General features: G+C 40.7%; 1 protein-coding gene across 2 annotated transcripts; it reads right to left on the reverse strand.

The window, feature by feature from the left end:
* Nucleotides 1-2,233: 2,233 nt before the first annotated feature.
* TMPRSS15 (transmembrane serine protease 15) lies at nucleotides 2,234-105,008 on the reverse strand. Of its 2 annotated transcripts, XM_090031629.1 has the most exons (27): nucleotides 101,900-102,001; nucleotides 99,691-99,758; nucleotides 98,102-98,253; nucleotides 96,345-96,389; nucleotides 94,594-94,596; nucleotides 93,342-93,380; nucleotides 92,836-92,877; nucleotides 89,733-89,852; nucleotides 82,204-82,312; nucleotides 77,931-78,040; nucleotides 71,525-71,662; nucleotides 70,883-71,032; nucleotides 67,680-67,785; nucleotides 67,042-67,192; nucleotides 65,208-65,349; nucleotides 46,074-46,163; nucleotides 44,037-44,162; nucleotides 43,397-43,537; nucleotides 36,658-36,768; nucleotides 34,184-34,316; nucleotides 20,155-20,250; nucleotides 14,076-14,125; nucleotides 13,568-13,742; nucleotides 7,570-7,751; nucleotides 7,196-7,291; nucleotides 3,271-3,410; nucleotides 2,234-2,389 (listed from the first exon to the last, which is right to left on the reverse strand). In XM_090031629.1, the coding sequence occupies exons 1-27, from the start codon at nucleotides 101,999-102,001 to the stop codon at nucleotides 2,234-2,236; spliced, it is 2,973 nt and encodes a 990-aa protein (XP_089887755.1). The 2 variants fall into 2 exon arrangements, with proteins under 2 accessions (XP_089887755.1, XP_089887754.1); XM_090031628.1 differs by lacking the exons at nucleotides 93,342-93,380; nucleotides 94,594-94,596; nucleotides 96,345-96,389 and adding an exon at nucleotides 104,864-105,008 and having other exon boundaries at nucleotides 89,733-89,860; nucleotides 92,832-92,871; nucleotides 101,900-102,021.
* Between the last annotated feature and the right edge of the window lie 39,171 nt (nucleotides 105,009-144,179).

Raw genomic sequence — 144,179 nt, forward strand, 5'->3', positions numbered from 1 at the left:
ACTGACCTAGATGAGGCAGGGAGGGGGGCATGGCCAGACCCTGACAGGATGCTTTGATTAGCCCAGCAAGGAATTGATAACAATATTTATCATCCCCTAACAAAGTGTTTATCACCCAATTAAGAAAACAACAAAGGGATATTATCAGCTTTCTGTTGATTGTGCCTGTTGATTCAGCAGGGACCTAGCCAGCATGTGGTCTACTAGCTAATACACAGACATCTCCTCAGCAAGGCAGAGGGGAGGGAGGAATTCTTGTTTAGCAGGGAGTGGTGAGGGGGAGGGGGGAGCACCATGCTGTCTCACGGGAGCTGCAGCCAGGGAGGAGAGGGGAGGGGCCAGGCCCTGCTGTGGACTAGAGAGCCCCTCCCAGCCCAGCGAGCATGCTTGGTTGCTGGGGGAGCCTGGTTTATCTTAAACCAGCAAGGGGTCTGGGACAGATGTTGGATAAACCAGTTTGACCCAAATCAGTTAAGTCTGATACTACATTCCACCAGGTTTATCTCAAATAGGTTTCAGCCATTTTCAGACTGGTTTATGTGCGCTGAACATAAAGGTTTAAACCAGGCAGAAGAAGGATACAAACCCACATAGCCTGTCCCCACACAAATGTTCTAACTTCTTGGCTACATGTATAGATCCACTTCTCTTCCTTTTGCTGTTTTTTATAAACGGTGCATAAGTCCCCTTGTGAAGCTAGTCCTTTGCTTTTATCAACAATTCCAAGAAAGAAAACACTTCATCCAAGAAAAAAAAAATCCACTTCATTTTGTGGCAAACAAAACATTTAATTTAAGCTAAAGTGTCTTTTCTTAATAACCGAAAACACTGAAATATTTCAATTGTGGTTGATACCGAATATCATCATCATAATTTTTACTTTAGCTGCTGAAGCAAAAAAAAAGAAAAAAGACTTTGTGAAAACTTTGATTCGTGTTCATATATCATATTAACAGCAATAAGCCTCTTATTCAGAAGACATTATACTCAGTTATGGCTCAGTTATGCAGGAACACTCAGTTGCATAAGCATCAGTGCAAAGTCCAACATAAAAAATTAATAATATTTTGAACTTTTATGTGGCTTCATGAATTAACTGGAGTTGAATTAATTTATAACAACCAACAATCAGAAACAAATATACCATATCACTAGAGTGATTTTGTTTGAAAAAACATACATAAAATGATTAACAAATGGAGACTTCTATTGACATTTAAAGTAAACAATATCTGGAGAAGAACCCAAGAAATTAAAACTGTGAAGCACATTAATACTTCCCCCATTTGAAATCTAATAGGCTGTTCACCCTAACTAATATAACAGAAAAATGCTTTAAAACGACTAGGGTGATGACCTAAATCAGCTCATATACCAAGGAAGCAATTTGCTTCATTCTTTTTCAACTTGCATAATTGGCTGATGTTCATTAGATGCTTTTAGAACATTAAACTTTATGAAAAAAAGAGCTTTTAATTTTGTGTGTATGCATATGCCTGCACACAGGCACATATCTGAAGTTTGTTCAGTAGTAATTACCAGGATGTTTGCCAAAAAAGAAAGTATAAGGCACAACATTCACCCTTTGTTTTACAGCATTCATTCCAGAATTGTTACACTCAGGATAATTTTTGGCTGAGGATCAGTTTATCCATTATAAAGCAACCAGATTGATTTACACACCATCTACGTATAAAATTCATTTCAAAGCTTTTTGAAATAGCTGAGATATGAAATCTGTCATGATCTCAGATTAAACAGCAAGTGTAGAAACTCATTTTGATGTGTGGGAAGTGTTCAGCAGAATTCACTATGCTTTGAAATGAGAATGACCATTGGGAAGGAGAGCATAAAAACTGCAAACGTATTTGGCCTGGAATTTATTTTTTGTATTGCTTCCAGGACTTTGTTATACAAGCTTCCTTAGTGCATCAGGCATGGATATTTTTTCAAGTTATTAATGAATAATGTTGACACAGTAAAATCAGGTATTATATAACAATCTATGTAAAATGCTAAGAATCACTGATAAAAGTGCTGCTTTGAAATGCTTTTTATTAATGATGGGAGTTCTTGATATTCAACCTTTTCTGCTGCAAATTTATGTTTAGACAAGTTTTTATTTGGTTTTTTTATTGGTTGAATGCTACACTGCTATACATTGAATATATATATATTCTTTCCTCCACATTTACCTTGAAACTGTATTTCCATCTTTTATTTTTAAATCAAGCTAATTAATAATTTTTTTAATCCAGTCCACAAATTCTGTGACTCTAACATACACCCCAGGACGATGGGGCAGTGCACACTTATAGCCAAAGGATACCACACCCGCCAAAAACCATCTGCCATTGTCTTCACACATCAGGGGTCCACCTGAATCTCCCTGAAATAGTAAAATTAAGGGTCACAAAAATAAAAAATTGCCATCCTTAAGATCATTTTCATTCTTCACAAAGTTTTGTCTTTGTGAATGCCACAGCTTATTCTCATGCATGAGAAATAGGACACACATGAAGACATACTTGAAGGAAAACAACCTCTTTATTGTTTTTTGTGTTTTAAATGTATGTGGTTCTAAACTCCTAGTGTGTTTATACATGTGCTCCAGGAGTTGGGGGACACATTTTAATTAGAGCGGCTCTGAGAGCCAGATGCCTGAAGCGCCTCACGCATCAGCATCCCTCTGCTTGAAAATGGTGGTGGGGATGCTTTATCTAATGTTCATTGAATGAGTTTTAGATAAAGCAACCCTGCCACCATTTTGGAGGATACCCTTGTTTAATACTCTTTGCTGCTTTCAAGGTTTTATATCAGTCTTTCCTGCTAGGAGATGGGAGAGTGCTATTAGAAGGGGCTACGCCTCAATATCTTTTGTAATTTTCCTCATAAGAGATTTCTTGCAGACATATCAGCTTGGCATTTAAGCTCTGCGTGCTTCATTTCCAGAAGCATGCACTTTTTCTTTGTGAGATGGTCACTCAAAACCTAAGTAGTTCAATACATAGCATTTCCAGTCTTTTCATCCAATTTGAAGTTTCCCCCCATCCCTCCTATTCTTTTTCATGGGAGGAGGGTCCAAAATAGATTGCCAGGTTTAAAACATATATCTTGATACATTATGAAATAGGTGACCCTCTGTGAGAAGAAATTACACTCACAGACAGTGACTGGTAAGGTTTTAATGAGTACAAGACAAGATTGTGAGTTATTTAGCAATTAGAAGCAGAGTTACATTAGTAATGAACATGTATTGTTGTTATTTACCTGACAGGAATCTATTCCTCCTTTGTCATAACCTGCACACATCATATGTCCAGTGATATTATATTCTGGCATCTGTTGTTGGCATTTCTCATTTGTTATTAGAGGCACCTCCGTTTCTTGCAATATGCTTGCAGGGGAACCTTATTCAAAATACAAAGCATACCTGATCAAAATGTATAGTATACTCAGTAATCATCATTCTTACTGGCTGTGTCTGCACAAGATGCTGACTGCACAGTTGTTACTGCACAGTCATTTAATACTTGTATAAACAAGTGTGCAGTAATAACACTGCAGAGTTACTGAGTAGTAGCATCACCAAATGGCTTTTTCATAACCCTGACTGCGCGGTAGCCTGAGATAAACTGTGCAGTAGTGTCACATCATGCTTTCTGCTATGTGACACTACTGTGCAGTAGTCATGGGCTACTGCACAGTTGATGTCTCATGTAGACACAGCCACTAATTCCAGGATTTTACTCTTCTTACAAGCACTGCAGAGGATCTGATTCACCTCTGTATTATTCCAATTTATTTTGGTATAACTCCACTGAAATGTATTTAGGATCTTATAAGATTCTTGTCACTATGGTATCATTAATGGATTTTTCTGCTCTCTGAGGTAGGGAATTATTATTCCCATTTTTACAGAGGGAAGTCAGGCATGAGTAGATCATGTGGATCCATGATTGTGGATGGAGGTGAGCTGAGCTAAGAATTTAGTGCAAGCTTTCTGAGTCCCATCCTTGCATCACGTCCATTAAGATACGTTTCCTGTTCAACTCTGCTATAAAACTGGAGTAGCACCTGTAATGACACTCTGTGTTTCTATAATAGAGCTAACTACTAAATGAGTTTTCTGAAACATTAACGAAAATCATTAAGATAAATTACTATTTTTTTGTTGATCTCATAGCTAGTAAAAATTGGCTTGGACCCTGTTGCTTGGAGTATGTTACAGTAAAATCCCTGTTATTCAGGATTTTATTAACCAGAATTCTCTGTTAAACAGAATTTCAGCAGTGGGATGCACATGGCACCACACCCCAACACTTTCCAGTCTGCTGTACCACTTTCTTCCCTGGCTGTGTGTGCATCCCTCCCACCCTGCTGCAGCAGCCTGTGGCCGGGTTACCCTGGAATTTGCGGGGAGGCGGGGAGTGGCACGCGGATGGATGTAAAGGGGGGGGACCCGATCCTGGCACCAGCACCTCTCACCCCACCTGGGGTCAGAGCCAGGAGCCCTGTACTCTCAGGCAGTGGCTCCAGCCACTCCCCCCTACCCCCTGTGCAGCTCTTGCTACCCCTCTCCCCCCGCTTTACATCCGGCCAGAAACCCTCAGGTAACCAGCACCCCCCATTCCCTATCTGTGCCAGATAACAGGGATTTTACTATATGTGACTTTTGATGGGTCAGTTAAAAACCTTATTTTATGTTCAAACCTTATGATTTTGAGTATAGCTCAGCAAAAGTGGAGCTGAACATCTGCACATTTCTCACTGGACACGTCTACATGTATGTATTAATGCAATACAATAAACTCTGGAGCTTATTGCTCCAGAGTTTATTGCTCCCAAGTGTGTGTTTGCATGTGTGCCTGGGGTGACAGCATGTTGAGCTGAGCCAGAGCAGCCCTGGCTGGCAGGGAGCCTGGGGAGGTCATGTGCGCTGGTGCGGAGTTTATTAGTCCTGCTTATTTACAATTACTATCCTGCTGCAGAGTAAATTAGTTTACTCCAAACTAATAAGGGCTCATGTGTAGATGCAGAGACATTTACTATGCAGTTAATTAGTCTACTACACAGTAAGCATCTTGTGTAGAGGTGCCCAGTGACTCCAGATTGATATTTGCTTTACAAATCAAAATGGAAATTCCCAGCCTTGAAACCTGCCTGAGCTCCAGTAAATGAACTAGTGTCTTTCTTGCATAAGCTTCACTGCTAATAGTAAATACTTCACAAACCATGTGCTTCCATTAACTTCTCTGTATAGCCTCATCTATGTCTCAGTGCAAAATTCTAGGCTCCAGAGCCAAATTTGGCCTTGTCTGTAGTAATAATCAACAAACAGTGGAATTGGCAGTACAGTGCAACTGCAATAAAGGGTCTGCTCATTTTTAAGTGGCAAAATTTCATTGTGTATAAGATCATAGGGGTAGATCATAGGAAAGTAGAATGGAAGTGACTTTAAAAGGTCATCTAATCCAGCATCCTGCTCAAGTAAAGATCATCTGTAAGCCATGAAGTATTTGTATAACTTGTTCTTGAAAATTTTCAGGGATGGAGATTGCATGACTTCTCTAGGTAGCCTGTTCCAATGCTTGACCATCCACATAGTTACAAAGTTCCTCCTAATCTCCAACCTAAATTTAAGGCCATTGCTTCTTGTCCTGTTTCCAAGAGCCACAAAGAATAGTCTTATCTCCATCCTTTCTATAAGTGCCCTGCAGGTATTTGACGGCTGTTATCAAATCTTCCCCACCCCAGTTTCTCCATGCGTGCGTCTCAGGATCATAAGGGCATGTCTACACTGTCTTGGTGAAACATACCTCACCTCATATTGTACTTCATTTGGTCCTGCACTGCATGCAATATACTGTGTTCCCGCAATTAGGCAATGTAGCTGCCTTGGAGAAGCTCTGAGAGGGTAAGCACCAACAAATGTGCCTGAAAGAGAACCTATGAGCTGTGCAAGGCATACTCTTAGGATATCTCTACAAGTGATAACAACTGTGGCCTGTTTCATGTAGGCACTCCTAAGGATGGCAACAAGCAGTGATGATGACCTAAAAATCAGATGCAGACTGAAATCTGGCATAAAAATTCCTGTGTGAGATATTTGCTTTTATTTTATTAGAAAAAAGTATTTGAGAGATTTTTAAAATATTTGCCACAGAAAATGTGTACATAACATTTCCTTTCCATTAACATTGTTTGGTGCAATGGAGATTGACATTGCATAAAGAGCATCCATTCCTAGTTCAGAAACATTAAAAGCAAACCTGAATTTCAGTTTTTAAGTTTGAAACAGGGTACAATAAACAGTTCTCTTTCCCTGTAGTCTTTCAGAACATTACGTCCTCTTTTCTGGTTTCTACTTCTACATGATCATAGTACAACATATGAAAAACTAGGTGCTCATTCAGACTAAAATTTTGGATTAGCTAATAATGAGAATGGCTTCCTCTTAGAGATAAGCTGAAAACAAATCCTTCCATCTGAATTCTCCTTGAGATTAGTGTTCGAAATCTGGATCTGAGATGCACATCTTTGTGCCTTTCACTAATATGCTGACAAGTAATAGACATAAAGGGAGTGTTTACACATGCATTTAAGGACAACTAAATTTAATGCACATTAAGGTAATGTGTGTTAAGTGATTTTTGGCAGGTGTCTACACATGCAGAGACTTGGCACTAAAGTTAGTGCCCTTGTCACTAAAGTTAGTACCAATCCCTGCAGCCCTGCCATGTTACCCTAGTGGCAGGTCAGACTTGGCACTAAGTTAGTGCTGGGTCATGTCTACACATACATTAATGTGCTTTAACTAATCACGCCTGAATATGATTCTGCAATTAGCTTAATTTTGCCATTTTTAATGCACATTAAGGGCATGCACGTGTAGATGTGCACCTGTAATGCTCATTACATTAGGATAGTGTACACTAATGTGTCTCGTGTAGACATGCCAATAGAATATTATTCCCTTACATAGAACTCCTTACTCTAGTTACTTTTCCACTAGCCTACTGGGTGATATTGAACACATCACTACATCTCTCACCTCAGTTCCCCTCTCTGCACAAACAGATGATCATAACAATCATTTCAAATCTTAAAATAAAAACAGTTCTTTTGACATCAAGACCAGAATCTGCCACATTAATTTGTGTAGTATAATAGTTTTCAAAATGTGATGACTCACCTTCATTTGTAGTTTTACCCCATCCAGCAATAGAGCAATTAATTCCTGGCAAAAAATCCTTACTCTTTTCTGGTAAGCAAATAGGCTGTATGTAATCTGTGAAAGAAAATGAATCAATTTTGCTTGCTTCTAGTATTCTGGGTTTTTTTATATCACTAAGCAAAATGCACATCAATCCAATTACTCCTTTCCTTATTTAGGCAAGGCTCCCAAATAGTGTAGGACTGTGTCTACAAGGAATCTTTGGCTTGTATAAACTAGTACATGTATTCCATAATCCCGTAATATCCAAATAAAATCAGGATAATTACAGCTGGATCAGTTTAAATCATGCAGATTAAAAGTATCATATAAGAAAATACTAATACCCTTACCTGTAAAATTTACTTTGTATTGAAGATGCATCATAGCAATGTCATTGTTTTTTGTGCGCTTATCATAATGGGGGTTTATGATAATTTGATCAATCACTTGAATTACTGTCTGTGGATATGTCAGATTCAAAACAGTATGCAAACCAAGTGCAGCATTCCATTTAGATGGTATTAAATTCCTCCTAGACAATAAAATGAATATTCACAATTATTTACAAACAATGAAGATCTTGAAATATGTCCCTATTAAATGTGTTAACTTTTAAACCTGTGACTGTGTGTATGTAAATACACACACACATAAACTACTCTCTCTATATTTATATTTATAAATAGTGCATTGTGTCACATTACCTGAAATAGTATCCTGTAATTTGACAGTGCTTACAGTTTTCTGATTGCACTGTTGATGTAAAGTTTATTACTACTGGCTTTTTGATACATTTTTGCTACGGAGGTAATTGTACAATATTTACATTTAACAACTTGGATAATGGCACAATTATTGATACACTCCAACACAAATATTACTATTCTTTAATCATATAAATTAAAAATCCCCATGAAATTCATAATCTCCTTTTCATCCCATAGAAATTTACCATATTTATTGCATACTAAGATGAGGTTTGTGTGTGCACATCTTTTTCGTATGTGTGTCAGTACCATAAGAGCATGTCTATACCAGCTCTGTAAAACACAAGCTGCAGGGGGAGACAGGCTGCAGGTGCAGAGATGGCATGAAGGAGGGGGACAGTAGAGACTGGGGTAGAGTGGGGGGAGCAGAGGCTAGGGGGCAGGAGGGGAGGGCCGTCCAAAAATTAGATTCTATACATGTAAAATGATAACAAGTTTATAAATATTTATAACTAATGTTTCAGTTCTAAATTTATAAATAATTATTTGGGTCATCTTAAATTCAAGGTCATTTTAGATTTGAGTAAATATGGTGGTATAATATAACTATGAATACTAAGCATTGCCAGGCTACACAGGAGCATGATAGACTTAAATGAGTTTGTCTTTTCACCTATAACTGGAAAAAAATAAGTTGTATAAAAGCAAAAAACAAAGCCACTAGAATGTAACAGAAACACAATATTTAAGTGATAAAAATTTGACACGTTCATTTATTCCTGAGCTGTATACATCTTATTTAATTTAGAGACTGCTATGTATTTGGATTTGTTTTAAGTGCCCTTTATATGAGTTGGTTTCCAAAAATTATAAATATGTTTTTAGTGTGGTCAGTTTGGAACATCTGAACAGATTTTTCCTGATTTTTCAATTTAAATTACATTTTACTTTAATGCTCAGAGCTAAGACTTTAATCGTGCAGCCTTTATTTATTAAATACTCCCAGCGAAGTCAATGAAATACAGTAAAACTTTATTTGAGAAACTCTGAAGATAATTAGGGTCTTACCTAAGCAAGAGTTAAAGAAGAATCACCTTGTATTATTATTATTATTACTACCCAGTTATATATAATGGTGGATCTACTGTGGTTTTCCTACTCAGGGTACTCCCATCCTTAACTCTTATTATAGACGTAAAAATAACATATTGTAGAAAAGCATTTTAAATCATGCTTCACCTTCTGACATTCTTTTAACATAGTGAAAGACAGGTGACATGCAGGTGTTATATTTCTGTCAGGAGAATTGCTGTTTTCCAGGTTGAAACTAGGAACTTACAAGTGTTCATTCAATTACTCCCAATTGCCTTGATTTTTCAGAGTCTTTGGAAAGGCTTCCTTGTTCTACTTCACCCTCCACTCAGGTCCCAGGGGATAGGACAGAATAAACAGGTGTTCTGAGTCTGCCTTGGATCCTACCCAGCTCACCCCCCTCCCATTTGATGTTCTGCCATTCAGTTACTGTTAAATCTATTAAATCTGGAAAATACAGGAAGAGGAGCTTAAGTCAACCTACATATCCTACAATCCCAAGACTGAGGCATATAGAATATGCTATCAGGACTGCATTCAGGTTCTCTGGATTTGTAGTGTCTGGGTACCATAGCGCAGTTAATGCCATGCTGGCCAGGAACACGGAAGGAAAAGGGAGTTTAAAAAAACTTGCACAGAAGGAAAAGCTGTTCACTTCTGTTGATCCCAAAATAAGGACTACATTGTTTTCCCATGTAACAAAATGCTCCTTTAATATCCATCCTCTCTAATGTTGGGGGGCGGGGAGTGGCAGGGTAGAAAAATGAATGTACAGCTTTTCGTTTCCCATAGTAGTCTGAAGTGCTTGATAATTACATATACTAAAGTAACTTCTATATTCTTTTTAGAATCAGATTTTTTCAATGTTTATTTTATATATATCTTAGACATCTATCTTGAATATTTACTTTGAGGAAACATGCCCTCTCCAGGAGAAAGATCTTCCAGTGAGAAGATACCTGTGAGAGAGTTTCCTTTGTGTGACTGAATACTTGGAGTCTGCTCCATTTCTTTGGGGGCAGAGGAGTGGTCTGGAGAAGGTATGGGGGCACTGGTCTTCTCCAATTGCCTCCAAGTTTGGACTGAGAAGAGAGTAGAGGAGTTACCTGCTACTCCCCACCTCTTTCCCAGACTGGGGACTCCCCAGTCTGAGGAATGGGTTGGGGGCTTTGTCCCACTGGCCCACTCTGCTCATGATTCAGTCTATGGGAGGAGAGTAGAGAGGCAGGATGTCCCCAGTCTGGGGAAACACAGGGCCCGAGTCTACAAATGGTGTGAGTGTTTGGTTCCCTGGGGACAAGGTCATATATCTTGACTTCAAAAAAGCTTTTGATCTGGTATCCCATGATCACCTCTTGGCCAAACTGGCCAGTTGTGGCCTTGGCTCCACCATGATCTGCTGGCTGGGAAATTGGCTCCGTCGTCGGACCCAGAGGGTTGTAATTGATGGCAGTCACTCATCGTGGTGCCCTGTGACCAGTGGGGTCCCTCAAGGCTCTGTCCTGGGACCCATCCTGTTCAACATCTTCATTAATGATGTGGACATTGAAGTCAGGAGTGGACTGGCCAAGTTCGCCGATGACACCAAACTTTGGGGCAAAGCATCCATGCCAGAAGATAGGCAGGTGATCCAGGCTGACCTGGACAAGCTCAGCAAATGGGCGGACGAAAACCTGATGGTGTTTAACACCGAAAAATGCAAGGTTCTCCACCTTGGGAGGAAAAACCTGCAGCTTCCTTATAGGCTCGGCAGTGCTATGTTGGATAGCACTACAGAAGAAAGAGACTTGGGGGTCATCATTGACCACAAGATGAACATGAGCCTGCAATGCGATGCTGCAGCTAATAAAGTGACCAAAACACTGGCTTGCATCCATAGATGCTTCTCGAGCAAATCCCGGGACGTCATTCTCCCCTTGTACTCGGCTTTGGTGAGGCCGCAGCTGGTGTACTGCGTCCAGTTTTGGGCTCCACAATTCAAAAAGGATGTGGAGAAGCTTGAGAGAGTCCAGAGGAGAGCCACGCGCATGATCAGAGGTCAGGAAAACAGATCTTATGATGACAGGCTGAGAGCCATGAGACTCTTTAGCCTGGAAAAGCGCAGGCTCAGGGGTGATCTGATGGCCACCTACAAGTTTATCAGGGGCGACCACCAGGATCTGGGGGAACGTTTGTTCACCAGAGCGCCCCAAGGGATGACGAGGTCGAACGGTCACAAACTCCTGCAAGACCGTTTCAGGCTGGACATAAGGAAGAATTTCTTTACTGTCCGAGCCCCCAAGGTCTGGAACAGTCTGCCAGCGGAGGTGGTTCAAGCACCTACATTGAACACCTTCAAGAGTAAATTGGATGCTTATCTTGCTGGGATCCTATGACCCCAGCTGACCTCCTGCCCTTTGGGCAGGGGGCTGGACTCGATCTCCCGAGGTCCCTTCCAGCCCTGATGTCTATGAAATAAGTAGTGGTGGTGCACCTTGAACTGCTGCTGCTCATCCCCTGGGAACACCCATGCCATGCGTGCTTTGGTGCACAGCAAGTTACCTTGGGTGGGGTAGGGAAGGCTGGGGCCAGCCCTGGGCTGACTCGAGCAGCCTTACCTGGGCCCCTGGGGTCCTCCCAGAGCTGCAGCAGTAGCAATTCTGCTACACAGAGCCTGACTGGCAGCCATAGAGCGACTCTGGGTGGCCCAGCTCCACATTTGAGAGGCATGCGCTGCCCATGGATGTACAGCTCTGCTTTTTTTTCCCACGGGATTTTTTGACCTCTGGATATCCAGGGGTCAAAAATACCTGTGGGGAAAAAAAAAAGAAGCTGAGCTGTATATGTATGGGCAGTGCTCCTTTGCAGCGCGGAGAACATCTGAGTGTGTAGTGTGTGGTGCTGCAGATGTGTTTGTGGCACCACATACTGCACAGCCATCCTTGTCTGGATGCAGCTAGGGAGTCTATCCCTGCTGCTCCACTCCCTGCTTTCCAAGAATGGGAGGATTAGAGAAGCCACTCCTCAGTCTGGGAAAGAGGTTGAGAGCAGGGGAGAGGGGGCAGCTGCAGGCTGAATGTCTGTAGTGTTCCTTCTTCTAGAAAGACTTCTAGCAGAGGACATTTCTGAGAAGTCTCTACCACTAAGAATGAATAGCTATTCATACTGGGAGACCCTGTTCTGAGCTGATCTGTGCATCAGTACAGATCAATCACGTTTCAGACAACATGGAATCTACCTTGATAAGATATAATAACATTCCTTACACAACAAGCTAAATTGGAAGTGTGTAAAGAAAGCACCCCCTTATTTATAGATTAATTATAAATATTTCAGTGTCAATTTCATATATTTAAACACACATGGCTTTCCATTTTTTTAAATGTATTTATTTTTTATATATTCCTGTATAAAAATGTATATATATTCTTATAGCTCAAGAAATGTGGCTAAGAGCAAGTGAAAGAACCATGAGCCTGTCTCCACTGCCTAATAACAATGCAGATCATAATTAAATGATGATCTGGGTTCTCAGGTGTCCATATCACTGACTTCATGTTATCCTCATATTGCTATAGACTTTCTGATGTAAAAATTGGAACAAAACCATGACCTGGTGGTACACGAGATCATCACAATATTAACTTTAAATGGGGAAGAAGGAAAAGAACGAGAGAAATGTTTGAAAAAGCTACAGAAATATCAAGCAAAAGGTAAGGCAGAGTGGCATCTTAGGGCACCTATACATGAGCATGGAGGCTGCTCCAATGTGCTGGCAATTGCCATACTCCAACAGCCTCCTGCATCTAATGTATCAATATCCTATCCTCACACTTAAAAATGGTGGCAGGGGTGCTTGAACTAAAGCTTGTCAAACGAGCTTTAGTTCAAGCACCCCCACTGCCATTTTAAAGCATGGGAACACTGATACATGAGATGCAGCAATGCTTTAATTAGACCAGTTCTCGAAGCTACTCTAATTGAAGCTCTGCTCCCCCTCCAGCTCCCACAGCATGTGTAAAAATGCTCTTAGAGGCTAAGCATCTGAACAAGTAGAGTGTTGCCTACAAAAACGCATGCCTCTATGAACCTTTTAGTCTCTAAAGTGCCACCTTGCCCTATGTTCTGCATGACTTCAGACTAACATGGCTAACCACCTGTCCAGAAATGTCAAGAATCCGTTACACATTTGCCCTTTTTATTCCAGTTACTTTCCACTAATGGCATTCCAAGCGGTTTTATTATTTCATAGGATTTTCAAGAACTTGATCTGAATAATTTATCTGATGGGTCTATTAAACCATTAAATAATTCATTTTCAAGTTTGGAAATGCATAAACAGTAACAGTGGTTAAAAAACAAAATAATTTAAGCATGAAAATTTACTTAGCAGCTGTAAAAAAATCGTGTAGTATTAAAAATCCAGACATAGGCCCCCTTTCTGCAGTTGGAATCTATATAAGTACAAGAATTGCTCTGTGCAAACCATGTTCTGTCAGGGTACTTGCATCTGCTGTGAGGAGGGGTCATTATGATTGATGTATTAACTCAAGGACAAAGTAAACATTACCCATATACACAGTGTGCTGCCGAGACCAGCCATTCATCACTGACAAGGGAAGCTCCACAAAAATGTCTGTTATTATAATGTAGTGAGACTATCCAAGGCCAAGCGCCTATGTTGGCATCATTTCCTCCTACAATCCTTGCACTGTTCTTCTGAGTTATCAGTGTTTTTCCACATGCTAAAAGTACAAAGCATAAAAAAAGAAAAAAAGAAGGGGAGGTGGGGGGAATCTGAAATGAGTTGATCATTTTTTAAAGATGAGTCCAAGATTTCCATTTAAAAACTGGGATTAGAACAAATCATCCTTTATATATGGGAGCTCTTGAATAATTGTTTTGGGCTTAGACTGATCTTTATTGTAATTTCAAAGAACACAAAATGTTCCTGTTTTTAATTAATGTACAAGTACCTCTTATACTTTGCCACTAAAATCACTGATACCATGTATACATGGATTTTCTGGACTGGAATAATTTGAGTTTGAAAGTTAAATTATTTCATATTTACTTACGTTTATTGTTACACTGCAGATGAATCACTAAATTATTGAGACACTGTTTGCTAGAATAAAAAACACAGGCAAATCAGTTAACTGGATATAGACTGGATAACACTACATGAGCTTCATTTAACCTTATTTTTCACAACCAAACTTTCTTATTTGACAGCAATAGTACACCAGTAATATATGGTATTTTAGCTGCAGTACCCAATCCTGAAGTATATATTTTTCCTATTGGAAATATAAGACATGGCTATTGCATACGAAGTTACCCCTTTGAAGGACTCTGAATTAAACACTGTATATTATAGTAATGAGTAGCCTAACGTTTTAGAGAAACAAACTCTCCCTATATAACATTTTAAAAATAAAAGCAACTGTTTTTTCTGATGACTTTTAGGTGTTTTCAAAGTCTTGCCACTAGAGATCAGTGTAACCAAAGAATTTTTAAATAAGTTAGATACTGTGTAGCTTTTTATTGAGATGCTGCTGCACTGTGTAGACTATATGTGGGCACATATCACATAGAAATTTAAGAATTATTTAGCAAAGATATAAAACTAGAGCCCTGAAGAGCAAGAGACCACAGATCAAAACTACTCAAGCATTTCTGATACCCAGAGGCTTTAATATTATTTCCTTAGTTTGTAATGAATCTGAGCACTGGGACAGTGCCTGTGCCACCAATTAAATCTGATACACACAAAAATATATCAGGACAGGAAGTCAGCCAAGGATGAGTTTACAGCACAAGTTTTTCTACACTCTTTTTCTAAACAGATTAAAATAGCGTGATTTTATATGTGTGTGTGTGTGTGTGTATTGTGTGTATATATATATAAGCATTTCTTCAGTAACAACAACATCTGAACCAATATTGTAATTTACCATTATTTTATAATTTCTGCATTTCAGCCTCATTCTATTCCAAGTCTTCTGCATAATCCCTAAAATGTAATTTACAAAGGTAGGGCCAAATTCTGTTGTTTTTATCCAAATTTCCATATACTTCATCAGACCATGCAACCCCCCCTGGGCACTTAGTCACCTGCCAGGAAAGTTGGTAACGATGGTGCAGAAATGTGACAGGGGAACATATCTGATCCTGCAGAAATGTGTAACACCTAGGAACTTTTGTGAATTAATTACTTCTTCATAAAAGTACTATACATCAGTATAACAGGATGCAGAAGATGCATGAACAATCTACCCTTTATGCCAGGGGTTGTCAATCGGGGGTGCATGTATCCCCAGGGGTACTTGGGAAGGCCCTAGGGAGTATGCGCAGGCAGGCAGGGACAGAGCACCGCTACCTCCCAGGAGCAGGTTCAGGGCAGAGCAGGGCGAGGGCAGCAGCACCTTTCTGTGGGCCACACAAGCACCACCTAGCTGGTCGGGTGGGGTGGGGAGGGAAATGTGCATGCAACGGCAACCGCTGCTGCCATCCACCACCCCGCACCACTGCACCATGTTTGGCAGTGTGCCCGCCTCTCCACCCGGTCTGGCTCCCAGGGGTACACTTATTAAAAAAAGGATGAAAACTCCTGTCTTATGCAAACAAGCAGACTGCATGACAGAGCATATTAGCTCATTCAGCAGGGTGCAGAGCTGCTTTCATGCTGATGCAACATCTAGCATGTTGGATAATTTCTTATTCTCTCCATTTCCAGCAGCAGGAGCTATGAATTGGGATAGAGGCTCACTGGGATCTCTTTTCCACTAACAGCACTCACTAACTGATATGACAGAAAGGATTTCAAGTAAATAGGTCCCAGCTTTGACTTCTTTCAGAGCTGTCAGCTTGGAGCCTGGTGTTAAACTTGCTTTCCCCTTTATCATTCCCCTGGCTACCACTTGTGTAGCTGAGGAGAATCTATTGCATTGCTTTCCCACTGAGATACTAAAGAGGCAAAACACATGTGGATAGCCTTTCCCCCATTCATTCTCCATGGCAATTTTGTCACAATATAAATGGCTCTTGGGGTGGGCAGAGACACTAACGTATTATAAAACTAGTGACTCTTTCCTCTTGGGAGGTATCTGTGGCTATGAACTGTTAGTAACAAACTTGCTGGGGAGATATTGTCCTAAGAACTGTTTAGGACTACACTTCAGCAATGCCTTTATGGTAAGACTTTGCCCAATACAAATGTTATCCTTCTGCCAGGAACCCAAGTGAATCAGACAAGAATAGTAGATTTATTTCTGGATCTAATCTTACGGTGCTTAATCAATCAACATTCCCATTGACTTCAGGAGTTTTGTCTGAATAACATCTGAATGCAAAATGTTGGAACTGGTCCATGGATACTGGTCCATGGTCAATTTTAAAATAAGCACATTCTAATCATCTGTTCAATCAATTACAGAACAACTTCCTTAGGATATAATGGTCTCACCCTATAAAGCAATCCCTATCCATATCTTTCACTATGCAAGCAATCTATTTTTGTAAAAAAATTAGGATTAATGTTCTTTTCCATGTCCTCTTGCTCTCCTCATTTTTCTGTGCCTAACAGAAGACATCTTGAAATCAGAGACTGCTCTTTAAAATATATCAATTGTTGTTATAAAAAAAGATGGAAAATGGCTGAAAAAGTTAATTTATTACAGCCTCCTGTGAGACTGATAAATATTTGGGAGTTACACAGTGTGCTTATAGCATAAAATGTAACAGTCTTCTCACAGTGGGTAACACATTTGACAGCAAATTAAATATACTTTATAGCCATCATGATCAGTAGCAATCCCTCAATTTGAGGGTGATCGTCACCTGAGAATGGGAATGATGACTGCATTGTAAACCTGGATCTTGGTGTCTTTCTGGAGATTGCAAGCAATAAAAACACACTAATGGAATTTCCCAAAGGAGGCATTTTGACACTGAATTCTGTGCTGGATGTCCACATCAGTGTTTGCTTTTTGAGAGAGGTAGCTACTGAGATAAGGCAAGATCTTAACTACCTCCAGGATCTTTGCCTCGGTGACAATTTGAGGAGACAAGTCATATTCCTGGCCTGGAGCAGGCTGATAGAGAACTTTAAATTTATCAGTGTTGAAAGAGAAGTTCAAAGTTCAGTAGGCTTCTGAAAAGAAATTTAGTGCAGTCTAGAGGTTCTCCTCAGTGGGCGCATCTACACGTGCAAATAATCTGGGAGCATTTTACTCTAGAGTAAACTACTCTAGAGTAAACTCTCCTGGCCATGCATCTACACATGCAGGGACATGGGAGAAGATTTGCTGCTCCTAGCAGAAGACTGCTCCTGCTCCCTGCGGCCCTGCACCAGGCTTCTGCCTACACCAGGGGGTGCTGGAGGCTCTGGCCATAGATGACTGTAGATGGCAGCCATCTTTAAAAGGCAGCCCTGCATGCTGCTCCCTGGTCAGATGTTTTTCTGGCTGGGAGCAGTGTGCAGAGTGTGCATACAGCATGAGGTGGCTCTCTTGTTTCAGCTTCTCCCTCCCTGTGCCATGGCTATTCCAGCCTCTGCCCCATTAATGATGTCCACCACCCTGGGCTCCTGCTGGCCATGGTGCTGGCCCTGGCAGGCTCCCCTGCAAGGTGGACACCCATCAGCAGGGGCCAGGATGCTAGGAGAGGTTCTAGCCAACTACCTCCTCCTGCACTCCCCTGTTGCAGCCTGCCTGGACAGCCATCTATAGACCTCAGCCCCACTGCACACCCCAGCACCATGCTCATGGTGGACAGTTCTCCAAAAGCAGTTTATTCCCATCCACAGACATATACCCCCTTCCTCCCTCCTTTCCCAACAAGAGACCCTGTCCCTCCTTCCCCAGTGCTGGTGGGCCTGGGAAGCTGCCTGCAGTGCCCAGCACAGGGTCATGGCATGGGACAAACAGGCATGTTGGGCTGCAGTGCCAGACACCAGGGGCAGGGTCCAGGCAGGCTGTTGTGGGTTATCTGGGGCCCACTGCCATGGAACCTTGAAGCCACAAGCTGACTGCAGGTGGATCCAGGTGCTTCCAGGCCTGACATGTGTCTGCAGCAGTGGCCCTAGCAGTTGTGTGGAAATGCAGTGCCAGAAGCTGATGTGCAGGCAGGCTGTTGCAGCTGCCCTGGGGCCTGTCCTGGGAGATGCAGTGGCCACAGGCTGCCAGAAAGTGCCCCAGTATTTGCTCAGGCTTTTAAAGGCCTGGTTCTGGGGCAGGTACAGAGCCCATCCAGCCCTGGAGCAGGAGAGGCTCCCAGCCTTGAGGCCCTGAGTCTAGCCTGAGGTTGGCCCCCTTGCAATGGGGCTGACTGAGAGCAAATTTGCTCCCGCTCAGTGTCTACACATGCACAGTAACTAATTGTAAGTAAATTTGCTACTTGCATTTGCAGATAGCAAATTTACTCAAGAGTAGAGCAATTTACTGTGCAGTAAAAGCATCTGCAAGGATAGACATGGATGCTTACTGCATAATAATTTTCTCTACTGAGCATGAAAGCGTCTTGTGTAGATGTGCCCAGCATGCAGAAGGACGAAGCAACTGTCAGTATATTGAAGGTCAAGGGTGGTTGTTTTGGATTCTCTTGTCTTCAAATGAAAATATCCTAGACCAAAGAGCCCTCCATCTGTTTAGTATTCAGTGTTGATTCTGAAAGGGAGGTAGTCCATAACAAAAACCAGGATGGCAGCTAAAAAATGGAGGACAGAACTGGGGAGATGATGGGTGTCCACCTTTCTTGTTCCCAGTTCAGATGACAAATAGATCTGTCTCCAATCCATTAAAAAAAAACAGTCACAGTCAGTTGGTTGTGGAGAAGCCAAAAGACCATGATGCATTTTTCTGAGCTGATCATTTCTTCATTTCTGGGTGGGCCTAAACCTTTAGGACCTCTTATGAATATAATACTATGTAACCATTAACTCCTAAATCTGTTTATAAAAAAGCTAATAGTCATGACAGAGATATAGGACATGACAGAGACACATTTGCTATAATCTACAGTGAGAGACATTAGTGTTTAGGATATAATCTACCACATTCTCAATTTCATTGAGCAAAGAATTGGGAAAGAACCCTAAAACATTCATTTCATTTTCATTAGGGCCATTTAAAGTATATCCAGCTGGGAAGAGAAAGATTTGGCTCATTTATGGTTTGCACTAAACATTTACATGTTTGTCAGTGTCCTTTTAGGGACTGATCTTAAACCACCAGAACTTTTAGTTTTTCCTAAGCATTTTACATAGATGAGAAGAATGGCCTAATGCAAAGATCACTCCATTGGGACTCATAAAACTTTCTTGGCTGTTGTTCTTCATCTACCAAATGTGGATAATAATATTGACATTCTTTTAAAACACTTAAGAGAGTTATGAATGAAAAGTGATAAGTATGCATGACAGTATTTTTTTAAACACAGAAGCCCCAAGAGGCCATAGTTAGTATTAGATGGTACCAAACACATAGGCTGTATACAGATATTTGGGGAGGTTGAGGGAGGTTAAAATGGATGGGATTTAGAAGGATGGGTGGGATGGAGGGCTAAATATAACCCGTAGTCCTAGGTGGTGGGAAAGGGAGCCTCCCTATCCCCACTGTGGACTCCATGAGTCCCCCCTGATCCTGCCAAACCCTCCCAGACTCTCCCAACCACCATTTACCCCCAAGCCTCCCAATGGATGCCTCCTGTCCCCAATTTCCCTGATCCCTCCTGTAGACCCTGGCTTCCCCTGAAATCTCTACCATGAACACAGCTTGCCCCACTGATCCCTGATCCCCATCCAGACCCCCTCACCCTCTCTGAGCCTGCTTGCCCCTCTGATTCCACCAGCCCCCTGTGGTAGCCCTCCCCACCCCACCCCAACTTACATTAGATTGGGTGGGCATTTTAACTTGATCTAACCTCCCTGCTGACTTCACCAAATGTCTATATGCAGACATAGTTATAATCTCGGCCAAAGATCACAAAAATCAGTGGTAAAGAAACAGTGGAACTCAGACCTTCATATTTCCTGTCCAGTGCCCCAAATATTAGGTCAACCATCTCTTAAGCAAAGTACTAACAGGTATTATCTTTATTATTATCATCACCTTCCTCATTTAATCCTTTGTGTGACAATAATACATCAATCCTTACCTTGGTGTCATTATTACAGTGTGGTTTTCTGCTTCAGTGATTTTTACAAATGAATCACCTCCAATGGATAACTTGGTTGATGATGTATTGACATTCCTATGAAGCAAAAAAAATAAAATAAAATAAGATTTTCAGATGTTTGTTCTGTTTCTCTAAATGAAAACTATTTCAGAAACAATTATGTCACTAGCATGTATTTCCTGAAATACTAGGCACATCTACACATTAATTTATGCATGCTTAAACTCAATGCACTTTAACTTAAGGTGTGTGTCTACACGTGGATGACTTAAGGCACCTTAACATGGCTTTGCAGCCTGCCCTAGTCAGCACTTTGGACAGCTCCCCTTATGGTCAACTCTAATCTGCTCCCTTGTTCCTTCTTTCCCAGCAGATGAGAGCACCGCTGCCAAGAAGTAAAAGTGGCAGGTGATTTTGCAGCCACTAGCATCTTTCCCACCCTGAGGCAGAGGCACGGGGTTGCAAGTGCCCAGCTTCCCTGCTGACAGGATACTCCTGGCCGTTCTGCTTGGCTCAGCCCGGGCAGACTGGGTGCTACACAGGTGGGGACTTGATGCCCAGCCTGCCCTGGCTGAGCTGAGCAGAGCCCCCAGGAGTGTCCTGCCATCAGGGAAGCCAGGTGCTTGCCTGAAATGGAGGTAGCTGGACCAGGGAAAGCCACACTGTGTGCTGGGCTCAGATGCAGCACCAGCCATCTGCTGTCTCAGGTATGAGCCCCAGCACTGGCTTCTAAGGGTACCTGAATCCTGTGTGGAAAGCAAGGAATCCTGCCACTGCAGGGACAGCATTGCCCAGCCAGCAACCTCATGCATTTGCCTTTGGGCAGGAGATGCTAGCAGCTGCAAAAGTACCCCAAACTTTTACTTCCTGGTGTTGTCAAGTGGCAGTGTGTGGCCCCCCAGGCTCAGCTGTGGCCAACACAGCTGACATAGTGTTAAAGTGCTGTACCACATCTACACGTGGATTATGATGAGTTAACTAATCAGGCCTAAATTTGATATTTGCTTTATGCAGGTATCAAATTTAGTGCTAAATCACCCTAAGTTGCCCATCCTTAATTGCCTTAAATATGGCACATGTAGACCCATCTTTAATATGTCTTAAATATGGCAACTAATGCAACATTAATGGTCTTACTTCACCTTATAGGTGCATGGTTAGACACGCCCACTGAGTCTTTTTATATTTGGTCCTGTTTGTAGTTGCATGCACATTAAAACACCAGACAGTTCACTTTTAATTTCCTAAAAATGAAATTCATGATTGAAATATACCTGTCCTATGGGCCATTTTTTCTATCCAATTCTTTTTTTCTCAGGCTGTCTTCCTATAATGACACACTATGCACTTTAAAAATTGTATTCTATCAGTTACTTGGCCTTCCAGGCAGTCACAGGAGGCTAAGAGTCATAGCAAGATATACTGAATCAAATTCTGCCCTGAACTGCAGATGGTACATTCTCCCTGCTTGACTTGTAAAAGATGCCAAAGTGCCACAAAACAACTCCACTGAGTTTTTGCTTGTTTTCATTAGTGAACACAGCCTGTTTTTACCAATATAAAGTATGACCCATTGAAGTTATGAGTTTGGGCATTAATTTACATTATTGACCTGTATCCTATTTGGCCTTTTAGATCATGATACCTTGAAACACTTAGTTTTAATTAGATTGGTTTAAGAGATTCTTCAATAGGACATATTCTGTCATTTCTCCAATGGTCACAAAATATGCACCAAAGACATTTTTAATACCTATTCTACTTCTCAAAGTAAGTAAGGTAGAGATGCCTAGTCCCCCTCTCATTTTTCTGGCTTACAGGTGCCAAACCTGTAGATTATTCCCCTCAATTTTTCTGTAGTTCCTAATACTTTCTTCACTACCTGAAATCAAGTTTAAGCCAATTTTTTTGAGTCAGAATTTCAATTATTTTTCTTGATTTAACAGATATTATAACAAGTTAGTTGACTGCTGTTAGTTCTTTAGATTATCTTATTGGATTATTTATTGGAACATATATACATATCTTGCTGATTTCAAAAACCTAGAAATGGACATGAAAACAGGCACATCCTGATCCATAGTCTGTTGAACATTCACTGATGCATTAAAAAGTAATTATGGCATACTATTCTATTTCATTAGTCCTAAAAAAAGATAAGAAAACAACTGGCTTTCTTGGAAATTTGCTGCTCTACTAATGTTTTACTGTGTAGATTCAGGACCTCATTTTCTCAGCTTCTCCAAATTCATTGATTCAAGATGAATGAACATATCTAGCACAGACAAGATGTAGATCATGTGTGCTCAGAAAGTTTTCATGGTATTCTTCGGAAGAAATTCTTTTATTGTGCTCTTGAGCTCTGACCAGTACTCAGAAACTACAGACAATTCTTTAAATAAAGAAGAAAAGCCATGATTATGTTGAATTATGACTGCTTTTATATTCTACTTTTTAAATATAATTCATTAATATAATGGACCACATCCAGATGTAAGCAGACTTTTGGAAGTTTCTAAAATTGTGACTACATGCTTACCTATTGAAGAAAGTGTTCAGGGTTAGTGTGGGACTGAGTGGGGGGAGGGGGCTCTCTTATTTAATTCTCTGCTTTTCTGGCATGGGCTTGATGTGCAATTTTGGAAAAATCAGTTAAGATATCTCTATATGACTTCCCTCTTGATCCTGAGTCTGCCTAATCCATTCACTTCTCAGGGGGCACTAGAGAACAAACTTGTAGGTAGAGTAGACTGGTCAGTAGTATCCCTGAAAAGTTTGGAACAACTTCAGCATCCATCCTCTCCTCCCTCTCATGAGGCAGCTGCTCTTAAGCTCTACTGAGGCTACTTGCTGGTCTTAAGCTCTTCAGACTATTTCTGGTCTCTAATTTTGGTTTTGTTTTTTTGCTGCAAGACCCAGAGTTGGAAAGAAAGTAGCATAGACATAATTCTAACTTTTCTATGCCTGTGGGTATGTCTACATGAGATACTTTACTGCATAGTAGGCTAATGTACTGTGCAGTAAAACATCACTAAGTAACAGTACTAATAAGATACTATAATGTACATTAGTCTACTTTGCAGTTAGTTTAGTAGATACTGTGCAGTAGGACTTGTGCAGATGCTCACTGGGAACAAATCTGCTCCAGGTCAGCCACATCAGCAGGCATCCTGGTCCTGGCACTGGTCAGCTCCTAGCTCACACAGAAACTAGGAGCCAATAAGGACAGCAATCAGGTCCATCTTTGGTCCCTCCCATCCCAGCATTCTGGGGTTCCTGGCTTCCCACAGGGAGCTGAGCAGCGCTGAGACTGGAGATCTATCAGTGGGGCAGCTAGCAGTGAGCCCCCATCTGGGCGGGGAATCACTGCTCAGCCAGCGATGGCAAGGAGCTGTCCTATCAAAGGGCCAGCTAGCAGTGAGCCCCTGCCCAGTGGGGAATGCACACCCAACTGGGGGCACTTTGCTAGCTGCCCCACTGGTGGATCAGGGCAGGAAGCTGGGAAACAGCTTAGGGGTGGGTGGGAGGGCAGAATTGGATCACAGGACTGGGAAACAGCTGGGAGGAGGAGGATTAGGTCCCAGAGGAGTCTTTGTGGAACTGGAAGCTGTCTGGGATCTGCCCCAGATGGGGAAGCTCTGCAGTAGCAACTCTCCTGCCCTGTGCACATCAGGATCCCTCCTATTTTGTATTAGGTGAGGAGACAGCTTTCTCTTGGCCTTTTTCTCCCCACCAGCCCATGGGTCAGCAGCCATGGGGAGTCTAGAGCTCCCCCTGGCTGCTGCAGGTTTAAATTGGCTTCCAGTCACTTAAACCAGTTTGTATAATGTGTCTTGGGGAATAAGCAGTAGGTACTTGTCCTCCTGCTTAATGCAAATAATTATGACGTCATAATTATGAGACCTGGTAGGACTCCACCCATGACTGGACCATGGGTATAGATGGCTATACCCTGTACAGGAGGGATTGTGTAGATAAAAGAGGTGGGGGTGTAGTTCTCTATGTTAAAGGAAAGCTATGCATCCCTGCAAGCTAATATTGGTGACCAGGGCGGACAACTGGAGACCCTCTGGGTTAAAATCCATGGGGAACACAGCACAGCATGTTGTCCAGTGGACAACGGTGGGAGTCTACTACAGACCTCCCACCCAAAGTTAAGAGCTTGAGCAGGAGTTTACCCAGGAACTGGCTGAGGCCTCATGTTCCAAGACCACGATTGTCATGGATGACTTCAATTACCCATCTCATGGGAGGATCACTCAGCAACATCCGAGGGGTCGCAAAACTTCCTCTTGTGCGTGGATGACCTCTACCTTACTCAAGAAGTCTATGGGACAATGAGAGGTAAAGCACTGCTCGACCTGGTACTGGGTACTGGGGATGACCTAATTGGTGATCTAGTGATCAATGGGAAGCTGGGTGACAGTGACCATGAGCTGATCACCTTCATCATCTGCCGTAAAGCTGGCAAGTCCTTGACATCAGGAAAGCTGACTTTGACAAGCTCAGGAGGCTTGTCAGTGAGGCCCTAATGGACCATGACCCCAGGGAGAGGGGAGTTCAAGAAGAGTGGTTGCTCTTCAAGGGAGCAATTCTAAATGCACAAGCTAATTCTATTCCATCTTAGAAGAAAGGCAGCAAAAGGGCACAGCAGCTCCCTTGGCTCTCCAGGGATCTAGCAGACTTCCTGAGGCTAAAAAGAAAGGCCTACAAAGGATGGAGGCTGGGATTCACCTCCAAGGAGGATTATTCTGCACAGGTCTGGTCCTGCAGGAAGCAAATCAGGAAAGCCAAGGCTGCAACTGAACTCCAACTAGCTTTGAGCATCAAGGACAATAAAAAGTCCTTTTTCAGATATGTGGGGAGCCGGAGGAAAAGCAAGGGCAACACTGGACCCCTGCTGAACCACATACAATTGTATGGGGCAACTGACAACTGAAGCCTGGGAAAAAGCCAACCTATTAAATGGGTACTTTGCGTCGGTCTTTAATCAGTCCCATGGGACACCCATGCCCACTATGGATCAGGGAGGTCTGGGTGAGGGAGATCTCTTGCCCTCCATTAATGCTGACCTCATGAAGGAACACCTTGAGAAGCTGGATACCTTCAAGTCAGCCAGCCCTGACAATCTACACCCCAGGGTACTCAAGGAGCTGGCGAGCGTCATAGCCCAGCATCTGGCACAGATCTTTGAACTCCTGACACTCTGGTGTAATGCCCAAAGACTGGAAGAAGGCCAACGTGGTGCCTATCTTTAAGAAAGGGAGGAAAGTGGATCTGGCTAACTATAGGCCCATCAGCCTGACTTCTATCCTGGGGAAGGTCTTAGAAAACTTTATTAAAGAGGCTGCCCTTAATGGACTGGCCAATGCCAACATCCTAAGGGATAGCCAACATGGGTTTGTTGTGGGTAGGTCTTGCTTGACCAATCTCATTTCCTTCTATGACCAGGTGACCTATCACCTGGACAAGGGAGAAGAGACTGATGTCATATATCTTGACTTCAAAAAAGCCTTTGATTTGGTATCCCATGATCACCTCTTGGCAAAACTGGCCAATTGTGGCCTTGGGTCCACCACGATCCACTGGCTGGGAAATTGGCTCCGTGGTCAGACCCACAGGGTAGTAATTGATGGAACTCAATCATTATGGCGTCCTGTGACCAGTGGGATCCCCCAATGGGTCCTTGGACCCATGTTGTTCAACATCTTCATTAATGATGTGGACACTGGAGTCAGAAGTGGACTGGCCAAGGTCACTGATGACACCAAGCTTTGGGGCAAAGCATCTACACCAGAAGACAGGCAGGTGATCCAGCCTGACCTGGACAGGCTCAGCAAATGGGCGGATGAGAACCTGATGGTGTTTAACACTGAAAAATGCAAGGTTCTCCACCTTGGGAAGAAAAACCTGCAGCATCCTTATAGGCTTGGGTGTGCTACGCTGGCTAGCACTATTGAAGAAAGAGACTTGGGCGTTATCATTGACCACAAGATGAACATGAGCATGCAATGCGATGCTGTGGATAGTAAAGCGACCAAAACGCTGGCTTGCATCCATAGATGCTTCTCAAGCAAATCCTGGGACATTGTTCTCCCCTTCTACTCAGCTTTGGTGAGGCCACAGCTGGAGTACTGCATCCAGTTTTGGGCTCCACAATTCAAAAAGGATGTGGAGAAGCTTGAGAGCTTCAGAGAAGAGCCACACGTGTGATCAGAGGTCAGGAAAACAGACCTTATGACAACAGGCTGAGAGCCATGGGGTTCTTTAGCCTGGAAAAGCGCACGCTCAGGGGTGATTTGGTGGCCACCTATAAGTTTATCAGGGGTGACCACCAGTACCTGGGGGAACGTTTGTTCACCAGAGTGCCCCAAGGGATGCCAAGGTCACATGGTCATAGGCTCCTCCAAAACCATTTCAGGCTGGACATAAGGAAGAATTTCTTTACTGTCCGAGCCCCCAAGGTCTGGAACAGCCTGCCATCGGAGGTGGTTCAAGCACCTACACTGAACACCTTCAAGAGTAAATTGGATGCTTATCTTGCTGGGATCCTATGACTCCAGCTGACTTCCTGCCCTTTGGGCGGGGGGCTGCACTCAGTGATCTTCCGAGGGCCCTTCCAGCCCTAATGTCTATGAAATCTATGAAATCTGCACGTCCCCCATGCCCACCTATATGAGAAGATGTGTCTTCTGTTCACTCGTGATTCAATCTATGAAGGTTTGAATAACCTGGGTAGATTGAATGAGTTCCACCTTGGGCTTTTTGAATGTCTATACTTAGCTGATGACATTTCCTTTAGAATAAGTTGATGTGCAACTGTATATTTAACACATGGTTACATTTATACGCAAAAATGATCACACATGAAACCTACTGTCATGATCTGTGCATACAGTTACCTGATATCTTTTGCCAGTAATAGTTGAGGCAATACCTGCGCACCTTCCCTCATCCCGTGTTTAAATATAAGGCCCTGTGTTTTCCTTAAGCCCTTCCTTTATTTCAGAAGTTCATCAGAAAGGCATCTGCAGTCATCCCTTTTTGGCTGGCCTAGTATCATAAAAAACAAACTAAGGATTTCATTTGGCTATTACCTGGATGAGTGATATCCTTTAAAAACTGAAGAATTGCTGGGGAATAGTGTTTGTTATTCAGTGGTTGGCAATGGAGTCAGTGCAACTGCACAGAGCGTAAGAGAGGCCAGAATTTAGGTTATAAATTGTACTGAAAGTCTTGAATGTTAGTATTCCTTCAGTTTTTGAAAAAAAAACCCAACAACTCCTGCTGAGTCTTCACTCTAATCGAATCCACTTTCCGCTGGCTTAAATCAAATTTAACTTTGTAATCACTGGGTTGCAGGTGAGAAGAGAAATTTTATTTACTTCAACATTTAATGGGAGCAGGACTCAGCAGATCCTGCTGTAACATTGTGTAGATATTAAAATACATAAAAACATATGACAGACATTGACAAATCTGAACTATAATTAAAATAGACTATGAAATAGTTCTATGAAGCAGATGAGAACATCTTCCACCCAAAACATAAAGATAGACTATAACAAGCAACAAAAATACATTGTAGGGGACAATCCAGCACTGGAAGGTGGGCAGATAAAATAGTTAAATTTTTACATCTCTAATTTTATGAATCAATCTATCGGTGACATTTTATTGAGGTATGCAACCAGAATCATGACCCACAAAAAGCATTGAGGAGGATGTCAGAGTTTAATTAAGGTGAGCTGACAGTGAGAATCTGCTGTGGTATAAGAGTGAATCTCTTCTCAAACCACAGGGATGATACAGGAAATGAACTGAGTTGCTTGTATAGGGACAAGAACCTGCTCAACTTCTTTTTACTTTGCAGTTTGCTGCTAAGCAAAAACTGTCCTGTGGTCACAATAAGGGTAATTAGATGTGACTACTGTCCTCTGATTGACTTTTTCCTCCACATAAAGGCCAGATTTTTCCGATTTCATCAGTTATTGTTTTTTTGCCTCAAGCAAAAAGTTCATGTGTGTGGGAACCAAGTTTCCCAACAGACCTCGATTACTAAAGTTTACATTTTTACAAAGATGATCCTGCTTTAGACAGAATGTTACTTTTGGCTTCTATCTTCCTTTCTTGCTACACTGTTAAATATACATTTTTATATGTCCCTACTCTGCAATATCACTTTAGAAATCTAAAAATATTTTTTTCCTAGCAACAATTTTCTTCCATTTCCTGCCAACAACTGAAGAAATAGTTCTTCCCCCCTTAGCTTTCAGCTTTCCTAACAGAGCTGTAATCTGCACCACTGCTGTTCACTTCCAACAAGCCACAAGCAGATCACATAAACTAGGCTTTTGCTATTCCTGAGGTTTTATGGCCTCTTAAAAAGGTGTTAGCCAATAAGTGCATTTACAAAATATAACCAATCTGAAATGGATTATCAAAACAAAATTCACAAAACACAGATTTTTTTGGTAATCTCCAAAAATGGTTCTCAGACTCTCTAGGACTAGGGGCAGAAGTTACACATAACCCAGTTAAAACCTATAATAAAACAGAAGTTCAGTGCACATAAACCAGTTTCAAAATGGCTGAAAGAGAGCAGGGTTGGCCTTAGCCTTTTGCCCCCTAGCCAGAGCAGTGAGGGCTGGCTGACAAGAGGGTGGGGAGGAGGGGAACTGGGATGGGGACCACAGCTGGATCTGCCTGGGGTGCTGGCGGTGTGGGGGGAAGCATGAGAAGGACTGCCTGCCGGGCAAACTCTGGATGGGGTCTGGGGCCAGGGAAGAGGGGTTAAAACCCCCTTCCCCAGCTCAGTGCTCCAGCCTCACCCCCTACCCACAACTCCCTGGGGAGTTGGAACCGGCGGCGGGGGGCAGCCTTTGAAAGCTTAGCACAAGCATATGCATGACAAACTGCAAGCAAGCATCTACTCTCACAGAGCAAAATGACAGAAAGCAGGTATGTAACTAGGAGCTTTTGGTTTAAACTGGCAAAAATCTTGTAGTGGCAGGGGAGGAGACTTAACAGGGAAATTAGGAGTTAATGAATACATAAAAAGAAAGAGAATAAATATAAATATCCAGCCTAATGATGGATTAGCTGAAGCTGGTAATTATCAAGGGTGGAAGAGGCTGTAGCATCATTGTAATGTGCTTCATAGTGGGAAGGCGCTCACCATTACTTTTGAGTGCTGCCTCAAAGAGACCTCCCTGACCTAATCTGCTGAGCAGTTTAGTCTCTTTGATCCAATAATGCCTAATTCCTGCTGTAATCAGTGGGAATTAAGGATATTTTTACATGCATTTCCAATGCAGTGCCAGGCACTTTTAATTAGCTTATGGTGCTAACTAAAAGTGCCCATGTATCACGTGCATCACCAGTGCAGCACCTCCCCATGCTGAGAAAATAGAGGCAAGGTACTTTGAACTAAGGCACATGAAATGTGTTTTATTTCAAAGTGCACCACTGGCATTTTCTTTACTCCATTACTTGTAATGCTGGCACTCCAGCTGCCCCTCTTTCCATGTGTTTCTGTTTACATGCACAGGTAAATCTATGCACCATATTTAAGTGCTCTTATTCATCAGGAGCTTCTCAACCCATTTTCAAGCAGACTAGTAGGGCTGAAATGCCACATTACAAGAAAATTTTCAGGATTATGTTTTCCCTCCATCCTTCATTATAGGGTAACTGGAGATGTTTATCTCATCTTGCACTACATTTTTGTTTTCCTGCCCAAAATTTACATTGATTTTCTTAAAGGGATAAATTTATAAGGTTACCTATGTGTCCTATCTGAGCTACTAAACTAGGTACCCTGCACACAGAATACTTGGAAATGCTGTATTCAAAGGTCTGTTTATTTTCACTCTCATCTTTTCAGCTGCCGTGGCACAGCTGGGGAAAAGGTGAGATGGAAGATATCCCCAGTGGCAAATGATTTGCAAAACCTTTCTGCTGTCACCAGCTTCTTCTACCCTGCCTGTGTTACTGCTTTATCCAGGAGATTCTGGCAAACACAGTACCCATATCTAAAAAAGGGAAAAAGGGGGATCCAGAGAACTACAGACCAGTCAGTCTTACATCAGTCCTTGGAAAAATCATGGAGCAGATCCTCAAAGAATTCATCTCAAACACTTGGAGGACAAGAAGCTGATTAGGAACAGTCAGCATGGATTAACCAAGGGCAAGTCATGCCTGACCAACTTGATTACCTTCTATGATGAGAAGACGGACTCTGTGGATGTGGGGAGACCAGTGGATGTGATATACCTCAACTTTAGCAAGGCTTTTGATATGGTCTCCCACAACATTCTTGCAAGCAAGCTAAGGAAGTATGGGCTGGATGAATGGACTGTAAGGTGTATAGAAAACTGGTGGGGGTGGTGGGCTCAGAGGGTAATCAATAATCAATGGCTCAATGTCTAGATGGCAGCAAGTATCAAATGGAGTACCCCAGGAGTCGGTCTGGTTTTGTTCAATGTCTTCAGCAATGAATTGAAAGGCAGCATAAAGTGCACCCTCAGCAAGTTTGCAGATGATACCAAGCTGAGGGGGGAGGAAGTAGAAGTTATGCTGGAGGGTAGGCCTAGGATTCAGAGTGACCTAAAAAAATTGGAGGATTAGGCCAAAAGAAATTTCATGAAGTTCAACAAGGACAAGTGCAAAATCCTGCACTTAGGACAGAACAATCCCATGCACTGTTACATGCTGGGGGCTGACTGGCTGGCCAGTGGCTCTGCACGAAAGGACCTGGGGCGGGGGGCGGTTACAGTAAGCTGAATTTGAGCCAGCCCTGGTTGCAAAGAAGACTAACGGCATACTGGGTTGCAATGGTAGGAGTGTTGCCAGTAGGTCCAAGGAAGTAATTATTCCCCTCTAGTCAGCACTGGTGAGACCACATCTGGAGTACTGTGTTCAGTTTTGGGCCCCCTACTACAGAAAGGATGTAGGCAAATTGAAGAGAATCAAGTGGAAGGCAAAAAATAGTGAGGCAGCTGGGGCATATATGACTTATGAGGAGAGGCTGAGGAAATTGGGCTTATTTAGTCTAGAGAAGACTGAGAGGGAATTTAATAGCAGCCTTCAACTACCTGAAGTGGGGTTCAAAAGAGGATGGAGCTAGACTGTTCTCAGTGGTGGCAGATGACACAACAAGGAGCAACAGTCTCAAGTTACGGCAAGGGAAGTTTAGAACTTTAAAACTTTTTTTTACAACGGAATATGTGAAATAATTCAAAGTGACCTGAAAAGGCAAAAACCCCCTCAAAACAAACAAAATTCTGAGGTTCTCTATATATTTGGGAGCTTTTCTAAAATTGTTGGAATTGCATTTTACCTATATTTTGCAGAAGGATCTTGGGGATGTCATGTAGTCTGTACAGCTTTATTGCATATTCTAATATTTCATAATGTGCTGATTGCTCTTTTATATAACCCTGTAATAAACTTATCAATATCCCACAACAGAAAAATATATAAGATTTGATTCTTTCACCCTCAGGACAGGTGGTTTATAAAGAAGCTGGCTTTGGATAGATGAAATAAGACATGTTTGAATAAGTAAGCCCAGGAGGCCCAGATCAATAATTTGTGGAGGCCCAGGTCAGTAATTATCATACACAAACATTCAGAGACTTAGTTAGGTCTCTGTGGTGAGAAAATGAGGTTAGGAATATCAATGAGACAAAGTTCTTTCGTGCAATTTCCAGAAATGTGTGGTTTCAGTTAGGTAATGAACATCGAGAACCATGAGCTATGTGATGGATCAGCCCAGGTAAGTACTAAGGGGCCTGACAGACATCAGGACAAGGGGGTACCAAGGTCACTCACTAGGGGGCTTAAATGTCTCTACACTAATGTGTCATGGGGAACAAGCAGGAGGAGCTTGCACTCCTGCTTGCAAGCAACAACTTTGACCTGGTTGGGGTAACGGAAACCTAGTGGGAACCTACTCATGACTGGGCAGTAGTCATTGAAGGTTATAGGTTGTACAGATGGGATAGAGTGGGGAAAAAAAGGTGGGGGGGGTGTTGCTCCCTATGTTAAGAAGCAATATACAGCTATAATCAAGATGAGATTAGAGGAGGGCCAAATTGAGGTACTGTGGATTAGGATACAAGGGGGTCAAGGGGAAATGGACTTGGTAGTGGGGGTCTACTATAGACCACCACACCAGGAGGATGAGCTAGACCTGGAATTCTCTGGGCAGCTCTCAGAGGCTGTATGCTCAAGAGATATGGTTGTTGTGGGTGATCTAAACTACCCTGACATCTAGTGGGAGGATCAGTCCGCCAGAACTAATTGCTCACTCAGGTTCTTAACCAGCATACAGGTTCTCCACCTGTTGCAGGGGGTATACAATCCCACTTGGGGGAACACCTTGCTGGACTTGGTGCTGGCTACAGGGGACAACAGGTACAAGGCAACCTAGGGGATAGGGATCATCAATTGATTGAATTCACTATCTGGCAAAGAGTGGGAAAAGTAACCAGTAGGGAAGAAGTACTAGACTTCAGAAAGTCTGACTTCAGGGTGCTTAGGAGATTAGGCAGTGGGGCATTAAAGCTCAAGAGCATTGGCAAAATGGGGGTCCAGGAAGGGTGGTCATTTCTCAAGGAAGTAATCCTTCAGGCACAGGAGGAAGCAATCCCACTGCATAGACAAGGGGGCAAAGGGACCAAGAAACCTTCCTGGATAAACAGGGAAATCCAGGAAAGCCTAAGGGCAAAAAAGGGGCATACATGCTCTGGAGGAAGGGGATAGCTACCAAGGAGAAGTATACTTGCTCTTGCAGGGAATCAGTTAGGAAGGCCAAAGCAAGATTAGAACTTACGCTGGCGACAAAAATTAAGGACGACAAAAAGTCCTTCTTCAGGTACACAGGGAGCAAAAAGAAGGAGCAGGGCAGCATAGGACCCCTACAGGATAGACAAGAGCAGCTGGTGATAGATAGGAGGGACAAAGCAGAACTCTTCAATGAGTTTTTTCCCCCTCCGTATTCTTGAACTCGGATCTAAACAAATCTCTCAAATGTATTACTGACAGAAGCAGGAGAAACATCAGCCCACCAACTATGAGTGCCAACCTAGTAAAGGGACACTTGGAGGGGCTGGATGTGTTTAAATCAGCGGGACTGGATGAGGTCCATCCAAGGATGCTGAAAGAATTAGCCAGCATCATAGAAGAGCCACTGGTACAACTGTATGAGCACTCTTGGTGCTCAGGTGAGGTCCCTGAGGACTGGAAAAGTGCCAGTGTGGTCCCTATTTTCAAGAAGGGGAGGAAGGAGGATCTGGTTAACTATAGATTGGTTAGTCTCACCTCTATCCTTGGGAAAATCCTTGACCCTAGCACTTTTTCCTGCCACTGGAAAGGGGTTGGACTCGATCATCCTTTGAGGTCCCTTCCAACCCTAGTATCTATGAATCTATGGAAGCCTTTGTTGCAGTGTTTTGGCTTTTCCATTTATTTAGGCAGGTAATAAAAGGGTAGATTGTCATTTCTTAGTAGTAAATTATTTTCCAAGCCTCAAAAGAAGTTCAGTTTCTTGTCTGAACAGGTACAATAAGGTCAAATGACAACTAGAACTGTCAGGCCAATTGTGCAATACCAAGTAATTGTCTTCAATTTATGTGAAATGAACATCAGTATGACAGCTGAATAATGAAGACTGCTGTTTGCTAACACAAGTTCTGGAATCATCATAAAAGCGATAGTCTTCGGAGTGATTCTTATGCATAACCAATCAGTTTATTCAAACAGGCATCCTCATTCCTGTAACTCTTTCAGAGATATGTGCCACAGAAATTGGCACTATGCTGCTTGAGGAATAGGATGAATGGACAAAATACTACAGTTTTTCAGCTGGGCACATTCTTTTTATTCCCCTCCCCTCCCCCCAATATTTTGGTTGGTCAAGCTAACTAGAAAAACATAAACGCATTCTATATTCAATAGATGTGTTAATGCGTTACTGACAAAGGCAATGAATAATAGTACTTACCCTAGTCCTAGCAGTTGGCAAACATTGTTTGAAATCTGTTCAGTCCAGTAATCTGCACATACTAGATGCCACTTATTCTCAATTCTGAATTGTACCAACCCATTGACACTTAAAGAACCATTAAACAGACGTACTATGGACAAAAACAGACATATGAATTATCAGCTAGGCTAGAGTACTGGAAATATAATGCAGACAATAGACTAGATGCATTAGTACTGGACCACAGAGCTCTCAGTTACTTGGCCTTACAGCAAAGAGGAAATATGTGCCTTAAAGATGATATAGCCGAATGATGGCAAACCTGTCACTGACACATCTTCCTGAATTTCGAATCCCAGGGGCAGGAGGAGGGGAGACAGTGTCCAACAAAGTTACTGCCAAAGCCTCATCAAAGCTGTTTGATTGACATGATAAGCCCAAATTTCAACCAACCTCTTTTCAGGCCTTTTCTCAGCCAGCAGTACCTTATTTTAAATCATGTTGCAAGGACTTAGCTACCTAAGTATCATTGCAACCAAACTGGTGATTACCATAAAAAGAGTAGTTGACTGAAAAACTGAAGTTTTCATCTAGTGGGAAATGCCATCATTTTGTCATTGGCTTTGTCACAAATCTCAACTGAGAGAGGCAAAACATCAAAGCTTTTTGAAGAAGAAAACATTCAGAAAAAGTATTTGGAAAAATTATAAAAAGCAACTTGAAGAGGAGACAGTACTTAAGCTTTTACCTCATTATTAGAGGTGCAGACTAATATTGAAGCCAATTTTTGCATTAGCTTTTTTGTTTATTTTTTTAACTGGAAACAGTTTACCTGAAACTAGATTATATATTCTAGTACATGGTATTAGAACAAGCTATGGAAAAAACATCTTTGGAATCAAGTACAGAATACCAGTATAGGACAGAGATTACCTTAGCCATATTTAAAAAATGCCTGCATTCAAAATGTTTATAAAATTTTTTTCATCTATTCTTTGTTAAATAATTATATTCACAGCTTTTGCTGTAAGATACTTTAATATCGTTTTTATTTTTATTATAAACTACATTGTTTTAATATACAATATTAAACTAACCTAAGCTAATATTTAATATATAATACTAAGCTAAGCTAATATTAACCTAATATTAAACTAAAATATTAATATTAAACTAAAAAAACTTTATCTTATTTTTAATATATAATATTCTCATCCATCAAAAATAACAAGCTAAAACAGTAAGAAAAGTTAATGTTTGCCTTTAGATACAGGAGCAGATCCAGTTGCACCCACCCTTTCATTACCTCTCCATCCAAAGTTAATAACTTGGCAGTGGCAGCAGCATTTCTAGTCAGACAGCATTGGGAGTGTCTACATGCTCATCAATGTGCCTTAGATACTGCACTTCTAGTTTAGTACTTCCTTAATAAATGGCTCATTAAAATCTGTGTGAATTCTTCTAAACTCCTCATTCCACCGGTGGTAATTACCAGCTCTCCTTTTTAATAGTTTTCATGTTCCACTAATTAAGCTACCTTTCTGGCTGTTGGCTGCTTCTGGTAACATATTTCTTACTTAACCCTGCAGACTGTTTCCAACTTATTCCAGTAAAGTTATATTTGTTTTTAATTTCATCTTAAACTGCCCCAATGATCTCATGAGGTCCCTTCCAGCCCTAAACTTCTGTGAATCTGTGAATAACATAGTCCTAGCTCACTCAAAGATTAGTAAAGTTTCTAATTCCTTTTTACCTGGAGAAAAGTATATGTTGTACTACATGGAATAGTGTGCAACCATCTGCACCCCCCTTTGCAAAATCCTAGGTCTGCCCATGTTTGCATATATGCACATTATGGTTGCTGAAGTAAACAGGAGCTTCACAGATGGCAGAGTCACAGCAGCTGTTGCTTCCCTTGCCATTGTAACTTGCACATACTTTGTGAGCAGTTCTGAAAAGCTGGTCCAATTCCTGCTCCCACAGCTGTCTTCTCCTTTATTCTCTTAAAGAAGCTGGAGTCAAGACAGTCATGGAAGTGCTAGATTTTGGGGCATGGGTTTACAAGCACTAATCATTTTGGAGTTTTCAACAGCAAGAGAATTATTTTTAAAGGAGTCATCTTTTTTCTAACACTGTTGACTTAACTCTTCAATTTAAGAGTTATGCTCTTGAACTGTTTTAAGTAGCCTGCACCTTTCAATTTAGAGACAACTCCCCACATTTTGCACGGATACCTTCCTGTACAGATACAAGGTTTTGGAGCAAGTCACTTTCTTTACTGTCTCTGACAGAGACCTTGAGCCAGAACCTAAACTTGTAAACTTGTATAAATCACTACAGCTTCACCATGCCATTAAGAGCTGGGTTGATTTAAAACAGTGGAGGGCCTAGCTCTTTATATTTTATCTTTCTTTTGTTTCCTTAAATCAAACATAAAAGTCATTATTATTGAAAAATACATAGACAGCTCTTTGCACTTAAGGGAGACTTACCACACTCTGCTTCATCGGAGCCATCTTTACATTGCTTGAGTTTGTCACAGAGGTTGGCTAGCGGAATACATTCTCCACTTCCACAGCGATAATCATTGTGTCCACAGGTCTCTAAAATAGTTTTTTCAGCAAAGAAAACAAAACTGTTATTCCAGTGCGAGCCTGGTCTTTCACACAGATCTTCCAACCCAATGGAGGGAAAAAAAGGGACTCTTTACTAGTATCCTACTCCCATTAGAATATATGTATATATAAATATACATACGTTGCAAAATAACAATAATATATAAATAAAAGTGAATGAAAGGGAAGCAATTAACAGTGTTGCAATGTGAAGTATATTGCTATTGATAACACTGTTTAGTTTCTATCATTTCTAGCATTCTCTTAATTCTGAGTAGCTTCTGAGTTGGCTTCGAGTGTAACAATTTATATAAAAAATAAACCCACAGGTGTAATCCTGGCTTCAGTGAAGTCAAGGGCAAACCTCCCATTAACTATTAGCATACCTTGGATTTCATCCTAAGATATTCAAAAATAACTCGTAATTTTGCATCTAGATTCTTAGCAATTTTTTTTAAAGGTCTTTAACATATCGCAAGGTAAGCATCTTAAGGGCCCCTCTGTACATGCAAATAAAGGCACAATGGGATCTAACAGATGATCCGCACAATTGTGCCTCCTGCCATGCCACACGTGCATGACAGAGGTCCAATTGTGGGATTGCACATTAGATCCTATCACAGCTTATCACCAATGCAGAGGGAGCCTGGGATCATGGTCCCTGAGAGGGCTCACAGCAGGGGCAATGGGGGAGAATGCTGCAGATGCTGTGAGCCTCATGAGGTGTGGGGCTTGAAGCCATGGCAAAGGGCATAATGTTGCCACCACTGCAAGCCTCATGAGGTGCAGGGTTCATAGCAGCAGTGAGGAAACCCCCGCTGTGAGCCCCACAACCAACAAAGCTGCCCTCACTGCAAGGCCCACAGCCAATGAGGCTCACAGCAGCCGCAGCAGCATTCTCCCTGCTGTGAGCCATGCAGTTGATGAGGTTCACAGTGGGGCAGCATTGGAAACACTCCCACCAACAGTGACGATGCATAGAGTCCCACATGCACCCACTGAGATTGGCCATGCACTGCGGGCCAATGCCAGCTGTCAGATGGGAAAGACCAATGGAAGTGCACATCCGGTTTTGCCATTAGTGATTTTGGGCTTGGCAATAAGTGCTGGGGCCGTGGGGGGACCCCCACCCCCAATCAGTGATCTGGTGCCCCCCAGACTTGGGAGGCACCAGTCATCCATGCCCACCAACGTGAGCCTTGTCAACTGTGGGGTTGGAGGTAGGGTGGCTATCAGTCCGGTTGTCCTCTTGTAGCAAAACCCCCAGTTTTTTCTTTTCTTTTTTTTTTTTTTGCATTCACTCCCCTTCCCCAACCATTTCTGACTTTTTCTTTCCTTCTCTATTCCCTATAAATAAGTATAAGTGAGCTCAAACTTAGGATAAGCTTTACACATTTTTATTTTGGTAGCAAATTTTTTGTTTTGGATATCCACTGTTTTATATTGTATTATTATTAGGTTTGTATTGATTTTTACTGTTGTATATTGCACTATTATCATTTTTATATTGATTTTTATTGTTTCATATGGATATTATATGGTTTAGGCCTGTGTTTGTAAGTGAACCAAAGTCATGTCAAGTTTTCATTTTATATGTCAAGCCTCCATCTTCTGTCCTCTGCTTGGGCATCCCATGTTGCAACAGTATGATTCATTGTACCACTCCCATGTAAATTGGTTCTCCGATGAATGAGAGTGATTGGGAATGACTGAAATACAATGGTAGCAGGCCTCTACTGAATTGCCTGTAATGACTGGGCCATCACCTCGCATTGATTCATCCAGGAACCACGGACCTCACCGAGGAACAGAGACAAAACCAGCATTTGAAAGACAAAAGACCCTGCAGAATCAGCAACTCTCACCATTACAGACACCCAAAACTGCACATCCCTGCTCAGTATGCCAGGAGCTGACCCTTGCCTGGGCATGCCTCCTGTCATTAAGGTCACACATGGTCTCTGCCCCTATAAAGGGGGGCAGTGAATACAGACCCAGTGGGAATGCCATTTCCATCCAGACCAGACCAGCTTCACGTCATCTATCCACCCCAGAGGCCCTGCCGGTGACCCCTTCTGGACAACATCTACTGGACAAGGATCCCTTTCCAGCCTGGACAGGTAGATATTACGTGCATACCTCCTCCTACAATTTGGACTCTTTCTTTCCTCCTGGACTTCAGTGGACTTCAGCCCCTGCACCAAGCCTCTCCAACCCCTGCTGCCATTGTGTTTGTGTGTGGGGGGGGGTGCAAGGGAACCAATTTGGCATTGTGTCACCATCTCCCCTGTTCAATAAAACCACTCTTCATTTGCAACCCCAAGTTGGGTCATGTTTTACTGAATCCCAGTCCCTTCCCTATCTTAAATTCCAGCCTCATTCTCTCTCTCTCTCTCAGCTCCAGTTCCCGCCCTCTCTGCTAGTCTCCCCATCTCCTCCCAATTCCATCTCCCCTTTTCTGCCACCTTGCAGCTTCTCCTTGCTTTCCTGCTGTCCCTGCTGCTTTTCCTGTGATTTTCTGATGCCTGTCTCTCTGTTTTCAGGCTCCCCCCCTGCAGTTTCCCAGCTCCTATTAGCTGTCCTGAAGTTCTCTCCAACTTCCAGCACCTACTGCCACTCTCTGTAACTTCTCTAGCTGCCCCAGAGCCATCCTCTGGCTCCCCAGACCCAGAGCCCCTCTTTAACACTCACACTTTCCCTTAGTCCCATTTTCCCTACTCTCCCCATCTACCTTTTCAGCTCCCCCATAGCTCTGGCTCCAGTCCAACTCTGTGCTGGCATGCTTCTCTGTTCTGCAGGCTTTGGGCATTGTCTTTTAATCAATTAAGATCAATTAACCTAAAGTTACCCCTTAGCCTCAGTTCTTCAGCCCAGGCCCCTGTAATCTACCAGTTCTAATCCTGGTCCTGGTAACTTTAACCCCCTACACTTCTCCTTTCTTACCTTAACTTTTCCCCAGGTACCCAAGTACACCAAGCACATACATACATACATACATACACACACATCACAACACCCAAATTAGGAAATCACCTATGTGTATGTGTAGGTGGGTGGTATGTGTGTAAATTAGTGAATACATCTATGTATGTGCATATATGTATGTGTATATATATCTATATATATTATTGTATGTGTGTGTGTGGTATATGATTAGTAATCCACATATGTGTATTGAATGTGCAGGTGTTGGTAACTGGTAACTGATTCTGTCTAAATTTGGTGTGTGTGAATACAGACTAATTATTTGGAATGTGTGTCTATCTGAGTTGCTTGTGTGTGTGTGTGTGTGTGTGTGTGTGTGTGTATGGCATTGTGTGCATGATATACAAATTAGTGTCTAACTTTTGGGGTGTATAGTGTATGTGCCTGAGCTGGTAGTGTGAGCGTGTATGCCTAATAGGCTGCATGCACCTAGTGACTGTGTGTTTAATTGATTTTTATGTGTGCATGTCCAGTTGTACACCACACCCTCCTTTCTAAGTGAATATTGAGATCCTGAGCATTGGCCTGACCCCTCAGGGCAACACTCTGTCCTCTATGACAGCTATTTTTCTCTTTAAGAGAAAAATAGAGAACATAAAGGCATCGGGTTTCATATCAATAGAGGACAGAGGACAACCAGACTGATGGCCACCCTACCATCAACCCCACAGCTGACAAGCCTCATGTTGGTGAGAATGGATGACTGGTGCCTCCCGAGTAGCAGAAAACCAGAATGTTCTCTATGATGGCCACACTAGTTGGTGGCAAGTGGTACACTGATGTGGCTAGAAGCTCATGTCAGTTGATGGGCTATCAAGGGGCTCCTTGAACCAGATTTTTAACAGCTCAAAACCTATAGTTAGGCCTAGATTTTTCAAAGGAGCTCAGCTCTCATTTAAGCAGTGCAATAAGAAGATACTCAAAGCTGCTCAACTTCCAGGCTGCTAAGAATGTTCTTGATGAGATGTACTATCATCAAAATATGCTGTTTTACAGAGGTCAAAACATTTCATGAAGATATATTGACTCTGGTGACATTTTTTTCTGGTCAACTGTTGAGGTCTAGGGCGCTCTGGTCACTTCTGATGACAGAATGGAGCCAGTAGCAAAAAACAGATCTTTCTAAGTGGAAAAATTGATAGTTTTACAAAATTTCTTTTCACAAAACATTCAAAAGCTATTGCTTTCATTCCCATGTGAAACAAAAACAAATTCTGAAGCCTCAAAATTTGTTGTGATAAAAGAGTGTTGCCCACATTTCAGTACAACTCTGTTTTCAGTAGCTTACACTGTGACACTTACAGACATATTTTCAAAATGTCTAGTTATCCAGGAGTGGTGCTTTTATCCCTAATTTTGCTACCTGTAGGGAAAGTGAGAATTTCAATGTTTCAATGGTATTGATTACGTGGATTTTCCCTTTCAGTTGACAGAATGGCTTTATAAATGCATAAATTTGCTTCTTTTATATAATTCATATATTCACTAACTATTCTTTTTAACCACAGCCTACATAATTTAGAGATAAGCCTGTGTCCTTTAGCTACAGAGATCATGACTAAGCTCAATTATGATGAAAGTACTGTAGAACTCTTTTCTTGTACTAAGCCAAAAGTAGCAACGGTTGTAGCATGATGCAGGAAGACTAAACTTAATTGTAATTTTAAGGCACAATGAAGAGAAAGATGCTGAAATAGAAAAAAAAATATACCCTGACACCAAAAAACCCAACCCCAAACAGAAAAAAACTGAATAAATGTGGCATCAAAATCAGAGCAAAAGGGAGATTAAGCAGTATCTTACTCCTACAACACCAGAAGTCAATGACTATTAAAGGGACACTTTTATGAGAATTTAACAGCAGTAACTTGAGATTTTAGATTTGCATACTTTTGTTTATTTTATATTTGCATGAAATAAATCATACACTATCCATGACCTAGAAAAAAATGTGATTTTAGCCAGTCACAACTATGGGTGTTTGACTCTTAAGGGGTTAAAAGGGGATGTTGGGGAGGAGTGGGGAAGCCACCCATTCCTTTGGATATCTCATACATGAGCAGTGAGTTCTGAGGTCATGACAATGAGATCATCAGCTGATTGGAACAAGCTTTGGTCAGAGCCACCTCGTCTGCCCTACTGCTGCTCATCCTTTCTTTTCTTCTTCTTCTGAATTCTGTTGAGAAGTGACGGGGGGAGGAGGAAGGGGGAAGATGAGCAGCAGCAGTACCTATCCCCTGGGCTCAGGAGCCATGAGAGAGCAGTGGTTTCAGCTAGAGGTCATGCTGATCAACTAGTCAATGCCAATTTTGCATGTGAAACTCTGGCAAGACTCCACTCTGACCACGCTATGAGCTCAGAGCTCAATGAGCATGCACAGACAGCCAAATGTGGATACGGCTGCATTGCTACACCCTCCTGGGTCTGCCACAGTACCATCTGTGTACTGTATCGGAATAATTTCTGATTTATTAGGTTGATAATCAATGCTTAAAAAACAGTGTTCAAAAGAGGCCTAACGGCAGGGTGGATAACATTTTTTTTTTTAAACAAAAAATCAGATCTTTATTTAAAATCAATTTTTTTTATTTTATTGTCCTTTTTATTTATTTTTTTGTTAGGATGCTTTTTAAAAAACAAACAAACCACACCACCTATATAAAGATAGTTTTAACTTCAGATATGGTAAAGCTCAAAGATATCCTCATGGAATAGGGATCATAACTTCTCTATAACTATTTGAGACCATATATTCATGTAAACTTTGTAGAAAAGTTTTATAAATAGAGCACAATAGGTCATGGACTATATTAGGGGCCCAATCTTATGGTGTTGCCTGATGCTCCTCTGTATCCTAGTGTAAAGAAAACCACTTGACCCAATAGGACTCAATGCTCAGTCTAGAAGATCCCATTAGGCATCTCTGTGATGCTTAGTTTCAGTTCTCAAAGTGTGGATTTGTATCCCACAGATAACAGCCTTGTTAACAGCAGTATGTGGAGATGACAGATAACAGATCTGATTACCTGCCCATCAGCCCTATTGTCTCTCTGCAAGTTTGTGTACACACAGTCAAGTCCTTAACCTTTCTCTAAAAGTGCAAAGTTTCAAGAAGTTAAATGAATTCAAACAAGACTGCATTTTTGTAGAAAGTAATGATTAAATCGAGGCTTCCTGACTGGTGATGTAAACTGTGATTTACAAATCTGCCTTGACTAACGGTCACCGTAAAATGATTTGGAGAGGTTCTATTATTCGGAATGTATGTGACACAATTAACAACTACCTATAACATTCTATATTTTTTCCCATAAAGCAAAAAAAAAAAAAAGGTAATGACTGAAATATTGTGTCAAATGCCTCCCTGAAATGAGGTATTACATAGTCCACACTATGCTAAATTTGACTTAATTTGTTTAATATCACAGTTTTAATTGGTATGAAATAGATACAAGCAGTCAATAATCAGAAATCTGAAGTTTAGTCTGATGTATGTGTTGGTTCTGCTTTTTGTTTTTTCACATCTCCATGGATCAAGGATTGAGAATCAGCCTTCATTTTGAACTTTTTCTCAATACTACTTTATATAAATGTAACTTCTTAAATCCAATCATCTAGCTATTTTACTCACCGGGCATGCCAAGGTGGTAACCAGTAGTGAAGTTTGCTAAAAATCCTTTTTCAGTTCCAGTTTTGTCAGTAATGAAGAACACTGTCATCTGATTAGTGGTAGAGAAGACATCTGGGAAAGAGGCTTGTCCTGTATAAACAGCTGTTCTCAAGGAAAATATGAAAACATTTCAGTGGTGGGTAAAATATTTATTTATTCATCATAAAATGGTTTGGGATGACATAGGATAAAACCTATAATACATAATCAAATTAGGAGAGAACACCATTACCCATAGATAATTAGTATTCCCAAGTACACAAGGCACCTAGAGAGTTATAATCAGTAAGAATTAAACATGAGACAAGACTTGTTAATATAGGCCTTGACCATCTACCCTTGTGCTTGTACTTAACAAAATGTATGTTAGAAGGCCTGCTGACTTCAACTGCAACACTTCTCCTTGTGAAATTAAACAGGATTGGGGCAACATACAATAAATATGCTTGTGCCTTCTAGCTAACTGTCAAGTTTTTGGGGTTATCCCAAAAAGATTGTATTAATGTAAGATACAATTAAAAAGAGAGCTAACTCTTTTTACAACAAATTGCTCATTTTGTTTTGAGTCCATTGTTCTTATTACTCAATGCACATTACTTACCTAGAAACAAGGAATCTGCTCCTCTTCCATCTCTGATTTCAACTACATCATAAATATTTTCCAGGTTAAAATATTGAAAATGAAGTTGAATATTTTTTCCTTTTTCAGCATTTAAATACCATATACCTAGAAAACAGTATTTTCTTTTTTACAAAGCACATACTTACACTTCACACTGATTCTACTTTTTGCACATTTATAGACCATCCAGAAGAAAGGTCTTTAGTAAATTTTCAAAATTGGCAGACTGTTTCTAAGTGACTTAGGCATGTAGGACTTTAATTCTATTGATTTTCAGTGATCCTTTAAGTATTTTTTGACAATAGAACTAAATAATTTGGCAGAGGTGTAATGATGTGGCTGGGCACCTGAGGCAGCTGCCATACATGAGACAGTGGTGACTTCTGGCTGCTGCTTCGACATTGCTGGCACAATGCACAGCTGCAATGGTAACTATTTCCTTCTGCCCCAGTTGTCTCACCCTAGTTACATCACTTCCATTTGGTGCTTTTCAAAAATTACCTCTTCTTTGAACTTTGAAACTGCATAAAGTGGCATAAGGGGTGCTGTTAAAAGTAGGAAGGATCAAAAGTAAAAATAAGATTAATGTCACTTGAATCCTGTACAAACTACTAGCAACATTACTTGAACAAGAGGAAGACACTACCTAGGTCTTTGGAGACAATTCAGCCTTGTGAAACTTGACAGGACTGAAATGGTCCCTTAGGCCTACAAAGGGACCTAGTTGCCATAACATAAGTGGGATAGAGTGCATTCATGGAGCTAGCATACACCATAGGTTATGTCATTGAGGAACATGTTTTACAGAGAAAAAGGGTTTTTTGCAAGACTCTGATGATAAAAATGCTTGGTATGACTAAAAGGTTTTGTTATGGTGCATTCCCCCCATATCTGGAGTTTTGTTATGGTGCATTCCCCCCATATCTGGAGCAGATGGCTCCTGGTACCTGGTAAGAAGAGAAAAACAATGATAAAGTGAAGACATAACCCAAGATGTTAATGAAAAACAGAAAATTGGCTTAATTAGTAACTATGTGACTAAATGACTATAAATATTACTTCCCTCTTTCCCTTTCTCCTTCTCCTACCCTTCCCTCTTCCCCTCACCCTAATGATACCTGAGAACCAAAGACATCTGGTCTCCCTTCTAGGAACCAGAGTCTGCTCTGAGATGTCTGGCCAGCTCTCAAGTCATGTATTATTAGGTCTGGTAATAATGCAATTACTTGCTTGCTAAGATTATATCTATAGGCATGCTTGGAGCTAATACTTTTATAACGATCAATAAAAGTGATTTATTAAAAGTTAACCATTTGGAGGAGATAACCAGGTCCTTGTTTGGAGAGAACTGAAGCATACTTCAAGGCAATATCTACCCTGCTGTTTGCTCTCTCTCCATTTGGGAGAAGAACCAGATACCACCTAGTTCTTAGGGCAACAACTATATTATTCAAACTGTGCCCAGTTAGAGCTCTCCCTTTCATTCCTATTGGTGTCTCCTACTGCAGACCCTCCCTTGGTCTGCATGTAGCCAAGGAAGAATGTAAGGAGGTGCTCAGCCTGCAGGTAGTCAGCAGTTATGAGTCTTCCTGGCTGGAAGGCTAGGCTCGACCTGATGACCACAAGGGTGGAGCTAGAGAGAGAGTTAAGAGCTCCAGGAGCAGAGGACAAGGGGAGAAAGAAGAGAGGAGGCTAGTGCTAAAAATTTTATAGCAGGGGTATCACCATGATGGTTTCAATACATCTATGGTCTGAAATGGTACTCTTCAGTTAATGGGGTCAATGCAGAAAAACTACAGGTCCTAGAGAACTGTAGAATATGCTCTAATTGTCAGCGTGGATGCCAACATTTTCCATTATTTTTAGTTAACTACCATTTACTAAATTTGGCAAGTTGTCAGCATGGTCCTTAATTAAGAGTGCTTTTCTTCCTTCCTAACAACATTTTGAAACGCACATTTGTAACCATTTTTATTGTACTCTTAATCCCTGCCGATTTGGGAAGGGTTGACTTACAGGAGGCTTGGTTGGGGTAGTTGTTTGGGTAATTTTTAGAGCTGAAAGTAGTGTTTGGTTCCCAAAGTTCAAACGGTCCCCCGCAATCAGCTGCAAGAGAAATCATATTAGAAGTTTAAGCCACTTTTTGCCTTTTTGAATAACTGATTGTCTAGAAAGATCATATTCTAGTAAAAAAAAAATACAGGTCAGCCAAGTAATGGTCATTTAATTGTATTTCCTTCTGCTTTATAAACATGGGCTGGGTAGCATAGAGATAACATTCAACTTTGTAATAGTGGTAGGAATGTTCAAAGCAAAATGATTCCATTAATATGCAGTCCTAAACAATGTGCAGTGAACTGTATCTCAGAGCTCCTTGGGAGCAAAGTGGTTAATACAATCGGTAGCAATACCATGATGTCAGCCATAGCTTTTTTGTAGATATTACTGTTATAAGCTACTAGTCCCACCTGGTTCTTGTACTCTGAGGAACAGGTCTGCAACTGTAACCATTCCCTGTGAGGCCTTCCTTATGTATGTTGCAGAGGAACACAACCTGACCCTTATTTGTTGACCAGTGGTCCCTAGGGAGAGTATCAGAAAGCTAAGCTTGAAAATTTTATACCAGACAGGCCAGTTTAAAATGCTTATGTTATTGTTTGATTGTATAGCTTAATTAATTTAATTCATGAATTAAAATCTGGAAAGCAATTTTTTTTACATGTAAACACATGTTTATTTATCAACATTTCTGTTGTTTACTCTATTTCTTAACATCTTCCTATTTGATATACTCTTTGCTGGAGTGAGAAATTGTTTGTTATATAACATAAGGCTCTTTCTCTTATTCCACAATTTAAATAGCAACAATTTTCATCACTATATCTTGAGAGGAAAATAAAATTAATAAAAGTGAGGGAAATTTTGGAGGGGGGAGGTGGTAACCTCTCTTTTCAGTCAGTTTTATCTACATTTAAACCACCCCCCCTCCTGTAAACACCCCCCCCAACAACCCAGCATAGTATTTTGCATGGTTCCTATAGATTCTGTATTGTACTATCATTAATTTCTCAAAGTCACTAGCTTATCTGAATACCTGAAAATTTCAGGTGAAATGCTTTCATCTGAAAATTAAGACTTAATTTTAGTCTGGACACAAGTAAGTAAACCAGCATACTCTAAGGGCCTTGTAACAACCTTATACCATGAGCTGCACAAATGTTGATGAGCATTAGTGCTAGCTTGAGTTTGGAGCAGTCACACTTCAGGCCTGCAGGGGCCTGGAAGACAGAAAGGCAAAAATTCCCACCCCATATGCTGCACTTTCCCCCTCATGACTCCCACCTGTCTTTCCCTCCCCACTTTCATCTAGTTGCAGCTGCCCAGCTGTCTGTCCAAGGGGAGCAGACAGGGAAGAGTTAACTTGCTTACTTGGCCACTGGCGCCAGTGCTGGGCTGCTGCTCTTCTTTGGGGTGAGCCTGCTGAAACAGCAGCAACAGCAGTAGCAGCAAAGCAGGCAGGTTAGCCTTTCCCTGCCTGCTCCCCTTGGACAGACAGCTGGGCAACCACAAGTAAGTGAGGCGGATGTCAGTGAGCAGGGATTTGAGGTAGTGTGGAGGGTGAGTGGGTGGCAGTGGGCGTGATCCAGGCCAGATCCTCCAGACCCGGGGATAGGAGGGGGGCAGAAGGAGTGCTTACATTTAGGTGTAGCCTAGAGTGGCTGCACCTTAGCTTAACATGATCTGAGAGCACAGTTCAGAGGCAATCGTGGCCTGGAGTGGCATCACTCTAATCAATGTGTGGAGAGCCCATGTTAACAGCTCCAGGACCCACGCAAAATTACCATGTAACATCCTGACTGTGAGTGCTTGAAAGGGTTCTTATTCACTTTAACCCATTGTTGCCTATCAAACTAGCATGTGATCTATTCTCTCATGGCATTGGGGCTGTTATACCATAAGCTAGGACCAATGGTTCTGAACAGGACGTAGTGTTTGCACCATGCTCACTTACACGAGCAGAATGGAATTATACACAGATAGACAAAAAAGCTTTAAATCTGGTGTGGGGAGGAAAGAAATTTAATCAAAAACTATATGGGAGAAAGTATGCATTGGTCATAGATCACTAATCCTTAGTCTCAATAATCCATGCTAAGAAAGGAGTGTATAGGACAAGTGCAGCAAGTATGCAACAATGGCCCCTATTTTTAGCTGGCCACCCTTACAACGCTGAGTACAAAAGAACAAAGGCACATGGAAATGTTAATGGACTCTCATTTACTTGTGAAAGAACTTTCTGTACTACAAACAGAATCTACTGGAATTGTTAATTTATTTCATCTGAAGTATGCCCCAGTAACCTGCAGTATGACTGGGCAACAAACCAAGACAGATCCCACACTAGCACAAGTGTATGAAGCCACCCTGAAAGTCTGGAACAAAATATATGATCCTAATATAGCAGTTTTTATGTACATAAAAATTAACTTACTATAATGCTATAATGTGTCATGTGGGGGATTCATGCTGAACACAAGCATTTTAGAAGAGCTGCACAGGGAACACCCGGGAGTTGTAAAAATGAAGGAATTGGCCAGAAGCTTTGTATAATGGCCATGTATTGATTCACAAATAGAACTTTGTTAAAGAGTGTATGATATGCCAACAGATACAGAAGATGCCCAAATCAGCACAATTACACCTGTGGGTATGGCCATCTACTCCCTGGAAACAGCTCTATATTGATTTTTGCAGGACCATTTTTAGAGATAATGTACCTACTGGTGATGGATGCCCACTCCAAAGGGAGTTTTCTGCATGAAAACCAAGACAAAAGGAACAGCAACTACATGAAGGGCAAACCCCTGTGATTACCAGGGATTTAAGAAATGTCAGCCTGTGGTTGTGAACATGCAAAGAGGTCCTTTATCCCATTTAGTGCTAGTGGTGCCTAATATTGTTTGATGCAACCATATCAACCAATTGCAAAACATAGCCATAACTACCAAACAGAGCACAGCAGCAAGTTGGAACCGCACCTGTTGTTGGGCCATCCACTTTGCAACCTATAGTAATGACCAATAATGCTATATCAGACAGTAGCAATGTTAACCAGCCAGGACCTGATAACATTGAACTACCTACATCCAATAAGAAGATATCTGAATCTCAGATGGGTGAAAGAAGGCCACCTCCTCCAGACTATGTTCAAGGGAGTTTTAGCCATTGTGCAGGAAGGAAACAAATATGAACCCAACATAGAAGACAGCACAGCATTCTCAAGGAAGCAGTTAAGAAGGTCATCACATCAGCGTTACCCAGAAAGAAAACTCACACCACCCAAGAGAACTGTAGCCTGTGCATTATATCACTACAACTTCACCGGGGTGGAGGAAGGTGGGATAATGGGGTATGAGATGGGAAATATGTGAATGTGTTGAATCTGCATGGAGGAATCTAAAGTTGCTTTGTGTTGAGTCTGATAATGCTAACACAAGTATAGTTTGACTTTATAGTTCCAGTATATTCTGTGCCTTCCAGTCTGGCAACACTCTTTCCTACACTTGTGGCTTGAGTCATTTATTTAAAAAGGCCCTGTGACAAACATAATAGTGGCCTTGCACAGTAGTGTGGAAAACTGTTTTTTTTTTCCCTATTTCTAAGGTGCATAGTTTAAGACGCTTAGATTATGACATGCTTTAAAGGGCATGCCTGTTGACTTTGTCTCACTAGAAGAACATGATCATATTTATAGAGCTCTGTGTGTGCTTGGGAAGTTGGCAGCATTATGGTCAGGACATGTGAAAATTAGCTTCCGGGAGCTATTACTAATCTTGTGATGCTGCATTTGCTTTTCATTCCTGGACACAGATTTGACAGGTCAGAAGAATGTGGCTCTATGTACAAGTCAGCTACTGTCTCATTCCATTACTCTGGGAAAGTGACCTCACTCATATGCCTTCACTCATGAATGACCCGTGCCCCTGGCAGCTGGGGCGGTACGGCGGTGGTGATAAGGGGTGGGGGGCATGGCTAGCACTGACCATGGGTTGATGGCAGCCTGCGGGGATTGGCAGTTTTGGCAGTGGGGTGACAATCAATGCCTTTTTGTAGGGGGTGCACTGCCAGGTTCAGGGGGTACACATGTACCCACATGTACCCCCTACACATCGCCTCTGCCTCCACTAGTCTTAGTTCTCAGTAAAGTATTATTTTGTGGCATGGCAGGAAGCGTGCTTGTTGGGATCCCACATCAGATCCTGCTGTGCCCTTGACATCCGTCAGGGGCCTTAGAGGCAGCTCAGGTGTGTGTACATTGTACCTCAATTTCCCCATATGCAAAAAGGGAATGCTGCAATTTACCAACTTTTCTAAGACACTTTTCAGAGAATAAGTGTTATAAATGGAGGGTGATTACATTAAACACATGCAAGCAGTAGAATGTATAGACGCACATTTATATAATATGGAGAGAGTTTTGAGAGCTTTGAAGTTGTGCACATAGATCTGGAAATTTTCAAAATGTTTTTTAATAAACTATGAACAGGTGAGTAGTTAGGCCCTTGCACAAATACAGTCAGAACTAAAATGATGTCATATGACATTAGTGAGCCTTCTAAAACTTCTACTATGCCTAGTATGTATACACTAAATGAAAATTGTGAAGGGGTCACACTGCTTTTAAACATTTAAGAGTTACTTTTTTAATTTCAAGCATAATTTTACATTGAAAAGCTGGCTGGTAAGATACCAGTTATGCTTGGTTTAAGAAAATGTATTAGTAGCTGTCTGGATACAAATGGCTGTAAGGAAGCACTTACGGTATCTGCCATTTTAATTATGATGCTACCATTTACTCTAATGGCGGTCCAGTTATGTAGCAAAAATTACATGAGTTCTATAACAGAGCTGCAATAGATTCCTATTATAATGTGATTTCAAATATCCCTGTTATGCAATATTATTAGATGAATGGGTCAGAATTTCATTACAAATGTATAATGTGTAATAAATGAATATTTCAAACACTTATGTCAGTTACTTTCATCAGATCCCTATTAGCTGCTTTACACAATCCTTTTAAGTGCTAGATAATACAGCAACTTTTATTTTCCTTAGAACAACTTTTCTTCACGAACTATTCTCTGATAAAAGGTCTGCTCTCTAGACAATATATTACTTACATGTATCATACATACGTCTTTCTTAAGTGTACAGGTGTGCTTACATACAGAGGAAGAAAAAGAGAGAAGATGAGTATACTTTGTGATAATTCTACATCATGTTTTTGCTTTAAAGTGGTGACTCAAAATATCTGCTAATAGCATTTTAATTTGTTTTAAACATTTAAATTTATACAAGAAAAAATACTTAAGAGTCAGCAACTTAAATAGACTGTGCTTCCCTACACTTTGAGAGATTATTTTAGAGATTTCCACTAAAAAAAAAAAGCTAACTTTGTAATGCTATGGATTTTAGAGTTAGCTGGTCTCTGATTTGTGGTGATTAACTTGCACACCTTTAGTTCTTCTGGAGATTAGGAATTTGAGAAAACAGCAAATATTGCACCCTTCTGTTTGTCCCAAAATTTGATCCATTTTACTTGCAATATTTTGCTTCCATTTCCATTCACTGGACTAAGGCTTAATCCAGTGACTGGAAAACCTCAGATGGAGAAACTGTCTTTAGTGAAAGTCCCTATAGTGCTACTGAAGACAATGGGGTTTTAGCTGAGGGCAGAATTTGATTTGCTCTCTTAGCAGATGTGAAATTTTTGTTGTCAAGACTGAGTGAAGGCCCCAGGAATACCTGAGGACTTTTCTACATTGGTGACTAGCACCCCCTAAAAGATTAACAGGGTTCATATAAGATAAACATTACATTTCTTATCTCAGAATCTCTCTACGAATTCAGACCACAGACGCAAGCTCAAAAGTCACAAGGCTTTTGTGAGATTTCCTGCGCTTCCTGCTTCTGGTAAATAAAGAAAGAAGGAAAGAAAATGTTTTAGTTTTAGCATATTTAATCATTTCTGCTGTCAGATCTCACCTGAACAAATGGAGAAGGAAGGCTAATAAAACTTCCAGATGTGAGGGCAGAGTATACATATAAGGGAAGGATGTGTGTGTGATATTCTGCATTTTGGGAGATGGAACAATATAGTAAATATTTTAATCTGACCTAGCATGCTTTGATTCAGTATCCTTGGTACTTGACAGAACTTACATAATACATTCCAACATTTAAATCTCTGGATTTTTGCTTGGGAAAAAATGTGCTTTTCTTCTTAGCTTTGTAGAAGAAAGAATGGTTTACTTTGTAAATGATATTATAATCTGTGTACTATAAGACTATCCCAACAAATATTGTGAAGATTTAGATAGCAAAATCAAATGACATTTCAAAGTGAAGTGTTCTTTTTACATTAAGATCTTTACATAGTCAAAACTCTTTAAAAATATAGTTACAGATTATGGCTCACACGTGAAATGTTTCGCCATCTCTTTTCTGTGGGCTTCATTTGCAGGGGTTTTGCACATTTTATGCCAGTGTTACAGAAATTGTGTGTGCCCTGACTTTAATGTAATTTCCAATAACAATGAAGAACTATTAATTTGATTACAATAAGACCTAGTTTCCCTAAAGAAAACAGTCCTGCCTTATTGTAAATTTCCTCATGAAGAATAATTTTTTGAAGCTCTTTTTGAGTGTATGTTTTACATTGCATTCCATATTTGGTCCCTATCAATTTGAAAGAGGTGAGCCTTACAGAAGGGCAATATTAAGACTGATCTTAAAATCTAATACATTGAATGTTTTGCTTTTACTGTATATTACTAGAATTACATGTTGAAATATTTCAACCCATTTCGACAGCCTGCACAATGGACAAGTTCCTGTTCAGATTGCCCATTTAAGGAAACTGTAGTACATACAAGAAAGTCTTTGGACTTTGGAACAACAGTCACAATATGGAAATTTCATCATTCTTTACAAGAAATACCAAAACTTTAAAACAGAAAGAAGCTATGTAAAGACGCACATTTTACGTAGAAATTTTGTAAAGTTATAATCCAAAGTGAAAGAGTTCCTATAAATATCATCAAGAATGTATTGTGATTAAATTAATCTTTCTGGAAAACTGGTTACACTCATGAACACAATTACTTCAAGGATTTATAAGAAGTAGAAATTTATGAGCCACCTCATGATCTGATGCTTGAACAGAACAACTTTCTGTTCAAATGGTAGGACATTGGCTGCTTATGGCAAAATTTGATTTTGTGATGTGTAAACACAAGACATTATAAATAATCTTATGGAAATTATAAATAATCTTTTTGTCTTGTCTTGCACACCAACTGTGTGACTGTTTCCATGACCGGGTTTTCTGGATGCTTTAAAGGTCTTTCTGGTGCATTAAAGTAAAACTCCCTGGATGTAGTTTAGTTTGGCTTGCCACAAATTAAAGCATCACATTCATAGATTTGTTATGTGCAAACAAAAAGGCACTCAAATGTGTAATGAGCCTCTTTGTTCACCAGATGGTGATGCAACTTTTTTGTGGTTCACCCCTTAGTCCACCAGATGTCACTCCAAATTGCAGCTGCCCCATTTTGATAAATGGGTGTTATGCATTTCCCTCAACACCAGGTGTAGTACGGCAGATGCAGCGGTCCAGCCAGCCCAACATGCATCAGTGTTCTCTCTCCTGTATGGACACCCACAGATGGACACCCCACCACATATGCCCCGGCCATGCCCTTGCCAGGGTGACAATGGCGCGATCACCGCATTACCTGTCCCTGCCCAAATGCATCGTAGCTGCTGAGGGTTTTTTTTCCCCTTGTGCCATGTGCCGACTCCCTGCCGCACCACTCGTGATTGCACAAGAGGTCACCCCACAGTCAGACTCATGGCAGCCAGAAGCCCTTAATTGAGAATGGCACAGTTAGCATATAACTTGCCCCAGGTTCAGTCCAGGAATTAACTGTTTGCATGCCTACGGGAAGGGGTGGGGTGGGGAGCCATGGAAAGCGTTCATTTCCCTTTCAATCAGACACAGCTAAATGGTGTGTGCCTTGTCCGTGTATGCCACCTGTAGCTGCCCCTGCTCCCCTTGTTTTGGTTCTGGCTGCTGCACCATTCACGAGTGTACAAGGTTACCCAGCCCCCATTTAGACTCATGGCAACACTCAAGATAGCAGCTGGTGCCCGCCCACTCCTAGCACTGAATGCAGCCATCCAGCTACTGCTCCTGTGGTGTTGGCTGGGGATGGAGCCTATAGCTGCAGGGCAGGGCATAGGGTGGGGGGCCCCAGGCCTCGGGGGCAGCACCTCCCTCTCTGGCTGCGGCTCCTGCAGCACCAGCCAGGGACGGAGCCCACAGCTGCAAGGCAGGGTGTTGGGGGGGATGTGGCCCAGGGCCTCAAGAAGTTTTAATCTGCCCCTGCCCTCTCCTCCATGTGCCATGCTGTTGCTACTTGAGGATTCTCTGGGTTTTCCAGTACTGGTTAAATGACTTTTCCTTTTGTTTCAAACAAACTGCAACTGAGGATAGCAGACACAAAAGAAAAGGAGACAGATAATTCTCTTTTACATAATTAGCCTTTAATGATTTATTTACCCTAACTTGCATAAATAACAACCCAACCGTTACAGAGTTTTCAAGGTAAACAATTTGCAAGAAGCAGTACGCACTCTTCTGCTTAGTAAACCCATGGAACCAAGTGCCACAGTTATATTTAAAGAAGAGCAAGCAGAGAGTGGGCCCCAAGGCCATTGGGGCAGAGAGCAAAGGGAGGCAGCAGGCAGGCAGCAGAGGCAGGCAGACAGGCAAGTTATAAAGGACTACTTTGTTCAATTTGAAAGGTAGCTACTTGGAAAAATTAATAACTTGCCATTCTTGTGAAGTAGCAAATGTTACTCAGTGAATGGCAACAAAGATGTTGTGAGTTTTAAATGTCTTTTTTGTACCTGTTTAGAAATGATTTACCTGGAGAAGAGGGTGCCTTTTTTATTTTTTAATGACCTCTGGTGCTCTTTGGAATTTTATCATGCAGGAAAGGTTTTCAGGGGACCTTTTTAAAACAATTGTAAGAGCATAAGCAGAGTCACCCACTGGCAGAATAATACTGAGTTGCTAATACTTTTAACTTTACTGGTGTAAGTACACAGAATGCTTTTTTATATTTATAGTATTTGTGTGTTATTCTTTTAAATGGTTATTTAAGCACATAAATCTCTTCATGGAGAATGGGTACTATGTGTTATTTGTTTGAGGCTCCTTCATTTTACATTGTCCCAAGACAAGGTTTTATGTTCTTTGACCAGTAGCCACAGTGCTAGAAAACAAGAGTTCATATATAGGCTGGATTCTGAGGTGACCTTCAGCTCGTGTGGAGGTGGAAGCCTGAAGGGTAGATTGTTCTATTTTTAAGTTATGAACCTTGCAGTGTTTTAAAAATAAATGTAAAAGGTTAAACCTTCTCCCCACCCCCCACCCCCACACACACATTATCTTTTACTTTTCAACAGACACAATCAGGAGCCAACTACTCCTGATTGCTTTTGCAAAAGCCAACCACTTCTCTGGCCATAGGGCAGAGAGCAGTGAAAAAGCTACACTAAACACAAAGGGCACTTCATGGCCTGTGGGCCAGAGTGCAGAGGCAGGCAGGCAGAGACCAACACCCACCAATCCACATTCTCCCCCTTGCAACCAACTCACACCATTGCATGGTGGGGGCAAGGCAGGAGCCAATCAATTTATTTATCGTTTTTACTTTATCATTTTTTTTACTTATCTTTGTTTTACTTATTTATCATTTTATTGTACTTTATTTATTGCCTTTACTTGCAAGCAGGGAGGACACCCCATGGCCAGTGGGACAGAGGCAGCAGGCAGGCACGCAGACCTAAAACTGCCACCACAACCTCCTCTGCTTCCCTCCCAGACACACACACACCATGCAACCAACCAAGTAAAGAGCGATCAGGATCTAACCAAGAGATTTTTATGGAAGACAATTGTAGGATGGTTGCAAGTTACCACTGATGTGCCTCAACCACACCACACAGGAAGCGATGGCATGTCCAAGTGTCGTTCTCAGGTTTTGTGTAAGGTCTGCTTTTCTTCTTCACTGGCGGCGGTGGTGGTGGTGGTGGTGGCGGCGGCGGCGGTGACAGTAGTGTACCATTCATACCTGAAAACAGGAAGGAAAGAATGTGTGCGGAGGTGTGTGGGGGGGGGGCCGGGGGGGGGGGGGTAATAGACCACTGCATAGGAAGGTTCCTGGGAAAACCACCAATAAGGGGCTGCCCTGAATGCCTGAATAGTATTCACTGGCTAACAGAGCCTTTGTGCTTTGTGTTGCACTTCACCTTCCTGCATGACAATCAAATCCCCCCTGTCATCTAGTTAGTTGTCAGTTGAAGTAAACAACACCCCCCCCAAATATGTCACTTGTCTGCATTCACCCATCCTGCCCCTGCCCCTCTCTTCCCCTCCCCTCCCCTCCCCCAAAGCCTAACCTATCTCAGGTGTCATTTCACATGTCAGAATGTCAGTTCCCAATGGTTAGACATACTGTTGTGGAGGATGTTGCGATGCCCTCTTGCAACTCCGTGTCAGAAAGCAGCTCTCATATCGTACTTCAGCCTGCACTCAAACGCTGTCTTGTTGTGACCCTGCTTGAAAACTCTCCTTGGAGACACTCAAGATATTCATAGGACCATGTTGCCCTAGTCTTACATGCCCTGGCTGGCTTTCTTCTTCCATCTCTGGCCTGCTGTCTTCTCTCCTCGGTCTCAGACATCTCAGATCAATACAGCATACCTGTACCCCAAACACTGCTCCCACAATTTACAGGGATGATGTTCAGTAGGTTAGGAAAATTTCACCACCCCCCTCCACCTTGTTTCAGTGAAAAAACAGCCATCAGTGTTGACTTGTTGGTGCCATCCTGGCAATTATTTTGCAAAAAGAGTGCCAAAACCAGGTGTAAGTAAGAAATTGGCCATATACTGACAGGCATGACAAGGAGGGTCACCAGTCATGATTTCACAGTCTCAGCTCTCAGTTAGACCCACATTATCACAACCTTCCCTTCTCCCTACCCTATGAACTGCCTGCCCCTGCCCTGCCTTGGTCAGTGTGACAACAGCAGCTTCACCCTATGCTCTGCCCCTGCCTCAATGCACCCAGTTATGCATGCCATAACTGTGGGGGGGTTTTCCCTTGTGCTGACTGGGATTGCCCAGGGAAGGTCACCCCACAATCAGATTCCTGAAATCTGCATCGTTTCCCCCACTCTTTCTGGTGCAAAATGTATCATTCAATGCAGACATATTGGCACCATCCTGGCAAGTTTCTCTGCAGACAAATACCAAAAGAGAAAGTGGGTAGAAAGAGAGCCATGTACTGATGGGTATACCAAGGAGGGTTACCCACAGAGTCCCAAGGACTACCCACAACTCACCCATGTGTCAAAGCACTATACAGAGATTGCACAGTCTCAGCTCACAGTGAGACCCACATCCTGCCCTGCTACCCCTCCACTGCCTGCCCCTGTCTTGCCCTGGCCAGGGTAACAATAGCACCTTCACCCCCAATCTTCTCCTCCCCCTGAGCAAATGTACTGCTGTAGCTGCATTTTTTTTCTTTGTGCTGCCTGGGATTGCACAAGGAAGGTCACCCCACTTCCAGCATTTCAACTTTCAGGGCTGCCCCTTTCCTTGGCAGTGGGCGGTACATCATTGTTCCCACACCCACCCACCACAGTAAAGGGAAAAGGCTCTGTTGCACCAATGCCCAGTGCACAGACACCTGACCATGGTAATCATTGACACTCAAATAGAAGGTCACTTGCAATCCTAATTGTATGTACTGCCATCATCACCACCACCACAAGTGGTGTACTTTCTCCCCACACACCAGCTGCAATCACCAACAGCAATGAGAAGGAAGATGAGGAGCAGGCTGGAAACCCAGTCCTTATCCCATAAAAACTATATTTATATACTTACACACAAAAAATTCATATTATACATACACATACACTTATATGTATTTATTTATTTTCTTATATGGGAGTTCATGCAGTTCAGTGGTGTGGAAGAGGATGATGCACATGGCTTGGCATGGGGGTCCCTGCCACAGGCTGCCTGCTGGAGACCAGAGCCTAGCGGGGTGCAAATGGAAGGGCACCTATTTAGGTGCATGGGAGGAAGCTGAAAGGTCCCCCGTCCCCCCTGGGTGGTTTTGGGGATGGATGTGGTAGGGTTGTGATGACCATGGGTTACTGTGGGGATCCTTCACTTGGGGGGGGGGAAGAAGGGCCCTTTAAGGGGGTTTAGGGGGCATGAGAGCAGATGAGGGAGGCATGAGAGTTCATGTGGTTTTGGGGTGTCACAGTTTGGCCGGGAGAGATCAGTGGTGTATTACCGGTTTACATGTGCCCCCTGCTGTAATTCAGTAGAGAATACAGCAGCAGGGTAGATTGGTATGCAACTCCTCCTGCTGGAATTTACAGGAAATTGAATACCAGGCTTAATTAATTCAAATGCCTAGTACATGCAAAAGCTGACGTGATGCTCTAAAATAAACAATTTAAAATTTTATAAACCTATTTAATATAATGCGGATTAAAACTTGCGACATGTACAGGTGCCCCAGTTTCTATTCTGGTATGAATGTATAGTAAAGAAATGATTTTATTTGCATCTGACAAAATTGTTGCCCAAAATCACCAGTGGAGTTAAAAAAAGCATATCACTGTGAGATTATCTTGGACTTTATGTTACTTGATAGTTACCAGAAACAAAATGCAAACAGAACACATTTTCTTTGCTTTCTCACCGATGACACCATAGTAGAGTTTTGTGAGCACTTACGAAGACAACCCTATGAATTATTTTAAAATGGGTCAAATTCTAACTTGAACATTTAGATTAGGGCAACCAACTCAGTGTCTGAAAATGCTTTTAGATTGATAGAATTGAGTTTAGTGTGGTAGAAATGCAAGGTGCACAATGTTTACAATTCTTAGTTCAATCTAAAAATGGCACATATGGTGGAAATTTAAATCCTGTCTGACAAGATTCCTTTGTGTACCCCTTATAGTTTCATGGTACCTAGGGTCAGGAGGGACCTGAACAGATCATCTAGCTTGAGCCCCTGCCACAGGCAGGAAGAATGCTGGGTTCACAAGACCCCAGACAGGTGATCATCCAACCTCCTCTTGAATTTGCCCAAGGTAGGGGAAAGGACCACTTCCCTGGGAAGTTGGTTCCATAATTTGGCCACCCTAGCCATAAAATATTGCCTTCTGATCTCTAACCTAAACCTATTCTCCATCAGATTATTACCATTGTTCCTTGTCACCCCAGGTCACCCCTATTTGCTGTTGATCTCCCCTAATGATTTTGTAGGCATCCACCAGGTCCCCCCTCAGCCTCCCCTTGCTGAGGCTGAACAGGTTCAGGTCCCTCAGTCTCTCCTCGTAGGGCCTGTCCTGCTGCCCTCTCACCAAGCGGGTAGCCCTCCTCTGAACCCTCTCCAGGCTGGCCACATCCCTTTTGAAGTGCGGTGCTCAGTACTGCACGCAGTACACCAACTGCGGCCTGACCAAAGTCACATAGAGGGGAAGTATCACCTCTCTGGACCAGCTTGAGATGTACCTTTGGATATATGACAAGGTATGGCTGGCCTTGCTGGCTGTGGTCTGGCATTGGGGGCTCATATTCATCTTGGAGTCAATAAGGACTTCCTCCTGGCCTCATAGATTCATAGACTTTAAGGTTGGACGGGATCTTGGAAAAATATTGGGTCCAGACCCCTGCACTAAGCAGAAGAGACAACTGTGGTAAAGTGACCCCAGCAAGGTGACTATCCAGTCTCCTCTTGAAGATTTCCAGGGTAGGTGATTGTACCACCTCTGGAGGGAGCTTATTCCACAGTCTGGACACCTTAGCTGTGAAGTAGTTTTTCCTAATGTTAAGGCTGAAACAATCTTCCAGGATGTTGTGCAGAACACAGGAACCAGTGATGAGGAGCAGCAAGTGCTCCTTGGCCATGCTGAGGCACACGGTCAGAGCCCTCTAGAATGCCTTGAGTTGCTGAAGGCGCATTCAAGTCATGAGGCACCTGCTGGCTAAAGTGTTCTCATGGTCCACATGCCCCATGTAAGGATTCAAGAGCCAGGGGAGGAGAGGGTTGGCAGAGTCCCTAAGGATGTGGGTGGCACAATAACTGTGACTTCTATACTTCCTGGGCTCCCAACATTGTGTCCATTCCTGGCTTTGTGGTCACTACCCTCCCAGCTAGTGAAGATGTGGGTGATGCACTGATAGTGGCTGAAAATGCTTTGCAGCATGATGGAGAAAAAAGCCTTCAGGTTGGTGAACTCCATGGGGGCTTGGGGTGGACAAAGGATGGAGATATGGGTGCCTGCAACAGAACCTGGGGTGCTGTGTCACTTTAGAGAGAAAGAGCCTAGGGAGAGCCCTGCTGGGCAGGCAGGACACAGCTGCAACTGGGTCGCCATGGAGACCAGTTGATGAGCTTAATTAGCAGGCACCTGCAAGCAGTCCAGGTGAGTCACCTGACTGGAAGGGGGAATGGCTCTTGGAAAGATACAAGGCAGGGCCAGATCCACGACAGGCAGTCTGGCCATAGAGGCTGAGCAGGGAAGAGCTCTTCAGAGGTGCCTGTGACTGAGAGGCAGATTGTGAATGTGCTAGGCCTGGAGATAGCAGAGAGTGAAGCTGAAGGCTAGTAACTCATTTAGACCAAGGCTGTGGCAGGAGTTTAGTTATAGCCAGAAGGGCTTGTGTTTGTATTTTGGTTTCAGCTTGGGCCTGGGTGTAGGGAAGACCAAGAGGGTTTGGTGCCCAGAAGGGACTAGATACTGAGAGAAGACCTGGTGGTTTGTGGGGATTATGAGGGGTGGCTTGGGGGTACCATGGTACCTGGTGGAGGGTGCAGCAATCACATAGTGCCCAAGAGGAGTCATCCTATAACAAATGAGGGGTGCACTAAGCATGCCCAGTGGTGCAATCCTAGAGATGCTCAGCAGATCAAAAGAGAGTAAAGATAAGGCCTTGGAACAGATAGACAGTGTCCACAAAGGCTCATTAACCTCAAGAGTGCAGAGATAAGGCCTTGGAAGGCAGAACCCCGAAGCTCGGTCCAGTCAGTGAACTATAGCTAGAAGGATCAGCAATAGCAAAAAGGGAGGAGGCTGGGAAGGTCAAAATCTGACACTAGAACAATGGCATGCTTGCTCTAAGACCCTCAGGCAGCTTTCCTCCTAACAAACAATAACATCAAAGATGTGGTGGGAGAGTAAAGGAGGTGAGGGCCCCTAGATTGAGTTGGGACAGGAATTATGTGGGACCCAAGCCTGTCACAGTACTATTAACAGTCTCCTCCTCCTTTCCATAGTTGGCGAAGCCCTTCTGACAGATGCCATGGTTTGCCAGTATGTCTTGGATGATCCTGTATACTCCCCAGACTGCCACTCCAGCCCTAGACTTGCTCATGCTGAACTGGCTGGCAACAGACACTCTCAGGAATGGCCAGCTTCCAGATGGCAATGATGGCATGCTTTGCCAGAGTCAGGGATGGCCTTATGCCAATGTTCTGCCCTTCAGTGCGAGAGCCAGATGGGCATCAATATCCATGAAGGCAGCCCAGTATGTGTGGAAGTTTGCACCCACTGCTTTTCATCCCAAGTGGCTAAGACAATCTTCCCCCACCAGTTGCTGATGGTTTTGCAGACTCCAAACTGCACTCAACAGTCTAGAGGTGCTCCCACAGCACCCCAGAATCAATGACAGCCAGAGGGCCCTTGGCTTCCTCAGCCAGGTGGAAGCAACTGGCTGATTCTAAGGCCCTTAGTAGACATAGGGGTCCAGTAAAAGACCCTGGGATACTGAGCTCCAAGTTCCTAGGCAAGGAAGCATATGCCAGTATGTACATCTGCCAGGTCATGTGCAGATATACATAAGTGATGTCCCTCAACCTCTTGTGAGTCACTCAGGGCAACACGAAGGATGTGCTGCAGCTCCTGAGTCCATGGGAGGGTCTAGGCAGAAAAAAAAAGATGTGCTTTCACTTACAAGAAACTTTAGAAGTTTGGAAACTTGCTTTGGGTCTTTTCTGGAAGCCTCTGGGCAGGGAAAGAGGGAGGAGTCATTGTGATGGGGAGTTCCCCTATAGCAGCCAGCCTGTGAGGACAGCCCTGCCCACTCAGATGCATTCAGCAAACTCCAGCAACCCAGGAATCCCATGGGGCATGCTGGGATATACATGGAGGGGTTTGATTTACAGGTCATGCTTGCTTCCTCCCCTGAATGCTAAATACTTGCATGGTGCTGTATTGATAGGGGTTTAGGCTGCTCACACTAAACCATGCAACTTAGATGGGTTCTTTTGAATGGTTGCATGTACCCTGATTCTTCTCCATTGTATTTCTGCATTCTGCTTAGAGTGTTCAGATGCCTGTTTTTGTTTTAGAAGAATGCCTTTTTGAAGAAAGGACAAAACTGACAATCTTTTGCAAAAACAAAAAAAAAGAAAAAAAGAAAAGAAAAATACATGGTATTTTAATAAGATTTTGTGATCCTGCTAAAAATGACCTTATATGTTAGAGAAATATAATGCTGAAGAGAAGAAACTGGGTTAGCTCAGATTCTCAGCTCTTGTTTACTGGCATGACTTTTGTAATGAAATCATTAGCATGAGTAAATATTTCAAGTCCAATGTAATACAATATTGCTTTGAAGCTGATTGATAACATTCTTATTTTTAACAGCTTGCAGAGTACCTCCTAGATGGATCAACAATACAAGAAAGCAAACAAGGTGTGCTAACATATTCTCCCAGCCTGTGTCAACACAAAATGTGTTTCCATTTCCATGCCCATTTCAATAGGAGAGATTCAGTAATCCTAACATATCTATTCTATAATAAGTTTATTTATTATGCATTAGACATCACTTTTGCTACTTTGGATAAGTGATTCAATTTAAGTTTATATCACTGCAGATATTTTGACTTTGGGAAAATGGATAAAATGTGATGAGATTCAGAAATGTGTCACGGACTTAAAACCACATCAGCTAATGGACAACAGTGATAGAGCAGAAAACTGAAATTAATAATATTACGGTATGAATAGAATAGACCAGTGTGTTATTTTCATGAGACCATCCATCAACATTCTTTAGAAGAATACCCAAGGTGTGTAGAAATTTACCCTGGTGCTTTAACAAAATCTAAACTTACAACTTTAATTGCAGACTCAATGGAAAAAAAATAACTTGAAGCAAATTCAAACAATAACATTGTACTATAAACCAAGAAAAATCCTTCTGCCTACTCACAAATCCAGTGAACTCAATTATTAAAATTTAATTGAGAACTTGATATCAAAGGCTTACAAGTGAATACTTAAACTAATTTACTTTGGAGACCAACATTATTTGGTTTCCAAGTTTAATTTACAGTTACAGTAATATTTTGTTGAGCTTTACTATCTACCTACAATAAATGAGTTATTTAGTAAGACTTAATTTTTTTTCTCATTTACTGATGATGCAGGTTTAGAAGTGATGACATTTTTTACTGGAATGGTAATAATGGTAGATTCTTTTGGCAAGAATGCATAGCAAATAATTATTTAATTTCAGCCCATCACTATTTATGCTGTCATGTTAGCTTCTAGCAGCATTGTCTGACAGTGAATTCAGTAGGAAAACCAAACTCTCATGCACATACTGTTTGTTTTAATGTTTTCAGACTTCATATAAAGACCACTTACAGAGCTTTACATTTAGTTTTCAAAGCACACTGATTTTTTTCACAAAAAACAAACAACCCCCAACCAAACACCAAGAAAGATTTTCCACCATTTTTGAACTAGCTTTAAACAGAGGTTAACTAAGGATGAGGCTAGGTGGGATGAGGCTATTTAGTTAATGTGTGATGCAGTACTGCCACCTTGTTTTATGCATCTTTTCTAAACTCAGAGTGATACCTACACACTGAGAAATAGAAAGAAAACCAAACTGATAAATTCACTAAAATTGCCTCTGTGGGTTCAGCTGTTTCCAGGGACTTTAGATCTGTGGCCTTCACACTAAGGTTCTCCCATTTTGTGGAATGTGGTGGTTTAGGAATCAGAAACACAGACAAGAAAGCACAGGAAATCAGAGACTATAAACAGTGTTTATTAACAATTGCTAACAATTAATTAATTTGGAGGGGAAAAAACCATTACTGATTTTACACCAAAGCTATGTTATGAAAGAAATATTGAGGAGAATGTAGGATATGGTGCATCTTCACTGTGGAGGGTAAAGGGACTCTATTATTACTACAATAAAGTAACTATAATCATCACTCCAATACTTCTCAGGATCTCAGAGGCCAAAAGCAATACAACAGAATTGGGATCAGGTTTTGATATTACTCATTACACTTGCAAATCAAGTCTCTTAGGAGCAGGATGGAGGAAAGCCTTTGGACCCTGTTCCTTTCCACCACTACAAGATATAATAATCTGGCCATTTTAATATTAAAGGAAACTGAATCATCATCATCATGAACAGTTTTGAGTGATGCCTGCACAACAGAGACTATCATGATGGAATACGTTCTGTTGACCTATAACAAGCCTGAAACTACAGCAGGTTTGCCCACTTAAATGGAGAAAGCACAATCTGTTCTTTTAAAATGTGGACATGAACACACATTCAGGGATTCATAAAGTTTCAGCCCTAAGAGCCCTATTGTTTTTATCATAATATGATGGTTAGTTAATGAAGTCTTTCCCTATATTACTTTGAAAATAAAACCTCTAACAAAAAGATGCTGATGAGGATGGTGATAAATCAAGAAACATCACTTTCTAAAGATGTTAGACACAAGATGCTGAGTGCATTGTTCAGCCTCATTATATAATTCTTTAATCATTCTTAACAGCTGTAAATGGGACTAGTTCAATTTGTATCAGTGATACTCTCCACCAATGGAAATTCCCATTTCTAACTATCTGAGGAGGCCTAATTGTTTAAAAACTCTTTACTTAAAGACAAATATAGCATCAGAAAGTAATTATACACTGTACTTTGGGATTTACTTACTGGGAAGTGAAGTTGTAGTAGCCACGGTTGGAACCAAAGTCGGTTCTGGATATATGCTTTCTTTACAGATTCCACTTGTTAGACTGATGTCATCCAAGGCAATATCACTTAGACCACGTTTCTTGTGACCTTCAAAAATCACCTGAAATTCATGAAAGAAATATTTAGAATTTAACAGCGAGTTTTCTGACTTCCTGTGCTTTGGTAAGAGTTTCAAATGTTTCCCTGCATTTTCTAAATGTTACCCTAATATCTTTTTTTACAATTGCATTCAGAATGGATCACTAAGCCATGGTGGTTGGTGCCTTATTCACCTCCCCCTAATTGGTATATGATAATTGCTTAGTTTCTGGAAAGCTCTCCAAAAGATGGCAATCTGTGGCTCATGCTTAGAAATCAACAAATCTCTCATATACCTCTTGCCATCATCTGATTCACATCGCTGAAAGTATGTTCATTATCTATTTTAATAGATCAGTTATTTAATAGATTTGGTATTCTTTTGCATAAAAAACTATATGGACAAAAATTTATTTTGGCCTTACTGGCATAGCTTCATAGACTTTTTAGGAGTCGCACTAGTCTAATCAATAGCTCATCATTACTGTGGTCCCATTTAATGTAGGTAATGTAGTGAACAGCAGGTAAATCCAATATTTTTACTGGAGTTATAGGGAAATCCAGGGTTCGTAAAACCTGGCATACCCATGTTATAATCTTTATTTCTGTATTTTTCCTCCAATGGCTTCTGATCAAAACCACCAGAACAAAACAAGCTATTCCTAATGCTTATATAATGACTGCATTGTCCAGTCCAGGATAGCTGAAGGAACTGTCCACTATTCACTCCTAAAAAAAGTAATTCTTTTGATTTATGGTACAAATCTAAAATCTAACATGTAAATCTAAATACGTTACCTTCTAGAGCTAAGTTCCAATATGTAATTTTATAAAAAATGAAAGCGATCTGGTCTTGGAATCTTTAGTCCACCTGGTATGAGCTACAGCAGAGACATATGCTCTGTACTTCCTTCACTGTCAAGGTATTCCTAATTATTATCAGATTTAGATATGTTCTGGAATTTCCTTCGCTTTGGAAAAGAGCTATTTGATGATACCATTGGCTGTTGCAAATCATTAATGTTTTCTTGTTTCACTATAATAATCATAGAATCATAGAATCACTGAGTCGGAAAAGACCTAGACAGATCATCTAGTCTGACCCCCCGCCATGGGCAGGAAGGAGCACTGGGGGTGGGAGGGGTCATAAGACCCCAGCCAGGTGCCTGTCCAGTCTCCTCTTGAAGATTTCCAGGGAAGGTGACAGCACCACCTCTCTGGGAAACCTATTCCAGGCTCTGGCCACCCTTACAGTGAAGTAGTTCTTCCTAATATCTAACCTAACCCTATCCTCCCTCAGCTTGTGGCCATTGTTCCTGGTGACCCCAAGCGGGGCCTTGGTGAACAGACTTTCCCTGAGTCCCTGCTGCTGGCCCCTGATAAGGTTGTAGGCAGCCACAAGATCCCCCCTCAGTCTCCTCTTGCAGAGACTGAAGAGATTCAGGTCCCTCAGCCTCTTCTCATAGGGCTGGCCATGGAGGCCCCCAACCATACGAGTGGCCCTCCTTTTAAATAATAATAAAAAACTAGAAAGTATACAATCCAATACTGAATTCCTATTCTTCTACACATCAGTAAACATTTGATAATATGCATTAGTCAAGAGAAACGGAAATTATCTTTGCAGATGTGGAACACTACAGATAAATAACAAAAACCGTTGGAAAGAAGTTGAAATTTAAATGGCCTAAAATGTATTAACTGAATAACAAACCTGAAAATCAGATGTCTCATTTAATGTTATTTGACCATAATTCCAGTTATTTCCATAATTTCCTTCCTTCTGGAAAACTGTCTTTTTCATCATGTCACCTTTCACGATGTTAACACTTAAACGATACACGTTAACACCATACATATGATACCTAGAAGGGAGAGAGGTAGTTAGTTGTGTTAGTCTAAAGTTAGGTATACAGTCAGGATAGAGTTGCACCTTATGGACTAACTAGAATAGAGATACATAAGCTTTCATAAGGAGTACTTCACTTTATCAGATGTTATCAAGGGACTACAGGAAGCAAAATTCTAAATAGAAATGAGTGATTTGACTGCTTGTATAACCAGAACATAGAATTTCACTCCGGGCTTCCTCCATCTTGCCCAGCATTTTTCCATATGCAAAATATAGTCTTAATTGAGTTTATTGGCAAACTTCATAAGTCTGTGATGGGAATCCAAACTCTTCACAGAAGTGGCTTATGTTGCTGTTGTGTGCACTTTGCACCAAGCCACAATATCATTTATTAAAATAGAACATTTCAGTGTAGTTACCGTTTAAATTAGAAGCTAGATTTAGTAATTATTTCTTAATGGTTAGATTAAGCAAGTATTCAGTTTAAAGATGCAACATACCAAAAACTTAGGCAGACAGGATCTGAAGCTGGAACTAAAGGCAAACTAAAAAGCTGGACTGTCGCTTGCCCACCTCCAAGTTCTATGGGTGTTGAAATATAAAATCCTGTAAAATAAAAAATATCTTTTATTGGATATCAAGTTTGTGATGTTTGCTGATCAAACTATATTATTACAGCTAATAAAAACACCAAAGGATTAATAGTGAATGACATTAAGCATGCTACAAATCGGTATGAGCTAAATCAGGTTAATACTTAACTATAAGATTATGCACAATTCTAAAAAATTATTTCTCTTTCATGTTTTTAAATTAACTCTTAACCTGAAGGATAGTCTTAGGAACCAGGGTGGAACCTTGGCTCCCTTAAAATCAGGGGGCTTCTGTCATTTCTTCAGTGGAGCCAAGCTGGATTTACAGGAAGTAAATAAAGTGTGTCTACATTTCTGGCACGTGTCCATTTCATACCGTTCATTGCACCAAATAGGAACGAGAGAGACTGTAGTCACTGAGACTGTAAGAGATGGAAGCAACATCAGCACAAGCAATATTTCATTTGGGAGTATATTTTCCAGTCTTGTTTGAATTAAATCTTTGAGATTAGGATTCTGAAGCAACTGCTATTAGGTAGGACTGTGAAATGGAGCAAGATTATGCGAAGAAGCACTCTAGTTCCACAAAAGTTTGACAGTATTAGGAGAAATGTCCTTTTGTGACCCTTTGAAGTCAATGGCAAAATTTCAAGGGACCCAAATTTCATTTGGTTGATGACAGTTTCATGTGTGTGGAAAATTCAGATAAATGAAAGAACATTTGATGGTCAGCTTTTCAATATGACTTCTAAATGAGACCTTTCATTTTGTATTGATTTAGAGCAGGTCATATTGAAAATCTGAACTTTAGGAATAAGTAAATGAGACACCTTCTGGAAAAATGGTATGTCTGCTGAGAAAGGTCTTCGGTTACTTGTAGCAATGTTGTTCTTTCTGACCTTTGTACCATTAATTCTCTGAATGCATGAAATCAGTTATCTTGGAATCTTATCTGACAATACATGGGGCTTTCCTTTGGACTTTTTGCTGTTGTAATGTATTATTATGTAACATGTATTGTTTTGGCATGAGATGTGATACTGTGTAATATAATGTGATGTAAACCAAGTGAAGTAAAGAATAAACCTGATTTGAATTGGAAGTAAGTCTTTTCTAGTGTAGATCTGAAATAGGCTTGTTGAATGAAGATGAACCCTCTTGTTATTCTTTGGGGGAGAGGGGGTTGGGGGAGAAGAAGCAAACAAAATAGCCAGTGTTACTGAACATGTTCAATATCTATATATTAATGATGTCAGCATATAGGTTTATATCAAACTGACAGTAGAAATTTGAATGTTGAAATAATAGCAACACTGCGTATAGGACTGTCAGCTTAAGCAGTGCAGTTAAACAGAGAATGTTGGGAATAAATGAAAAATTTCAATAGCTCCAAAAATAATTGCCAGGTGTTTTATTATTAAATGAATGTAATGTTCCTTCAACAGTTTTGTAATGCAGGAGTTAAGGCTGCAAATAAGATAATCTTTTCAAGACTGTTTTGGGATTGTGCATTCACTTTAGTGCCATATGGCTATTGTATGCCAAATATTAATTTATTAGCTACTTTTTCCTTTTTCGGTAAGTATTTTGTCCTTGCACAGATCCTAATCTTCTCCAATTTCTAAATCATCCCTGAATACATGTTTTAATCCTTGATCTAACACAATATTCAATGTGGAACAGAAACCATGTATGTTAGTCCTGACTGCATTGACAGCTAGCATGAGGATACTTTTGATCCTAGCATTAAAGCTTTAGAATCAGTGTTCCAGCACTGCCGTTCATAATTCATGAAGATTCACAAATTCAAAATACTCTCCATTTCTTTAAAAGGAACTTTTTATGAAATTACTTTGCTACAGCACTTTTGGGGAGGGTTGTGAAATTTGTTTTAGGCATGGTAAGTAAATGCATCTGTGTGGGCCCCTCTAGATTTTCAGGCAGAAGCGTGATAGGATCTGGTATGCAATCCACACAATTGTGCCTCTTGCAATACCACACGTGCATGACAGGAAGCATGATTGTGGGATCCAGCGTCATATCTTATCACGCCTTATTGAGAGCCCTTCAGCTGATTGAACTTGCAGATGTGGCAGTGCCCCATGGCTTCCAGGACAAGGAGTCCTACAGCTGAGGACTCTTGGTCCTGGCAGTGCCCCCTGGCTGCCAAAACTGAGATTCCCACAGCTTGCAGGGTACTCTATCCACCCCACAGCAATTCCAGGTTGCAGAGTCCCCTCAGCTGTGGGACTTCTGGCTCCAGTGCACATGATGCACCCCTGGAGCTAGGAGCCACATTAGCTGTTGGGGCTCCCAGCCACAGAGAGAGACCCTGCTACGTGTGCAAATTAAAGCTAGATAGAAACCAGCTATAAAGTTAGTGAACATTTTTTAAGTCTAACTTTATAGGTGGATGGATCTTTTTATGGCATGATCATTGCTTTGCATTTGTAGCCGTTCTAAAATAATTATGCAATTAATCAGTTGTGCATTACATGTAATGTGTAGGAGGAGAGGGGCTGTGACTTTTGGGGTGTATGCACAAACTAAGTCAATATTAAGATGTTTGCAGATTCCTTTGTAACAAACCTAAGAACACTTTACGCAAACCATACTGCATTTTATATGTATATGTCATTCTTTAAAGTTATGGACAAATGTTTGCAGTAAATCTGTTGTGTGATCCATGACACTTCTCTCATGAAAGTTTTTACAGATAAGTATCTTAAGGAGAAAGATAATAGTAAATCATATCAATGGTAATATCATTTAATCCCTTTGATACTTAATATTTCAGACAATTATACAAGTGTGTTTCTTAAACTGGATAGATTACACAATTAAAAATAAGTTTTCTAAAACTTTAATTTACAGGACTTTTGGCACAACATCTGAATATAATACCTCATTCCTTCCAAAACAGGATGAATTTTCCCCCCAGATTACCAATTTTTTTAATATATATTTTGACTTGTATTAAAAAAGGATGGTTTTCCTTTTAATATACCAGTGTTGGTTGTAGCCGTGTTGGTATAAGGACATAGATCTAATAAAAGACATCACATTTACCCAAGGAAACTTCTCTCTCAGTGTTACATAGTTATTTGTACCTGATAGGTTCCCAAATGTATGGTCAAAATTAGGACCAGTCATTAAAGGAAAGGTATGTCCACTGATTCTCTCCCATTCACCATCATCTTTGAATATCTGAGTCCAATAGCAAAAGCCATCTTCAAAATTGCAGTTAATTTTCTCATTATCTGTGAATAAGGTTAGCAGATAAGTAGATAAGTAAAATGTTTTTCATCAGGTATGTCTAGCTCAGCTTTACTAAGCAAAAACAGGAGCATTAATGCTGAAAAGTACCTGGGAAGACTAGAGACTAGAGCACACAGATATTTTGGATTCACTTCTCTCAACGGCAACATTATTAGAGACAAGATGGTGTATATGTTTGCTTTATAGTTCGATACTGCAGTACTGAGAACACCAACTTCAAGGACTTTAGTCCCCTTGATTAAAAACTTTGCTGATTCTTCACAGCTCAACAAGATCTCCACATGCCAAGGCAGGAAGCAGGCTCCTGATGCAGTCAATGGAGCTCTGAAGAATTACAAAGGTTCTCCCACATTGACCTAGTTACAGGATCAAGGTCAATCATATGCTTTCCTCATCTCAAATTTCTCTCTTCATCAAGCTGAAAATATAGATTCATCAAAGTTTGTGAATGAGAAATGAAAAAGAATACTTACTGCTTAGCTCACTTGTATTAAATATGCTGTATGTTGCATTAAAGCCACTGTAATTTTCAGAATAGTCTGTAGCAAACTCTGCTGTGGCTTCATTAGAAAAGATGCGAATAACACCAGGATTAGTTCCCCATAGTGATGCTAAGAATAAATTTTAAGAAGTTTTATTACTGAAAGTCATTCTGAGCAAATTACAATGTTCAATTCTGTTCCAAAAAAGGGAGAAAGCATAACTAATTCTTTCAGTGCTGAAGTAAATCTCCCTTCACTCTAGTAGTGGTCCTGTCTCATATTCCCACAAAACCAAAAACAGTGTTTGGTGGGTGGCTAAAATCCAGTCACTTTTGTACTGTTAAGCTTAGCAGTCAGACACATACACACCCATCTCACTTAAACTTCAGCATGCATGCCAGCTACTGAAAAACAGCAACATCCTACCATATTTATGTGCATATAATCTGAGGGTTATCTTTCAAAAACACTTATTTGAACACCAGCAGTTATACACATGTGTAAGTAATATGAAGTATACTTCATTAGGTAGATTGTTTGTTTGTTTGGTTTTTTTTACTGTAGAGCAAAGGGAGTAAAGAGATGTCTGCAGGATAGAATAGCTGAAGATTCAGCAGCCTGGGAAACCTGCAGTGGAGGGAGTGGAACAGGTGCTAACTGTACTTGACCACTGGAAACAAAATGTAAGTGACTCCAACAAAATCATGAGTTGAAGTTTTTCAACCAAATGCAAGCTAGGTTGTAGACTATTCTTTACAACATAGAAAACATTCTGGAAGGCAGGACCTTAGAGATGAAGCCTGTGTTTGTGAGTGGCAACAGATAAAACAATAATTTGCCTCATCTGCCATGAAAGGAAGCAAGCAGACTGAAAAATTTTAGTATAAGTGGCCAGGAGGATTTTTTTTTTAAATCTACAAAGCTGGCCCATGATGGATTCTATGCAAGCTGACATCCAAGAAGGTGTCAAGGAAAGCTTGAACTACAGACTGGTCAGCCTCACCTCAGTCAGTTAGCATGGATTCACCAAGGGCAAGTCATGCCTGACCAACTTGATTGCCTTCTGTGATGAGATGACTGGCTTTGTAAACACAGGAAGAGCAGTAGATATATATCTTGACTTTAGCAAGGCTTTTCATACTTTCCTCCACAACATTCTCACAAGCAAGGTAAAAAAGTATGGGTTGAACAGATAGACTATAAGGTAGATAGAAACCTGGCTGGATTGTTGGACTCAGAGGGTAGTAATAAATGGCTTCATGTCTAGTTGGCAGTTGGCATCAAGTGGGTTGCCCCAGGTTTGCTCCTGGAGCTGGTTTTGTTTAATATCTTCATCAACAATCTGGAAGATGGGATGGAGTGCATCCTCAACAAGTTTGCAGATGGCACCAAACTTGTGGGATTAATAGATATACTGAAGAGTAGGGCTAGAATTCAGAGAGACCTAGAGAAATTGGAGGATTGGACCAAAACAATCTAATGAGGTTTAATAATGACAAGTATGAAGTCCAGCACTTATGCCTGGGCTTGTGCCCTCCTAAGGACAGAATGGGGACCAACTAGCTAAGCAGCCTTTCTGCAGAAAAGGACCAGGTGTTAGTGGACAGTAAGCTGAATATGAGCCAGTGTTCCCTTGTTGCCAAGAAGGCTAACGGCATACTGGGCTGCATTGCTAGGAGAATTGCCAGCAGATTGAGGGAAGTCATTCTTGCCCTCTATTCAGCACTGGTGAGGCCACATCTGGAGAACTGTGTCCAGTTTTGCCGCTCCCTCTCACCTCTACAGAAAAGATGTAGACAAATTGATGAGAGTCCAGTGGAGGGCAACAAAAATGGTTAGGAGGCTGGGGCACATGACTTATGAGGAGACACTGAGAAGAGAAGACAGAGGGGATTTTATAACAGCCTTCAACTCACTGAAGGGTGGCTCCAAAGAGGATGGAGATAGATTGGTCTCAGTGGTAGCATATGACAGAACAAGGAACAATAGTCTTAAGTTGCAGCAAGGGAAGTTTAGGTTAGATATTAGGAAGAAGTTTCTCACTAGGAGGGTAGTAAAACACTGGAACAGGTTAGCCAGAGAGGTGGTGGAATCTTCAACTTTGGAGGTTTTTAAGACCCAGCTAAACAATGCCTTGGGTGGGATGATATATTTGGGAATGGTCCTGCTTTGAGCAGGGAGTTGGACTAGATGACCTCCTGATGTCCCTTCCAACCCTAATTTCTGTAATACTAAATATTTTATACAGACAGGACTGAGATGGTTAGCATTTGAGGATACTTGATAAAATTATTATATCCACTTGACATAGCTATTAAGTATAGTATTAAAAATGGTGTTGATCAAAAATGGGGAAAATGGATGCACAGTGGTATGCATGAATATATAAAGAATGGCAAAATGGAACTGAAACTTATGCAGAAGTATGCACTTGGGTTCACGGTGCCTCAATCTGTCAACAAAAACTATATTAAAGCAAATTTCCAATGAACATATGCCAAATTCATTTCAGAAACAGATGAAAAACTAAATCTATATCCAAATGACAACTGTAAATTGGAAACAGATGGAGAAAACAGTACAGCTGTAGATGTTGGGTATGTTTTCAGTGACAGCAAGGATATAGAATTCAGTGGCTTTCAATGAAATTTTAGGTTCTATCATTTTTTAAAATTTAATTCAACTATACCTATTTCTTAAGTAACTCTAATAAATCTTACGTAAGTTCTGATGACATGGATTGCCTCAGTATTTATTTTTCAAATAACAGTGCTTTTAAAGAGGTATTAATTGTCTGAGAGGCATGTTATATCTATGAAAACAAATAGAATAATTAAACTGATTATGCTTTTATTATATTGCATAACAGCAAATGTTTATATACAAATGCATCCACTTCATGTTTATGTCACTAAATATTTAAAGTTATACTTTTTCAATACTTGTGCATATTGCATAATTCTGTAACAGAACATTTTTTGTGATTTTATTACCCGTTTTTCTCCCAAAGGGTGCATCCAGTTGAGATGCACATGCCTCTGTGTGTCTGACTTGCTGCGTCTCAAAGTGGTTTGAGATGCAGCAAGAGGCACACTGGGAACAAAAATGTTCCCCACACTGCATGTTTGCAGCACAGGCTCAAAATCTGATACCTGGATATCTAGGTATCAAATGTAACCCAGGCGGTACTCCAAGAGGTACCCCCTCTCCAATTGAAGGGATCAAAGCAGGTGCACAAGCACTGTGGGAGGTGTAGGGACTCTTCTCCCCTATAGAGCAGAGCCAGATCACCAATGGGGACTTAACCATATACCTTTTATTACTGGGAACATAACAGGCATACATCAGAGGGTATAGTGGACACTACAATGCCCCAAGGGGGCAGGATTCAACAAAGTTTAGACATTCACAATTACTGACAAAAACAGGGTTAACAAAATACAAAACGGTAACAGCAAAACAAACAATATGTGTTGGTGAAATATAAAAGGGCACAAAATGCAAAAATGTCAAATGACAAGAAAACATAGGGTCTTGGTACCTGGAAGGGGAGAAAGAGAGGAAAACACAATGGCCTCTTTCCACTGCAAGATTTGCTTCTTGTTATTTCACTAAGCCCTACTTAAACTTGAACCCAGATCTCCCGCTTAGTAGGCAGGAATGCTGCCACAGAGCCACCACTGGTAGCACTGCTCCAGCCTGCTAGGGGTCTTGACCTTCCCAGAGCCCCAGCCTCACATCCAGTTGCCTGGCCTCTGATTGGAGGAGCTGGAAGCAGAGCTGGGAACCTCTCAGGTTGCTGCTCAGATCCTGGCTGGAGCTGGGGGGAGCCTCTCCTGCTCACTGCAGCCTCTCCCAGGGGATGCTGGAGCCCAGTGGGGAGCCTCTCCTGCTGGCTGCATGCCACGCTGCTGAGGGTCCAACTGCTGCCTGCAGGTCCTGATCTTTCATGCTTTTCCAGGGCACTGCTCCTGCCCTGCTGGCTCAGCTCTTACCAGCTCTGTGAAGCTGGTTGTCCCTCGCTGGTCTCTCCCCTGAGTCAGCCCATGCTGCCCCTTTTATTCCTCTCCAGGTGACCCAAGGGGCCAATCAGGGCACAGGGCGGAGGGGAGGGGGGGAGTCTCTGGGGCCTGATTGGTGTGGAAAGGGAATCCCGAGTCCTCCAATCATCTTTTGCCCTTTCAAAACCCCTGGGCCAGGTCACTGCTAGCCAGCCCCTCACATCAAAAAAGAAAGAAAAAAAAAGTCAAGGACCATGCCCTGAGGCAATCAAAGGCTCAGGTTCTCCAAAAAGATGCTCTAGTAGCTACCCAGATCATCTCTATGCCTGCCCCTTGCCCTGATGCTGCAGCACACTGCCTGCCTGTGCAAAGCAAACCACAATGCAGGCTGCAGTGACCTGGGTTCCATTCCAGGTAAGTAGTGGGTGGGGAGGGAGGGTGTGGGTGACCATGGGTGGGGCAGCTCAGGAGAGGTGGGTCCCCTGCCCAGCCCCTGCAGGGCCCACATGCCCCTGCCCAGTATTGCCCAAAGCTCACCCACAGCAGCGGCAGCCTTCAGGGTGTTTGGGGCCTCCTGGCACAGGCCTCTTGCACAGTGTGGGGCAGGGAGGCTTAGTCCCGGATGCCTGGTACTCAGTGCACCTTCAGTCAGTTCCAGGCTGCTCAGGCTGTCACTTGGGGCCCCACACCATGCAGGCTGTCACCTAGGGCCCCACACCACTCACAGGGACTGCCAGTTGTGCTGGGCTGGGTCCAGCAAGCCCAGGCCCTGCATGCTGTCAGGGCAGGCTGGTTCCATGTAGGACCCAGCTCAGTACGATAGGCAGTCCCCACAAGTGGTGCAGAGCCCTGCGTGACAGCCTAAGCAGCCCTGAGCTGCCTGAAGGTGTATGGCCCTGGGTCAGGTCCACATGATATGGTACAGGCAGCACCAAGTGCCAGGCAGTGGGGGACAAGCTGCACTGCCCCATGTCTCGGGTGGGGGGGGACAGGGGATTGAATGTCCCAATGGCTGCTGTTGTTCTGGGTGAGCTGTGCGCCATGCGGGGGGGGGGGGGGGCGCATGTGGGCCATGAAGGGGAGTGGGGCCATGTGCTGTGGGGCTGTGCCCTGGGGGGGGCAGGGGATCCATCTTCCTGAGCATCCACCTCACACTGTCCTCTCGCAATCCCCTACACCTGCCCACACACCCCATACCCACCCACCCACCCATCTTCTGACCCCCCCACCTGCAAACCCCACATCTCCCCATCACATGCCCAGCTGCCAGGCACACTGAGACCTGCTGGCAGGAGCTGTGGCTGCAGGAGCAGCTGTTCCCACATCCTAGTTAGTGAAGGGCTTGGGGGAAAGTTACAACTGCTACACGATAAGAAAATCAAAAGCAAACATCAAAACATACGAATATTTAGAATTTGTTTTATTATGATAAACAAAGACACTGGTAGGCTTCCAAATTGCTTTACAATTGTAAATATCAATAAAACATTGCCCAACTAGTTTGTATGTATGTATGTGGCCAGGAGGACATGCTTTGACAGTTCAAAGCAGGCCACCACATTGACAACATCTTTCAGTCAATAGCTGCCCAGATATGGCAGGGCGGCAGTATGCATGGCAGTAGCACTGCAAAGGCCAACCATGCAGCCACAGCCCACTGCAGACTGCTGCAGTGGCTTAAGGGTGCAGGGAGCTCTTGGTTAGGGCTGCTTCAACAGTCCAGCTAGCCCAAGAGGTAGTGTCTCAGATACCAAGTGGCCGGGGCCGAGAAGCTCCTGAGAGCAAGTAGCCCTAAGCTGCTCACCAGGACAGCTTTTTATACTGCTGAGGCCAGCACAGGTGCTGCCCCAGGCTCAGGCTGGCTACAGATCCAGGAGGAGCCAGGCAGGGTTATTTTGTCTCAAGTGGCACAACTTGCCCCACACCAAAGTGCATGTCTGGGCATGTGCACTAAGGCAAAAATCCTTGCCTCAAATTTGTGCTGCTGCAAGTGCATGTGTCTGCATGTATGGATGCATCCAAAGAAGTTTTCTAATTTATGCACAAATTTTGGAATAAATTAAAGTTTAATAGTTTGTAACTCCATTTTCTGGTATAGGCATCTGTCATAAAAGTGTAAAAGTGCAAGGACAATTACAATGCAATTAAAACATGAATGATCTTTGATAGAAAACTCAAAACAGCTAAATTATTTATGAAACTAAAGGACTAATATAATAAGCAATGCGGTTATATAGTAACCTCTCCCCTCTTCGCCCCCCCCCAGTTCAGTAGCCAACTGAGGTCAATGGAAAGATGGAAGCTGACACTAAATCTCAGTATACAGTTATACTGTATTATAGAATATCTTATTCACTGCAAAATATGATCAGGTAGAAATATTTTTCAGACATTACCTTTTAAAATCTTGCTTTGTCCTGTCCCTTCAAAAATATCCAAGGTATCTCCAAATTGTTGTGTTTCAAAAGAGGTGAAGTTTAGTTTAATGGATAACCCTTGATTCACACTATTGTAGCCAAAAAGAAAAAAAAATGAAAACAAAAAGATTATGTTCAGCAGTAATTTTCTTCATCTATGGTAAAAAACCCAAACAAACCCACAAGTACAACATTTATTTACTAGACCATTCAGAAATTATATGGTAACTGCATTACACATATTTATAAATTGAGGAGATTTGCCTTGGATAATTATATGGTGGACTGGGTAGCAAACTGGCTCAGAGGTCGCACTCAGAGGGTGGTGGGGGATGGTCCAGTGTCAACCTGGAAAGTTGTGTGCACTGGAGTCCCTCAGGGGTCCATTCTGGGGCTGGTGCTATTCAACATCTTCATCAGTGATCTGGAGGAGAGGGTGCACCCTGTCCAAATAGGCAGATGACACAAAAATATGAGGTGAATCTAACACCCTGGAGAGGAAGAACCAGATCCAGGTTGACCTCGACAGGTTGGGGAAGTGGGCAGAGAGCGACAGGATGCAAATCAATAAGGACAAGTGCAAGGTGCTGCATCTAGGCAGAAAAAAAACTACCATCATACCTACAAGCTGGGGGGGTGACTTTCTCAGCAAAACTGAGGCAGAAAGAGATCTTGGAGTCACTGTTGACTCCAGGATGAACACGAGTCATCAATGTGATGAAGTAGTCGGCAGAGCCAATTGCACCTTGTTGTGGATCCATAGATGTTTCATGAACAGGTCCAGGGAGGTGATTCTCTCTCTCTACATGGCATTGGTCAGGCCACAACTGGAATACTGTGTCCAGTTCTGGATGCTGCAGTTCAAGTGGTAAGCAGACAACCTGGAGAGGGTCCAAAGAAGAGCCACTCATCTGAATGGAGGCCTGCAGGGAAGGCCCTATGAAGAAAGGCTAAGGAACCTTCACCTTTTCAGCCTCTGCAAGAGAAAGCTGAGAGGGGACCTTGTGGAGGTGTACAAATTCATAAGGAGAGAGCAACATGAAGTAGGAGATGATCTGTTTACCAGGGCACCCCCTGGAACAACAAAGAACAATGGTCATAAGCTATTGGAGAGTAAGTTTAGACTGAACATAAGAAAAAAGTTCTTCATGGTCGGGGTTGCCAGGATCTGGAATGGGCTTCCAAGGGAGGTGGTGCTCGCTCCATCCTTGGGGGTCTTCAAGAGGAGACTGGACAAGCACCTAGCTGAGATCACATGATCCCAGATTTGGCAAACTTTTTCTTCCCTGCCAGGGGCTGGGGTTGGACTAGATGGCCCACTGAAGTCCCTTCCGACCCTTGAATTAATTATTTATATTGCGTATTTTAGATTAAACTTTACATTTCACGCAATGGCAAAAGAGAAAGAACATGAACTTCTTAAGAGTAAGAATAAAAACTCTAGATAAACTGTTATGTATGCATAATACATCTTTCAGGGCTTGAACCTTTGCATAATTTTGAATAAGAAATTCAGGTAGGCAGTTCTCCAGAAACTACTCATTAATTTACACAAAGCTTTTAGAAACAGTGCTCATTATAAGGATTACTTTACCATGTAAAGTAGTTCCATTTGACTTTAAAAAGGCTATTTGCAGAATGTCAGGAGTAAAACTATCAAAATTTTCCTCTTATATCCACAACACATCTTCTTGTGCCAAAAACAAATTGAAGCTTATGAAATTTTAGTATCTATACATGTGCTTCAGAGCGGGGGAGTGCTTTAATTAGAGTGGCTACGAGAGCTGCTTCAATTAAAGTGTCCACAGCATCATGTGTATTCAATGTCCCACACTTCAAAATGGTGGTTGGGGCATTTAAACTAAAGCTCATTGGATGAGCTTTAGTTCAAGTGCCCCCTCTGCCATTTTGAAGCATGGGAACGCTGAGTAGACATGACATGGGAGCTGATGAAGAGAGTTAATTAACATGCTCCAGCACCCTCGATTCATCAAGTTTGCTCCAACGTGTGCTAAACACATTCCAGATGCATGCTGTGCAGAACATTCTCAAATGTAAGCCAAAGATACCTCCCTACTTTCCCAATCTCAGACCCTGTATTATATTTTTAAATGGTCCTCTCAATACCCTTCTAAAATTAAACATTTTACAACCTCAAAAAATCCACAGTCCAAGTGATCTAAGTTTCTCAGACCACCCTGAATTTGTTGTTCTCCGAGACTGCAATTCCCAAGAAAAGTCCAAATGTAGTTTTAATGACAGCATTCTTGCCAGAATGCCAGAAACCATAAGGACAGAAGTATAGAACAGGTATTTATCCATCTTGTAATTCTCTTTAGTTTTCTTTCGCATCTTTGTGTAGATTAAAACATAATATATGAAAATGAAAAGGCCAAGAAGAAAATTGTAAGAAGTAAATGGGAGAAAAACTGGCTACACAATTGCAATCAAGCTATTGCTGTGCTTTGATTTTATATTTTTTATTATGAAATTACATCTTTGGTTGGGCAAGAAAAGAGAAAGTGTAAAATCTTCTCTCAAAGGGTCACAGTAGGGCTTTCTGGTTATTTGGTGAAGAAAAGGATGGAGAAAGATCACACTTGGTTGTACTGCAAGTTGATTTTCAAAGGTTTCTACAAGAGGATTTAAAAATGAATAACAACATGAATCCCAATGGTAAGTGAAAAATTCAAAAGATTCCCTAAAGAAACAATTGTGTCCTAAAGAAAGACAGTCTCTGGGTTAGGAGGCACCCAACTGATCTTTTCAGGCTCTCCTTGTAAGGGTTCTCAAATTTTTCTAAGCCAGACTACTGGAGAATAAAACTAGAAGGTTATTTTACTAATTTAGCAACATGCAGCCACAAAGATTTGTTGCATCATTAAGGCATTGTTAGAAATAAAGCATGAACTTTAAGAAGTCTGTATTTCTACTGTTCCTTAAATTGTGGCATTCCAAGGTAAACCATGAGATACAGGACAATTTCTTACATTTTCATTTTATTTGTGATACTCTGTTCATTCACTTTGCAAAATAATCCTAGCATTTCTGTAAGGAAAAAGTAATGCAACTAATTTGATTCATTGATTTTTAAATTCATATAAATTTACAGGTAAAAAGTCAAGAAGGTAGTATTTCATGAAATATTTACAAGGGTGGTATCTTACTCCAGGCCTGCATTGAGGTTTGTGGGAGCAGTCCCTTCCTGTAGATAAACCACGCTGACTTTGATAGGGAGACGTTTGCGTCATTACATCTTTCATAGATAAGTGGGCCATGCTTATCTTATGTATTTAAATGGGGTAGTTTAATAGAAAACATGGATGCAGTTTGAATTTTACACTTCATGGGGAGGACAAGGGACTTAATAGTTATATGCAAAACTAAAAAACTGTTAAGTGTATAACAGATGGACAGGATTTGGGAGGGCACCTCAAAGTAGTTCTCTCTCACTCATGAGAAGGACTGCATACATCAAAAAGAAATCCAAAGGCTTAAATTCATTGCTACCCATTTAAGACAAAAGGGAAAATGGAGTACCTGACTTACTAGAGCACTCTCAAAGGCTTGGAATTTTAAAGAAACCTATGGGAATTAGGAGCTAAGTGGCATGGAGTTTAAGCAGGACTTGGGTGGTCAATTTCCTTGCTCTAGTTTGAAAAATCATACCCCAATTTAAGAATTCTTAGAGGGGAAAATCAGTACACTATCTTTTACAAAGCCATAACTGAATCACTGCCTTTCCTCAAAGCAGTACTTCTGAATGAGCCAACTGGTGAAAAGGAGACGAGATTTCCAGATTAAGTTAACACCCATATTTTTAAAGGCATTTAGGCACCTAACTCCACTGATTTCAATTGACGTTTGATGCCCACATACCTTTAGAAATATGGCCCCAAATGATATAGAAACACAAAACACATTTCTTCCCAAATGAGATGTGTTTACCTAAAACACGTTGGTATTTTCTGAAAATCCCACCTGTTAACAGTGATAATGTCAGTCTTAAAATAACTATTTTGAAGGTAATTTTTCAAGAAATATTTTTATGAAAATACCACATCATGCTATAGACTGGCATAGCAATTTAATGGGAAAATGGTGGGCTCCTTGTTTTAATGGACTATTTATTGTATACTTTGCAGGATATAATAACTGGAAATATAATAAAGGAATAAATGTTGAATTATAGGAAATAACCATGCCTCACAAAAAGAGAATACGGGTAACAAAGCATGATGAAGCTGCTTACCGTATAATCCATCGGCAAATAATATTTGAATTATAGGGCTTTGGATAATTAATAGAGTTGAAATACCCAGAAGAGCCAGTTAACACAAATTTTCCATCACAAGTTGTGGCTGTAAAGAAAAAAGTTTGTCAAATAACAGTATGGAAATCAGAAGTACTGCCTGACTATAAACCCATTCAACAACTAGAAAGTGTTATCTAAATAACAATGCAGTGCTGGCAGGCGTAGGGAAGTGAAACCCATTCAGCTTTTCCCCACCTCTAATTCCTGATCTCACAATATATCTGTAGTGGCTGAGGATAGCTCATTCAAACAGTCTTGGTTTTTCTCCAAGGCTACCTCGCTTCCCACAGGAATCAATACAAACAACACGTGTTCTCTCACCCCATGGCCTTGTCCCAGACCCGAAGAGAGTGCCTGGGCTTGGTGTTGCAGCCACTAGCCTGCACTCTTTACTCTCTCAGTTTAACTCCACCATAGTCTTTCACCCTTGTCCTGGCTACAGACCCTGGGAGAGTCAACAGTGGTGTGGTGCTTGGGGCTCGTCTGAGAGCTGGCCTACCTACCCTCAGTTGTTCTTCTCCCTCCCTTGGGACCCTAGAAGCCTTTCAGCTCCCACAGGGCCAGATATAATTATCATTATCAGCTGTGCCCAGTCCTTCAAGACAGGCTTGTAAGCACACACTGCCTGCCTGCAGCCGGCTGCAGTCCCTTCCTCAAGATATGCAGCTTACTACACCATCCCGTCCCATTTTACCGCAAAGATAACATGTGTAAAAGACACTTTAATTAGGAAAATCCCTGCTGATCCAACCACATTTTAAAATCAGTCCTTGTTTTATTACTATTAACAATACTTGTGGCAAAGAAGGATTTTGCCATAAGAGTTTCTCTCCCATAAAGCTTATTCTCTCTCTCAAGTCATAAAGTTATGTTTACACTACCAGGATTAATTTGATCCAACATGAAGAAAAAGCAAGTGAAGTGGTTCATTTGTCTGTCTTACATAGCACTTGAAATGAATCAGCCAGACACCCAATTCATATCCATTACAAACAGTGCTGAAACAGATTTCACCAACCTTACTTTTAGATGGATGTTATTATTATTTTATTTAAATCAATGAATTTAAACAACAATCCAAATAAGAACTGGACAGATTCTCCTATATGCACTTTTGAAATCTATAGGATATTTGTTACTAAAAATCAAACACAGAAATTAAACTTAATATTCAGAATAACTGTGTGGAACATTTATGGTAATTTAAAAAATACTTAGAAAAAAAGTGCCGTATTATTTAAGCTTTCTGGGATGTTGTTTTGAATTTGCAGAGTATATGTTAAATTCCCCATCTCAAGATTAATCAAAGAGGGCAAAAGCAAGTTTCTCGGTTTGATGGACAATTAAGAGTTTTGCATTAATACCAGAAATAGGATTTTAATCTCTAATAATTATTAATAGAGTAATTATTATTAATAATTAATTATTAATAGTGAGAGCTACATTAATATGTCTTTGAAATATGGTCCCATTGAAAAGCAACTCCATAAAATGGCAATTTGGGGTCTACATCTTTAATCTCTCCTTGGCTTCCAGACCTACATCGGTTCAGGCTGTAAGTACAAAGTTAAGTCTAGCTGTCACTACTAAAAATGCTTGAAGAACATGGGACTCAAACTTCTCCCCTGTCACCATGGCTAAAATCTCATTTATTTTACCAATTCTTTACCACCTGCTTAACTAACCAATTCTCACCCCTGCCCCAGCCCTGGCACAATCTGTGGGCAAGGAAGAGCCCCCATGGGCTTTTTTTTTTTTCCTCAATGCCTATAGGGCATTATTATTTATCCAGTGCTCCCTAGTGTGGTACTTTTTCACAGATATGTAACAAGATAGGCCCCTTTCTCATCAACTTTACAACCTAAATTGATGAGAAAGACAGATAACAGCATAAAGGTATGAGCTGAATAACATGCAGGATTCTTTGTTTAATTAATTTATTTTGTTCTTCTCCCATTCTCATTTCTTTTATCAGCTTCTTGTCATATGATTCAAAACCAGCCACTCATGCCATAGACTTTAGACTGACTTTAAAAGAACTACAATCCAAAGGAATTAAAGCCAAAACAAAAACAAAAACAAAAACAAAACCAAAACAAAAAAAGCAACAAAAACAACACCATCAGCACTTTTGCAAATCGAGAGATTTCTCTAACAATCAGTTCTAGTTTCTAAAGAAACCAGCACAGGGCTAGGTGGAGTTGGCCCTTCTGACTTCCCTTCCCTCTCTGTAGACTTTATGCTTCAGCTACTCCCCTCTGTGGGGAGATAAGGCTCGCTGATCAGAGCAAAGAACAGACAGGGCTGTCATTCATGACATTTGTACTTCATGGCTGGAGTCTCAGGAAAGCTCTGGTTCCAGGAAGAGAAGAAATCATTTGTGTCCAGTGTGGGGTTTCATAAAGATGGCTCTCATTGCCTCTCCAGAGCACAAGTCTTTAGCCAGCTTCAGGCACTTACCCTGGGATCTGGGTTTAAAGTTGTAGGGTTTATGATGCCTCATTTGGCAAGACTCCAATGGCAAAACTCCAACTGACTTCAAAGGAGAAAGATCAATCCCATTTCATTCCCTGGCAGTGCTCTTCCTCTGCTAAGGAAGGTATAGTTCGCTAACTCATGGTTATTTCATTTTTTTATTTTTAGCCAGGTAGTGAAACTGAGGAGGTACAGACAAAATATGGCTGCAGACAAGAACATAGCTATTAGAGCCTTTGGAAGAAATCATGCCTTTAGGGCTGAGCTTCTGGACTCCTAACATCAGTATAAAGAAAAGGGCTGTTGTGTTGATGGAAGTGCCCATTAATGAATGCAGACCAGGCTTTACACACATCTTTTGAGCCCCTACATTGCCATTGTTAACAATTCTTTGCAGAGCCTATAGTTGCTGTCTCCCATAGCAGAGCCAGAGAAAAGCATTACATGACAATTTTAATCAATAAAAATAGAAAATAAAGGTATGTTAGGTCACCTGTTGTCTGAATCTCTGCTGAAAAGCTTATGGAATTCACACAACTATGTCAAAGGCAGGAAGAGACTTAGAATTGCTCCATCCTGTACTGCATCTTTAAACCATTAGCACATGCTCAACTCAGTAGTACTACAGGGAATAATAGTCAGGAAGAAAAGAAAAAAAGAACCAACTTAGTTGTTTAAAAGGAAATAGTGCCTTTGGGTGCAAGAGCTCTTGTAACAAGAATTATAAGTTGGCTGTAAATCTCATTGTAAAATTCTGCAGTGCTTCTGAAAAGCCAGACAATTTTAGCTATTATACAGCTGTATTAAGTCACTCTAGGGATGGGATACGAGTGAAAAAAAAAAAAATCAAAGAGGTGGAAAACTTGGCAGGTGTCCCAAATGTGCGTCTGGCTGATTGCCATTCTCTACACTGGCTCTGCAAACTCCGTTAAGAAGTCTAAATATGGAAGCTTGGAAAAACTCTTCACTTTTGAACACAAATTTTAAAGAGTCAAAATCTAACATGAAGGCGATGGGCTGCACATGTCCTCCAGCCAGACTTTCATTCCCATAAGGCTCTGAACTGCAGTTCTTAAGGAAACCGAACTAAAAAGAACAGTTTGGTTCACTAGGCAGAAACTAAGGAAAAGGACATCAAAACTTCTACCCTATAGTTTGCTGTAACTCTTAATCTTTTCTTTATCAATATTCTATTGATGTGCTTTTCTTTTAATGCAAAGACATAACAAATTATGGACTTTTTTCCAGATCAGAATGTATAGACTAGATACAATGTTACTATAGGTGCACCTACATGGGCTCTTTACTGCAGAGCTGAATAATTAGATCTGTAGTAAAGTGTCATTATCTGTCATTTGCTGTGCCCATATTAGGGCACAGTAAATTAACTCCGCCATGGGACAGTACTGTTTAGGATGAGATTACACCGCCTTGACAAAAAGTGTAGTTGCTGACCAGGACTAGCAGGGGCATGAGGGTGCTACAGTGTGGGGACTGCCTGCCAGCTAGCCCCCACACTGTAGCACCCTTGTGCCACAACAAGCCCTTCCACTGCCTGATGCCCTGACCTGAAGCCTACAGCTAACCTCCCCACCTAATCTCTGCCTCCCTCCTCCACACTGAGCCTGCTGTCAGCCCAGGGCTACTCCACCTTGGCTCTAACTTGGTCCTGGATGCATGTGTATACACCTCATGTAAACATGTAAACATTTATTGCTGCATGCTAATCGTGCAAGTAGGTGACAGTGTGCATACGCATTTTGCCAGAGATAAATAGCAGCAGCACACAGTTGTGTTGCTAAGTGTCCCTGAGATCTTCCCTGGCATGTACACTCTGGCATGCGACAACTTACTCTGGGTGGGGTAGGGGAGGCTGGGGCCAGCATCTAGGCTGGCCCCAGCAGCCTTACCTGGGGCCTCCCAGGGCTCCAAAAGTGGCAATCCAGCTGCGCAGAGCCTGGCCAGAAGCTGGAGCATGGTTCTGGCTGGCCAGGCTCCACTTTCAGGTGGTGCACCCTGCTTCTGTGTGTGATGCCCCACTTTTTTCTGCCACAGGTTTTTTATTTATTTTTTTTACACTAGGATCACCTCATGTCAGAAAAGCCACTGTGCTGCAAAACAGCTGCACAGCAAATGTGTGCGTGTGTGGCGCATGTGGTTTGTGGCACCACAGCTGGGTCTGTGGTGCCACAAACTGCACTTGCACACTTGCTTGGATGTGTGCTATGAGTGAGAAACAATGCTGACTTTTAAAAGGAGCTTTATGGTCAAAGTTTGTACCCGCTTCTCTCTTATTTAAAAAAAAATGTTAACTGTCAGATCATTACAAAATATAAGCAAAAGTTGTGAACACAACCTGAATGTATTACTCAGTGGCAAGCCAAACATGTCTTTTATTTTGATGCAACTTAGAGTGCAGAGACACAGTAAGCTTCCTGTGAATTTTATTCCATATTTTATCAAGTTGGTTGCCTAAAGTAGGCACTATTACGTACTTAGCCATGGTGTGGTGTGGTGTGGTGTGTATTTGTGAGTGTGTGCGAGTGTGTGTGAGTGTGTACCTGTACTTGTGTGCATGAGGAGGATGGGGGGGCACGTTTGTATTGAGCAAATAGCTACTCCAAAGTGAGATTGACAACAGCAGTCAACATATGATGCATATAAAGGAGTTACTTTTTCTGGAGTAAATTTGCTTCTGACTTTTAGAAGTAACTTTGCACTGGACAACAATGTCTCTACTGCATGAACGCTTTGGGAAATGGTGTTGGGTTCTTTAATATATCTATAAGTGTTTATATCTAAATGAAATATGGGCTCTTTACATACAAAATACTCCTCTCATGATTCAATGAAAATACTGTTACTTCTTTTAGAGGCTAAGACTTTTAAAAGTTCCTTATGCTAGCCTGAAATTAGAAGAAAGATATTCTTATTCATTTCAGATTCATCTGTTTGGAAAACCCCATCTGGAGTTTAATAAGTATATACCCTATACAACATTAATAATACACACACATATATTCCTATAACAAGACATCAAAATAACTTAATATGAAAAAATACAGTTAATGTACCCTTATTTTGAAAAGTAAAATTTTAGTTCGATGCATGAAGGATTTTAGCAGCACAATTCCCACTAGTTAAACAGATGCTTTACAGATAAAACTCTTCATAGAAATTCTAAAAACATCTTCTTGTATATTCATTTTCTCTTTGTGCAAGTGTTATACACAGGGGACTAAAACCTATTAATCCAACTTTTTCTTATGATAGAATAACAGAGATAATGCCTTCCTAGTTGCTTCCATGATGATAGGTTAAAAATCAGGTACATGGACAACTGAAATAGATGTTGGAAGAATTTGAACATAAGCTGTTTTGCATGCTATAATCTAAGTATTAGTAAAAGACTGGGCTTGTACTTAATGTATAATGAAAGTAATAAAGGTAACTAATTTTCTTTATAACAGTACCATACTTATACATCAAGTATACAGCCAGAAACAGGTAGACGGCAAAAATAAGATTAACTGAAAAATCCTAGTGAGACGCACACAAAAAAATGGCATAAAAATTAAAGAATATGGACCACCAGCATTAAATGATCTAGACAAGGTTAAATCCAACCAACTTAAGTTTCAGACTAAAATTTTGTGAACTTTCCTAAGATTTGTGAAAAATTGTGCTGAAGTTGATTTTGTCGACATTTTCAAATAATGTGATTAGTATCCAAGTACTTAATGGGTGCATCTATGCATTTACTTTACTGTAGAATACAGGCAACCCTTGCTTAATGCTGTTTCGCTTAGCGCCATTTCGCTATAATGCTCATTTTAAATGAATACCTTATTTTACTTAGTGCTCAGTCATTTTCATTATAACACTTGTGGTTGCCATCTTGGGTCATTAAAAACAATTGTGGTCACCATCATGAGTCAAATATTTTCAGTTTCACTTAACACTTGTTTTGCTTAATGCTCCTTTTTTCAGGAACCAATTAAGATTGCTAAGCGGGGGTTGCCTGTAGATTGATTAGCTCTGCAGTAAAGCATCACCATCTACACATGCTCTGGTATTAAGGTGTAGTAAATTAATTAATTCTACTATAAGATAATTCCATCGGGGCAATACTATCTTGCAGTGGAGTAATCAACTGAAATTAAATGCACATGTGGAAGGTGACTGTGGGCATAAATTGTGCTTGGTTAACCCAGGCAGCAGGGACAACACTCCTGCCTGCCACCTAACCACATGGCTCTACACTTTCAGGACTCTTGTGCCTCAGCCGGCCACTCTGCCACCCAGAGCCCAGGGATGGCTCCCTAAGCCTGCTGCAACCCTGGGCCTGCTGTGCCCAGGCTCAAAATGCAGCTGCTTTAGGCACACGTGTAGATGCTATGCTTGGGAGCGGTGTACTCTGGTTCAAACAGCTCTGGAGCTTTTCTCTCTTCACACTAATTATACATGTAGATGCACCAAATAATAATAACTAATATATTTTAAAAGGCAGCAGAACAAGTTTTTTCTATGTTTATTCCAAGGCCATATTCTTGAGTTATTATTTGCATGATTTGACCAACTCCAATAAAAAACCTCTAATAAGAAGGAAACCATGTCTGAGATACCAGGGAAAGATTTTAAGGCCCCTGATAGATATTAATTTGAAGTTTCATTTGGATCTGGTCCATGGGCCAGACAGTTGTGCCTCCTACCATGGCACACGTGTATGGCAGGAGGTGCAATAGTGAGATTGGCCCAGGATCATGACCTTGGGTTCCCCCTGCACCAGCAGGTTAGGTGCCTCCTATCATTACACCTTAAAGTATATTCAAACAAATTTGTATCTTTACACACAATCTTAAGTACAAAATTACCTTTAACCATACTTTTAATTGGCTGGGTTTGGAAGAGTATACCAAGTACTGCAGAGTAAACTGAGCAGTTCAAACAGAGTTAAAGATTGATTGGTAAAGACTGATTTACGTTCTTACCACATCTTTTTTCAGCTTCATCTGAACCGTCTGGGCAGTCTGGTACTCCATCACAAAATAAGTTTTTTTTTATGCAGGTCATGGTATCAGCACAAGGTTCATCAGGAGGCAAACAGGTCACTGAAATAAAAATAGTGAAACACAGGGAGACAGAAAAATGACATTACAAACAAGTAAAGCATTGTCTATTGAAGTCCAAAACAAATCTTATTATAAATATTTGTCCATTAGTCTGAGTTGAATGTTCAAATCATAGTATCTGTTGGTTATATTTTTATAGGTTTTAAGTTGGTGTTTTTAGATTCAAGGCACCTCTCATTAGACTCAAATAACTCCTTGGAAAATACCAGATGTTAGCTTTCATTCATTTTTGAAGACAGAAATATAATAGAGCAATTCTGTCACAAAATTGCTTAGAAAGAATATGACAGGTCAGAATGTTTTTGACATTATGGATTCCTATTTGAAATCTCTGAGCTCATCCTGTGAATCGTGTAGGTATTTGCACACTAAACAGTACTAAGTTGCATAGAAACTCGTAGCACCCTTAAAAGGATCTCACAGTACCCCAAGGTGCCACAGTACCCTGGCTGAGAATTACTCCTAGAGTTCTAGAAGTTAGTCACTTATAAATGTATACACACCAAAAAGATAATGATCAATCCTATTTGACTAAGTTCGAAAAAACAAGCTTTATTAATTTGAAACTAAGAATTATGCTTACAAAAGTATACAGGTGCTTCATATACATGTCAGAATGTATTCCTTGTTGCCAAGAGGGTGCATGCATTTTATATTAGATAATCAAAAACCTGTTTTACTCCATATCAGAGGAGTATCATGATTTCTGGGCTACAGCCATGCCTTCTTTTTCTTGCTGTCCTTCCAGTCCCATAAAATTGCATTCTTTGATACTCAGATCCTTTAGGAAAAGTGAAGAGTGAACCCACAAAGGATTTCCTATATGTTTATAGTTAGGCCAGTCTCTCAGGAGGTGGGAGAGGTGGGTTTGAACCCTCTCAATCTGAGCACAGCTAGAACCCAGATCTTTCACTTCCTGAGTGAGGACTCCAGCCACTGGGAAGTTAGCTGAAAATGTGGGCCTCCCTGCAAGCAAAAGTCAAATAGACACAACTTCTGGTAAGCCTGCATCAAAAGATGACAGAGGCACCCAATATCTAGTCTTCAGTTAGGCATCTAAGCTCTGTAGGGAGAGACAGAAGTTTAGATACACTAGAGAGCCTCATGTTTCCTATTGGCCAGGTCTATCTGTAACTCAGTGGTTCTCAACCTTTTTAGACTCAAGGCACCCCTCATTAGCGGCTCTTAGCTTTCACTCATTTTTTGTTGATGAAAAAAATAATAGGCCATCTTGATCTAAGCACTCTGGATCACCCTTCAGTGGTGACAAACTCTTCCCGTTGACTCTGAAGGAAGGCTGGGACCCTAATCATATGTATTTGGCTTGTCTTCCTAAGTAACACCACCTATTTGTTAAGTGTTGCAATGCCTAAATGGAAGTGCCTACAAGGCTGATCTTCATCTGTCTCTTATCGTAATCTGTCTCGTAATCACTTGATCTGCTTGGGGAATAAGACTCTTCATTAACTCTATGGAACTGGGTCTATGCTCAGAATAAAGGCCAGTAGAATATTTCAATGATGAAATTTCAAAGGATTTCAAAGATGAAAGCCTTTCAAACAATATAAAATATTCTCATCCCTCAGAGCATACCTTATGGGTTATGTGGATCAAAATAAAGCATTCTGCAAGAAAAGCCTTTGATTTGAGTCATATGGAAATTCGTTTTTTTCACCTTCAATCATTTAATCAAAAAATTTTAATTTTTCAGAGTAAAGAATTTTCATAATTTGACTTGCCCTATAAGGGAGAAAAACCCATGTGGGGCAGGCCTTGGAAATGTTAGAAAACACTGAGAAAAAGCTCTTTTTGAAAAGTTTATGCTCAGTTTTACAAACTAAAGGCTTAGAGAACCATCCAGCAGATACCTGTGGGTATGAAATGCATGCCAGTACCAGAGCTTCCCATAGACATAGATATCCATCCAGTTGTAGATTCAGGGCCCAGGAATCCTGTTCTGTCTCCACTAAGTTTCTATGAGTTTCAATAATGGAATAGGACTAGGCCTGAAGACTGGTAGCTAGGACTCTTGGAAATTCAATCCATTAACTAGTATGTAGATAGGAAGCTATTTCCCCTTGTATTTGTCTTGCTTAGTGATGGTATTGGCAAGTTTATCTGCCATTTAGCACTCAGATAATAGTCTATACACATTGTTTGTAATAACAGTTTATTTTATGCAAAATGGAAAGGTTGGCTTGCACACTGACAATGCTCTATGGGACTACAGCTTCTTCCTGGTTGGCTACCAGGGATAAGGTCTGCAACCTTACACACAACATGTAAAACAAAACACATGAACTCCTGTACCACGGTATTGATGTCTCCCTGCTGACATGTCTAAACATAGTTTACTTCAAACACACAGAAAAACACAAAACTACACCACATACCCACCACATGCATGAACTTCTTGTGAAAATAACATGGAATAACCATGTTGTGTTCACAAGTTTTCAACTCCGTGTTTTTTGTTAACTCAGAAAACTAAACTGCAGTGCCATCTGCTGGAGACAAAAACATTTAAACTTTGTATTAATTATTCTATTTTAAAGGATTCTTTAAATGACAGTGAAGTTTGAATAACTGATGGATAAAATTATATAGTCCCAGACACATCTGGAAATGTGTCTGCATTTTGCACTATTTTCACCAATTAATGAAGCTGTGAGAGATATTCAAATAGCAATTAGGTGCCTAATTTTCACTGAAAACCACTGTTACTTGTGCTTTTCAAAATCTCTCTTACAGTCCATGATTAGGAAAAATGGATACTGTGTATGAGATGTGATCCTGCAAGCTGTGTTTGGGCCTGAGTCTCCCAATTTAGTTAAAGAGACTTCTAGAGCATTTGAAAGTATGACCCCATAATGTATACAACTAAATAGATTTCATAGATTTCATAGACATACCAAAATCTTCCATGCAAAATGGAAATCACAGTAACACACAAGCTACTAACCTGAAGTTGTTAAGGATTTGCTAGTTGTGAGTTCTGCTGAACCTGCATAAACAAACCAAATGACTTTAAGGTTAAAACATTTCAGAAGCACAACTCCCTTTTCACAAAAGCCTTCTGTTTTAGAGACCCTCTTTCCATTAGAGAATTTTTGTTCCTCCCTAGGATCCTGTAGATGCAATTTGTTTCATTGGATGGAGTTGAAAAGTGCTGCCATTTCACAAGCCACACAATTTTTACTGTTTCTTAAAATCCAAGATGTACATGCCAGGTTATTAGTCGAGAATGCCAGCTTCACTTTTTAAAGTAAATTTCTGGCAAATGTGGTTGGAAAGAAAAGGTTGAAAAAATTCACTCTAGTAGGTCAAAATCCAAAATAATTACAACCCCTCCCCAAAAAAACCAAACACTGGTTTTAGATCTTATGATTTGTGTAACTTCAGCCTGATGACCAGGTTCTTCCATTAACACACTTATCTTGTTTTCTCATGATCAGAGAGAGTTCTGACCTGAAGTTGTTGGAAGGGCCATTGTAGTGAACACAGGATCTGTTAAAACAAGACAAGTAGACAACCTTAGGTTCAGTCTTCATAACTGTATATCTTGCAGAATAGATTTACATGATGGATTAGTAAAGCTCAAAACAGTCTGAAAATTTGAAAACTTGGCTGTGTAGTCAATCACAACACTACCACATTCCTATTAATAGCTTATTTTCTTCACATTATTCATGACATTCCAGAGATTCCTAGGGCCCATGAATTAGGGCTGTGCAACACTTCAGATCATGATTTGGATTCGGAGATGATTCAGAGGCCAAATCTATGACTCCAAATCGAATCGCGGAAAGCTTTAGGCTTTCCAAATTGATTTGGAAAAGTTTTGGAGATTTGTCCATAGAGTATAATGGGGAACCAGTGAAATATCTGTAACTTTGTTGTCTTTTGATTGATTCAGATGAAACATGTAGAAATAGTAGCCTCTGCTGAGAGCATAACGTATGCCAAGTTTCAAGGTCATAGATACAGGGGTTTCTGGGAAACTGCACCCCACATTTTTGAAAGCAAAACTCAAGTCATGTGCGTGTATTAAGCCACAGTGGGGTAAAAACTGCAGTAATGGTAGTTGCTGCTGAGACCACAAAGTCTGCCGAGTTTCAAGGAGATAGGTACAGAGGTTTGGGGAAACTGTACCTCAAGCTGAGAACAAGCAAAACTTGTGACATGACACTGTGTATGTTAAGGCACAGCAGGATGAAAGTTGCAGGGATGCTAGCCCCTGCTAAGGCCACAAAGCCTGCCAGCTTTGTGCAGGGCTTCTGGATTCTGGGGCCCTGCACTCCTAGCTGCTGACAGGCAAAACTTGTGTCATAGGTGCTTGTGCAACTATGTCTGTCTTGGGGCACGGACACAGTTGTGGGGGGAGGGGGAACTACTGCAGGCCTGGCTGCTAAGCTGCTATGTTACCAATCAATCATAGAATCATAGAAGTAGGGTCAGACGGGACCTTGTAGATCTTCAAGTCTGATCCCCAGCCTGGGCGGGAGAAAAGACTGGACTCAAATGAGTCCAGCCAGGTAGTCATCAAGCCTCTTCTTAAAGATCCCCAGGGTAGGAGCCAGCACCACTTCCCTAGGAAGTTGGTTCCAGCTCCTAGCCACCCTAACTGTGAAGTAGTTCTTGCGGATGTCTAATCTAAATCTACTCTCTAATAACTTGTGTCCATTGTTCCATTGTTCCTTGTCATGATTTGCTCAGGGACCAGCTCAATACACAGTAGCTAACTAGTAGCTACTAGATAACAAGTTAATGAGTGAGGATTAAGACCAACAAAACCACAAACTAAGGAGAGGAAATACATCAATACTGACAATCAACTGCCCCAAGACAGAGACAGTCAGCTGCACAAGCACCCATGTCACTAGTTTTGTCTATCAACAGCTAGGGGTGCAGGGCCCCAGAACCCCCCTGCACCTATCTCCTTAACAGCTGGCAGGCTTTGTGTTCACAGCAGGACTTAGCAGCCAGGCCTACAATAGATTGCCCTCCCCCACCCCCCAAGACAGACACAATTGTACACGCACCCATGTCATGAGTTTTGCCTGTCAGTAGCTAGAGGTGCAGAGCCCCAGAACCCAGAAGCCCCGCACCTATCTCTTTGACAGCTGGCAGGCTTCGTGGCCACAGAAGGGGCTAGCAGGCCTGCAGCTTTCACCCCAGTGTGCCTTAACACACATGAGTTTTGCCCATCAGCAGCTTGAGGTGAAGTTTCCCCCAAACCCCTGCACCTATCTCCTTGAAACTTGGCAGGCTTCATGGCCTCAGCAGGGGCTACCATCCCTGCAATTTTCACCCCATGGTGGCATAACACATACCTGTGACATGAGTTTTGCTTTCAAGAATTTGGGGTGCAGTTTCCCCTAAACCCCTGTACTTATCTCCTTGAAACTTGGAAGGCTTCATGCTCTCGGCAGAGGCTACCATCATCCAAATTGGAAAAAAAAACAGAAACAAAGTTATTGATATTTCATTGATTCCTCATTATACCCTATGGGCAAATCTCTGAATTGGTGCAGATTCGGAGAATCGAAGCAGGAAGCCTATTCGGTGCTGTGGATTGAATCTCTGGTATCCGAACTGGAAATCGAATAGTTCCCTATTCCCACAGGCCAACCATGAATCATCTTCTTCCTCTCCTTACTGCCAGGCTATTGTACATGTGCACTATTGCTATGTATCATGAGTTGCTGCCAATGAGTCCTTAAGTACATAACAGTAATCTCCAGCTGGGAAACAGCAGCCGTTACAATGTAGATTCTCCTTTAGCTCTAGAAAGAGAGACTTGATCTTTAAAGAAAGACAGCCCTGAGTTATCAATCAAGTGTATACCATCTATTATAATTTCTACATCATATTTAGCAGTCATTCAAAAGGACAATCTTCTCTGTCTGCAATCTCTTGCAGAGTCTGGCTACTCTGATGACTCTAGACCACAACCATTTATTTCAGTCTCTAAATCTGATCCTCCCAGCTCATCACTAAATTTCTCTGAATCAACAGCTATGCCAGTATCCCTATGTTAAAGGAAATCTAAGTGTCTCTAACTCCATCAAGTTTCTACTGGAGATATAATTCAGCAAAGCTAATTCAGCAAAGCTATTAAGTTAATCAGTTCTCAAAATAAAAAGGCCTCTGTCTTAAAAAACAAGAACAAAACAAAACAAAACCTGTAATCTCAATTTTCAAAAAGGTTAATTTGGGTTCAGCAGACTGACAAATATTTAAACTCATTAGTACTTTTAGCAAATTGTTTTATCTCTAGTTTCACTAGAACCTGAAGACTTCCTTATGAAACATAAATTGCAATTCCTCAAACAAGCTAGGGTATCAAGTAAAGAAGAAGTTATGAAGTGGAACAAATGCTGTTTATAACCGGTGAATAAAAAACTCTTTTTCTAGGTTTCATAACTGATTGAGTACCCAAACATTTTCTGTTTTATGAGAATTACTGACCTGATGAGGTTGGAGAGTAGCTTGGAGTGACATTAACAGCAGTTGCTGCAACAAACCAAGTATAGCATACATTCATTATTCTAGAAACAGTTTTGCATTTTGAAATTCTTCATTCAATAGGGGAACACTTCAAACAGTTGCGATTTCTTTATCTGAATGATCTGTGGAACCATTAGCAGCTTCCTATTTTTCTTTGGGTGTCTGTCCTGCACTTCTCCAAGATTGTCTTCTCCATCAGTTTACACAGGAATCTAGCTTCATGTCATCCCTTTTCTCCCCTATCTCTCTCTCTCTCTTCACATAAGCATCTTAGTCCTTCTTTATTATCCCCTCCATGGGATTTTATACAGAAAGCTTCTTTATCTAGAGATAATCCACACCAATATAACAAGCTAGCTATATAACCATGTCAGATGATATTATTCCAATCACAGGACTTTTTGTAGCACCTGTGTCATATAAAACAATATTTAAATCAGTTAATGAGTTGAAATTAACACAGGTTCTGGCAATAATTTGTAGAAAAAGGAGTTGCCTTCCATTTCTCTGGAAACTATGATCATGTATGCACTAGTTTACTTATTTACAGAATGGAAAGTAGCCATTTCTTTGCAGATTGTGTTATTTTGAAATAAAAAGCTATGAAGGCTTATGGTTATTATTAATTGAATGTTCAGTACTAGATACTGATTTTTTTTTTCCAAAACTATTTTTGAAATACACAGCTGAGAACCTTTTAAATAGGTGATTTTTTTTAATGGCTCCCAGAAAGAAAAGTCTGACTACTCCAATGTTCGCAATTTGAGATAGCAGCCTTTTAAAAAGCCCACCATAATCTTCTTCTACAGCATTTTTGGGATATAATGAGCAATCAGTTCCCACAGCAATATGCAGTTGGTTATTTAGAAGAACAGCTTATAGATGGTGAAAGTAGTCAAGAGAAATAAAGATGTCAAGACTCTGAATTTAGCCTTTGAATATCTAAAGTACTTAACAAGAAATGTGCTATTAGAATAAAGTAAGAAACATTATGTACCAGATGTCCCACTCCTCTTACAATCAGTAGCTACTTAATACTATCTCCAGTAGGTTTTAAAATGTCAGCTAATCAGCTCCCATTTCAAGGGATTCAGATCACTTTTTATCCTCTTCCTCAGTGAGGGCCTGTTCTGAAGATCATTGAAATCAAAGGAAAGATTTTCTTTGGATCAGGCCCTGATCTGTTTCTCTTTTCTCACATCCACTGTCACCTTGCTATTTTTTATGGAACTTAAACTGACATCATCCATTTTATTGTCTAGTCACCAGAGACTCTCCTCTCTGTTTAAATCCATTTCCAGTATCAGAGAAAACCTAAACCCTGTTTCCTTTCCCATTAGCTGATAACCACTTTAAAGCTGCCCTTCTTCCCTACATCTGCTCCCCACAAATTAAATTAAACACTTTGGTTACTCTAAACAAGAGCCTATCAGTATCCTTGGGTAGGTTGTTCCATAAATACCTAGGAAGATACTTTGTTAGGACTCAATCATATCAACAATAAGGGTACTGAATGATAAAATGGTGACTACCGTGAAAAACATAAATTAACTGGATGGCATTTCATTACTATTTATAGGCTTTGATGTAGGAACTAGTTAAACAGGAGTAGATCTGAAGTCCTGCAGTGAACCCATGGCTAACTGGAGATCAACGTTTGTAATCATATAACTCTGCTTTTCCAGGTTTTAAAGATAGCAGTTGTTTTTGAGTAATACCTGTAATTGTTATGCTCTTCACATCAATGTTAACTGTATGCAAAAAGCTGGCTTTCTTTGCTTCAACACCTGAAACCATTTCATTAGTTATTTTCTCATTAGACACCCACTGTGTGAAGGCAAGGGTGAATATCACAATAACACTGCCATTTCTGCCAAATACAAGAAATAACGAACAAAAGACATTTGTTACCAAACATAGCAAGCAAATAAAATATTGGATATATCACCTAGAAAGGATCTCATTCTAATAGGTTCCATTTTTAAATACAAACCATTGTGATATAATGGATGGCCAATTTGAAACACCTTAAATGGCCTGATTTTCATGAGTTACTGAACAAGGCAGGCACTCACTTCTTTTACCCACATAAGTACAAAGTCACTGTAATGTTATAGGCATCCATGGAGTTACTCTAGTGTAAAAGAGAGGAGAAGCAGCAGGACCTTGCATTTCTGTACCAAGTTGAGCTGGATTTTGGTCTGGTGTTTTGAACATTATATCATTAACATGCCCATATTGTAAAAGGCATTATATATTATTATAAAGTACACATTTTTAGGATCCAAAGCCTAATCATACCACAGGTGGATTCCATGACCACTCAGATTTTGTTTGTGATTTCTTGGATGCCAACCAGGAAACAGTAAACTTCCATTAAGAGCAAAAACTCCAACAGCCTTCATGGGTAAAGGATTTAAACACTACCCCACCCCTCAACTATTAAAAGATTCTACATTTGTAGAAAGATCTTGATTAAATTAATGTGTCAATACATCGTTTTACCTACTGAAGACAGGGAGATTTTCTCCCTCTGCTGAAAAAATAGCAGTGACCATGTTTATTTTAAAGCATCTATGGCAGCAGGTTGCCACAGATTCAACAACACTCTTTGATAGGTAGTGATTAATCCTATCACTGCATTGAGCACAGTTTGCAATGTATTGAAAAAAAACCTCTCATTTAATTTCTTAAATGTTTCTGATAACCTCTAGGCTGTGCTGAGCAAACAAAAGCTATTATTGCTATCTTTGTGACTTAGCTGAGTTCCAAGGGTGAAATAATAACCAGATTGCCCAAAAGGGTAAACACTTTTTTAATGAAAAGAGTCAACCAGAAAATGATTTCTGAGCCAAAGTAGTATTTTTTAAGTATTTTCAGAATGGAAAGGAAGAGAGAGCCTTTACAAAACATTGGGAGCATGATCCAAAGTCTGCTGAGGTTAGCAGAAATATTTCCTGGTCTGGGAGCACTGCAGAATCCGAATACGCAACAGAGCTTGACAAAAACCATATACCTGTTCTGCAGCGTACTCCTCCCCATTTCCTTTCCTCCAGTTTTTCATTGCAACACTGAATTTTTCTGGACATAATTAGTAGATAACCGCATTTCTTTGGACAAGGAAAGCAGAATCAATCTGTTCTGAAAGGTGCTATCAGAAAAGAATACAATTACACTGATTTTCACTGAGTGAGGATAAAGAGGAGAGAACTGAAAAGTTCCCAAGGACTTCCTAATACACAGAATGCTTGATATTCCTGCTCTAGTGATTACTTTTAACTAAAAATATTAATTATATTGTACTCACTTGAACTGCAAAACTTCAGAACCCTTAAATTCATTTTTCAACTGACTTGCTTGAAAGACTTCATCTATCTATAGAAAACAAATCTGAGAAAGTACATTACTGAGGACTATCCAAATGCACATGGCAATTACAATTTTAACAGTGCACAATTTTTTCTTCTCAAATTTTTTCTTCACACCTTGATCAATTTACACATTTAAATATTTTGAATTCTGCCTGGGCTGAGAAACAGAAATATCAGTTACAAAGAGGAAGACAAAAAGGCACCAATCACAGATGACTTTAGGAAATTAATGCATTTAAGATCATGCTATCTATTATACTCTCCTGAATTAACCATAGACTTTTTACATGGCTCCTAAAATTCACAAACAAGGGAACTCTGGCAGGCCTATCATATCCAACCATGGGACCCTAGCTGAGGAAATATCAGGTTTCATCAAATCAATCCTAAAAACTTTTGTCACCCGAAGAACGATTTTTGTCCAAGACACAGACTTTCTACAAAAATTTACAAACATTGACCACCTTCCCAGTAACACCCACCTAGCCATCATGGATGTTACTAGCTTATATACCAACATCCCACACCAGGACGGCATCCAAGCCTGCCTTACATATCTACAAGAACAAGATTACAACTCAGAGGACAGGCCTAAAGATATTACTGACCTTATACACTTCAACCTCATGCACAAATTCACTTTTAATAACCAACACTTCCTCCAGACCATAGGCACAGATATGGGCACCAAAATGGCCTCACAGTATGCTAACCTTTTTCCTAGTCACCTGGAAGAAGAATTCCTCAAGGACTGCACCATCAAACCCTTGCTATACTTATCAATGACATCTTCATAATTTGGACTGAAAACCTGCAATCACCAATTGATTTCCATCAGAAATTCAATAATCACCCCTCCATCTCTTGAATACTCCAGCACCAATATTTCCTTTTTAGACACTGTAATCAGTATCCAGAATGGTAAAAAGCAAGCCACCATATACAAGAAACCCACAGACCAACATATATATCTGCACAGAACCAGCAGTCACCCTAAATACAGCAAGAAAGTTGTAATATACAGCCAAGCCCGCCAGTACCACCAAATTTGCACTGAGGAGAACACCCCTTACACATCTCAAAAGGGCTTTCACTCAATCAGGACATTCCTCCAGAGAGACATTGCAATTATGAAAGAGCCACCTTGATTCCACATGAAAAATAGCTGCAGTACAGGAAGAAAATCCTCACGAATCGCACACCTGTAATTGTGACATACCATCCTTCCTTGGAACCTATATGGAAAATCCTCAAACAACTGCAACCCATACTAAATGAAGACCCAATTCTTAAAAAGATCTTCCCAGAACCACCCATCCTAGCCTTTAAACAAGACAGCCTCATGAACCTCATTACCAGAAACAAGCTTTCTATGGTTCAAAGCATACTGAATATATCCAGACTATGCCATGAAAAGAAATGTAAAACCTGCCAACACATCTCCCCCATCCCCACAATAACTACAACCCATAACAGAACCATCAATGTTCCTGAATCTTACGCCTGCACCTCCAGTGCACCAAATGCCCAGATGGAAAACATGTAGGAGAGACCAAACAACAACCGCGCACCAGAATGAACACGCACCGAAAATCTATCTGAAGACAAGAATACCCAATTACTTTGGGGCCACATTTCTCACATGACAACCACTCTGTCTCCAGTCTCTCAGTTCTAATCCTCAAAGGGAATTTACAAAACACCACTCACAGATGAGCCTACGAACGTCACTTCATCAGCCTACCAGACATAAAAAAGCATGGACTAAATATAGACACTGGATTTATGGCACATTACAACCTTCCTAATATGTGATACCCCAGGTCATCTCTGTACTATTTACCAGGTTATATTTATCACCAGGTCTACATTCGCCTTTCCCCTCTCGCCTCCCCTGTTTCTCACCCATTGACAGCATCAATTTGCATTTTCACTGGCATCCTTGCATACTGGCCTCTGGCTTGTATTCTATTCTATCCCATCCTGGAAGAGCACAGAACAACTACAGACTTCCTCAGCCTGAAGAAGTGTGTTTGTATTCAAAAGCTTGCAACTAAAAAATTTTCCAAGTATTTTAGCTGGTCTAGTAAAAGATATCAGATTTATCTAAAGAACCTCATCTACCATAGCCTGATAGGCTCTTACCATTTGTTGAATATCGAAGGCAAGGACCTTGAAGACGGGTGATGATCTTTGTTGTAAACTAGTGCTGAATGATGCTCCCTCCATTATTGCAAATGACCCCATTGCTGTGTGACTATTTCCACCTGCTTCATTTTGATCATTTTAAAAAGACAAAACAGCCACATACAAAAGAAAACATTAAAAGTGTGGAACTATATAGAAATGCAAGTGAGAATATGTTGCTGATTCTCTTTCCATTTTTTTAATTTAAAGGTATTTTTGTATTGCATTGGTTTTGTTTAAATCATAAATATTTTTCAGTTGCCAAAAGGACACTATTAACATAGCATAAATCTTGTTTACATATATGCTGTTTTTTCCCTTGCTTATTGCACAAATGAATTTTAACCAGATTATTTAAGGAAAAAAGAAAACCCTAACCATTACTGTTAAAACCTAATGCAGTTATTTTGTAATAAAGTAAGTTATTATTTATACAAAGTGAAATTCTGCACCATACTGAGGGTACATACAGAAATCCAGGGAGGTTAGATTGCGTTACAAATGGCTACTTGATATAATTCGGTTAACCTAGGTGTGAATGTTACACTTCAATCCCTAGTTAGGTGAATCTAAGTGTGAACTGTGCAGAAGTTCAGGACAATTAGATCCATCTAAAAAAGGCCAACTAGGTTTAAGTTAACTGAACATCTGAGGTAGTCAAACTTAGATTGGGTCCAGTGAGACTGATCTAATTGAACTTCTGTACAATTACCACTGGGGAATTTTCCCCACCCCTCAACCCCCCTCCCCATTCCCTTTCAGGGACCCCACGTGTCCCCCAAATCCCTCCCTCTGGACCCTACTTGCTGCCCTGACCCTCCAGAAGCCTCCCCACTAGCCTCACTATCCCAATTTACCTTAGATTGGGTGGCCATTTTTAACTTGATATAACCTCTCCCTAACCTCCCCGAATGGCTGTACATACCCTGAGGGCCAGTTCAAGAAACAGGCTCCTTTGAAATCTCAAGCAAGTCTTAAAGTCAGACTTACTTGAGACTAAACGGGCATATAGTAGCCACATCTACATGAGATTGCACAGTCATTATTGTGCAGTCACTTAATACTTGTATAAACAAATACTAAATGACTGTGCAGTAACTGGAGTTACTGGGTAGTAGCTTCACCAAATGGCTCCTTCATGATGCTGACTGTACAGTAGTTTATTACTACTGTACAGTAGTGTCACATCATACTTCCTGCCATGTGACGCTACTACAGAGTAGTAACAAGCTACTGAGCAGTCAGCATCTTGTGTAGATGTGGCCACTTTGTTATAATATCATGCTGCTATTCTTCTCCAGATGAATAAATTTTACCTCTTTGTATTTTGACTGTGGATAGAGAAATGGGATTTAAACATCCTTTTATATAAAATACAATAATTTCTACTTTGAATATTAATATTCCACTACATGATGTTTACTGCAATATTGGCCTTTGTGTTGTCAGCCTTTTGTTACCTGTTTTGGTCAATGAAGGCACTGGTAATTCTAAATTCACACTAATTGTATTTATTTATTTATTTATTTATTAGCTGAACCCTGTGCATGGTCCATCTTTTGTTATCCCCTGTTGAAATGCACCTTTGCATGTTGGAAATTACATTAATATCCAACACAGTACTTTCCTCACAGCTGAAAAGCTTGATCCTGCTTGTATTTAAGGCAGAAGGTATATTGCCATTGATGTTAATGGAAGTAACAGTCTGAGGGGCAGCTCAGCTTGAGTATGTCAGTCTAGCACCGGTGGCTTCACTGGAGCCATTCTCATTAATACCAGCTGAGGATTTTCCTGCAGTAAAAACATTCCATAAAAAAACAATGATTTCTTCTTTAATTCTTTCACCTATACACTTTCCTCATCATATTTTCCCCTCTATTCTATTTGACAGTGAGAGTATACCATTTTATATGAGCTGAAAATCCTGGTTTTGAAGTTCTGGGTCATTCTTCTATTCTGTGACTAGAACCAATCAGAAAATGAAATATGCCCCGTGGAAAAAATTAGATTTGTTTCAGCTCTAAATTAAGATAAATGTTGAAATTATGACTTTTCCTGGAACAGAAAATCTACAGAATTTAGATTAATAAATATAAATTTGTTTTACTTTGTTGATAAGCAGTTGCTTTGATAAAGTTGAATTTTTTTAAAATGATGTCAAAGTATAATGTCACACAAAATGTCATGTAATAACAAATATAACATGCTTACTATAAACACTAAATGGAGACAAGAAAAAACTATTTGTTTTTTCACTTTCCCAGTAAAAGTCCAATTAAAAAAAAAAAGTCAACGTGATTCAATGTGGTACAATCCAAAACTATTCCACTGAATTTTTTTTACAAGAATTATGCTTTTTTTTTTTAATCTGGCTTGATTACCAAAGGCTTTAATAGACATACTACATAAAAGAGTATAACCTGAGGGCAACCAGGATAGAACAAATATAAAAAATATTAGGCAACTAGATTGAATACAGAATTGCTCAGTACTGTACAGGATCCAGGCAAAAAAGTACAATAAAAAAAATACAGTCTACCTTGATTGAAAAATAAGCAAAACCCCCAAACGCAGCAAAACTTTTAAATGTTCATTCTAACATACATGTCCAAATATCATGGAGTTTATAATTTAAATTAAATGGATCTTCTAAGTCTCCTGAAGTCAATTATAGTATGTTGGTTGACTTCATCAAGCTTCCTATCATGTTTCAAGTCCTCCTTACATTTTTTTCTCTCTCACACCTACTAATTTTCAGAGGATAAGAGTAATTAATCTTTTTCTGTTTTGTTTTGTTTGGGTTTTTGATATAGTAACAATTTTAAAGGCAGAGCACGAAATGTGGAAAATAATTACAGTGGCTGCAACAGTCTGAGACAGCTGGCTTTGAAACCCTGTAAAGGTTAAATCTTGATTACTTACCTTGTTGAAACTCCATGATTAGTAACCACGAAAGTGTAATTAATCCAGCACAAACGCACACAAAAACTGCAAGCAGAACAGCAAACAAGATTTCATAGTTGCTGAGAGGAATGCTTTTCTTAGTTAACGATTTTCTCAGATTCATTTTTTGTGTGGAAATTTATATCAATTAAGACTGGCCACAAAGATGCATGATCATGAGAAGAACAATAATCCACATGAACAGATATTTATAGGATACGTTTGAAAATTAACTACACTATTTATCTTTATTTATGCTTAGTCACTATGCAGTATTTTATATCACTCCTAAACCATCATAAAGATTAAAAAGAGATAACGTTTAAGTTTTGGTATATATTGTTATATTTAATCTTTTCTCTGGTTAATTGGTGTTAGGGTACATGTATACAAATACACAAAACTGGAAAGCATCTCCTAGATCATTGAGAAGTATCCACTAAGCATTAATAATCAAAGCCTTTTACAAGACGTTTCAGTAGAAACCCAACCACAATTTATACATTTAGTTTCTCATATTCTCCAGAGCAGGTCACAAACTGTTTGCTTCCTAGAAGTTTACAGGACCTTCTGTTATATTTATCTTATGAATTTCATTACTCATAAACTCAAGGAAGACTCATTGAGTGGGAAAATATCTACTTTTTTTGGGTGGAGTTTTGCAGCTCTTTTAATCTAAGTTCTGAATTGTATTAACTCTACACAGTCCAATATTCCAAAGATCAGTTAAAGACATTTTTTCCTTCTGGGAACCAATGTCCAAGCACTGAAACAATACAAGCTCCTGATTTAAAGTTTTCCTCTTGGAGGGTTTATCAGGGTCTCATTCTGAACTGCTTCCAGCCTACAGTCTAACCTTTCTAGATTACTTATCTCCATACTGCTACAGTTTCCATGGCTGCTTGTACACAGGACAGGAGGTTAGTTCCCCTAAATTGAAATGGTGGGTTTTTAATTGTGATGATTAAAAAGCCACTGTTTCAATTTAGGGGCTTCCATTACTGTTAGGGTGAGGGGCCCAGTCCTTTTTGCTTTATTTTTCCCCAGTGGAGCTTGCCTGTGGATGTGGGGTGAGCTGCAAATGGGCCTTCAGCTGTGGGGGGGCCCCAGGCCTTCCCTCCGAGATGGGACAGCACCTGGTCCACTAGTAGTCTGTCTGGGCAGCCCCAAGGGAGCGCTGCTGCTGTGCAGGGAAGGGCTGGGGACCCCCAGAGCTCCCCCACTGGCAGCTCACCGCCCCCCGGCTGCAAGCAGGCTCTGCCAAAAAGGAAAAAAAGCACCATGTCCCTTGCTGCTTTTTTTTTTTTCCTGCTGGGGCTTTCAGCAGCCCATGCACAGTCCTCTCTGCCATCTGGGAATGGGCCGGCTTGTCCCTGGCGCAGTGCAGGAAGGCAGCAGGAGAGTAGATGCGTGTGCTGGAGGCCAGAGAAGGTGATGGGGATTGTGCACGGAGGCTGGGAGCCCACCAAGCCTGAGCTTCCCTGAGCACCCCTAGGCTTCCAGTGCCCTGTACACTGTCCTTCCCATCTTCTCTGACTGCCAACATACCAAGCTACCCTCCTGCCACTTCCCTGTGCTGTCCCAGGGGCAAGCTGGGTGTTCTGGTAGCCAGAGAAGGTGGCGAGGATGGTGCAATCCACCAAGTATGGATGTATTGCTGCAATTCGTTAGGCAGCAAACTAAAAGACATCAGGGTGTGTTTTAGTTTGCTGCATAACAAAGTCATTTACACTGCAATATGCCACTGCACATGTCCAGTGTGACGCAATTAAACTGTTATAAAAGGGCAATTGAACCACTTAAAAGGGCAATTTAATCACATGTACAAGCACTCCATACTCCCAGTTTTCACTAAACCAGCCTTTTGCAAGCAGTAGTACACCCCCCACCCTCTCTTTCCTACTGTAGTGAGTAGGACTGCTTAATACGGGATGCCCCTCTCACTTTTTAACTCATGCTAAATTTCTAATTTACTAGTTCTAATTCACTGAGGTAGTCACACACTGCAGGTTTTTTCCCAAGGATTTGGAGATTTTGTTACTCTGTCTCAGAATGATGTAGGGATTTGACTACCCAGTACTTTGTATCAGAAGCAAAGTATTAGAAAACCTTAAAATCTAACAAAGATAAGCCTTTATTTGATACGATGTGATATACAAGGCTCACATTCAAAAAATGTTCTTTTTAATCAAATAAGAAGTTTGAGTGAATTTTGAGCTATGGCTTCTGCATTGTACAGAAGGCCCTATACAATTGCCTTCTTCCTTCCTAAAGCATTGCCATTGTGAGCAATTATGAAGAATTAATAATATCAGGTGGAGATTTCTTGCATCCAAAATCCTGAGCATATGCTTACACAGTGAACTCCCAGACTAATGAAGTGAGAAACAGTAAAGCTACAGTCATCTAAGGTTCAGCTCTTTTAAAAGTTTAGGACAAATGGCATAAATGTTTTGTGTATTCCTAGGTTTATTCAAATTTGGCCTAGGACAACCTTTGTAAGGTCTCCAATTTTGATCATGATTACTCCAATGAAGCTCATTTTTAAGCAAACATTAAATTTTGTATTCTGACATGAGGATTTTGGTAGTAAATAATAGGCAACCCCCCAAAGGCTAAGTTAGTAACAAATTTAATGCAAACTTTTTTTTAACTATTGCTTGTAATGTTGAGAGAGGTAGTTATCTATGTTAGTCTGAAGTCAGTCAGAAGGTAGGGAAGATATGCACCTTTATAGACTAACTAAATAAGATCTATATAGAGAGCACACACTTTTGTGAGCCAAAGTTCACTTCATTAGACACTGTAAAAAGAATATGCAAAAGGCAGAGCATAACGAAAGAGAAAGCTTTGTAAATATACAATGTTGATATCTGATTAGCTGTTAGCTGAAGGCCTCTATTAATCCATTGTTCTAGCAAATTAGGCAGGTGAACAGCTTTTACAAGCACTCATCCACTTCTTTACTCCAGGGAAAGCACTTTAAAAACTCCATATACCCATTTGCTAATTTGATAGTTCACAACCATGCAGTGAACAAAGCCCTTTTGCTTGCCAAGTGGGCAGTGCTCAGTTCCTGCATCAGCTCTTTTCTACATGGACACTTTTATGTGATTGCAGTCATCCTAAAAGCCAAATTAGAAAGTCTGAGGGAAGTAAGTCAAGGACATAAATTAATCTTTTAACTAAAGCTGGAACACCATGTTTTCTATTGAGGTGCTAGTTAAATGGCACCATTTTTACACAGATGGCTCAAACAGCAGCATCCAGTTCCCTCCTACTTCCCCCAAGAGTTTTCAATATCTGAGATAGTGCTGTCATAGTGAAGTCAATTTGCAGCAACATTTCACACTGGATGATATGCCATATAACTGCAAAATGTACTGTTTCTGTTTATTTGTTACATTTTTTCATCATTAATCCCTTATACAGTTATGCACATCTTCCCACACACCTTGCAGGCTTCGTCTCCTTTTTTCCCATTTTGCCCAGACTCTTCACAGATCGGATCTCCACCCCCTGCCTCCCTCTCCCCCCACCTTTTTTTAACATGTGCTCTCTCTTCTATGAACAACTATGAACTTGAGAAACTGCGCGGGATTGGTTAGCTGCATGAATCAAGTAGTTACTTGTGTATCAGTCATACCATCAGGTGAACCAACACTACTTAATCTTTTTTACTGAATGAATTCAGTACCATCATTCAAATGATCAAATGAACATTTACTATTCACATTCTAAATAACTTGGTTACTTACTTTAACAATCAATGTCCAGTTTAAAATAATAAAGTAGGGATGCTGTAACTCAATGGCAAACAATTAGCATATGGAATGTAAGGTTGGAAAGGACCTCCCAAGGCCATTGAATCCAGTACTTGCAGACAATCAGGCTATAAAGATTTGGCCAAAATGGTCCTTAAGACCATGCATACATTTTGGCTCCTCTCACATAGCACGGTCACAAAGAGCCCAATTAAATTAAAATAAAGTAAAACAAAATGCCTACAGTGTTCCACAGGAAGAGAACAGAAGCTAGAGACAAGACTGACATCTGTGCCTGGGTCATTGTAATTACAGGGAATCAGTTAGTAAAATGTGCTCAGATGATCCTAAGATGTGGCTCATTGCTATATAGAGAAGAGGCAACAAATTATAAAAGACAGCCCTTTCAATTTTGATTTAAGGAAAAAATTACTTTCTGACTTCATATATGGCCATTTCTAATCTGAGTAAGTGAAGAAGACACACCAGCCAGGGACCCGAGAGGTTTTACCACCTCACTACAAGGACCATGGAACTCTACATCATCTCCAACCTCTAGCCAAGGACAACATATGCAATGCTGCGAAGGAAACACGTTTAAACCAGAGAAAGAAACAGAAGTCAAATAATACATACAAAAATACTTTCTGCCCCCTCCATGCAACCAGTAGAAGCCCAAATCCATGATACCATGTTGTAATTTTTACAAGCTTAAAACAACTCATCTTGAAGAAGTTCAGGTTACTTGCTTCTACTATTTTGTTCTGGAATGGTCTTCCATACTTCAGTTTATTAAAAAGTAAACTTTTTTTTTTAATTTCCAGCCTGAATTTATGAATTTGTTTAGCTTAAATTTATCTTTTTTAACAAAGTTGATGAAGACTGTAGACAACAGTCTGAGATCTTAATGCTATATAAAACAATAGCAATACTTCCTTGTCTCTACTAAAGATAACCTGCTTTATACACCCGTGATTTGTATTAGCCTAGGAGAAAAAGGGTAAAATTAGTTCAGTTCATTACCAATTAGTTGCTATACTCTAGTTTACATTTGGATATCATGGCTACTGTAGTGTTGGTCTTGGTCTACTTAAATACTATACGATTGTTTTAAAATTATTGTCCTTATAAAGGGTACCACAGAACTAGAATATAGCAGGTAATTGGCAATGAATTGGACTAATTTCACCTTTTTATCCATAGGCCAATACAAATCAAGGGTATATAAAGCAGGTTATTTTTAGTTAGGTACATTTTAAAGACAATCATTTAAAAACAAGTGTACAGTGTTTAACTGGGGGAAGGCCAATACCACAGTAGTCACAATATTCAAGTTTAAACTAAAGAGGAATGGGAGATCTGTTCCCAGGAATGATATGCTTGCTATTACGTTTAACAACTGGATAGTTGATAACTTTTGATAATATCTCCCCAATCCTATTAGCCTATTAGACTTGTTTAGGTCATTCTAAAAGAAATATATTACATATCTGGAGTAGAGTCCTAACAAATTCCCCATGCAGTTAGTTTATGTTGTATCAACAACAACTGCAGCCCAAGTGGGATTTACTGCCTTGTTGTGATGTTGTTATTTTCCACTGTAATCATACTGTTGTCAGAGGTTCCTGACACAGAAACAAGGAAAGTGGTGCATTCAGATAATTCTTCTAATTCCCATCTATGACAAACACACCCAGAGCCTGAAAATATGTTAATCCATCTGTGGGGAAATGATTTGGTTACATGCACAAGTGTGACCTCCATTACCAAAATGAAGTGAAACTGAGCTTTTTTGTAGCAGCTGCTTTTGGACATGTAAATGACATGTCCGTTTTGCTGTGCAGCCTGCTGTGAAGAAAGGTGAAAACATGAATTAGTGCACCTGTGATGAAAACCTGGAAATTGACTGCTAACTGACTTTTGCCGATTCTTACAAAGTGGAGTTTTAAAATAGACTTCAGATTCAGAGGCTAGGTACAGATGTTACATTTAAACCTAATTAGGGTTAAGTCATTGTGACAGTGGGCCAACTCAGGGCCATGTCTCAACCTCGGCCTTCCCACCTTTCTCTAAGGCAGTCTGCCCAGTCTCACCTGTTACAACTTGCTGGTTTAATGAACGAAAGTTAAATTTGGGAGGCTGCCCATTTTAATACCCTAATGCCAGGGGGTGCTGTACATGGCTCCGTACCACTCTTACACTGTGTCCAATGCCTCGCAGATGATATCCAGATTATTACTACACCTCTAGCTTAAGGCTGGGCCAAACTTGGTCTTATCCTTAGTCTGTTGCACTCTGCCCTTCATTGGGCCACATGCATACCACCCCCCTCCCACAGGGGCCTCTGCCACTCTGCCCACTCTCACTGGGCCTCTTTCATACCACCCATCACTGGGCCACTCTCTACCTGCCCTGCTCCCTTGAGCAATCCCTCTCAGGCCATCAGGCTTGCCTACTCTCATGCTGACTGGACCCCATACAACTCTTCAGGTCACTCAAACTTCCCTACTCTACATAGCTCCAGCTTTGCCTCACACAGGACTAATTCTGTCCCTAGCCCCTCACTGGGCAACTTCATATATTTGCATAATTGTGGGGGCTGGCCCATGTGTTGCCCTTCAGGCTGCCTCTACAGCCCTACTCAACACACCTCCTGGTGCAGCCCTTCAGATTGCCCTTACAACCCTACTCTACACCCTCAACAAGCACAGTCATTCAGGTCACAACACCACACCCTACTCTGTGCAGGCCACCACAAACTTCTGTCCCCCCACTGGGGCTGCTCTATCAATCTGCCCCCTGCCTCCAGGATCTTACACCCATGGGGCCCAGGTGTCCATAGATGTGCCTGTCCCCAGGCCTGTCCCTAGGTATGGGTGAACCACCAGGATGTGGAGGCTGGGGTTATAAAGCACCCCTACCTGCCTTGCACTGGGGAAGAAACTGGCCTGGCAATTCTGAGGAACTGCCCCACCACAGGTAGTCCCACCAGACCATCCTTCCCCAGCAAGGTGTAGTTTTCAGTCATACCCAAGACCAGGAGCCTCCTGTCATCCCCACTGCTCCAGCCCTTGCCCTTACCTCCAAGGTTTTTCTGAGCAACAACTCAGCTGGGGGGTTGCTCTTTTGGCTGCTGGCAGCAGACTGCTGCCTCAGTCCTGAGAGCCTAGACCTAAAATAGAGGCTGCTCAGCCCTGTCATCCTATCCCAGGGTTTTCCTGCAGTCATGTGACTGCCTCATTAGGGCTAGCCCAAACCTGCAGGCTACCTTTCTGCCTGCTCTCAAGCCTTAAAGTAAAACATGATGCACCAAATGATGGTTCACATCCAAACACTGTACTCTAAGGTTCTATAATGGTAAATTCTAACAACTCCAGTAGTAGAACAAGTAAGAGATATAGACCTATATCCTTTTCAGCTTCAAAACTTGATGAGGATTTATGAGGACTATGGTTTGTCAGGATGTATCTATATTGCCTCTGAGTGTACTAGGAAGAACCACTGCCCACTGCCTCTTGTATTGGGCATATCAAATCCACCAAAATTATAAACGAGAAGATATTTGGCTCACACCCAAAGCAACTCTAATAGCAGCCACATTACATCTTTTCAGCATTTAGTTCATGTAGAGGCGCAGTGAATGGGTGGAGTGTGCTTTAATGGCAACACTCTACTGTAGCCAGAGGTTCTATAGACATATCCTTTATTAACAAACCTCACACATGGTGAAACTCCCTATTTATGGCCATTTTTTACAATACGCTTTCTTCATTTTGATACACCCAATTTCTGCCTTGTTATTGCCTGACTGGCAATGGCATGATACACATCACTAACAATTCTGTTATCACAACACATCTCTTTTGAAACTTAACATTTTGGTGGCAGTATGCATGAGTTAACAAGAATCAAGAAGATGTGATGTTCAGATCCTGTGTGATACACTACATTACTGTAGCTAATTGAGCAACTGTTCAGTCCCTGGTCTTTTAGGATACAGAAACATCCAGCAAATACCATATTTACCAAAATCCAAAATGGCTTTGAATTGAAGATGACTACCTAATAATAAGATTCTCTATATAGAAAAATAAGAATTAATTATTTTATTGAAGGGTCACTTTAAGTTTATTGCCCCCTACCCCCAAACACTGATTTCATAGAGAAAGCAGCAATGGAGGAGTAGCTATCCTGGGGTAGATTGCACCTGAGGCACCTGCCTCCCTGACAACTGTTGCTTTTGCCACTTGCCTCTCCATGACGTCTACCCCCTGCCACTACTCCTGCCTGCTGTTGCTTACTTCAAACATCAGCTGTGGCTCTGGCCCCAGGCAGGCACCAACAGAGGCTACAGGTCTAGCCTGGGCCATAACCCTAGCACCAGCCTCTGTCCTAGGTTGGGGCTCAAGACAAAGCCAAATCTACAGCAGCAATCCTGCCTCTGCACAGCCTCCACCTGTGCCCCCCTCTCTGGCACATTGCAATCTCTCCATCACGTGGTCTTGCCTACACTTCATTCACCAAATGTCATGTGATCTTCCTTCAGTTCCCCTTGCCCTGGGTCTGGACTGGAGCCGGAGCCGAGTTGGAGCTACAGTAGCCACCTCCTGCAGGTCATACTCAAATCTATGATAAGTATCGTTCCCCCCAGCCCCCAGAATGGTGAGCAGGGATGGAAACTGTGTCTTGGATTTCAATAAATACGGTAATTGGTCTGATTTTGTGAGATGATGAGTACAAGTAAAAGTTCTAATAAGGCTGATATTTAACTCACAACAGGGTACAAAGGAGCATTGGTTGCATTTTCAACCATGAACATTAGAAACAATTTGCCTCCTCCCCATATACACATGCAGAGCTATTAACTATACACTGGGGGGTGAAATCTATGGACTGTCTCACATTAAGAGATCCCCAGCCATTCATGGCTCTAGCTGAGGAGTTTGCTTTAAAATATCCTAAAACTTTACATACAAGATTGTCAAGGAGTAGAGTTGCTTAGCGGCAGTAAGAACAGATGGAGTGTGTAATGCACAAAAATGAAATGAGAATGGGTAACCGAATGCAATCAAGTAACTGATACATCCACTTTATAAGAAAGAGCATGCTCTAAAGAATAGGTTTTGAGTATTTTTAGTTTCATATCACTTATAAGCCAGTAACTAGGCTAAACAATGTTTTGCGCATTCACAATTTAATTAAATTCCAGCTATCAATATCCCTATGACAAAAAACAAGGTATAAAACCCCACAGACATTATACAGACTCTGAAGAGAGTTCAGAAATGGAAACTGAAATTAACTGTTAAATGAAATGATTCGAATGAATTGCTAAAAACTAATCTCTCTCAATGTGAATTGATCCATATCAGGGAAGTAATTAAAATGCACTCCTGTCATAAGCAGCTGTAAGTATTAAGGCCAGCTGGGTGAAAAAAAAATTGCACATAAAGCAAAACTGGAATATATTACCTTTCCAACAATTTTGCAGAACAGTAAAAAAAGGGCTAGTCTTAACTGCTTATACTCAGCAGAGGCTTAGCCAAATGCTAAAAGTCTGTATTGAGGTACAGTGCCAGATGCAAAAACAGAAGATTAGGTAGACTATATTTACACTTTACCTGATATTACACAGCTTCAACTCTTTGTTAACACTGGTTCCACATCTGTAGCAAGACACAATACTTGACAGAGCATCAGATATTCCCCCGCACACACACATACTCCCCGACTGTAGTAGAACTAACTGTGGAGCTAGGAGCTACTCATCATAAGTGGGTGTCAGAATTTCATCCTAAATGTTTCCATTTGTGATTCTTTCATGAATGATCAAATGAACAAATACTTCTATGTGCTTAGTATTTTGTGACAAGTAATAGGAAGGGAAAAAGTAGGTCATAACAAAAAATCTGAAGGCAAAAACAAGGTGAAACATCAAAACAACCAATTAGACTTCAGAAGGCCTAAAAAGAATGTGCCATGGACTGGAGGATAACAAGTACTTATGAGCCCAAAGTTCCCTCTGTCAAAGATAAACAGAAAGAGGAATAGGTAGATATAACAAACATGGGAGGAAATCAGCCTCTTATCTTCACTGATAATACCAATGATAAATCAGGTAAAAGAGAAAGGTCAAGAGGAAATAGTAAGGTCATTCATGCTCAGAGTGAATTTGTGTGAAAGCAAGTATGTAACTAATGTATCAATGACTTAAAAAAGAGCAGCAAACCCACATACCAGGAAACAGATGATAAGGAAGGCAACATTCCTATGAATGCAGATTTCTATTTTAAAATCCAATACTGAAGTCTGCTAAGAAACCAAGATGGTAGGTGTGTGTTTTTTCCTTCCTTCCTTAGTCTTAGCCTTGTATAGTTCCCAACACCTTGGTCAATCTACTAGGATACACTTATGAGCCCAGAATTTACAATTCTGGAAAAAATACTAGATGCAGATGAGTGGTTGGAGAACCTGAATGAAACAACTTCCAAAGGAGCTTCACTGTTCTCCGATAATGGGCTTTGCAGTGTGAATACCACAGTGAATGATACAAAGTGTCCATGTATCTTAGGGATAATTTGGACAATCTGTATACAACAGATATCTGCCTATTCAATGCTATGAAATATCTGTTTCCTTAGGTCTTATGGCAGTCTGTTATTAGGTTCTTACCTCAAATTTACAGTACTACGGATATGAAAAAAGGAGCAGTGTCTGAGTATATTTCACTTCGAAAACACCTGAATAGATCTTGCCTTAGCAGAACAAAGTACCACCTTTTTTCTAGATAAAACCATTTTCTCCAATTTCTCTGTGAAGGGGTAAAGCTTGGAAGCATGGAAAATACCTAAAAGGGGGAAAAAAGACAGATGTGTTAAAACAAAGGTTTAAAAATCAGGCCACTATGATCAGGAAGAGGACCAAAAGAGGACCATTTTTTTATTCACCAAAGTGGTAACAGGGAGAAGGTGATTGCAGAAGTTACAGAAAAACTCCCTGATTCAGATAAGATATACAGGACAGGAATGGTCCTGGACTCCTCAGAAGGTACTGAACCTAAATCCCAAAGTGAGAAGAAACTGAAGCATAAAGTGGTGAACAGACCTATATTTATTTTGTTGTTGTCTTAAAGGAAGAGTATTTGCTTCAGAAATCTAATGCAAACCTGCATGTTTCTTCAGCTATCACTCATTCTTGAAATAGTTAAGCTGTAAGTCACAGTGGGTGCATCTACACATGCAATTAATGCTATTTGGCTTACTGTGCAGGCAATTTACATATGCAGGTAGTAAATTTATTGTGCAGTTGATTAATTTCCTGTGTAGTGGGTGCATCTACACGTCACTGAATGCACAGTTGGTACTGCACAGTCATTTAGTACTCACTGGCACTGCACAGTCCTGGCAGCTCACAGGTCGTTTTCAACCCTACTGCAGAGTAGTAATGAATTACTGCATAGTAGCTCATTGTTACTGCACAGTAGCAGTGGCATTATGGTTAGTGCCTGCCGATCCTACATTGTCATAATGATGAGCTATGCCACCATAGCAATGAGCTATGCTCACTGCTACAGCAATATAATGTCTTGTGTAGACATGCCCAGTAAGTACCCGTATGTGTAGATGGTGAGGCTCTGCTGTGCAGTAGATAAGTCAACTGTGCAGTATAGAATCTCATGTAGACACAGCCAGTATGACCCAGTCTACAACAGAGGTCGAAAACCTATGGTGCATGAGCTGAATTTAGTCCATGTAAAGGTAGGATCCAGCCCATGAAGATCCAGTCTGGTTTTGGGCAGCATGGAGGTTCAGAGGCACACAGCTGTGTATTACTTTGTTGTATTAACATTTCTTAATAAAATCTTGCTCTTGCAACATCCAGAGCTGGCAGAGGAAATAAATGCTGCTGAGCAAAAGATAATTTATATTTTTTAAAACACCTCCTGTGGACAGAAATTCAGATTAGACCTCTGTGGTAATTCAATTAGCTTCTTGCACCTAATTAGCACTTCAGAGTGGACAATTGACAAAATGATGGAGAAATAAAATTACTAAGAAAATATGGAGTGATTTTCTTATTTTTATTTGGGTCAGAGTTAAAATAATGGCTCTGACATTTTCTGGCTGATACGGTACAATGAGTAAAACATGCCTAGATTTTGAAAATATAAGTTTCCTGCTTAACAGAGGGCCTTGTCACACTTCAGCTGCTCAAACGTTGAGCAGTGTTAGTGCTAGCTTAAGTTTGGAACAGTTACACCTTAAGGCTAAAAACCATCTTTGGCTCTCCCTGACCTGCACAACTGTGACTTGCCACTAGAGAGCTGGCAAGCAGAGTCCTGATTAGAAGCTAAAGCTGTGAGTTGCCCCATGGCTGGCAAGCCAGGGCAGTCTTCTATCCCTACTCTAGATGGGGAGTTCATGAGAGACGGGTTGGGGTGGGTGGAAACATGAAGTTGGAAGGTGGAAAGTTAATGGGATGGGGTGGGTAATGACATAGGAAGTAAAAAGGAAATGGTGGTGGAAGAAAGGTGGTGAAAGGCAGGAACTCAGCCACTGAAGAACAATATAAAAAGAGGTAAGAAAAAAAATAATTTAAAAAGAAATAAAGAGGAAATAAATTAAAGAGCTTCTCATGTTGTAATAAATTGGGATTCAGGATTGGGGTATGGAGGTGCTGGTTGTGCTTCCTGGGGTAGGAGTGCTGAGGGGCTAGTGCCTCTGCCCCAGAATGGAATTTCCAGCTCATGGGGATCAGATCCATCCCCTACCTTGTTTCTCCACCCCAATCATGCTGGACCCATCTATGCCCTTCAGCCTGATTACCTGGCATGTGCTCTGCAGGTTGTTTGCATGGGTTTGCACTCAGGGGCTGAGAAGGTCACATCCCCAGATGTGGGAAAGCGTGTTTGGTGCCAGAATCACCCTCTGGGTAGTAGAGTTCCAGAGATGCAAAGTTTGTCCACACAAAAAAGGAGGGTGGGGGGTGGGACACTGCATTGTGGGATGTTGGAGGACTGCAACTTGGGTGGCTCAGTGGGGAGTAATCACTCAATAGTGGAACATAAGCTGGGTAATATGGATCAGAGGTAAACCTGCCCTAGACTGGCATCACTTTAAGCCATGTAAAGTATACTTAAAAACTAGTTTCAGGTGTTAATGTATGGACAATATGGGGGTTAAGAGCTTCAGAAGGCACCTAAAATGAATGTGTAACAAAGTCAATAGATTACTTAATCAGAGATTCATGTAATTGGACTATACTGTGAACATTACAGTTCACATTTTGGTCATTATTTATGTATATTTGGTAAATATCACTCCTCCGGAGAGTTAGTGGTACAAAAACATCTTGCATGGATGAACAGAAATATAGAGGTGACCATTGTTACTTTTTTTCCTTTTGAAATATTGCAGTGGTCTTGGTTTTAAGGAGTAAAAACCTGCAGCATTCCTGCAGAGCTACAGGGACTGATGGCTAATTCTGTATTTTGACATCTGCCCAAAAGAAAGACAAATGCACCAAAAAGTAAATAAAATGAAATTCCTAGCCCACTACAAAGAAAAATTCTAAAACCTTTACCTGATTTCTTCTCCCTGGTACCTTGCCATCTTAAAAACAAAGGAATTGCAGTATTGTATCAGACCAATGTTCTATCCAGCTCAATATTCTCTCTTTGAGAATGGGGAAGAAACTGGAGACTTCAGTGTAAGACAAAGAAAAAGAAGAAAGAAGGACACATAGGGATTCCTAAGTTTTAAAATATCCCCAGACGCACCTTGGCTGTACAGTTGGATAGTTTCAGTTTCTTCTTTCACTTAAAATACAAATATGTAATGGACTTTTCCAGTATTCTGAGGCCGTACTAATTTAGAACATTTTAACAAGCTAGAAAAAGCTAAAAATTCCCATAATCAAGAAAATAATCCCTTTTAATTTTTCACTTCTTATAAGCATCAACATTTTATCCCATGAACAAGCAAGATGATTTGCTAACTGCCAACCCTATAAATGTATTTGGAAACTGCAATGTTTTATTCATACATGATCAACAATTAAAAATATGCAACTGGAATAAAAGTAAGCACTTCTAATGACTTACAAATGTAAAAATGTAGTTCCCTCTGTCCCATCTGGGCTGGCTCTATAGAGACAGCAGGGGTAAAGAGTTGGTTTTAGAAATAAAATGATGAGATTTGACTCTGAATTCATATTAGGTTTAGGCAGTTTGTGTAAGAAGATGACTTAGAGTGGATTTGTATTTTTAAGGTTCTCCCACTGTGGCTAAAAAAACAACAATGATCAATTTACCTTTAGATGTCCTAATGTAAATTTAGTGCAACTCCATTGAATCTTTTATTCCAGTACATCATCAGAATTGGCCTCACAGCCTAAAAGGATTAGATATTTTAATAATATATGGGTACCTCAATGTTGACCTAATTTCAGCAGACATTAAGAATACACAGATCCTTAGATAGTACTCAAAATATGTTAGGCTTGAGTCTTACATTTTTTTGTTCATCTTTTATGATTAACATGGAGTCTGAACAAGTCTCTCTTTTTTGAGGAATTTTCTTAAAACCCATCATATATCTCCTGATAGACAGTTCCTCCTTAAGAAATCAATAAGCTAGTGTGATAAACATGTTTACTTTTGTGAGACTATTTTGGAGAACACTAGGAAAGAATTATGAGAAATTTCTCTACAGACTACTGACACTTTTTGAGGTAAACGAATATAGTATAATCTACATTACCATCTTGAGATTTTTTCAATGCTAAAGTTGTACCAAAAAGTTTAAACACAGAGTAAAATTAATGATAACAAAAACAGATACAAGGTTATACAAACATCAGATTTCAGTATTTCAGTTTTGATACTTATATCTTTGAGATCATGTCTGCCCATGACAAATAAAAATCTCCTATCTACAGATGCAGGTTGTTCTCAACTAAAGATACACACACACACACACACACACACAAATAAATATATACATATATAAATATATACATATTTTTATATATAATATATATAAGTATATATATACACACACACACATAAATATGTATATAAATATACACACACACACATAAATATATATATGTATATACATGCTGAACAAAAGTACCATTTTCTAGAATGAATAGTGACTTATACTATGTTCAGGCATATGCATAGTCAAATACGAATAAAAAGGGCAATCTTTTCCAGCATGGAATAGACTAGAGTGCCTACAAAACAGCATACTGTATTTGCTTTTTTTGCAACCATAAAGATTGGAGAAATAATAGGATGATGAAACTATATAAGGAATGAATGATTTCTTAAAACTGTTGTGTAATTTCATGTGTTTTCTTCTGACCTGGGAAGTGTATGAAACTAATTACGATTATTAGACTATTATTTTTAAAATAGTTTCTAATTTATTAATAAATAGAGCTTAAAAACCAAGAGAATTGGTATTCAAAATGCCATTAGTGGATTTTCAAAAATCCTCAAACTCTTCCAGTGGTAATCATAGAATCCTAGACGTAGGGTCGGAAGGGACCTTGTAGATCTTCAAGTCCGACCCCCCACCTGGGCAGAAGAAAAAACGGGACTCAAATGATGCCAGCTAGGAAGGCGTCAAGCCTCCTCTTAAAGACCCCCAGGGTAGGAGCCAGCACCACTTCCCTTGGAAGTTGGTTCCAGATCTTGGCCACCCTGACTGTGAAGTAATTCTTACGGATGTCTAATCTAAGCCTACTCTCCAACAACTTGTGGCCGTTATTACTTGTTATGCCAATAAATGGAAATTCGCCAATTGACATAGCCATTCATAAATATGTCAAGAAAAGAGAGATACATTTGTCAAATGAAGTATCCAACATGAATTTTCAGGTCAGTTATTATAGTCCACTCCCAGGATGTGTTATATCTTGAGAGTGGACTATTTTCTGAAGGATGCATAAAATGTAGTGAATTTGGATGTGTTATGTTAATTTTGAATTAATCAAAATGAGTCTCAGGATCAACAAATCATTTATTTAATAAGGAAATCAAAAACACAACATACTTTAAAGACAGGCCTGTAAACCTCCAAAAAGGCAAGGGAAAGGAAACTGCAATTCTTTCGGAGAAAAGAGAGAATTATTAGAGGAGTAAGAAATATTACAAAAGAAAATTATACGCATCATAGATTTTATAAAGTATGTTCAGGAGCAGTAAGGTAGAAAGATTAAAGGTGAATTCATCTAATGAGAGAAAAATGTGGTCTGTGAACTAACAACATTAACACAGGCATTAAATAATCTAAATATGAACAGTCTTTTCTTGATGTGAGCAATGTGCCCCATATTTTTAAGTGGAACAATACTAAATTTTGTGTAAGTACATTAAAATTTAGAAGTAAAAACATTTAAAAATAAGAAAAATCCATTAGTCCTGGGGGTTTTTTGCCATAAAACCTTTCAAAAATACAAGTTCATCCATTTGTGTTAATTCATATAAACAGACGGGAGGAAAAGCACATGGATTGCTCATCTTTAAGCATGTGAAAAGCACATGGACTGCTCATCCTTAAGCATACTTAAGCTTCTTTCCTCAATAGAGGTGCCTTCTGAACTGTGCCCTTTGACATAAACAAAACTGTCTCTTGAATCTGGGTTTAACTGAAAACAAATTAAAGGTTAATTGTAAGAAGCCTACTCGGCTCTTGGTTAATGACTTTTGTATTATTAGGCTTTAGACACATTTTCTTTCTTTAGATGATTGAATGTCCAGGTATATAACCAGGGAAGAGCCCAAGGTTCCCAGTTCTGGACTGTGATCCATTTTGTAGTCATTGTCTCCCTTTGCTTAGATACCAGAATACCTTTACAGAATTCTTAATTGTTCTCCAACTGCTGTTTAAAAAGGACAGATTGATTTGTATGTCCATGTAAGGAGAGATAAAATGGCTGGCCAATGCTGCGATTGCTTTATGTAAAAGCTAACAAAGCACAAGAAAATAAAAATTCAGGACACTGTAAATAACAAGAAGGTAGTCTATTACAGAAGATATTTATTTTAGATAGTCACAACAGGGAACTTAAGTCTTGAAGTTCTCTACAATGCTCATTATTGATTTGGCAGATTATTCTAATCTTTTCCATTTCAATATAGTCTACAGTGAATCACTGTAAGACGTCTATTAAGCCCTTTACTGAAGCGTCCTGCTCTGACTTTACTGAAGTGTATGATTTGTTACCTAGGCTTAGAGGTATAAGTTAAAATTTTAGTGCCTCGGGCTGCATGGACAGAGGGATAGTGAGCACTTACCTCATCACACAAGGGATGCTGTAGTTGTGGTGGTATGGGCTGCCTCAGCTGAAACTCCTTGAGCATAAGTTGTAGCACTAGGGCAGAGTCTGTAGGACTGTCATTTTGGTGCCACTAGAATTTGTCCATGCATCTGATGCTGATACTCTGCTATTCCCCTCCCTCCCCATCTACACAAGTTACATGATTGCCAAGACCATGGAACCTCATTCTAGGTATTTCAAATAGCTTTTCCTTTAGGGCGTTTCACAGATGCAATCTATGATGCAATTCTGCAGATGTTAAGGAATGGGACCAAGTGTAATGGGTCTCCACATAAAAGAAAGATTTATATAAACAGAAAAAATAACAAAAGCCCATTTTAAAAGTTACAACATCATGTAGCTGTCTTCTCCATGTAGCTTACCTAAAGCGAATTATACATCTTAAATCCCCTAGCTGTTAGAGAAACAAGGCACTGTCATAATCATAATAATTCAGCTATAACGTGAATCACCTTAGCAAACCCAGAAATTTTACAAATACCTTTAAGAAGGGTAGGACTAACTCATATTTACTAAGCAAAATTCTCTTGCCGGTGATAAAGTATAATGGACTATAAATGCAGAGCAACTCCATTGATTTCAGTGGAGACCTTTTTGATACAATGCATACAATTCAGACCAGAATCTGTCTATTTGTGTCTTTAGCTCTACCTACATTTTGAAAATCTGTGGCAAACTCCTTGTTCTATTCCTTATTTTATCTGAGCTGCCGCTTTGAGTTTGTGGTGGTAATAGCAAATAAATTACAGGTCCCACTGTGTCCGCTCCTCCAATTCTTGTCCCAGTAGCGCTGTTGATAATCATCCCAGTGCCTGCAGGGTTCCTATAATGCAGATTTATGGACCTGTTTTGACAGGAGCCTCAGTAAAAGTTGTTTTCATCCAAACAAAAATTTATTGTGATTTCTAATAGAGTAGCAGCAATGCAGACTTTATATAAACCAAACAGGAGTATATGATCATCAGCATTCAGGAGGGCAACTGTTACAGACTGACCTTTACAGTTAGTGGGTAAATCTCAGTTTGTTTGAAAGCTTAAATAAGTGCCCTGAATAAGGTTACTTACCTGAGGCTGTCTTCTACAAGAAGATATAGTGGCTCAGGCCCTTATGATTCTACAGTGAGGAATATCCTGCCCTAATGAAAAATTCAAGCCTTTTCTGCTATCCAAATTAGCTGAACAGGTTTGGCTGAGATCAGGGTTTTTCTCATAATATTCCCAAAGGGTGCAAACAGCCATTCGCTGGTCTTTGTTCACACTGTTTGCTTTAAATCACTTGAACATAGTGCGGGAGCAGTACATCAAGCTATTTGCCATTCCTGGGAGCTTCACAGTGAAACTGGTGCAAGTAACTTGAGGTGGAGGGAGTAGTGGGTGGGAGTGGGGAGGTGGGGGAGCTTAAAAATAGCCCAGTCTTGGTCATGGGGGTGGGAACAGCTCAGCCACGGGGCTGGAGTGAGCAGCTAGGCTTTCCAGATCTTACACAGGCATTTGCAAGATCAGGTGAACCCTTTCTTAGACTGGGTTAGTCTGATCTCAGTCTAAACTACGGCACCTACTCAGGTAAACCAATTTAGATTGGCCATGCCTTTTTTTGAGCACTTTATGCTCTCTGCATGGCTTTTGTAATAGGGTGCCATTCCCAGGGCAGTCAAAACCTCCTGGAGGTACCTTGTAGTTCCCCTTATTCTGACTTACTCCCCCCACTCACTCGTCTGCCACGTCTTGCTTTTCCTTCTGGTTCTCAAAGAGGAGGCTGCCCTAGGGTTTCCAAGACCTGCTTTTTGCTTCCAAGAACTCCCAGAGGTGCAGAGCTCTTGCCTTCAGGGCTCATTGCATGGCTTATATGACCCCTACACCATGCCCCATGCCTCACAGATGTTACTGTTGTCACTGCTGGGGCTTTGGCCTCCCTGGCCTCTGCCCCTTTACTTTAGCTTGACTTTTAGCCTAGGCTCACTGGATTGGGCCTGGCTTTGGGGTTCTAGCTCATGTTTGCACTGGGTCCCTGGCCATTGTCTTCTGGGCCCCAGGCCCCTGTGTGGCTGCATTTTCTCTGGGCTGTGCCTCTGCACCTCTACCCCTCTTATGTGGCTGCTGCTTAGCACTCTCTCTATGCCCAGTCTGGACTCAACAACTGATCAAACCTTAAGCCTGCACTTGGCCGGGCTCAAGGTGGTCATGTGCCCCTTGGGCACTAGTGGGACCTCTGAAAACCTCCCCTACAGTCCCAACCCAAACCACAGGTTTAAACTGCAACATAAACACTAAGCCTCCGGGCTATAACATAAGAAGAAAAACAACAAGCAGTGCCTGCTTACCAAGTGTCTCTTTCTCTCTGGGTCACTTGTCCTGTTCCCCAGCCTGCAGAGGTGTTTTCTCCCAGTTTTGTAGGCATTCAGGAGCCCCATACTACCCCACAGCCTATGCTGGCCATCTGCCCTGGCTAGTTCAAACCAGGGCTTATATAGGTCTGTCCTGAGCCATCTCCTGGTCATGTGATAGCCACAGTCAGCTGACCAGCTCACAGGGCTACCCTTAAACCACTGCTCAGCCAACAGTACCTGTTTTTGAATGGGTAGGTTCTATGAAGATGTGGGGGAAAAAAAGATAATGTGGGAAATGGAACTGAGCATTTTTGGATCTCAAACATTCAAAACATTGTTTTTGAAGAATGGATTAAATGTTGAATTTATTCTTACTTTATCCCAATCACTGTTCTCCTTTCCTAATCAACAGCTATAGACATTTCTATGTTAATTTAACAGATTGGCAGAAAGACAGCTGTTATTAGCCATCCAAGTGTTGTATTTCTACTGAGGAGCTCTTTCAACAAATTAATTCTATTTTAGAAATTGACCATGGAAATTTGCCACAAGGAAAAATAACAGTATTCCAGGAGGAAAATGTTAATCACTTAGGGCAAATCCCAAATGTCTTACTCAAGCAACATTTTCATTAATCTTAATAGAAGTATTCTTCAAGTAGGAACGGAGTATAAATAGAAGTCAGAATGTTCTCTTCTGCTTTTTCACTAAAAAGACATCTGAAATTCCTGAGTCCATTGGTGGGTAACAAAGAATAGACCAGCCAGTTTTATGACAAACTCTGTCTCTTGATCAAGGCATACTCCATGGGTATTCTACCACCAAATCTACACAGTTTTTTGTTCTGACATAACTATTTTTGTTAGAGGCACACTATTTTCACTGAAAGAACCTTGTGTGGACATAATTATATCACTATAAAGAACAAGGTACATAGTCTGATAGATCTATTGCTTGACAGACAGAATAACCCATACTGGTACAAGCACTGTTAAGCCAGTATAACAGCTGTCTATGCTAGGGTTTCATAGTTCTTTAAGTACAGTAGCATAATGAAGATGTGCCAGAGGTATACCTGGGCATGTCTGTGCCCTAATGGCAGCAGTGCACTGGGCAGCATCAATGGCTGCTTTGTGGTGGCAATGATGGGTTGGCAGCAGAGTGTCTGCTGTTTTTGGGTGTCCTCTAGCTGGTTTCCTGGTTGTCCTCCCTTAATAATGCTACTGAGCTGTCAGTTGTGTATGCAAATGAGCCCAAAAAGCCTTAACAATGAAAGTGCGTTTATGTATGGAAGTGAAGGGGTTTTCAACATGTGGTAATAGACTCGTTTTAGCTTGATGTAGCTAACAAGGGTATCAATAACAGTGAAGACACAAATACAACAGTATATACCTCATGTCCCCATAGAGTTTATATTCCATGCTAAAACCTGCACTGCAATGTCTTCTCTGCTACTGTTACCTATGCTTGCGAGATTAAGCTAATAAAGGTGTACATACTACAATCGGCTTGCACCAGGAGGACACATCACGTTAATTGTGCTGTGTAGACATAAACTGAGAGAAACCTGAAATTAAAGGGTTTTGTACCAGTAGGGTTAGAAAGAAGGGGGTTTTCATTTCTCTTGGCTAATTCAGTGATTTAGGGATGGGAATGGGCAATTATTGAGAACCAGAAACCAGGAAATGGGAGACTGTATTAATGCTCCAATGTGTTACAAGGGGGTTGAGAGTGGAGTTTTAGTTAGTAGATTTAGTTGTAGTAGTTTAGTAGCTTTAGTGTTTAAAACAGAGGGATGGGGTGAGAATCCCTTATATGTGAGATATGCAGTGAGTGGGTGGTTGGCAGCTAAGAGATTTTTTTTGGTTTATGAACTCTTTTCTAGCTAGAACTGTTATTCAGCCCAGGCACTCAGCAGTGACAGCTACGTGCCTTAGTTGACTACTGGTAAGCAACCAAGAGGATAGAACAATGCTGACAAATAAAAGGAATCTGCAAGCCGGGGAAGAGATAGTGCATCATTCATAACACATAAGAATGCCTAAGGTTTTTCAATTATCTCAATTATATAAATGATCTCTATATAAATCAATGAGAAAAGCATAGTTACAGTAACCAAATTAAAGGAATGTGTGCTCTCACTGAATTAAATATAAGTGGTGTGAATTCATGTGCTGAATTTCATATTATCACTTACTGTTTAAAAATATTAATAGCAGGGAGATTCTCACAAAAAATTAGTTAACATTTAATGACACAATGCTACCATCTGTATCAAATGAACGGAGAATGCAATATTTTATATGGGATCACTGAACCTCTTGTAATACATTATGTGCTGGGTTGTAAAACCCTTTTTTTCAGCACATAGCAAAGAGAAAAACAGGTTGGATTGATCTACTTTACAATTCAATGTAGCAAGTAGCCTGAGCACAGTTTAATCATGGGCTTGTTGCTGCTTCCATTTAACCTCACTTATGGTCTTATCATAAACTATTAGGTTGACTGGGCAGGTGGTTACATTCTGATACTGATAACATGGGGGAAAACAGTTTTTATCCCCTAAAGACAAAATGACTCAGACAGGAGAAGGTCATACCGCAATAGCTGTGGTATTTAGGAAAATGGAGTAGTGATGGTCTGGAAAAAACATAAAAGACAATATCATTTTCAAGTTTGATATACTGATATAATCCAGTCAAATACTCACTCTCAAACAATGTCTGTGTACCTTACAAGGATATATTTGTGATAGTGTCTCCCTGTGTACCTGCACAAAAAAAGTAGTACAGCTGAGTTCATTTGACCACCTCACTTTGCACTTTCAGTACATGTTTGTAGTTATTTCCATTTGTGCCCTTCAGACCTATTGTGCCAATTGTTTTTTTTTGAAAATAGGATGAAGCTCTGATCCTATTAAAATCAATGGTGGAACTTATATTTGGGAATTTCTCCTGAAAGACTATTTAACCCATAACTTAAAAATGGTTTAAAAAAGGGGTCATTGTATCACTGAAAGCACATCAACATATTGGATCATACATTGTTTACACCTAAAAATTACTGCTGCATATATATGTAGGTTTGGTTGTGACATCAGAACAGTCAGGATGTGTACAAGCATTCAATTCAACTGGTTGAAGTTCAGCCACTTAATTTAAACTGTTTGAAATTCAACTGGTGAAACCTATACATGCTCAGCAGACAGCCTGCAATGCTAAAAGCACCCAGAACATATATCCCAGTATGTTTTACAAGCTCCCTTGTCCTCCTGGGCATAGGTAACATCAACCAAAGACATAACTCAGGACTGACTGCCTGAAGGGACCACAGCACCCCCTCCCACCCTCAGCTGCCAGGCTGTCAGACAGTACATCAATCACACTGACCTGCTCATCAATCCTGTGAATTTCCCCTCCAGGAGCCTAGTAGATCCTTACCCCTGTGAAACTAGCTGTCAGATCCAGTGCAGATCAGGTAGGAAATTCTCACTCTTAAGCTTTCTGGCCCTTCAAGTAGGGTCTTTGGGGGAGTGTCTTGGGGGCTAGGAATGGAAGCTGTGACAGGCCAGTCAGTGTTTATATGGATGCCAGGTCTGGGGTTACCAGTCCCCATAAGGAAGGAATCCACCATTCAGGGTATGAGAGGGGGAAGGGTCTGCTGAATCTGCGACCAGTTGAGCAGGACACATATCTGTTGGACCCACACCCCCTCCAATATACAAAGTGTCTAGATCCTTTTTCTGCTGGGACTGCCACCTCTGATCTGCTCTTCTTCATCAGGATATGGCCAGGCTGTCTGGTAGGGTCCATTTGTGTGAGAGGTGGAGGTGGACCAGTCAGTGTCTGGGCTGCAGGCAGTAAGGGAACTTGGGGATGGCAGAAGCAGGGTCAGGTTGGGGGTCTGGTGCTGCTCAATAGTAGGTCACAGCCATACTGGGGCAAATTTCTGCAGGAGGCAGCTGAGATTGTGCCCATTCCATCACAACCAGAATTGGAGCTCTGGCTGCAAGGGGGTAGGAGAGAGGGTCTTTATCTGCATCATAGCTCATATTTCTCCCCTTTCAATATGCCCAGAGCCCCAGCTCTCATCACATGCGGGCAGTGCACTTTTTATTTGGGTAGCTGGGGACTTTCCCTGCTAGCTCAGGGTTGGGGGGGCCGACAGCTTCAGAGCCCCAGGGATGGGCTTTCCCAGCCCCACAGCTGTCAGGGATATGAACTTAATGTGGGCTTGGGCTGTAGCAGTGGACTGCAACATGAGTTGCAGAATGTCTTCCCGGAGGTGATGTGGGGTGAGAGCAGGGCACAACTGGATACCTTAAGGCAGTGGTCTCCAACCTCTTTAAGTAGGAGATCATCTTTGGCATTTAAAAGCAAACCAAGTTCTACTGTGTACTGCCACCACCTCTCCCCCTCCCCCCACCCAGCAGGTAAGCTGATGGCGTGGGAAGGTGGGGCGGGGGGCAGATTGAGGCAGAGAGAGAAAACTTATTTGGGGGTATGCCTCCCCAGTAGGTAAGTCCCACCCAGCTGGGGCCCCGCTCAATTTACTCCTGCTCCTGCCTCTGCAGCACTGTTCCTCACCATGGGGGCATCTATCTAGCCCCTGCCCCTTCCCTCCCCAACAGACTGACCTGTTGTGCTGAAGTGCATGCATACATGCACATGGACACTCAACCCCTCCACCCCAGCCTCAGATTGACTCCAAGAGACTCAGAGATCTACTGCAAGAGGTTCCAAGATGTACTGGTGAATGGAGATCCACTAGTTGGTGATCACTGCCTTAAGAAATATTTGCAGCTCCAATCAGCTGAGGTGGTTTGCAAGCATTTATTTTAGCACTGGGATCCCAATTAATTTTCAACCTTGCCCAATTTGGTGGAGATTTCCAGATGAAGTGCTGTGAACACTTGTATACACAGCATTTCAATTGATGGAACTGCAATTCCACTGGTTGAAATGTAACACTTACCCCAGATGGTCCCACCAAAGGGATTACCTTTGCCTCTATATCATACCACTAAAGCAGAATCACTTCTGCAGGAATCCCCCTGGAGAGGAAATGGTTTAAAACACAGTTTCAGAAAACATATCTACCACTTCATTCTTTCCCCTCCAAGGGTCATTCTGGGATTACCAATCACCTTGCTTTACATGCTTTTTGGAGATGACATTAACTCTGAAAAAAATCCTTAGATTCATTGGATCTGTAGGGGCAGACACTGGGAATGGTAGGTGAAACTGGAAAAAAAAAGTCTTCACAGTACGAACTTGCCTCAAGAGAGGGCACTCCATTGATTCTCTAAATTAAATGTTAATTTGAAATTGTATGGCAAGTCTGTGGCTTCTAGCATTCTCTCTTCATGGCTGCCCTACTTTTAAAGTTTATTTAAAGTTCAAAGTTCTATTTAAAAAACATTAGGAGCATTATCAACTCCCAATTTTGGTTTTTATTTTCCTTTGAATGTGAAATTCCCATTAGTGCACCCAAGGAAGAATCATGTCCCTTAGCTTATTTAATAAAAAGCAAGCGTTAAAAGCAATTGCAGCTGTGCTATTCAAAAATCTTTGCTCTTGTGGTTTACTCTTTCACTAGAACTCCTCAATGGTTTTATAACTTTATTTCATACAAATGAATATGATTTTCTCCCCTATGGTAGAGTCCTTTGAGGAAAAAGATGATTATTTCAGTTTGTTTAGTAGGAAAGAGAGGCATGCCTGGTTTCTTTGCATTACAGAAACAACCTGATTTTCCCTCCTTTTCCCTTTGATGAAATCAGACAGGAGATTTGATTGGGTCACCATCTTTATCCGCTTCTGCGAACAGAGCAAATACATGTTATGAAGGTCACAGTCATCCCTCTTTTGCTTTAGCTATCCTCAACTATTCTTCTAGCTGCCTTGATTTGTTTTCCTATGCCTCAAGGCAATGATCCGCTTCTGCCAGGCAGGAGAGCAGTATCTGTAATAGTGGATTTAAATAAATCAAGGTCAGGGTCATTTCTAAGTTATTTTTGGCACCCCAACAACTTCTGGCAAAATACTTTTAACTCTTTCTGTGTCCCTATTTCTCTTTTTTTTTAATTATTTGAAGCATGGATGATTATATCTGTTGGAATTGTTAGAGGGAGACTAAAATGAGATAAAAATATAAGACTATATGCATTTGAGACCAAAACAAAGACTAAGGCAACCCTGAGCTTCCTCTAAGTCTCAGTTATAAAAAATCAGGAGGGAAAAAGTTATTTATATATACCAACACAGTTGCATTCCTGGTTCTTCAGAGAGCTGGGAAGAGAAATGACAACCTTCGATGTACAGTATAAATCCCAGACTTATGCACTAGTTGTCAAATAAGGATGGGTATAGCAGGCTTGTTTCACAAATGATAGCATTCCAGGTCTACCTGTGGCCAATAAACTCACATAGGAGAAACAAAATATTTGGATGATTTTGAAGTTTTTATGAAGTTCTGTATGTTTTGGTGTTATGTTTTGGAGTGTGTGTGTAAAGAATATTCAAGAAAATTGTAAAATAGTAGAGAAAAAGGTCAACTGGACTTCATCACAGCCAGGCTTCCCACCTCTGAATATATCACTTAGGCTAGTGAAGTAATCGAGGTGGCATGAGCAGTTACATCACATCAAAATAAGAGGTCAGGTTCTGGCAGCAGGGCTTCATACTTCTACAAATGGAAAACAAAGGAAATAGTATCACTTATATTTCCTGAACAGGCTCCTATCTTATGTGCCACTGAGCTAAGCTGCTTCCTGAAAGACTGGCCTAATCTGTACAGATTTCATTTTCCAAAAAAGAAAAAGGTTTGGAATAAATAGCTAGGAAGGCCAGAAATTGAGCCACTATATAGATCTCCTTAACTTTTTTTCTTCCAGACAACAAAAAAACCCTACTGATACCTGAAATACCTTTAAAGCAATATACTGAATACAGTTCTCTACATTAAAAATAGACAAGCAAACTGAACAAAAAAAGCAGGGAAACAAGTCATTCCCCTTTAATAAAGAGAAATCCCAGAATTCGCCAAAATGCATTTGACCAGAAGTTCATCTAGCCCAATATCCTGGTTCTTACTCTGGCCATTACCAGGTGCTTCAGTTATAACAACCTAGCAGGAGACAGATGTGAAATAATCTGCTCCTTCTCACTAGGACACAGATATTGAAAAGAAAAATGCTCTATGATAGGTCTTTTTAAATGAAATATTTAAAGCTTTGTTCTGCTTAGCAAACCAAGAATATTTTCTTGCCTCCAACCCAGCAGTCCTTATTCCTACACAAGCAAAATTCCCATTGAATTCATGGATAAAGGATGAAGAAAAGGCTCCCTCGAAAGGAATTTTAATTAAGTAATTTTAATCAAGTAGTATGCAGTGCTTAGCTGCCTGTGGTTTAGTTTTATAGTAAATTATCATTAAGGCCCTTGAGTATTTGGCCAAATCACAGAACTGGGGTAGGGTGGTTGAACTTAATCCTCACTGATATTAATGAGACTCCCTGAGATCTGTCTCCATAGGTATGATTAGAATACCAAAGCTTGAAACTCCAATTCAAAAAAGCACAGAAAATTAGAACTAGAAGGGACTTCAATAGGTCAGCTAGTCCAAACCCCTGCTCAAGTCAGGAGCATTTAAGTGCAAGACTCTCTTCAGGAAAGTGTTTAATTTTCATTAACATTTAAAAAACAGATCACAAAGGAGTATGGATGTACTCATTTAACACCTGGTACTTAGCTTTAATGTTGGCTAGGACATATGGATGCTATTTAAATACAAGCAAACAATGATTGTTTCTCTCATTTAACAGTAATGGCTTGGTTAAAACCAACCTGTCCTGTTCTAGAGTGGTATGCAGTGTTTTTGTTATTGTTTTTTAACTCACTCTTCAGTGAGTTAAAATAGAAAAAAAAAGCCCGTAGACGAAAAAAAAACCCAAAATCAGATATAAAATCTTTTATCCATTTAGGATAGTGTTTGCACACAATGAATGTCTCTCACTCTGGCTTTAGATCTCATTTGCAAGCCCTTGGGACAGGGGCCATTTTCCTGTTATATTTATGGGTACATAAATGGGGGCCTGGTACCATTCCAAGGCTACTGAGCACTGCTGCAATACAAATAAATATGTGAATGATAACATTTAGAGCCTGGAAGAAAAGAATCAGCACTAAAAGATTTGCTAGTAATAGCAGAGGGCTGCTATGAAACATCAAAAACAGGAAATAAAAAAAATATAGGGAAAGTGGCACAGGCCTTTATTGAAGATGAAATTGCCTTGTTCAGAACCTGCTTTGGAAAGAGATTTCTTTAGCTACAGAAAGAACAGGAATGCTAGACAGAAAGGTGATTGAATAGCTTGACATGAAAAAATGGTTGTTGTTGCATGAGTAAAATCTCCCCTGTAAAAGTGGTTATTTAAGATTGATTTTGATATCACTGACTGGAGGAAAGAAGCCAATCAATAACAAGAGCAAAATGGAGAGATAATGAAAAGATCTTATAGGCTTCTTGGTATACATCTTCACTTTTATCATGTTTCAAAGGAAAAGCAATGAATAATGCAAAAAAACAAACCGTATTATTGTACTTTAATAAGTAAAACTCCTGCAAAGTTATGCTTTAACTTACCCCAGGATTAATCTAGTTATTGGTTATTTTACTATGCAGCCATAAAGATTTAATCTTACATATACTTTGTAAGTTCCATCTCAGAAAATGAGCTACCGGACTTGCATAGGATGTACTGGTAAGCTGATTTTATAAGAAGTGTTGCAATAAACAATACTGTTAAATTCAGCCCCTGGTTACTCTCAGTACAATCTTGACAAAACTTTTGAAAACATTTGGAAATAAGATATATGAAATATTATATTTGTTAATGTCTGTGGTTATTTGAATCAGAAGTGCTATAACCCACATACAATACATGGTACGAAGGTGAAAGTAGGAGAAAAGATTTTTATGATTGTATCTGGACCTCGGGGACTCCTCAGAATATATGTCTAAGGGGTCCAGAAAAAGAGATGACTATGATCAATCAAAAGCAATAAATACCCACACTTACAATTCAAAGGGGTTCACACCTCCATTCAAAAGTTCCAAAGTGGTCCACAAATGAAAAAAGGTTGAAAACCACTGTTCAGGCTACATTAATCTGCAGGGGAACCAGATGAGTCAGAGGATTAGTAATAAAGTACTAGAGGTTTCTGGTTTACCTTTGAAGCGAGCAATTGGTGACTTCTTATTGGAGCTACTAAAATAGACAAGCATTATCACATAAAATCTTCATTTCACAATTTGTACTCTTAATGTTGTCAGAAAAAATTGATGGAAACTTTACATTTTTTGGATTTCTTCTTCCAGTTCTAAGTAACCAACAGAAAGGCACTGTTTCCATTATGGCAGGGAGAAGATAGAGTTTATTACTTTTTGAATTCATAGAAATTACTCAGCTCCATTCAATTTTAGAATTCGACTAGATTGTAGATTGGTTCTTATTTTAATCAGATAAAAAACTCACAAATTTCTACTGCTGATTCCTGGATGCAGTTAAAAAAACCTAACACTTTTTCTTGCATAAGCAATAAAGACTGTGGGGCCATAAAACCAGTGGCCTTGTTGAAAGGACCACTAAGTGATAACCTGACTTCAGGGATACATGTTATGTAGTGTGTGGCTTGTAAGACACTTGGAGCACATTTACATGTCACCCTGTGGCAATTTAGCAATCTGCTACATTGCCATACAGTGTGCTACAGTAGTGATCATCTATCTCTACACGTGATCACCAGCTACGTCGCTGTAGCCGCACACTCCCCAGGTGCTGCTACAGCAACATAGTGGGAAAATGGATGGAGATTTCACAAACTTTCTAGGTAGCCTTTCCACCTGAAAGGCTGACCACCATCTTAGAAAATTCCTCCCAATCTCCAACCTAAATTTCCCACACTGCTGTTTGAGGTTATTGCTCCTAGTCCTGTCTCCTACAGCTATAGAGAAAAGCCTGTCTCCATCTTCTCTATAATCACTCTTCAGGTAATTGAAAACTGTTATCAAATCCCTTCTCAGTCTTCTCTTCTCCAAATTAAATAACCCTCACTCTTTCAGCCTTTCCTCATAAGTCTTGTCTCTTACGTTTCATGCACAGAGCTCTGTTTAATAATAAAGGCACTCTGTTTGGACTGCAAGAACTTGGATCTTTATTAGAACAGCCACTGCTCAGTGCTGCTGCTTGCAGCCATGTAGAACAAGGTGTGGTCAGAGCTATTGCAAAATTCTCCTGGAACCTCCAGGTTATCACATCCTGAAGGTTGCATCATTTTTCTTGCCTTGCCCTGGACTCTTTCCAAATTGTCTACATCCCTCTTGAAATGTCCAGAACTGGACAAAATACTCCAGGTGATGAACAGAGCAGAAGTCCCTTGGTTTGGAAGCGATACTCCAGTTAATATAACCCAGGAAGCCGTTCGCTTTATTTTTTTTTTTTCAATGAGAGCATACTGTTGGCTCACATTCATCTGATGATCCGCTGTAATCCCCAAGTCCTTTTCTACAGTACTGTAGCCTAGCCAGTCATTCCCCAGTCTGTAGTTGTGCATGTTTCTTTTTAATCAGGCATGCAGTAATCATTTACCTCATCACTGATATGTATTGGACATAATTTTAAAATGATATTTGTGTGTGCGTGTGTGAGAGAGTGAGTGAATGAGTATGTGTGTATATATACACACACACACACGTAGATAGATAGATAGTATAGGCCAGTGGTTTTCAACCTTTTTTATTTATGGACCCCTAAAAATATTTTGAACGAAGGTGCGGCAGACCCCTTTAGAAGTTTCAAATGGAGGTGTAGACCCCGTTGAATTGTAAGTATGGGTATTCACATAATTTTGATTGCAGACATAGTCTGCAGAGCCCCAGGGGGTTCATGGACCACAGGTTGAAAGCCACTGATAAATATACATATACATGGGGAAAGTTTATATATTATAAACTGTCAACAGGGCAATTATATTGATTGAAAGCTTACTGTTGATTGAACTTTTGCCTTCTAAAAAGATTATTTTTGAACTTTGTACATTTTTATTCCCCCCAACATAAAATTATAGCACTTATCTCTTCTATTACATACAAAATTCAATAGTAGTGACACATGAGAAGGAATGTTTTATTAGTTTACATCCTGATGATGGAAAGTAGTAATGTAAGTTGCACTTTATTGTGTTCCATAGTGTCATTAAAGAACTGGTAGTTATTAGTACCAGGTGTGTAGGTCTAAATTATAGAATCATGTAAGCAGCATTAAGAATTATATTCAATAAAATTAAATAAATTCTCTCTCAATCACATTTCCTGGTAACTTTCATAATGAAACCATATACTTCCACATTATTTTTCCCTACATCCTACAAAAGATGAAGGTGTAAGAAAATAATACTGGAAATCTCTTTGGGAGTATATGTCTATTCAGTAACCCTAAAAGTCTGTTTTCACAAAATCTGTTAGTGTTTGGCACTGACTATGTTATTGAGCAGAAAAGCATTTGGAAAGATATTTAAATCAAAATGCAAAGAGATGGCAAGTTAAAACAGAAAGGGTACTGAATTTAAAACATAAAAGGAAATTAATGAAAAATCAAGTTCTTATTTAACCAAGAAAGAAATATGTTCTATATAAAAGAGAGGAGTTTATTTAAACCTAAAAAGTGAACAGGCTTACTGTGATTAGTATATGACTTTACAATAAAAATTCTATTGTAAAATGAAGCAGAGTAGCTAGTGGATGGCATCTCGTTAATTCTTCTTCCTTATGTTATTTTCTTATTATTTAGCACATGATTTAAAAAAGGTAATAAATAACTTGACAAGCTAATTCTCTTACTGCAGTTTAAGAACAGCACATAATAAAATTCAGTGCTACAGTCTTTAACTGTACTTTTGTTTTTGTGCCATATAGTCTTTGTAGCCTTTACCATGAACTTGACTTAGCCCAGAATTAGTTCAGGAAAGAGAGATTGGACTGGCCCTCAAAGAAGGTTTGGGGCTAATTTCTGGCACACCTGCCAAAAAGGTTAGTTCCCACTATTCTAAGGGGTGAACTGCTCCTAGCAAATACGTGAACTTTTTTAGGCTCACACCACTGCATGTCTACAACCAACCCTCACTATATTCTTGTGATATAGTAGGGTTAGTAATACAATTGCCCTTTTATATAGGAAAGAGCTGACAGAATGAAAAACTAACCCAAGTACAGTTACTGATGAGTGAGGATCAGAGTACTAATGTTAGTACTTTCTGATTCCAGATTTCATGTTCACTTCTCCCACACGCATTCCTTTCTTCCATTCCATAGTCCACAATGGTCAGTCAGATGTCATAGGATGAGATCGGACTTTATTAGTAGACCATGTTAAGAGCACTTAAAACTTGAATGGTCACACATTAAAGCTTCTTAACAAGTGCTACGTGCCTTCTAGGCATCCTAAAGTTACTGCACTTTGGGCAAAGATTATCTTTGATCTGTGCTACCCAGCTTCAGTTAAGTTAATGTCTGGCTGTTCAACTGAGATAAAACCTATTTGCAGTCCTCCAGGAGGCACTTCTCCCAGGTGAACTAGCTATTATCCAGGAGTCTACAACCCTATACTGACAGCTGGGTACAGCCAGGAAGCAGGTGAGTGGGGAGGGGGAGAAAGGGAAGGGAAGCAGGGGAGCCAGGGTCAAGGGAAAATGGGGAAGGGAGGAGGTGGGGAGTAGCTGCTGCATAGCCATAGGACCTCTAGGGCTGGATCTGGGCATTCAGGCAGCATGAGCTGCAGGGAGCCTGGAAGAAGGCAGGGAGACAGACCCCCTCCTCTCCCCCAGCTGTTGCAACTGCTGCTCTTCGGCTGATCAGGATGACAGGGCAATGATCTGGGAGTGAAGGTTCAATGGAGGCTTGAGGTGATTGGGCAGCAATTTTGGGGAGGGGTGTGGTAATCAGGACAGCAAGGCAGTCATCTAGGCAGAGGGGGGAAGAATCTGGGTGGCAGGGGGGCAATTAGGGGAAGAAGGGATAACCTGGGGGCCAATTAGGGGGACAATTTGTGGGTGCAGAGGACGTGATCCAATTGATGCAGAGCAGCCCTTCTTCTCTCTCCTCCAGCCTATACTATGGCTAGAGAGCAGGCAAGTACGGCAGGTATGGAGCAGACTTGCAGATCCTAGCCACACCCCTGTTTGCCAGCCCTTTAGCAGCAGGTCTGAGCAGTGCACATTACAGAGGGTATTAATCTTTAATGTGTGACTGCTCACAGCGGTCATGTCCAAACAAGTGCAGTTGTGCAGCATGCGGTGCTGCAAACATGTTGGCAGTGCCACATACTGCACAGTCTGGTATTCTCCATGCTGCAAGGGTGTGCTGCCTGAGCACGTGTTGCACCAGGTTTTTTTTCCTTCTGTAAGTTTCTTTGACCCCTGGGTATCCAGGGGTGAAAAACATCTGTGGAAAAAACTGGTGCAATGGATGCCTGGCCAGCGTGTGCTGCTGAAAAGTGGAGCTGGCCCACCAAGAGCTGCACTCTACTTCCAGCCAGGCTCTGCATGGCAGAACCACCATGGCTGCAGCTCTGGGAGGCCCTTAGGATCCAGGTAAGGCTGCTGGGGCCAGCACAGCGCACATGGCACAGGCATTCCCCAAGGAAAAGAAGTAGTGGTGCAAGCTGCAACCCCGCTACCTGTCCCTGGGTAACCAAACATCCACACACATCTGGCTGTGCACAGCATGTGATAACTTTAATACAGCCTAACATTCCTTAGAGTTAGTGCGTGCTAACTGTAGCGTGCAAGTCTCATTCATACTCTAAACCTATGTTGTGCTCTCAGTTTAGTGCAGCCAGCCATCAAAAGCAAAGCAGGGAAAGGGTATAAACAAACAACAAAGAAGAACGTAGCTGAAAATACAAACACATTTAGGTGGGGTGTTTAGCTTCAACATTGTTCTAATCCTGCTTTCATTGAAAGCAGCAGGAGTTTTATCATTTACTTTTATGAGAACTTGAGTAAATGCTATGCAAGCCTGGAAATTTTGCTGCTAGAAGTAAAGATGAAGAATTTGCAAGCCCCATAAATAAACCTCTCTCTATCTCCCCTTTTTTGGGCTTCTTTTTAGTGTTACTATTTCAGGGTAAAAATATGGGTGTATGAAGGCAGCAGTGCATGGATGTGGGAGTAATCCTGAAGATTAGATTTAGCCCTAAAATATCGCTTCCTAAAGACTTCCTATATTCTATGCGTCTTGAGAAGTTAAACTTAAAACTGTCAAGTGTAGGTCAAATTGCCAGGTGTAGATCATCATTCATGATTTTTTTAACATTGTGTTGTTAAACTTCTACTTTCCAGGAAGTCATACTGCAGCCTGGATTTCTGGCCCACAGTGAAGGAGTAAAGGCACGGGTCCATTACTATATAAAAGGAAATCTAAGGAAGAGGCTCTGTGACTGGTCTTGAGAATGAGGTATGAAACAGCATGTACTTTTGGGATAGATCTAATAAAGCATATTGGCACCTAAAAGTGAGGTGCTACACCTCCTGGCCTTTAGACGTTGCTGGAACCTAGTGGCCTTGAAGCTTACTTTTTAAAGATGAATTGTAGCATTTAATTTGTTGACATGGTTCCTGTAGTCTTAATTTAGAATAGTATGATAAGTTGCACCTTTCTTCTGGCTAGTGTGTGAAATACTCCATCCCTCAGGTAGCCCAACTACTCATGTTTAGAGATTTGTCCTACATGGACAGTATACTGCACCAGTAACTGCCGTGTTTCTATACCCTTAGGCAGATCCCATGACTGTATGTCTTGGTCAGCTTTCAGTGCTCCTTTCTGTGCCAGCATGTCCTTAAAGGAAATGCCTTATTCACACAAATTCAAGCTTGGAGTCTTCAATCCAATGCATTTCACAGGCTATGAATTTACTGAATGTTGCCCAGAAGCTACATACATTAAAATTGTCAAGAAAATCTCAGTATTATCCCAGAAAATAGGCACATAGAGCCCTTTTTCTGAAAAAACAACAAACAAAAAACTTGTGTGCAAGTTTTTCTTTGCAACTTTGTAATATTTTTTGTTCATACACTCATCTGTTCAATTCAGGTCATAATTACATGGTAACATCAATGAGTTCTTTCATTTGCTTTCTAACTTAGAGTCAAAATGTAATTGAATATTATTAATTTTCATTCAGTTTATGGATATTTCCAAGTGCTTCATGTTTTGGTAATTAGATTTAATAGTCATGAATTTTTTTTATCTTTGATAAGCTGAAATGTATTAATGTAATTTTATATGCTAAAGATAGATTTCCCTTTGTTTTCCTGTATTGAGCTAGCATTCTCTAGAAAATTCTTATTTCTTTAAATTTTATTCTTCATGTTTTTCCCTTTTCTTTGGCTTAATTAATTCTTTATGAAATACAAACAGCTTCCAAAGATCATTTTAAAATTTATTTTTATGATATTTTTGACTCTAACAAAAATTAGTCTTAGTTTAAAGACAGTATGTTTGCTTCTACTGTTTGTAGGGTAACTTGCAATGGCATATGTAATCCTGATCAAGATGTGGTATATGAATTGTACCAACCCTCAGATAGTACTGGGACAGACTGAGACACACATCTGAATCACTTTTCCTAATCTGCTTTCTTCTTGTTCGAGGAGCGTGAAGGGAATTTGGAGTATTTTTTACTTAGACTCTGTCTACAGCAAATTACTGTACACTTCTCTGCTGATCAGCAGAAAAGTAGATAAAGCCAGACAGTGTCCATTCTCTCATCCACTCTATCAGTCTGATCAAGGAAGGGAATACCTGGTCTCCAAGAAAATTGAAGAAACTTATTCAGATGGAGTAGAAGGGTACTTATTCTTATATGAGCAGGTGCACTGTGTGATCTAGCATGTAACAATGAAAATCATTATCATGTGTCAAAATTATGGATGATGACTGGCACAAATTAAGGATGTCAAAAGGATTCATTAAAGTAGTCATCTGATAATGAATATTTATAAAATACTGCATTTCTAGTAATGAACAAGAGGGGGTGCAGCATTCCCTACATCATGCTGTTATCGACAGGAGCTGCAGTCTAGAGGGAGTATCAGGATCTCTAAAATAGTCAGTCCATTCTTAGTCAGTCCTTGACTTTACTGCTGAAACTACTGAAACTGTTTGTTTTATAGACATGACCATAGATTCATAGATTGTAAGGCTGGAAGGGAACTTGAAAGATCATTGGGTCTGACCCCCTTCGCCAGGCAGGAAAGACAGCTGGGGTCAGGTGACCCTAGCAAGGTGACCATCCAGTCCAGCAAGGTGACTGTCCATCTTCAGAGCTGGACAGTTTCTACACTGTATTTAGCAAATGTTATCAAAGAGGTGTACCACCATCAGCTCCTCGCCCTTGGCAGAAGCTGAATTTTTACATGCAACAGAGATTAAATATATTTGAAAATTCTTTCCACTTATTGGTATTTAAAGAACCAGATCCTGAGATAAACTCTAAACCCAGACTTAATCAAAGCTGACTGATCAAAACTGAGAAATAAGCTCAGAATTTAGCCAGGTTTTAATGCCCAGAATGAATGGTAGGAGAAAGTAATATACACATATATATAATACACAGCTGCACAAAAAGTTTAGACGAAAGTAAGAGATTTGCATTTTTTGTGTCTTTGCTGATCTTTTAAAGACTTGGCTTGTTGCCTGGTCATTTCCTGATGCCCAATGGGACACATCAACAGACTGATGCATCAACTTCCACCATCTGCATTCACTTTATTTAAGAGGGAAAAAAAGGCCAATTTCACTACTCAAAATACTTAAAGTGATTGTGAAAGCATTAAATACCATTATCTTCTGTCAAGAATGGACCTCTAAAAGCACATAAAAACTCATCATGTCCCTAAAGTAAGTATACCAGGGAGTGACAGAAAAAGATGTATATGGGGACTGAAAGAAAAGTGTTTTGCTTTCGGAATTAGGCCATAAAGGAATGTACAGTTAGGCCAATTCATTTTACAATCTTGCACAGACTGTATTGGACTTCTTACAATTTTCTAGAAAAATAAAACTAAAAATACTCTTTCTGGAACTCTAGCTCAGTTTTACCAAAGTCTCTTTAAATGGATTTTTAGATAAAGTGGAGAGATACCTTTCAATACAGTGGGCGTATCTACACGTGCATTTATGCCAGCTTAAATTTACTGCACGGTAAATTACTGTGCAGTAAGTGGGAATAGGTTGGCATCTACACATGCAAGCAACCTGGGACTAAATTTAGTCCTAAGTCAGAGCAGTCTGCCATGTGCCCCTGTGGCCACTGGGTGATAATCTCCAGCTTCCAGCCACATAAGTGTTGGTATTAACTTTAGTCCCAAATTGAAGCCAGAGTCAGCTGCCAGCACTTGGGACTAACTTTAGTTCCAAATTGAAGCTAGGAGAGGAAGCCAGCCGGGAGCCCTGGGACTGGGCCAGCCTCCTAGTGGCTGGACAGACCCAGCAGGGGGCCCCTCCTGTATTACTGTGCAGTAACGCATTTACAAGTCCATTACTACACAGTAACTAATTAGGCATAAATTTGATACCTGCATCATGCAGGTATCAAATCTGCCCTCAAGTCAGCATATGCTACCATATTTACTGCATAGTACAGGCATACATATATACATGCATGCCCATACTGTGCAGTAATTTCAGTTACTACACGGTAAATGTACAGTATATTTTTATATAACCGGATATTACATAACCCAGTGCTGGAGAAAGAAAAAATCTGATAGACAACCAGTATAGCAAAGCAATGAGGATAAAATTCTGTTTTAATACCTCCTAAAATCTTAAAGACATCAGGAGTGCATAAAATGTAACTCAGGGTAGAATTTGTCCTACTACCTAATTCCTGATATGTCTTCATGCCCAGATTCTTCCCTTAGTTAGAATTGATCAAATTATGGGCTCAGGTTTTCCCAATTCTCTCAGTGTGGTATGTAGAGCCAGTTTTTTTGTACAAAAGGGTAGTATAGTAGGTAGGTGTCCGGGCATTACCACTTTTATAAGACAGAGTATCTTTCAAAACCTGGCCTCAAGTCATTTTTGAAAGTTAGACATAGGTTCCTATATTGTACACTTTTGGAAAAAAATAGTCTATAACTTATTGTGTAGATTACAAGGGACTTACAAAACTAAAATCATGATGCATGTCTGAATAAATCACTATGGAGGTTAGCTTTAAAAATAAATACTGAACCTGTTGGCATCGTTTCTTTTCAGAAAGAAAGCCAGAATAGTAGATCAAAACATTCAAAAGCTTGATATTTTAATTTGCAAACAGAAAGGATTAGAAACTGGAATAAAATTCATGCCAGGGAATACTAAACACATCAGTGCCAAAGAAAATATGCTGACATAGCTGTAAGGATTTTGAATGGCAGTGACAGAAACCTAAACTTGATTCTGATTGTAGCTACTGAGGCCCCCTCTACATGTTACAGGTACTGTGTAATTAACTTGTTAATTATGCAATTACCCTAAGACTACCTACACATGCGGAGTAGCTATCACAAAATAAAAAGTGCTAACCAGCTATAAAGTTAGACCTCAAAAACGTGGACTAACTTTAGAGCTGGGTTGCTTTTGAACTTTAATTGGCATGTGTAGTGGGGTCTCCTCCGTGGCTGGGAGCCCTGCCAGGTCCCCCTGAACCAGCAATATCATGCAATGGGATCTAATGCATAATCCATACAATCATACATCTTGCCATGAACATGCTGCATGGCAGAGGGCCTGTTTCGACTGTGCGTTAGATCCCATAACATCTTTACCTGCATGTGTTTAGGGGGCACCTTACTTTAAGCCATTTTGAAGAATTTCAGCCATAAAGTATTAGATTTCTCTAAGGATAACACAGGTTAGTCAGTAAATGTACACAGACAATGACTAGGGAACAAAAAGGAAAATTTGAATGTAAACAGATGTACTACTTTCAACATGGGAAGCAGCAGACTTTGAAGTGAAAGGCTGTTCCTATTCTCTTCCAAAGAAGATTTCCTTCTTGAGAGAGAGAGACCTATGAACAATCTGAGCTGCAAAAATATATTAACTGGTATTGATGATGGCCTAAATGGAGCTAGGATAAGAGCTAGGATAAGAGTACACTGGTAGACTCTGAAATACCTGAATTTCTTCAGCTAAGATATTATCATCATTTTGTAGTTATGGAAATAACATAAGAGGTTCAATGTACTATCACAATTATATTCAACTCATAGGAGATACGGAAAACATACTTCTTGACCATAGTTCTTGAAAAACTGGTTTTCACTAAAATTAGTAAATTAGTCCTTTAACCAAATGGTGCCTCTTTTCCTAGGAGGACAGACAAGTTTCAGCATTCTCTAGCAGTCAAAGATAATGCATTTGGCAAAGGCAAATGAAATGCAAATATTATACACAATCCAGCTTTACAAGTGACCATGGAAAGTTACTAGCTGAAGCTCTGTATCTATTTATGAGGATCATAACAAATGCAGGTAGAACCATAGGAAAGTAGGTTGGAAGGTACCTAACAAAATCATCTATATTTATGATAGCAGTAATGTCATTTTAGTGACCCATTAATATGAATAGAAAAATAAAGAAGAGCAATTAAAAATCCCGTTTTCCAGATGTAATTGCACTTCTACAGTACTATAAAATTGGTAGGCTCATAGATAAAATGGGAATGAACATATGAAAATTCAGTATTTAAAAAAAATGTCCTCAGTAACGATTTGTTAATAGGATTAAACACAAAGGTCTTATCTC

Source organism: Crocodylus siamensis, chromosome 1, assembly GCF_052110815.1.
Source record: "Crocodylus siamensis isolate JL-2025a chromosome 1, ASM5211081v1, whole genome shotgun sequence".
Lineage (NCBI taxonomy): Eukaryota > Metazoa > Chordata > Crocodylia > Crocodylidae > Crocodylus > Crocodylus siamensis.

Excerpts from the sequence above, each read along its gene's own strand:
- TMPRSS15 (XM_090031628.1), bottom strand. The coding sequence starts at position 105,008 with ATGAATCTGAGAAAATCGTTAACTAAGAAAAGCATTCCTCTCAGCAAC. Across the intron at positions 20,251-34,183 it reads TGCCAACTGCTAGGACTAGG|GAATGTCAATACATCATCAA; the intron begins GTAAGTACTATT and ends TTTGCTTCATAG. Across the intron at positions 14,126-20,154 it reads ACTGTAATAATGACACCAAG|CAAACAGTGTCTCAATAATT; the intron begins GTAAGGATTGAT and ends TTTTTATTCTAG.